Here is a 127,824-nt window from a genome sequence, read left to right on the forward strand (position 1 = left end):
AACTACATTGTCTACCAACATTCTTTCTTGCAAACATGTCAGTCATCGCTGCACTATAGTTGCTAACCTGAATCGCAAGAAAATATCATACCCAAAGTTTTGTCACTGGTCCTATGCAATGTTCCGGGACTCGCGAATCCGTTTTTTTTTTTTTTTTTTGCCGCATCGACACGCACCGGACTTGTCTCTGGCAAATCCAAGTAGCTAACTAGGGAGGGGAGATGGAGGAGTGAGCCTAGGGAGGTGGCCAGCGGCGGAGAAGGGCACTGGAGAGATGAGGCGGGCATGGGCTACCAGTTTTGCTAGTCGGAGGTGCGAGATGGTGGCCGGCGGCAGCGATCTATGGTGGTGAGGAAGCTGCGTTAGGGAAGAAGAAAGAACAGCGAGGGGTTAGGGTAACACTGCTCCTATGTACTATCTCCAACCTTTTCCTGGATTCTTCTAGCCCAAATGATCATCTTGAAGTTTCTGATTTCATCACACCAAGTGTTTAATGACGTTCAAAAACAAAATTTGTGTAACTATACTATATATTCCTCATCCTACGGGATGTAAAGTAGGAGCAAAATCATTTATGGTCAGCAAACTTATTCTCAAACTAAGTGCACATGATGGTTAAATAAATTAAGGACAGATGTTAAGGGTCAAAATAATTGAATGATCACTTCTGTCCTAACCTAACACATCTGAGTACAAATGTGTCCTGTACAAATATGCGTTCAAAGTTGCTGTCAGATCCCCTTTTTCCATGGAAAATCTGATAGACACTAGATACCATGAACTCAACTCAGATCAGAGTGGCAAGATGAAACGTAACACATCTAAAATCATGTATCAGTATTACATGTCTCAGGAAGCAAATCAAGAACACAACTATAGAAATTATATCCATCAAATAAGTATAACCTGATACAGTAGTGAGAATGCATTCAATTTTGTCAGAAAAATGAAAACAATAGCAATGCTCACTGGAACTTCCAGGATAAGAAAACCATACGCTGAAAAGTCAGCTGAAGCAGATGCAGCACGCAGAGCATTTCTGTCAAGACAACAGCTCCAAACAGCACCTTTATGACCTTGAAAAGTCCCAATCCAGTCGCCAGTCTCACCATTACGAAGCATTGGATTTGTGTCTGCAGACCAAAATAAATAACAATGAGCTCTTCAATAGCCATAAATGTAACAAAAGTAAGCCGTCAAAATAACAAAAGTAAGTATGTTTCTCCAATTTGAAGGTTACTATAAAGCAAACAAGGTAGAACCCTTTAAACTTGGCTTACCATAGGGATCGGCGCATATGTGTCTAACTTAACAGAGGACTTCAATATTTAACACCCTTTAGTGGGGAATCAAAATTGAAAGGTAAAACCGGCCCAACATCGACGAGGTCCCTCCCTAATGACTGGTGGGTCTAGCTCCTTTTTGTCACTTGTTCCTAGGGCTCTAAGCTAGTTCCCATGCTGTAATCTTCTCTCTTCATGTTACCCCTTTAGCACAACATTGGTATTGATCTAACGATAAACCATATGCCAGGATGCTCACCCTTCTGTGTATTTGTACTATGAACTCAATTGAAAATAAAAGTCTGTGTTACGGACTAATACATTGTCCATATCATGTTGAGACTCAGTGTTAAAATGCTTAGTTGCTTACAACAAAGAAGATGTATCATAAGCTGATTATTATTTGCTTCATCTAAGATGTGTTTTAATATCATTCATCAAACAATTCCAGCACTTCATATATATAGCATTATCCCAAGATCACCATTGTAACGACTAGTGGTGGAAAGGAAAAATACCCACGACATTCCAATCTGAGAACATTTGAATGTCCAAAAGACCATTCTTTTCTGAAGGGGTCATAGATGCTGATATTGTTAGGCAAAAGGATGGCTACAATCTGTTTTCCTACTTGTATAAGGTTTGGATATAGAAATCCAGGATCATCTCTCTATCATGATAACATCAGCGTACAAAGTAAGTTATTCTCTAATAATCCGTGTATCATTATCCACAACCAAGATGCTTGTGTTTCCATGTTCCTATACCTGTTTACACATCAAGCTTTTAATATGGTGTCTATAATATCCAACCGTATCCAATTTGTTTCATCCCTTGTAACAGTAGCTCAGTGGCGTTTAAAACATAAAACTAAAATAGGCTAACCTATATTAGTATTGATTTAACAACCTCCATTTGAACAGACATAAATTAACACTTGCTGCAAATATCCAGTAATCCAGATGACCCAGGAACATTTCATCTCCTCAGGAACATTTCATCTCCTTCCAACACAAGCGACATCAGTGAAGTAGGCAATCCAGGTTAATTTATAAAACTTGACAGCTAGCCCTCTAAACTGGGAAAGGTGTGTTAAAAAAAGGAGCCCACACAATACAAATCGAGATAAAGTGGATAGCAATAAGACATTAGGATAACAAAGGCAATACATTGTATGAACTGCAATTTCACAATCTCTTCTTCATTCTCCAACTGACGCTGATATAGTAAAATTCGGCTAAATTACAACACACCAACCCTAGGTGCATTAAATGATAACATCGAATAGCACTGCCTAGTTATCAACTGTAGGCAAACCAACTTAACAATAGCACCCTACACATCTCAAACAACACATGAACACAAGTTCCCTCATCGCATATTGCAGTCACCACCCCACTTCTCAACAGAAATACCAATGACAATATCAGCACGTTTCATAGCCATAACCCATTGGAGGGCTACTTCAGCGGTGAATGGAAAGAATAAACATAAGTTTAATCTACTAACAGAGTAGAGCATAGGGACAGATAAGCAGGATAATCAGAACAAAATAAATACAGAGAGAAGTTTGGATTTTTCGTCCACTAGCCACATTTTGCTCAAAGGATTGAAGCAGATTGGAAATACTTATTTTTCAAAAGTCAGCTGAGTAGCCTGCCTACGTGCTAAGAACCCCCATCCCACCAAGTGCCAAATCACCGCCTTTGCCAAGCCCACCTAAGCGGCTGCCAGGCCCATTTAATCAGCAATTAGGCGCTAGGCACCAATCCGCTACCTACCTAGCGGTTTAAAACACTGTAAAAAAGACAAATGTTCGATCCTTTCAAGGTTGGTGACCGTTTTGACCATTCAGTCATGGATGCTTTAGCATGTGAACTAGATTTTCATTTGAGACCACACTAAGTTTCTGGTAGTATTCCTTATCGAGATTCTATTTCTTTCATGAAGGAAGGTAGATTTGTGAAAAGATTGAATAGGAAAAATATTAGTAAAAAAGATAATAGGAGGGGAGTCAATAAAAAACAATTGTAACGAATGTCACTACCAAGGGCTCGACAACTATCATAAATGATTTTTTTTATAGAATGATTGTTCATGTTCACAACGGGGTGCCATTTAAGTCAGAGAGTGGGTGTGGGCACACTTAATAATACGAAGGGGTCTGCATAAGATAAAGACAACTAGAAAACTTTTTGGCGCATTCTGTGCTGTGTGTAGTACACGTGTTACCTGGACACGGACACAAGTGTCAAAACCGACTCGGATTATGGTGCTGATTCGCCAAAGAAAATTCAGACACGCGAAATACAACTCGGAATCCGACTTGGATTCGGGGTGTCCAATTCGGCAAAAAAGTTTGGACACATGTGTCCAGTGTACAGCCCCGCAATAATATTGTTTCCTCCAAAAGGAAGTTATGTTACTCGGCGCCTTGGACTAGCCACCCCTTACAGGGTATAAAAGATGCTTGACTCATAACAAGATATATGTAACGGTCAGTCCTATAATTTTCTAGAACAAATAGAATGTAGAAACGTTTATTGGAGCAGTTGGAAGGAACAACTGCCAACTTTTGCAAGCGGCAGCTCATGAGGTAAATTTAGCCCACTAGTTAATCACACTTCAGCGTTAAATCATCATCACAGCACAAACTGCGCCTCCCACCAATAACGGTTCACCTGAAACTAAATCCATAATATAACGCTCCAACAAGCAGCCTAACCAACGCCTAGAACTAAAATCACACAGATACGAGCCATCCGTCGCATCACAACAACCCACATCCCGATCCCAACCACGATTCTAGAAGAAAAACGGAATGAGCGGAGCGGAGGGAGGATCACTTACCCTTGCTGGCGCTGATGAGGAAGTAGCCGTCGGGCGTGACGGGGCTGTAGAAGAGGTCCACCACGGGCCGCGAGTGGCCGTGGCACACCAGCGGGACCGCCACCTTCTTCTTCTCCATCGTTTCGATTCGCTCCCCTTCCCCCGGCGAAACACCTAGCCCGACGAATCAACTCCGGCGATGGATGGCCCTTAATTGCGGCGCCCTCGCGCGCCCTAACCCTAGCTCCGATCAAAGAGAAAAAAAATGGGGGGAAATCGGAGGAAAATCTAATCACGAGGATCGGCGCGGGGCAGGGTGATCCGGATCCGCAGGGTTAGATCTGGACAGGAGCTTTATTGGGCGGATGGATCCGCTGGGGCGGGAGGGAGGGAGTCGGGGGATGAGGCCGGCCTCCTACGGGGGGTGGGAAGTGGGGGAAGAAGGCGGAGGCCGCTTTATATAGAGGCAGGCGAGGCGAGACGAAGCTGCACGCGCTCGAACCTTGTGGCCTTGTCGGTCTGGGATCGTTTGGAACCGTTGGATCGTGGTCTAACGGTTCAGATTCATCGTGTGGGCGTTTTGTAGATCCGTGGGCCGAACGGTGTTACAGTTCCATGGGCTTTCATTTGCAGATGGAGAAAGGGTCGAGGGGACAGGCCATTTTCTCTTTAATACTACTGGCGGATCTCGTCCTCCCCGGCCGCGGACGGTCCACTGCGCTCGGCAGAAAAACAGAGTTGAGTACTCTGGTGTTTCATGAAGAGTTCAGGGTTCATTTTGGAGGCAAAGCTGCAATCATCATTATTCATTATTCATTAATGACGTTACAACTGGAAGAAATTGCTGGACGATATAGCATGCTGTATGCAGGATGCAGCTGGAGAACGACACGAACAGAGTCCACATGTGCTCTGCCTCCTTGGACGCTGTGGACTGCCATGGAGGCTCAAAGACCGCCAAGCAAGTAGCTGCGGAGCGCCCTCGCGAGATTGGCGCCGGCTGCCGCGAGCCTGGGGAACTGCCGGGCGACGAGCGACAGCATCGCAAGCGCCGCGCCGAGCAGCCAGAGGACGAAGGCGAGGAGCACGTGCTCCGTGTTGCCGGACGCGGCCGCGCCTGTGCCCAGCTGGTGCGTGAGGACGATGGCGCCGAGCAGCATGATGACGCGGCCGGAGTCGATGAGCAGCTGCTGGCGGTGGGCACCGATCGCGGGGTCGCGCCCGTCCACTGCGGGCTGCCCGGTGAGACGTCGGAGGTAGCGGACTAGTGGGGCAGCCATGATTGCTTGCCGCTCTGCCACTGTATGCTTGTATCTGCGTGATCTAGGAGGACTCCCAGATGCGCTGGCTATATATATATAGGTGGCCTGCCAACACTATTCAATCCAATTCAAGCGTAACACGTGTACTAAGTTGTTTTCTCCAATTTAGTCTTTTTCAGCTGCAACAGTATAGGGCACAAAAGTTGCTTTCTCCAATTTAGTCTTTTTCAGCTGCAACAGTATAGGGCACAAAAGTTGCTTTCTCCAATTTAGTCTTTGGACGCACAAAGTTGCTTTCTCCGACAGAGTTTTTTGAGCTGCAACAGTAATACAGACACCACAAATATACGGGATAGGTTATCACTATTTACAGAGTATGTTCGTAGATTCGAGAGAAGTAGGAGAGTAATAGAAGGTAAAAAATTAGGTAACTATTGAAGATTTAAAAATTAAAGAATGTTGTAATAGTATTAGATAATACTGTAATAATGTTATAATAGTAGATAATACTATAATAATGTTATAATGGACGAATTTTTAAAATGTTTGCTGAAGATGACTTTAGTAGACAAAAGACCACGGACTACTTGAAGATGACTTTAGTAGACAAAAGACCACGGACTACTGGGAGAAAGGACCGTTTTGCCCTTGCAGGACAGAAGCACGCGAACAGCTAAGAATATGATTTAGCAGAAAAGCCCTCATATTTTTATAAAATTACGTACCTACATTAAAAAACTAAATAACAGTCATCTCATAACATAAATTATGTTATGCTATATTTACCGCATAACATAAATTATGAGCGTGGAGGACTCCCAGATGCGCCGGCCATATATAGGTGGCCTGCCCCACTATTCCACAGCTAGTAGAAAAGGCTACGGCACATTGCTAAAATGCCACTCCCAAGTCCCGACATATCCCCAGGGTGTGGAACTACTAGTATCTCAGGGTGTGGAGAGGGACTTAACCCATTCTTTCTAGTATCTCAGGGTGTGGAGAGCGATTTAACCCATTCTTTCTGGTATCTCAGGGTGTGGAGAGCGACTTAACCCATTCTTTCCTACTTTTATAAGTGGTATAAAGTAGTGTTGTTCTGCCTCCCGCGTTCGTCCGCACTCTGCAACTCCTTCGCATCCGCCACTCTGTAACTTTCGCGTCCGCTTTCTGCTCCTGCGTGGCTCTCCTCATTAGGATTCGCGTCCGCTCCTGCTCTTGGGTGGTTCAACACGCTCGTCCGCTCCTGTTCCTGGTGAGTCCACACACTCTTGGCTCTCCTCATCAGGATTCGCGTTCGCTTCTTGCTCCTGGTGGGTACACACTCTTTTTTTGATTCTACACACTCTTGGCTCTCCTCAAACCGGTCAAAATTTATTACCGAGCTTACCGTTTTGTTCCGATTTCAAAAATCAAACGATAATTAAATTTAAATTTATTTTTTTTAAAAAAATAATATAAAAAATTCTAAGAAAAACTATAGACAATTTTAAGACCTTTTGTAAAAAAAATCAAAAATAATATCATTGGCATCATATTCTATAGGGAGGAAGTTTTTTTAAAAAAGAAAAAAGTTGAAGCGTGCGGCTCAGTTATTAACTCATGTTAAGAAAAAACTTAACATGCAAACACATATTTTCTTGTGTAAAACGTATTTAAGAGGATTTTTAAAATTGATTTTACTTCACTTAGAGTTTTATTAATTTCTCTATAATTTTTACAAAGTTCTTGAGCATTAAGTGAATATATTAAGAAACAGCACTATAATTAACTTTTGCATGTCCACTATTATTTTTCCTACATAAAATTTTATGTAGGAAAAATAATAGTGGACATGCAAAAGTTAATTATAGTGCTGTTTCTTAATATATTCACTATATGCTCAAGAACTTTGTAAAAATTATAGAGAAATTAATAAAACTAACTTATAAACATAATTAACAAAAGTGGTTTCACTAATTTTAGAGGTGTGATGGGTCAGTTATGAATTAATCTAGTCGCAACACATTTACACAATCCTGCTTGATACAATAACTAACTTATAAGTTCATATATTTTTAAAAGATATAGGATCATGTAAGAAGACTAACAAAATTAATTTCATGATTTTTGGATTAGCAAAGAGTAAACTATGTATTTAACTTGGTTTAATAAATACATTTCTCATAGAAAATTTTCAACTTTTTTATGATTATAAATATTTTTATCATGTAGATCATGTTACAAAGAAAACTAACAAAATTTGTTTTACTTGATTTAAAGCTCAGATTAATTAGTTATTGTTTTTACAAGATTAAACTATTTTTTGGATTTTTTTTAATTTCACTGAAAATCGAGAAAACCGAACGGTTACTGACAATACGAAAAATTCGAGAAAACCGCTCGATAAATCGAGAAAATTGCTCGGTAACCGATCCGTTACGAAACGGAGAATCTGATATTTTTTATCTAAATTTTAATTTTTAACAAATAAATTTTATACGAATTTTAGTCAAATTTTTAACAAATAATCGCACATTTTCAGTTACCGCTCGAATTTAACCTGCTCCCCACCCAAACGGCCTCCCGCATCTCCCTCAACCAGTCCCCCGCAACCGGGCCAGCGCGCCGCACCTCTATCGTCCCAACCCCAGCCCCTGCCCCCGGGGCCAGGCAGCCCGTCCCCCTCTCAGATCGGCCCAGCCACGACGCCGCCTCCCCCCTTCCCCTCCCTCCGCCGCCACCCGGCCCCGTTCCCCTCTCAGATTGGCCTAGCCACGACGTCGCCGCGCCAAGCCAACCTGCAACGCCTCGAGTCCATGGCCTTCAGCGCCATCTCCTTCAAGGAGCTCCTCAGCCACTGCGGCGAGGCACTCAACGTCTACGCACGCCACGCCGACGCCATCCAGACCCGCCTCTCCTCCTTCGGCTACGAGCCCCCCTGTAACAACGCGAAAAAAATCCTACCACATCATTTCGTCGCCCAAGCTACGCGGCGTTTGTTTCGTTCGGTTGAGAACCGCTGTTGGTGCGCTACCAGAGGTGGAGCCTGCGACAGATGTGGAGGTGGAAGATGGAGACGTCGGGGAGCTTATGGGGCCTGGGAATAGCTGCTTCGGTGGGTCAAGTTCAGTGCTGACATCCAGTAGGGGGCGGTTCCAAGACGACGACACACTATATCCTTCTCGTTGGGTTTGATTTTGTTCCGACTAATAGATTTTTGGTTGCTTCTGGTGTGAACATATAATACAACATTCTAACTGATGGAATGAGTAGACTCTGCATCTCGAGATGCGTCGGCTCCAAATAGAGGCACTAGGTAACGATGCTTCGAATTGTAAGAGCTTGTTTCTTTAGAAGTTTGAGGAGCTATTTATACCTGAGACCTGAGATAACTTATTATCTATTTCTCTCAAAACTCTGTCACTAGCTGCTACTCTTCATTACTAGGAAGTAGGACCTGTATTGTGTTCTTTCTTGACTACTAATAAGATTTGAGGAGTCCAGACACAAAGGGAGATTCTGTGAGCTTCTCATCAAACAGTTTCACCTTCTATTTTCTTTCTTTACATATTTTACTGAGTAGTGAGATTTTTTTCTTGGTCTTATCCTAGAGGCAGTTGACATGCAGAAGCTCAAAGGCTTGACTACTATTGGGTAAGAATGCTGATCTTACATTATCTCATGAGTTGTTGTCTTTTCTTTAAAATCGTAATATAAAGTGTTGTTGTTCTATTGAATCTCAATGGTGAAATGATTTCTTGGGTTAACGAGCATGTTGGCTTTACTGTGCTTTCTCTCATGCTAAATTATGTAATGTGGATGAGTACCATCTTTATTGCACTGAGTACACCCAGCACTAATCAAATTTTGATGCCACTTAGCCCCTGTAGTCTGATGAGAAATGTTACAGGATTTTATCTGACATGCACATTAAATCAATGAAGAATATCTTGCTATTTGCATTGAGAGATGACTTATTTTCATGGACATGATGTTTGTATGACATTCTGGCCTCAACATGTTTTTTTATCACTTTATAAGATCTATATATTGATATATGCTGATTGCTGAAATGTCTATTTGGTTATCTGTGCCTATTTTTGTTAAGATCCTTTTAGTTGTAGGATGATAGGTCCAACATTTATCCAGATGTATACATATATCTTAGCAAAGTTAGCAAAGTATGCATGTGCACATCCTTTTGCTTGTACTCAACCCATACCCAACATATTTCTACCATGATTCACTGTAATGAAATGCTGCTTGTACTTGAATTTATCAGATGGAAATATTTTAGCAACAGACAACTGGCCAGTTGACAACCTTTGATAACAAAAAGATTAAAAAATTCTCTAGACATCCGGTGAGTGTCTTTTCTTCTCTCGTTTACTGGTGTTACTCTTCTGAGACTAGCGTATATTGTTCTGTCTTTATTCTTCTGTTTATGCCTAGCTTCTCGTAATTCATACACGCATATATACATTTTAGGTGGCTGCGAGGAGCATGGTTTTTAGCAATGATGGCCAGTATGTTATGTCATCTGGCATTGGAGAACGCTATATTGCTATTTGGAAATTGGGTGGTGGTAAAACTCAGAGCTAGTCTCAGAAGAGTAACCAATGTTGCATTCAATTGCTCTAAAAATTGCGGGTGACAATAGTCTAATTCTGCAATTTTTTTCAAATAAACATCTATTTTTACTTTTTATTTTATTTTTCAAATATATAAAAATAAAAATGACTGAGAAGGCTACCTCTGTATGACCCAGAATCGATTAAAGCCCACCAAGCCCACGAAAGCAGCTCCTCATCGAAACCAAACTCGAACATACGACCAAACCGCGGCGGTGGCGACGGTGGCGATGGACGTCTCGCAGCCCTCGGCGCTGCCAGCGGTCGGCGACGAGCCGGCGGCAGCGAAGGAGAGGGGCAGAGGCGAGGGGCTGCGGCGGTACTACCAGCAGCACCTCCACGACTTGGAGCTCGCGCTCCCGCAGAGGATCGACGACCTCAGCCGCCTCGAGGCCGGGCGGAACGACCTCAACTCCCGAGGAGCGTACCGCGCCAATCCCTTGAAACCCTAATCTCTCTCCTCCTAGCGCGTTGTCGGTTGATCTCCTGGATTGGTTTGATTCGGGGCGTGTGGAGTAGTACCCAAAAGACGATCCACTGTATCGTGTTCTCAGTTCATGTTTAATCCAAGTAATCACGTGTTGGGGTTTTAATCGGTGGCGTTTAACTACGCTTCTCCATGTTTCAAGTGTCCTTGCCGTGGGGAATTGCTGTTCTTGTTTTATTCCTTGTTTTCATGCTGGAGATTGGTGAATCTTGTTAGTCTGCGTAGTCCAGACTCTGGGGATGGTTACATCTCGTTTCAGAATTGAAACTTACCTACTGTTACGACACTGAACTTTGTTCAATTAGCTGCTGAAAATCTCCTTATGTTGTCAATTTCACGCAGCTCCCATGGTTAAATTCCACTACTTTACTGTGCCAAGTCATTAGCTTTTATCAACTAAAAAAAGGCATCAGCTTTTATCATGTTATTTGCACTGAGAATCCATGGAATACTTTATCTCTGAGATAAGGTGGTGATTCTATGCATTATTGTGTATATAATATGTCAATAAGGATTTTTGGTATGACCGTATGAACCATGTTATAATTGCTGACCACCCTCAATCTTTGTCTTGCAATTTTGGCATTGCAGTTAAAATGCATCGGGAGGAGTTGCAGCTGCTTCAAGAACCAGGTTCACATGTTGGTGAGGTTGTGAAGGTTATGAGGAAATCAAAGGTTCTAGTGAAGGTACATCTCCTTTCTTTCTTTACTTTTTTTTATGCGGTGTAGGAACATGTCAGTCTTGCCTTGGCATAATGGAAGAAGCACAGTATTTCATTCATGGCTATATACTCTTTACTTGATTGAGCATTACTTTTATATGATAGGAACAATTACCTCCTTTCTACAACATCCAAAACTGTGCTATTAAAAAATAATACATGCAAACTAGGATAGAGATGCGTTATCTGATTTTCTAATGTGCAGAGAAGATGCAATTGTGCAAACATTTAGTACTTGGTCATGTGACTAAATAGGGAATGGAATAGAAACCGGATTGATGCTTTATCTATGGCATTCATCTTCAGTTTCAGAAACCAGACATTCATCATTTGATATGACATACTACTTTTGATTTCTGTGAAAATATCCATAATTTAAAGCTGATATATAGTCGCTGAAAACCAAGGGAGTTCGGAAAAAAATTATTTGCCTATTCACTTCCCCTGTTTTCCTTTTGTTTTTGCATACGGTGGTTAAAAGTATGGCCCTTATTATATTAGATGTATTGGCATGGGAGCTCTGAGTTTCCACTCATCCTACTCTAGTTAACTAGTTAGTTGCAATCTCTTAGGTGCATCCAGAAGGCAAATATATCGTAGATGTTGATAAAAGTATCGATATTACAAAAATCACGCCTTCCACAAGAGTTGCTCTTCAAAGTGGCAGCTATATACTTCATCTTATCCTGCCCAGCAGAGTCGATCCGTTGGTTAATCTTATGAAGGTTGAGAAGGTTCCTGATTCTACATATGTTATGGTTGGTGGTCTTGACCAGCAAATTAAAGAGATCAAAGAGGTTCGTAAAGAATTTCATTGCACACATCTGTTGTATTGTACGTTTGTACTACTGTTAGCAGTCTGGCTTAATAACTCAATTTTCAGGTCATCGAGCTTCCAATTAAGCATCCTGGGCTGCTTGAGAGTCTTGGAATTGCCCAACCAAAGGTTAGGGTATTTTTTACCATTTTATATTTTGTTTGACATCAGTTGAGTCATTATTCCGTGGATAATATATTAATATTTATCCTTCATGCTTCAGGGTGTCCTTCTCTATGGCCCTCCAGGTACTGGAAAAACGTTACTTGCTCGTGCAGTTGCTCATCACACAGACTGCACCTTCATTAGGGTGTCAGGTTCTGAGCTAGTTCAGAAGTACATTGGAGAGGGTTCCCGGATGGTTCGTGAACTTTTTGTGATGGCTAGGTAACCGTTCTCAGTTCATTTTTGCATTCAATCGTCACTGTTACTCCAATAGGGTTCTAAGAAAATTCCTTGTATTAAATGTATACATAGTTTACATAGTCCAAGAGGCATAATTACCTCGTTTTAATTTTGATAGGGAACATGCACCATCCATTATATTTATGGATGAAATAGACTCCATTGGATCTGCTTGGATGGAGTCGGGATCTGGCAATGGTGATAGTGAGGTTCAGTGAACCATGCTTGAGCTTCTAAACCAACTTGATGGTTTGAAGCATCAAACAAGATTAAGGTTCTTATGGGGACAAACAGGGTAGACATTTTGGATCAAGCTCTCCTGAGGCCTGGGCGCATTGATAGGAAGATAGAATTTCCAAATCCTAATGAATTTGTAAGTGATTCAATACTCAGCGCAGTATTAGTTCCCGATCAATTAAGTTGATACTGCCTAATCACATCAGTTCTAATGTTTTACTAACCTATAATCTACCGCACTTTCAGTCCCGCATTGATATATTGAAGATTCATTCAAGAAAAATGAACTTGATCCGCGGCATTGATCTGAATAAGATCGCTGAGAAGATGAACGGAGCATTAGGTGCAGAGCTAAAGGTGAGTATAGGTATCATTTGTACTTTGTAGTCCAACATCTGGATTTCTAAAGCATACCCTCACAAGCTGAGAAAACATTTCTGAATGGATCATTGCATGATAAAACATACTATTATGTATTGAACAATACATAATAATCATTCTGTTGATGTAGTTAAATACCATCCTGCACAGGAACTCACCTTGATTTTGACTTTTGGTTTTCCAGGCTGTTTGCACAGAAGCCGGAATGTTTGCCCTTAGCGAGAGAAGGGTGCACGTCACTCGGGAGGATTTCGAGATGGCAGTGGCGAAGGTGATGAAGAAGGATTCGGAGAAGAACATGTCCCTGCGGAAGCTCTGGAAGTGAAGCTCACGTCTCGGCGGCACCCTGGCTTCAGCTGCCATGTCGAAACAGCTGAAGCGAATAGCGCCGCGCGTTGCCGGGATCAGCTGTGAGATTCTGAAAAATGTTTCTCGTGCTCGAAAGCTGAAACCTATGGATGTCGTGTGGCATAGCAGCTTGAAAGTTAAATTTGTTTTACTGAATCGTCCGTCAAAGAGGGTGTGAGATGGAAATCAGTTGCTCGCGTGGCTTCGCCCTTTCGTCGCTTCTGCGTTTTCAGCAGTGTTCGCCTGTTAGGTTGTGGCCGTTTTTGAGACGCAAATGTGTCCTCCCTCGGCCAGCCGCGAGTTGCTCGGTTTTCCAATTGCTCATGCAATTTCGTTGTGTGACTAGGCTTGAGAAATACTAGAAGCTGGATCTGAATTTTTCCTTGGTAGCTTGATGAGTCAGCTGCTTTGAACGAGATTTTTTTTTTTTTTTTTTTTTTTTTGGAACAAGCCGCGCTAAGCTGAACCTTGTTGCGAGCCCTACATAAAAGCTTCAAGCTTGTAATCTAGGGCTCAGTTTGATATTGTTTCCGTTCTCAAACAGAAGTCGCTTACGAATATGTGCAGAATTTTTTACCACTAATATAAACATCTTAAAGTTTGTCATTGAAAGTTGTAATTATTAGATTTATCGTGAGAATTACCTTAAGATGATTATATTTCCACTCGCTTATAGGACATCAAATACTTAGAAAAAGTAATCGTTCAAATGTGTATAGGAGACTGTATAAATGCCCAACTACTACATACAATATATGCTTAGCTCAGAACGAATGAGCTGAACTTTCTGCTGTTAGCGTAGCGAACTGAGCCAAGTCGCTATTTGTGACGCGCTGAGCCTGCGGTTCGACGGTGTGAGCAAGCACTTCGTGTTTAGTCGTCTCCCGGTTGGTCCGCTGAGTTGCTACAGTCAACCTTTCAAAAAAATCAACTAGATAATACTTTGAACTTCGACAGAACGGAATGTAACTTTTCTTATTTTTAAACATATCGTACGTTGAAAAGATAATAGATTTATTTTTTAAAAATATACCGTCTGTTATAGTTTTGCAATTTTTTAACGGATGTTTATTTTTGAAATAAAAATTTCCGCATATTTCTTTTGAGAAATCGGGTTGTATTTCATACATATATATGAAGTATTATATTGTAGTTCTTACAAAGACATCTCTGGGAAAAAAAACTCACATCTTTCGGTCGTCTTCGCCATCGGCGATCAGAGCAGCCACCTAATGAATCCGTGCCGCACCAAAGATTGGCAAGAGGACATGTCAAGTTTGCAGCTTGAAGCCGATACCCTTCGTGATGAAGAAATTTGGAAGTTTTTCACTACCGCAACGAGTAGCACATCAACTCGGTATGCTCTTGAAACGTTGAACATCCATGCACTTCACAACGGCCACCGGCTGTATCTTCATCGAGAGACAAGGGACATCCCAAGCATCGTGGTGATTCTGAACCAACGAAGGACTATATAACCCAAAAGGGAGAAAACCGCCGAAGCGGGTATAAATGAAACACAAATCTGATTCTTCCGAGAGAGTGGAATACAAATTTTCCTAGAATCTCGCTGAAGGATGTCGGCCCTGGAGAAGACGAGGAAGAGACAAAAGACTCTTCGTGATAGTATCACCATGGAGGAAACTAAATCCAAAACTAGATAACTATAGCTATAACACTAGTAACGTGGCACAGGCGGCTGCGTCGAACCGAAGCAGACCCAGGGAAAAAATTATCGCCGATTGAGACACCGATAAACCCGATTTTCCTGTTTACCGGTGGGTCCCGATTAAATTTGTTACCGGCCAAAATTTTCGGTGTTTTTTGAATTGGCGCCCGCGCCTGTCCGCTGCACAACACCCACGGACCCACCCAATTCAGCGGCCTGGCCCACACAGCAAACCACCTCCAACCCTACCTCTCCCGGTTGTCCTAATCCCCATCCCCATCTCACGTTCCCAGCCGCCGCCATCGCTGCTGCGCCCGTGCGGCTCGAGTGAAGCTCGGGCGTCCAGCGGCCGCGCGGGCCTGCAGGAGTGCGGGCTATGGCTGCGGCGCGCACCGTGCGTGGCCGAGCGGAGCTGCTATTGCGGCGCGACTCGGCGAGCAAGAGTCGGCGCGGCGCGGCGCGGCGCGGCGCGGCGAGCAAGAGCGGGGCAGGGCGGCGAGCAAGAGGCGGCGCAACTCGGCGAGCAAGAGCGGGGTGGGGCGGCGAGCAAGAGGTGGCGCGGGATCGACGGCTGGACCGTGCTCTGCTGTGCCCGTGCTGTGCCCGCACTGTGCACCGTGCTCTGCTCCGCCGTGCATAATGCTCTTCTATGCTCTGCGCTTCTGCCCTCTGTTGTGCTCTGTCTGCTCCACTCCCCAGTCGGCGTGGTCTACTGTGAGGGTGATAGAAGGCAAGGGAGGGGTGGATCGTCGTGACAAAGGCACGGGCGTCGCCGGCGCATAGTCCACCAGTGGCGCCGCTGGTAGGAGCACGTCAACAGATGGTGCTGTTGAGGTGGTCACTCAAGGAGGTAGTAACCTGTTATTTGCATGATTAACTGTCAATTTACCTGAGAGCTATTCGATGGTGGTAACTTTAAAGCCTGTATATAAGCATGGTATGTATATGAATGTTCTTCATGTGGTAGGATTTGCAGCTGCCATCTCAATAGGGTGAGAAATTTTGAAGAATGTTGCTATAATATAATTCTCAATTGCTCATGCATTCTTAGCTGGTATTTTTGGGGGTTCAAGTATTATTTTCTCCAACAAAATCTGGGCGAGATATGACATGCTTGAATTAACTGTTTGGTTAGATAATGTCATGTATGCAGTTCAGTTTTAAATATGGCCACCATACAAACTATGCTTTCAGGTCTTGTACATGACCAATCAAACAATTTGTTTTATACAGCTTGTCCAATATTTATATTAAGACAATTATATGTGGACTCACTTCTTGTGAAGTGAAAATGAAGATAAAAATGTTGCTGGTCCTATTCAACTGACTATATGACTGGAAACTTCTCTTTGTTTGACTGAATATTCATCTTTTTCATAATATATATTGAATCATGTGTCTATAATAGGCGTACTGTGAAAAACATCCCAAAGTACGCTTCTGCATAGTTTTATATCGATAACGTACTTCCAAGGATCAAAGAGAAAAAGATCATGTCTATCAAGCCATTTTTCTGAACAAATTCACTTGCAGATGATCAAAATGTTGTGTATGTAATTTGACAGATGCTAAGCTAACAGTACTTTATTTTCATGTAAGGTGATGCTTGTCTGAGCAAAAAAATGATGTGTCCAAATAATCATCATCCCCTAGTTTCACATTTGTTTGGTAACTATGTATCCATTTTTTTGTTTCACGCCGGTTCTGTTTCATGTGCTCATCATCATATTTGGTAGCGACCATGTTATCTCTTGCACAATTGTTCATATTTTTGTATGGTACTGCAGGGAGATGGGTGAAATTAACAGGAACCATTGAGAACCCTTGGAGCCATGGTGAGCCTCTTGGGAATAGCTTTAGCTGCAATTATTGCCCTGCTTGCATTAAGAGTGGAGGTGTGAGCCGTCTAAGGGAGCATTTGGGTGGATTGCCTGGGAATGTGGCGGCCTGCAAAATGTGCCACTTAATGTTAAGACATTAATGACGGATGAAGTGACAATCCGGAGAGTAAGGAGGAAGCGAAACAAGAACCTTCGTCTCTATGTTGAAAAGGAGGTTATGGAAGCAAACAGAGATTTTGGGACTATTGGCAGGGCAAGAATTCCTTATGATGAAGCAGGACAGATTGAGATGGCGATGAGAGAGTCATTGAGGGAACATGCCATGGAACGTGCCAACACTTAGCCTTTTGGTAGGACCGGTGGTAGTGGGTCTGCAAGTTGTTCAGCTAATCAACAAAGTACACTTGACAGGTAAGAATTGTATAATTGAGAAACAATTGTTGAATGCAATTGTACTTGTGCACTTACTTTTGTTTTTTGGTGCATGATTGTACAGGTTCTACCAAAGCAGAAGTGTTTCACAAGATCCCTTTGACATAGATTTGGCACGCAGCAGGGCACAAGCGCAGCCTTAGGTGGACATTATGCTCATGGGGGATGGCAAAGAGAAGCTTGGGAAAGCTTTGGCCAAGTGGTTTCATGCCAATGATATTCCAGGAAGAAAAGCAGACTGTCCGTACTTTCGATCAACCATTAAATTAGCCCAACAGCTTTGAGAAGGAGTGCACATTCCTATTGGAAGAGAAATAGATGGCCCATTGCTTGATATGAACTATGAAGATATGGAGGCTCACATGGCTGAATTCAAGGATGAATGGGGTGACTATGGAGTTACCATCATGTGTGATTCATGGACAGGTATATACTTGTATAATTGAGGAAATAAGATTGAATGCAATTGTCCTTTTGCACTTACTTTTGTTTTTTTTGCATGATTGTACATGTCCTATCATGATGTGCATTATTAATTTTATGATCTTTTGCAATGGACACATGTTCTTCCACAAGTCTATAAATGCAACTGATTCTATCCAAAATGCAGATTTTATTTATGATTGCCTTAGAGAGGTGGTTGTTGAGGAGATTGGGGCTAAGGTTATCGTTCAGATTGTCACGGATAATGGCTCTAACTACAAGAAAGCATGCCAGCAACTCATTGCTCAGTATCCACACATTACTTGACAGCCATGTGCAGCTCATACTATCAATTTGATGTTTAAGGACATAGGACGTTTTTCAGAGGTCACGGAAGTCGTGAACAGCGCAAAGCGAATTTGTAAATTCTTTTATAACCATAACAGGTAAATACTTGTATACTTGAGAAACTGATGTTGAATACAATTGATAAATATATTGACAATAAGCCTGAATCCCCAAGCCAAGTAGATTTCTCATAGATGGGTTAGGAATGGATGAAGAAGAAGTGGCCATATTTAAGAGGAAGCTTGAGTTTGGTAGAAAAGGCGGTAAGAAGAAAGGGAAGGTAGGATTGGAGGAAGATGAAGAAGGCATTGTAGACGATTTTTAGTCGGATTCTTCACAAGGTAGCCCAACTTATGCTGAATCAGGGGATAACAGTTCAGATGATGATACAGCTTGTGGTACAGATGATGATGCAGATTGCGAATCCATTTCACTGGATCCTCGATATCGTTCTTGGTGTGCAAATCGTTCGTCAGCATTTGACACTTCTTCATATCATAAAGCAAAAAATAGCAGTACTGTCAATAGCAGCATTGTCAAGAGGACAACATTGGGTAGGAGTATGCAGTCACATATACAAGGCATGTATAGGCCCAAATTCTTTCTTAAGTACCTCTAGCAAGTTTAATGGTGACCGTGAATATTTATAGCATGTAAACTAACACCATGCCTAAACTCTTAAATCCCATATTCCCATGGCATGGCTACTTCCAACATCATAATCTCAATTGAACAGTAAAAGAGTGTATTAATGTTTATTAAGTTTGTCGGGTCAAACAATCACCACATCTGAAATCTCATAATCAGTGTATCAAAGAACTTCCCATGAAATGTAATAGCAACAGAAGCAGAAGGCACTTTGTTTTATACAGTAGAATCAAGTTAAACTGTTTCTTTTCATTCCCCCCTTACTATTCCATGACACAACGGTGCATTACACGAAAACTCGAAAAGTAATTAAGAGCTCGAGTGAGCATATCAGAAACAGACCTCAAAAGCTTGCTTGAGGTACTCAAGCTCCTTGTCAACATCATTGATTGCCTGGGTGTAGGCCTGTGTCGGGGAGGACTGGCTTGTAGTATGGATCTATCTACACATCAAAATATGAGACACTATCTGAGTAAACCTTGACAGAAGAAAATAATTAGCAAAATAGAACTTGCATCATACCCTAACAATAATCTTGTACTGAAGAGGGTGAGGGAGCTTATAGCCAGCAAAGAGCACATTTGGGTCCCTGTGTAGCTGCCTGCCAGAATCTCACACCCAAATGGGCATTGCAAGAAACATAAAAGAAGAGGACAAGAAATGCCAAATTTTTTTTGTTGTGCTTACATGCGAAGGATGTTGCCAATGGTGTGGTCCTCACGCTCGATGGTGAACGATGCAGCATTCACAATCTTTGTATCCCGCTCATACGACACCCTGCATGGATAATTACCAGTATCACAGTCATTGCGTAAGTAATTGTGCAATGAGAAAAGGCTACTATAAGTCTCAATTGAATCTTAGCTGTAGAAAAGACTGAAACGGCAGATATAGCTGCTAACATAAGCAACTGTAGCATTGCCTGAACTATGTGTCTCACTGCTTTCTATCAAAAACAAGCTATACCCGCGAAGATCAAACGAAACAATGGTCTGCATAAATCTTGGGCCAAATGAGGGGACTGGGGAAAGACTCACTTCCGACAAAGCGCTCATAGCGATCCGGGGCATTCATCTCAGGTTAACTTCTTGCTCCTCCCTCTTCAATCACAGCGAGCGTGGTTCATTGGACCACAGAGAAAGAAAGATCAATTCAGAAGTCAGATTTCGGTTCCTAAATTTTATTTTCGTTCAGTGCACTGTACACCCATACTTAGGAGATCATCAGACTGTATAAATTTGAAAAATTATTAATGGAATGCATAGATGAATTCAGGGGCAGACCTATCGCGGGGCACCAGGATTAAGTAAAACCCCCCAATTTTTTGGAAAAAATAAACAACTATTCCAACTCCACCCACGCAGCAAACAAATCCTCAATAAACCGGATTGGATCGGAGAACACGCAAGATTCCGATTGGAGGGATGGAGGCAGATAAAGAGATTCCGCGGAACTGAAAGAACAACACTCAACCAAGCTAGGGTTTCTTACCAACAAGAAAGAAAAAACGATCCGGGTCCAGGGATGGATCTACGCTACACACCAGTCAGCCGCCGGGGTACGAGGACGCCAACGAGAGAAGGGAATAGCCTTGGAGCTAGGGGATCGATGCGAGCGGGGTTCTGGATTCACTCATCTACACTCTAACGGTCTGCAAGGCTGGGTGAAGTCAGAGGATCCAATTCGTAATTGTCATAATTAATTCTCAATTCACTAGATTTATGGTTTTGATCTTCTAATACGCATTCAACATTTTGAATAACCTAGCTCAACATTTTGCATAATCTACTTCAATATTTTGGGAAAAGTGGTTCAATATTTTATAGGAAATGTTGGAACAGTACACTCAAAATGTTAAAATAGTACATTGAAAATATTGAATTTAAAAAATAAAAAAATATATCAATATTGGATCTCATTTCTTATATATTAACTCTAAATAACATGGTGGTTCAAATGGATTCAAAAATGAACTTATGATTTAACAGATAATGGTGTTTTAAGTTTGCATCTAAAATTCATTTCCACCACCCATCCCACCTGAGCCAACCACATATCAACACGTGTCCATTCACCTTGGACTTGTCCACTCCTCTCTCTTCCACTTGCTTCAATCATGTTCTTTGGGAGCGAACGGGTCTCAGCCTATGTGGCATGAGCTCCTAAGTGTTATCAGTAAGACTCGGGTTTGAGGTCGTGGTGGGACGTGGGTGACAACACTTCACCTGCCTCGGGTTTGAGTATTAGAGGAACTCGGGGTGCACATGGGTTTAGGTGGTTAAAGCACATTATCTAAAGGTAAAATCTGGCACACTGTGTATAGCGGTTCTGACAATTTAGGGGTCAGAGATGAAGTAGCTGTCGGATCCTAATGTCTACTATAGACCTTATGTCATTTGTGTACTAGTCCCTAGATCAATATGTGAGTGCTCAAAGTTTTTACAACAATCCCATCACACATTATACGGAAGCTTAATTAGTCAATAAAAACCAATAGTTCACAGCAAGACTTTGTTAAGTATGAGTAGCATGCCACGCAGGCTTAATTTATAGAGTTCAACGCAGCAGGAAAGCCTTCATAACCCTTCAGTTATGTTCACAGGCCACATGCAACCGACTAGGGTGACACTAACCTAGCGATACTCTCCTTCGATATCTTCCGTGTAGAAACCATCATACACCATGTCTTCTCCAACCTTTGGATGGTGTGGATAGCCAGGGTGTAACAATCTAACTTTTTATTTTCCAGAAACTAATTGCGAGAAGAATTAAATAATCAAATTAAATATAATAGCTTGGAAATAATTTCTTTTAGGTCCTTCTTGCTCGGCATGCATGTTGTTTCTTTTTGGTTAGCTAGGTGTTTTTACCTTTTTTGGTTTTTATTGTTTTTCCTAATTGATTATTTAAATATAATTGAAGAAATGAAAATGAGAAAAATCATAAGCAAGTAATTACATAATGGACACATGAAGGAGAAAGTAATAAGTAAAATAAAAATGGATTAAATGAAAATAAATAAAGGATAATAGAAAATAGGAAAGCAGAGAGTATAAAATGAATTAATTATCCAGCAGGGAGATAATCAAGAATGAATAACAGAAAAGCTAAATAATGATTAATAATCAGAAAAAAAATTAAAGAAATAATAAATAATGGAAGAATGAAAGTAAAAAAAGGTCAGGTGAGAAAATGGGAGAAACATAAATTATATAGTTAATTATTCAGCAGGAAGCTTAAATGAAATATTAAACAACAGAAAAGATATTGGGAAAATAAAATTTGGAGAAAAAAGAGGAAACAATAAATAAAAGAAAACCATACCGTACAGATATTTTGTATGGCAAAAATAAAATTTAGGGAAAAAAGAAGAAAGATTTTTTTAATATAACTTTTTTACGGATATTACAGAAATAATACTGAAAATGAAGAAATTCCAAAAATAATACCTATTCGTCCAACGGTTTGGCGAATATATGGCAAAAATACTATTTTCGCCAAACCGTATAGCGAAAATAGGTGACATGTCCCCGGCGATAGGTCCCCGGCGGTAGTTTCGAGGTTAATTTTCCGTGTACTGTTTGGTATCAATTAGTTTTCGTCCAACGATTTGGCGAAAATAGCCTCGAAGCTGCCACCGGGGACACGTCACCTATTTTCACCGTACGGTTTGACGAAAATAGTATTTTTGCCTTACAATAGGGCGAAAATAGTGTTTCCTTACTGACAAGTTCATGGGATAGATCCTAACTACGATTGAGGTTGATGGGAACAATCAATTTCTACTGTTGGCATTTGCATTTGTGGAGGGTGAGAACAACAGCCATTGGTATTGGTTCTTGTACCGTATGAGGATGATAATTATTTGTGATCGACCAAACATGTGCATTATACATGACCGACATGCTAGGATGTTGAACGCAATTTTGGATTTGCAAAATGAAACGAACGATGGCTTGATTGAACATGTGTGGCCAGATCTACAGAGTAAGTGGCGCATGAGGTATTTGGATGCAAACTTCTTTCACCAATTCAAAAACCTCATGAACATATTCAAGCGGTTGTGCAGTTAGATTCAGCAACAGAAGTTTGATGCTCTTTAGAAGACACTGGATGAGCGAACAAAAAAGAAAACACAAGAGCGTGCAGGGAGGCCCATGAGGGGGCCAGAGGACGAACCAGTACCTCTTGAGTCCCTGTCAAAGGAAAATAAAGCTAGCATCACGCAGAAGAGTCATCTACTAGGTCATTTAGCGAGTGGATTAAGAATGAGCTGAAAGAGACGTGAGCTCTTATCTACGACACAAATAGGGCTAGGTACGGTATTATGACTACAAATTTAGTAGAGATTTACAACTGGATGATGAAATATGTGAGGGAGTTATCGCTGGTGGGAATTGTAGAGTTCATACTTCAAAGGTTATACAAGTATTTCATAGACCATTATGCAGTAGCGCACATGGCGCTGAATAATGCTAGTATGATTTATGAGACCGCCATGATATCCGAACCTAGGGCTTTTAAGGATAACATGTTCACGTCGTGACATTAGAATTCGATTCTACTTTTAACTCATTTTTGCAAAGAATGTTGTGACCGGTATGACCTTGTTATGTATGTGATGCATGTGTGTAATTTTCATAGCCTGCGTGTCATGGTTAATTGCAGCCCAAGGATGTCATGTTATTGTATAACGGTCTGCGTGCCGACTTGTGATGCTTCTTTATCTCATGTAATTTATCTAGTGCTATTAGGTGTAGTAGTCTAGCACATATTCATAGAGACTTGAAGCATGATGACCCGAAAGATAGGAACCGTGGTGATAGAGATCACCATGTGAAGGGGCTATACCATGTCATAGTTAATATGATTGCTTGTGATGTTTTTATGTTCTTGTCATACTATTATTTCATGTTTTATATGCGATGGATATGATTACTATGATAGAGTAGCTTCTCTCAGAAAAATTAAGAGTAATTGATGCCCTTCTAATAGCTACACCTACATAGGTTTTGATCACTGTGTGGTAGGTCTACCAAAGCAGGGTGCTATCATTTATCTTAACTAGTTAGGGTGAATGTCAGACATATACACGTATTACTTAACAAGCTATCAAAACGGTTTTGGGTATGGGGCATGGTGTTGGGCGCCGGAGCATTTGATATCACCCAACAAACAAGAGTCACATAAAGATATGATTAGCAATGTGTTGCTTACCTATGTCACCTAGGTTTCTAGCAGTGATGCTAAAGCTCACAAAAACTTAGTTGAATATGGATCTTGTCCCATTGTATTGCGTTTGAGGGAAATATTTCAAAAAATACAGTGAGAGTATCTTCTGATAAATTGTTTATTGGAGGATACACACAAACATAGTGTTGAAGCATTACATATATTTTATTGTAGATTTTGGAAGTAGTTCCCCTTACAATTTCAGATTAAATTATGATGACCGAGAAAGGCCGAAGGCTAGTGCGCTGCTGCAGGGTCCTCGAGAGGGCTCCCCGGCAGAAGACGTTAGCGAAGAGGTTCCCACGGGTGCCTTGAAGAAACGAAAGCAGCCCGAGCGCTCGCCGTAGGGAGGCCCGAAAAAGAAGGCGCTAGCCCTTCGGAAAAGGCCGTGCGAGGTTGCCACCAATGATGTTCGCGAAGAGGCGTCTCCGGAGGGTTCAACTGCACCGCACGACATGCCTCTAAAGCAAGAGATTCCGGAAGGCACACAGGATCCCTGTCCTTCTCCAAAATCAGGGTTCTGCTCCCGCGTGGACCTTCCCACGCTAATTTTAAGCGATGACAAGGACGACTTGGCAAAGACGAGAACTATCATTGAGGCTACCGCCAGGGAAACCGAGGTCTAAGGGGCCGAAAATATCGAAGCGGTAGCCTACTCTTCGACCTCATTGCCTTCAAGCTCGTCCTCCGGGAACGAGGCATCAACTCCAAGCGCACCCCACCGTGGCGGGAAAGGGTTGATGGGCCACGACGGGCTACTTGACGCGAAGGCCATCGAGCCCGAGACGTTCAAGGTTTCCTCCTTTGAACCAAGCACCGGGGAGGTCAGTGACGCGAAGAAGATTTTTAGTACCTTCGTCCTCCCCGAACTTGAGATTTCGCTCACCCGGAAGCTCGTCGCTGAACTTATCGACGCCTCTGACGTGGCGATTGCGAAGGTATACTAGTATGTTCTATTATTATTTTTTTGTCCTTTTAATAATCGCTCATATCCGTGCAATGTCCCAGGTTGTGCTTATTTTGCGGGTTCAATGCAAACAGGTGGAGAATTATGAAGTCCGCGCCCAGAGTGCAGAGGCGCAGATAGATATGCTGCAAAAGCGGGTTGAAAGAGCCGAAGGCTAGAAACGCGACGCATTTATCTGGATGGCCTCTCCGTGTCTGTCATCATTGTTTCCTAGTGGCGCTACTTCAACACCGTAGCATTGTTCGCGCCCGCCCGAAGCTCCTCCCGGCCGAAGCATTGCTCGACCCTGGCAGCGTCGAAGGGGGTCTTTCAACCAAAGCCCCGGCCGCAGCCGAAAGTTCCGGTAATACCTCCGATGTACCAGTTGGCTTCGTCTTCTTCTTAGGTGGCATGGCTTCGATCTGTTCGTGTCCCCACGGACAGCGCCAACTGTTTGAACCGAAGTTCCAGACAAGGTGGACCTTCGCTTATAGAGAATGTCGAAGGGTTCTTGCGGTGACACGTGATCGGGGTAAACCTGTTTCGATTAATCTCTCGAATACAGTATGGTCCTATTTATAGACCGTACTCAACCACTCCACGTGAGGTTTACAGTTTCTACCCCCTTACCTGCTACATTATTGGAATATTTGGGGGCATTATGGTACAATCAAGCATATTTACATAATTACAACTCTGCCCCGAGCAATTAAAGAGGGCCCCGCTATCCAAACATGGTCTTCGGTCCCTGGAAATCCGCCGAAGGCTTCTCCACTTCGGCGCCACGAGCTGGTCTTTGGCTCCAGGTCGAAGACACACTGCTACCTTCGCCTATTCCAGTCAACAAAACTACCGATGTAGCCTTCAGCTTCCGGCCGAAGGCTCGCCACCGCCTTCACCGACACGGGAAGCTAGGACTGCGAACACGCTTACAGCCTTCGACCGAGAGTACTTCGCGATCTTCGTCTGCACTCCCTGAAACAAACCTGCAGTGACAAGAGTGCGAAGCCTCCGGCAGACTTCGAGCTATCTACAAAGGGGAGGGCGGGAGATCATCCCCAACACTGCAATTTCACAATCTCTTCTTCATTCTCCAACTGACGCTAATATAGCAAAATTCGGCTAAATTACAACACACCAACCCTAGGTGCATTAAATGATAACATCAATTAGCACTGTAAAAAGACAAATGTTCGATCCTTTCAAGGTTGGTGACCATTTTGACCATTCAGTCATGGATGCTTTAGCATGTGAACTAAATTTTCATTTGAGAGCAAACTAAGTTTCTGGTAGTACTCCTTACGAGCTTCTATTTCTTTCATGAAGGAAGGTAGATTTGCGAAAAGATTGAATAGGAAAAATATTAGTAAAAAAGATAATAGGAGGGGGGTCAATAAAAAACAAAAGTAACGAATGTCACTACCAAGGGCTCGACAACTATCATAAATGATTTTTTTTAGAATGATTGTTCATGTTCACAACGGGGTGCCCCTTAAGTTAGAGAGTGGGCGTGGGTGCACTTAATAATACGGAGGGGGCTGCGTAAGATAAAGACAACTAGAAAACCTTTTGGCGCATTTTGTGCCGCGTGTAGTACACGTGTTACCTGGATATGGACACAAGTGTCAAAATCCGACTCGGATTTGGGTGCCGATTCGCCAAAGAAAATTTGGACACGTGAAATACAACTCGGAATCCGACTTAGATTGGGGGTGTCTAATTCGGCAAAAAAGTTTGGACACGTGTCCAGTGTACAGCCCCGTAATAATATTGTTTCCTCCAAAAGAAAGTTATGTTACTCGGAGCCTTGGACTAGCCACCCCTTATAGGGTATAAAAGATGCTTGACTCGTAACAAGATATATGTAACAGTCAGTCCTATAATTTTCTAGAACAAATAGAATGTAGAAACGTTTATTGGAGCAGTTGGAATGAACAACTACCAACTTTTGCAAGCGGCAGCTCATGAGGTAAATTTAGCCCACTAGTCAATCACACTTCAGCGTTAAATCATCATCACAGCACAAACTGCGCCTCCCACCAATATCGGTTCACCTGAAACTAAATTCATAATATAACGCTCCAACACGCAGCCTAACCAACGCCTAGAACTAAAATCACACAGATACGAGCCGTCCGTCGCATCACAACAACCCACATCCCGATCCCAACCACGATTCTAGAAGAAAAACGGAATGAGTGGAGCGGAGGGAGGATCGCTTACCCTTGCTGGCGCTGATGAGGAAGTAGTCGTCGGGCGTGACGGGGCTGTAGAAGAGGTCCACCACGGGCCGAGAGTGGCCGTGGCACACCAGCGGGACCGCCACCTTCTTCTTCTCCATCGTTTCGACTCGCTCCCCTTCCCCCGGCGAAACACCTAGCCCGACGAATCGACTCCGGCGATGGATGGCCCTTAATTGCGGCGCCCTCGCGCGCCCTAACCCTAGCTCCGATCAAAGAGAGAAAAAAATGGGGGGAAATCGGAGGAAAATCTAATCGCGAGGATCGGCGCGAGGCAGGGTGATCCGGATCCGCAGGGTTAGATCTGGACAGGAGCTTTATTGGGCGGATGAATCCACTGGGGCGGGAGGGAGGGAGTCGGGGGATGAGGCCGGCCTCCTACGTGGGGTGGGAAGTGGGGGAAGAAGGCGGAGGCCGCTTTATATAGAGGCAGGCGAGGCGAGACGAAGCTGCACGCGCTCGAACCTTGTGGCCTTGTTGGTCTGGGATTGTCAGGAACCATTGGATCGTGGTCTAACGGTTCAGATTCATCGTGTGGGCGTTTTGTAGATCCGTGGGCCGAACGGTGTTACAGTTCATGGGCTTTCATTTTCAGATGGAGAAAGGGTCGAGGGGACAGGCCATTTTCTCTTTAATACTACTGGCGGATCTCGTCCTCCCCGGCCGCGGACGGTCCACTGCGCGCGCCCAAAAAACAGAGTTGACTACTCTGGTACAGGGTTCAAAAAACCGTCGGTAACCGCTCAAAAATCGCGGTTACCGACCTTCCCGGTCCGGTCCGATTTCAAAAACCGCTCGGTAACCGAAATTTGAATTCAAAAAATTCGAAAAAATAAAAAAAATTCAAAAAAATTCAAAAAAATCTTAAAAAAAACTAGACACAATTCTAAGAACTTCTGTGAATTTTTTTTTCAAAAATAATGTCGTTTGCATCATATTCTATAGGGAGAAAGTTTGAAAAAAATGAAAAAAATTGAAGCGTGCGGCTCAATTATTAACTCACGTTAAGAAAAAGTGTAACATGCAAACACATATTTTTCTTGTATAAAACGTATTTTAAGAGAACCTTTAAAATTGATTTCACTTTATTTAGAGTTTTATTAAATTCTCTATGATTTTTACAAAGTTCACAAGCATAAAGTGAATATGTTAAGAAAAAACACTGTAATTAATTTTTTCATGTCTACTATTATTTTTTCTACGTAAATCATAATATAAATAAGCTAATGAAAGTGGTTTCACTAATTTTTAAGGTGTGATGGGTCAGTTATGAATTAATCTAGTCGCAACACATTTACACAATCATGCATGTTACAATAACTAATTCATGAGTTCATATATTTTTAAAAGATATAGGATCATGTAAGAAGACTAACAAAATTAGTTTCATGATTTTTGGATTAGCAAAGAGTAAACTATGCATTTACCTTGGTTTAACAAATAAAATTTCTCACAGAAAATTTTGAACTTTTTTATGAGTATAAATACTTTTATCATGTAGATCATGTTATAAGGAAGCCAACAAAATTTGTTTCACTTGATTTGAAGCTCGGATGAATTAGTTATTGATTTTACAAGATTGAACCCTTTTTTAGATTTTTTGTTGAACTGCGCTGAAATTCGATAAAACCGCTCGATAAATCGAGAAAACCGAGCGGTTACCAAGCCAAACCGCTCGGTAACCGACCGAATCAAAAATGCGAGAAAATCGCTCGGTAACCGACCCAAACCGCTCGGTAACCGACCCAAACCGCTCGGTTACCGAGAGGGCAAAAACATGATTTTTTCGCAAAAATTTAAAATTTGCCGAATGAATTTTCTCCGAATTTTTTTGAATTTTTGACCGGTAATCGCGGTTACCGCGGTTTTTCGGTTACCGCCGGAGGTCGGTAACGCGAACCTTGCTCTGGTGTTTCATGAAGAGTTCAGGATTCATTTTGGAGGCAAAGCTGCAATCATCATTACTATTCATTAATGAAGTTATTTGATGGGAGAGGTTCAAACGTTACAGCTGGAAGAAATTGCTGGACGATATAGCATGCGGTATGCAGGATGCAGCTGGAGAACGACACGAACAGAGTCCACATGTGCTCTGCTTCCTTCGACGCTGTGGACTGCCATGGAGGCTCAAAGACCGCCAAGCAAGTAGCTGCGGAGCGCCCTCGCGAGATTGGCGCCGGCTGCCGCGAGCCTGGGGAACTGCCGGGCGACGAGCGACAGCATCGCAAGCGCCGCGCCGAGCAGCCAGAGGACGAAGGCGAGGAGTACGTGCTCCGCGTTGCCGGACGCGGCCGCGTCTGTGCCCAGCTGGTGCGTGAGGACGATGGCGCCGAGCAGCATGATGACACGGCCGGAGTCGATGAGCAGCTGCTGGCGGTGGCGACCGATCGCGGGGTCGCGCCCGTCCACTTCGGGCTGCCCGGTGAGGCGTCTGAGGTAGCGAACTAGTGGGGCAGCCATGATTGCTTGCCGCTCAGCCGTTGTATGCCTGTATCTGCGTGGACTAGTACTGTCTTGGTTAAATGAGGTGCGACAGCTATATATATAGGCCCGGTGATGTCCATCTGTCCAATTTTAAATGGAAAAGTTTTGTCCACATGCCCCGACGGGTGGGCCCGGACGTAAAGGACGGATCAGGGTATTTCCAGGATGACATCATGATACCAGAACGTTTTTGCCGGCGGGCAAGCAAGCCTCGTCAGCTGCACTGCTGCAGAAAAAGATAAGAGGTGCTGCAGAAAAAGACAGGAGAGTACTTTAAATTTGAGGTGTCGCCTCTTCAGCTGCACTGCTGCAGAAAAAGACAGGTTAAATTTGAGGTGTCTTTCCTCTTTTTTATTACTGCTCACAGCTATGAATGCGGCATTAAAAAAATGACGGGAGTAATAAGAAGATAGTAAATAGAGTAATAGTTGAAGATAGAAAAATTAAGTATATTGGAATAGTATGAAGCTATAATATTGTTATAGGAGATTAATTTTTAGATTGTTTTCTGGAGATGGCTTGATATTAAAGATGTGGAATTTTTATTTTTTAACTCTTCAAAAAAATATATTTTATAAATAGATCATTTAGAAAACTTTGTTGAGACCCTTCGCATAGCATGGTATCAAAGGTAGTGATGTTGTGTCACAACTTTTGGGACCATGCTATGACAAGTCATTCATACCTTTCAGCACACATCCTATATGGTATATATCGATGTATTGAATAAAGGGTTTTCTGTCAAGGGGAGTCCACACAAGAGAGTACCAGCTAGCGATAGATATTTTTTCATAAGACTGTGGCCCTATCGCGCGATCAGGCAAGGCTCTCGCGACCAGCCCCTGGTCGCGGAGGTAAGCCATGCGACCAGCATGGTAGATATTTCATCTTACATATCAAGTCGCATTAAATGTTATCTACTCAAGTGTTTTCCTTCCTCAGACACCCCCTCCCGCGAACAAAGTATTGGCCGACGCAGATGGGTAGTGTCCCGTCCCGTAGCATTAAATGCTATGGGATGGCGTTACAAACAGGCATGGCACCGTACGGCTGATGGGACGGCATCGTAGGCGAGCATGCGATGTAGGGTGACGGGACAGAGCAGGCCGGTCGACCAATGTAGGGTCTGCATACCTACCCTAGCTAGGGGTTATTGGTTCCGTCAGGGTTAGACCGATCACGTTATGGGCACAGTCTACCACTCCTGCTATATAAATAGAGGAGGATCGAACTTGTAGGAAGAAGATGAATACATATGTAAAGAGTTTCGTACTATCCATAAAAGAATACACATGATGCAGGATTGTTATCCTGTGAAAGGCTTGAACCTAGATAACCATGGTGTTCTTGAGTTCATACATACACATCGAGCATATCGATCATGCACCCATCACCCAATATATCCCAGAAGTATTGCCAGAGATAACTCTCGACGGTTGGCGCGCTAAGTAGGGTGGCACATTTTCGCATTTCGGTAAGTGCTGATAACTTGATTGGGCTACCCATGGTCGGATCTACGATAACCGCTGAGTCCCGCTCCGAGGACTCTGATCACCATGAGGTGTTTGTCATGGGGTACGACCCAAATGAGCCCAACGTGCTCCAAGCATGGGACACCGAATCAGAGTCTGAAGGCTCCAAGACTCAACATGAAGTTTGTATGGCTGACCATGCAGCAGGGGGCAGTGGAAGCCCTCGTGCTCTGGGTACTGTTAATGATCCCCAGGCCTTACACCCAAAGGGAAATCGGCCCGGCACCGAACAGGGAGGTGTTCCGATACAGCCCCGCAACTACAACATCGTCCAGAGGAACTCCCACATAGGGCGCAGTCTACGGCAGTGTCATCACCTAGGCCATCACACCATGTGGGCGCTAGGGGCTCCCCTCCTCGCGATATGTCGCCGCTCCGCGTTCGGCAGCTTGACTACGAGGCCATGACACCCGCACAGAATCTGCAGGCCATACGAATGCTTCTTAGCTACTTGCCGGTAGCAGTACTAGAGGGTTTACTAGTAGCCCTCTGGCTGCGCGACCTCGCCCTCCTGATTGAGATCGCTCGATGCCAAACCGTGGCGGGAAACGCCACGTCCGTCGCAAGGCTAGTGGAGGTCGCGATCACCAAGACTCGTAGGAGGCTCCACGGTAGGAAAGATCTTATGCTCCCTCCACGGCAGGAAATGCTCAGAGACCCCCGTCATGTTGGGACAACCAACCAACCGACTTGCGTGACTTTCTTTGCCAATGCGACCTCCGCTGCGTGATCCAGGTTCAGAGGGCCGACCGAGAGCACGGAGATCACGCTCGGTGTGAGCTGGAAAAGGGCAAGAAGCCTTACCACTCACCTTCCCCTCGTAGGGAGGCGTCGGATTCCTCCAACCTATCGTCCAAGCCGCGAGACCGTCGTCTCTCTCCCCGAGCACGTGCCACCTCCCATCAGCGAGCGACCCCCGTTACGGGACGGGGTGCAATGCCTATCCTCCCAGCTCTGAGAGCTGTGCTGGTCAAACAAGTTTCGATCGATCTTAGCCAAAAAAAAATATGACGGCTTGACCAATCCCGGGGAGTTTCTGCAGCTCTATACCACCATGGTGTAGGCTGCAGGAGGCCACGGGAAAGTCATAGCTAACTATTTCTTGACCACCTTGAACGATTCAGCCCGGTCCTGGCTTATGAACCACCCCTGCAGGTCGGTTCACTTCTGGGAGGACCTATGTGACCAGTTTATCACCAACTTTCAAGGGACCTACGCCCGGCCAGGTGTCAAGGATGACATGTATCAGGTCAGGCAGCAACAGGGCGAGTTGCTGCGAGACTTCATCTGGCGTTTCACCAAACGTCAAAATACTATTCCAAGGATCATGAGTGAGTTCGTGGTCATAGCCTTCCAGAGGGGGGTCAGGGACCAGAAGTTGGTCGAGAACCTGGCCACCAAGGAAGTCTGAAGCACTACCGACCTCTTCGAGCTTGCCGACAAGTGCGCTTAAGACGCCGAGGCCCGAGAGCGTCAGATTGAAGCAAAGCCACGCCCGCCATCCGACCAGCCCACCTCTTTCAAGGGGGTTGGCCGGAAGGAGAAAAAGAAGAACAAACGCAAGGCACGACCGCCTGACATCATGGTGGTCGAGCAGACCAGCCAATCATGCCGGGGCTTCGAGGAAAAGGATGGAAGGAAGGGCCGAGGTTACTGTCCAATACACCGTACCGATGCCCATGATCTGACTGAATGCAAGGTCGTGCATGGCATCATCGACAAGGAGCTTGGGGAGCGCAGGCCCAAGTGCGGCAACGATAGTGAGGATGAGGTCAACCCCGACGAATCAGTGCTGAGTTTCCAGTAGGCCGATCATATGGTCCACCATATCTTCCAGGGCACCGCAACGTATTCCTCGAACAGAAAGTACAAGTCGGTGGCCCGTGAGGTGTGGGCGACCACTCCAAGCCTAAGCTCGTGCCTAAAGTGGTCAGAGGTACCCCTCACTTTAAGCTAGGCTAATCACCTCGCACAGGTCAAATGCCCTAGTCGCTACCCCATTGTGGTCGAACAAACAGTGCAGAACATCCATCTGGGTCGCGTACTGGTCGATGGAGGGAGCTCCATCAACCTCCTCTTTGTCGATGTGCTGGACGCCCTACAGATTCCAAGGAGCGCGTTGGAACCCTCTCCTCCCTTCTTCGGAATCACCCTCAGCTCCTCAGCAAAACCATTGGGGCGAATCGAGCTGCTCGTCACCTTTGGCTCGTCAAGCAACTTCAGGACTGAAAATGTCCTGTTCGATGTGGCGGACTTCGGGACCGCTTACAATACTATCTTGGGCTGACCAGTGATGACCCAGTTCATAGCTGTCACCCACTATGCTTACCAGGTCATCAAGATTGCTAGTTCAACGGGAGCCATCACTGCCATTAGCAAAGTAAAGACGTCTCTGTACTGCGATAGGAGGAGTCTCGACATGGTCGAGCTGACTCCTGAGTCGCAGCCTGAGAACTTTGGGCCCAGTGGTCGCCCAATGAAGGTCCACGTCGTCGTCAGTCCAAACGATCGACTCAAGGCTGTTTAGCTCGACGACTTTGACCCATCCAGGACGGTTCAGATTGGGGCCGGCCTGGATCCCAAATAGGAATTCACGCTCATCAATTTCCTCTGGGCAAACATGAATGTCTTTTGTAGGAATCCGTCTGATATGTTCGGAGTTCCTAGGGACATGATCGAGCACAAGTTGTCAGTACGACCTGACGCGCGACTAGTAAAGCAAAAGGCGCATTAGTTTGCACCCGACCGAAAAGAAGCACTTCAGGAGGAGATGAACAAGCTCCTGAAAGCAGGCTTCATCCGAGAGGTGCAGTACCTGGAGTACCTGGCTAACCTAGTCATGGTCCGAAAATACAATGGTAAGTGGTGGATGTGTGTCGACTTCACCGACCTCAACAAGGCGTGCCTGAAGGATATCTTTCCTCTACCCCGGATCGACCAGCTTATTGACTAAACCACCGGTAGTGATCTTCTAAGCTTCTTAGATGTCTATTCGGGTTACCACTAGATTAGCATGTATAGAGAAGATGAGGAGAAGACTGCTTTTGTAACACTCTTCGAGGTCTTTTACTATGTAAAAATGCCTTTTGGTATAAAAAGTGTTGGTGCCACTTACTAGCGTTGTATTCAGCTCATTCTCCGACCACAGCTCGGTAGAAACGTCGAGGCATATGTTGATGATGTGGTTATTAAGAGTAGGACCACGGACGACATGGTCGCAGACCTCCAAGAAATGTTCAACAACCTTCAGAAGTACCGCATGAAGCTAAACCTGGAGAAGTGCACGTTTGGAGTCTCATCAGGGAAATTGCTCGGGTTCCTCGTATCTAGTCAAGGAATAGAAGCAAATCCCGACAAGATCAGAGCCATCGACTAGATGAGATCCCCGACCAGGTTCAAGGAAATTCAGAAACTAACAGGGTGTATGGCGGCTTTGAGCAGGTTCATCTTGAGGCTAGAGGAGAAGGGGATGCTGCTCTTCAAGCTCCTAAAGAAAAGAGACCACTTCTTGTGGACGCCAGAAGTAGAAACAACCTTTTGGGATCTCAAAAGGTACCTCTTGTCCCCCTCCTGTACTGACCGCTCCTCGACCAGACGTGGAGCTTTTGCTCTATGCTGCAGCCACCCCATAGGTCACGAACGCAGCCCTAGTCATCGAATGAGAAGGTCTTTAACGACTAGTGTACTTTATCAGTGAGGTTTATCAGTGAGGTACTACGCGATGCAGAGGCTCGATATCCACAGGCTCAGAAGCTACTATACGCCGTATTGATGGCATCTCGTAAGCTCAGACACTACTTCTAGGCTCACAAATTAAGGTAATCTCCTCACTCCTGATTAGAGAAATTATCCATAATAGGGATGCAGCGGGAAGAACAACAAAGTGAACAGTAGAGTTCGGGGAGTTCGGTATTCAGTTTGTCCCCCGAACGGCTATCAAGTCCCAAGCATTGGTCGATTTTATGGCTGAGCGGTCGTCCTTTGAGCCATAGCAGAAACAACGACCAGACATGGATGAGCACTGGACCATGCACTTTGATGGGTCATTTATGCTGAAGAGAGTGGGGACTGGAGTGGTCTGGACCTCACCGACTGATGACATCCTCAGGTATGTAGTTCAATTACGTTTTCCAGCCACTAACAATATTGCGGAATACGAGAGCCTATTGTCCGGAATGCGAGCTGCTTCTGCTCTTGGGATAAAATGCCTGTTAGCGATAGGGGACTCGCTATTGGTTGTGAACCAATTGCAAAAGGAATTTCAGTGCTCTGATCCGACAATGACGGCATACCTCTCTGAAGTGAGAAATTTGGAGTGACGCTTTATCCGCTTTGATGTCAAACATGTCCCTCGTAAGGACAACTTCCTATCCGATGAACCGACACATCTAGCTTCTTCTCACAAAACTGTCTCGGTCGGAGTCTGTGAAGAAAAACTCACATGACCATCCACCGCAGTCTTGGCCCAAGGTGAAGGGGATGCTCCGGTTAGAAACGGAGCAACAGAGGCAACACCATTTGAGACAATACCTCCTTTGGTGCCGTCAACCTCAGGTGGCTATCATGTTGTCGCTCTGCTTGATTCGGGTATGACCTGGATGGATCAGATTTTGGACTACCTTCAGAATCGAGCAGCCCCTAACGATGATGTGTCAGCAAAAAAGGTCTCGCAGTGAGCCCGCAGATACTCCATGATAGAGGGATACCTTTATCGTAGAGGGAGCAATAGTCTTTTACTAAAATAAATCACTCAGGAAGAGGGGAGCACAATGTTCTCTAATATCCACGGAGGCATATGTAGTAGCCACGTTTCATACCACACTCTGGTAAAAAAATCGTTCTGGCAAGGATTTTATTGGCCCACGGCCCTCCCGGATACTTCTGAGTTGGTGAAACGGTGCGAGTCATGTTAGTACCATGGTTAACATACCAACCTACCAGCTCAAGCACTGCAAACCATATCAATCTCTCGGCCTTTCGCTATTTGGGGGCTCGATATTGTGGGACCGTTCCCTAAAGCTCTTGGCGGTTTTGAATTCCTGTTCGTGGCAGTCGACAAATTCACTAAGTGAATCGATGCCGAGCATGTCCGGAAGATCATCGCCGCAGCAGTGATCAAGTTCATACGTGGGTTGGTAGTGCGGTTCGGCAGTTCGAACCGCATAGTTACAAACAACGGGACCCAGTTCGCCAGTAGTGCTTTTCGAGACTACTGCGAAGAGATTGGGACCAAAATACGCTTCGTGTCAATGGTACATCCCTAGAGCAATGGACAGGTCAAAAGGGCAAATGTGATGATACTACAAGGGGTCAAAACCCAAGTCTTTGATCGGCTTCAGAGCTACTCAAGATGTTGGGTGGACGAACTCCCCACAGTACTCTGGTCACTATGAATGACCCCCAGTAGGGCCACTACCGAGACTCTGTTCTTTCTGGTCTATGGCGCTGAAGCAATGCTCCCCTCCGAGATCGCCCTCTAGTCTCCTCAAGTGGCCAAATACTCAGATGACAATGAGGTGGCTCGACAGGAGGATGATATAAACCTGATCGAAGAGTTCTACGATCGTGCTCAAATTCAAGCAGCCCGATACCAATAGAGCCTCAGATGCTACCACAACCGCCGAGTGCGGGAGCAGACCCTGGTCATAGACGACCTAGTCATAAGAAAAGTTCAGAGTAAGGCGGGTCGGAATAAGCTCTCCCCTAAGTGGGAGAGACCCTACACATTGGTCAAGGTTACCTGACCTGGTGTAGTCAAGCTAGCTATGGAGGATGATTGTGAAATACACAATTCTTGGAACATCAACCAGTTGCACAAGTTCTATGTATAAGATTGCTCGAGTACGAGTACGTGTTTTTTTATTTTGCAGGATCTTCCAGGACGAGTGTGGAATAAAGTCTTTTAAGTTTTTCCAATTCAATAACCAAACTCTTTGTTTTACAAGATTTCCCAGATAAGAGCAATCTCCCAATAGATTATAAGTGTTTCTGATTCAAGAGCTCGATTGCCTGATCACTAGCTTTCTTGCCGATCAGGCGGTCGGGGAGCTAGAGCAGTTTAGATATAGTCATTATTCCATGCTTTTCCGTACTACTACCTATTTTGCCTGTTCATGTTTTCTTCCGCAGGGACATTTATACTTTGTAGTCCAACATCTGTATTTCTAAAGCATACCCTCACAAGCTGATAAAACATTTCTGAATGGATCATTACATGATGAAGCACACTATTATGTATTGAACAATACATAATAATCATTCTGTTGATGTAGTTAAATACCATCCTGCACAGGAACTCACCTTGATTTTGACTTTTGGTTTTCCAGGCTGTTTGCACAGAAGCCGAAATGTTTGCCCTTCGCGAGAGAAGGGTGCACGTCACTCAGGAGGATTTCGAGATGGCAGTGGCGAAGATGATGAAGAAGGATTCGGAGAAGAACATGTCCCTGCGGAAGCTCTGGAAGTGAAGCTCACGTCTCGGCGGCACCCTGGCTTCAGCTGCCATGTCGAAACAGCTGAAGCGACTAGCACCGCGCGTTGCCGGGATCAGCTGTGAGATTCTGAAAAATGTTTCTCGTGCTCGAAAGCTGAAACCTATGGATGTCGTGTGGCATAGCAGCTTGAAAGTTAAATTTGTTTTACTGAATCGTCCGTCAAAGAGGTGTGCGATGGAAATCAGTTGCTCGCGTGGCTTCGCCCTTTCGTCGCTTCTGCGTTTTCAGCAGTGTTCGCCTGTTAGGCTGTGGCCGTTTTTGAGACGCAAATGTGTCCTCCCTCGGCCAGCCGCGAGTTGCTCGGTTTTCCAATTGCTCATGCAATCTCGTTGTGTGACTAGGCTTGGGAAATACTAGAAGCTGGATCTGGATTTTTCCTTGGTAGCTTGATGAGTCAGCTGCTTCGAACGAGATTTTTTTTTTTTGAACAAGCTGCGCTAAGCTGAACCTTGTTGCGAGCCCTACATAAAAGCTTCGAGCTTGTAATCTAGGGCTCGGTTTGATATTGTTTCCGTTCTCAAACAGAAGTCGCTTACGAATATGTGCAGAATCTTTTACCACTAATATAAACATCTTAAAGTTTGTCATTGAAAGTTGTAATTATTAGATTTATCATGAGAATTACCTTAAGATGATTATATTTCCACTCGCTTATAGGACATCAAATACTTAGAAAAAGTAATCGTTCAAATGTGTATAGGAGACTGTATAAATGCCCAACTACTGCATACAATATATGCTTAGCTCAGAACGAATGAGCTGAACTTTCGGCTGTTAGCGTAGCGAACTGAGCCGAACCGCTATTTGTGACGCGCTGAGTCTGCGGTGCGACGGTGTGAGCAAGCACTTCGTGTTTAGTCGTCTCCCGGCTGGTCCGCCGAGTCGCTACAGTCAACCTTTCAAAAAAATTCACTAGATAATATTTTGAACTTAGACAGAACGGAACGTAACTTTTTTTATTTTTAAACATATCTCCGTTGAAAAGATGATAGATTTGTTTTTAAAAATCTACCACCCGTTATAGTTTTGCAATTTTTAAATGGATGTTTATTTTTGAAATAAAAATTTCTGTATTTTTCTTTTGAGAAATTGGGTTGTATTTCATACATATATACAAAGTATTATATTGTAGTTCTTACAAAGACATCTCTGGAAAAAAAAAACTCATATCTTGGTCCTTACAATGATCTTCCGGCTGTCTTTGCCATCGGCGATCAGAGCAGCCACCTGATGAATCCGTGCCACACCAAAGATTAAGAGGACATGTCAAGTTTGCAGCTTGAAGCCGATACCCTTCGTGACGAAGAAATTTTGAAGTTTTTCACTACCGCAACGAGTAGCACATCAACTCGCTATGCTCTTGAAACGTTGAACATCCATGCACTTCACAACGGCCACCGCCGTATCTCCGTTGAGAGACAAGGGACACCCTAAACATCGTGGTGATTCTGAACCAACGAAGGATTAAATAACCCAAAAGGGGAGAAAATCGCCGAAGCAGGGTATAAACGAAACTCAAATCTGATTCTTCTGAGAAAGTGGAATACAAATTTTAAGGATGCCGGCCCTGGAGAAGATGAGGAAGGGACAAAAGACTCTTCGTGACAGTAAAACCGTGAAGAAAACTAGATCAGGAACTTAGATAACTATAGCTATAACACCAGTAACTATCGTGAGACGGGACACCCTCCTACTCTAAGACCAACTCCAGCGGACTCCTTATCTGAGCCGCAAAACCCTGTAGCGCGTGATTTTTCCCCCGAAGGCGCCCGCATCCGTCTCCAGCGGCTACCGTATCGGGTTGAACAGGGAAGCGGGGAGGCCATTCGCGTCGGCAAATTTGCGGGGAGATGCGGGCGCCGCAACACTGTGCGCGAGGGGAATCGAGTACCGGCCGTTGCTCCCGCAGAGACGAGGAAGTGGAGCTAGCGAGTGGTTGCGGCGGCGAGGCGGGAACGTTCAGGGGCCATCCCAAGCGACCTGCACCCGGCGAGCCGGCAGACGACGCGGATCCGGCGGCTTCCCCACCTTCTGTTTGCTCGGCCGCCGGCGCCCTAGCAACACCGTGGTCGACCCCAAGGCTCTAGTAAGTCCTCCGCGCCGAGATCCATGAATATGCGTCGAGGTTGGGCGGTGCTGCGGTGGGTTGCCGTCGGCAGTGAAGGGGATAGAACGATGTAGCTGTTGTAGGGAAGCTTCGTCCTAAAGATGTTGCGATTTGCAGTGTTTTGTCTGTGAATGTGTCATTTTTTTGGTTTTGTGCACGGATCTGCGGGTGTGGCACTCATAACATTCGGATCTGGCAGGCAATGATGGAAACCGAACTTCATTTGTGCAGCAAAATGGTAGGATGCTAGGTTAATTTGCCAACTCAGTTTGTAGCATTAATCTGACATGAAATGTGGTCAATTCGATTACTGCTTGAGATTCAATCGAGTTCCCTTGCAGATTTGAGCCTTTAGATTGAAATAGTCTGCTCTGTTATGGTTTGGGCATGCTGAATCCCATTTCTTCGTGCTGTGTTTGTGGCAAGGATTTTTGTACCTGCTATCTTGCTTCATAGTGGTCTTTGATAGGATGTCTGTTGCTCTGAACCTTGAACAATACAAAATGCAGCTTGAGCTCAAATTTGGTACTGCAATGTAGGACCCTTGACTGCATATGAACTATAAGCTTCTCAGGTAGTGTGCTGACCATTTGATACCTATGTGTTTGTGGGTTTGATACAATTTATTAGTTCTGAAGACAGTGTTGAGAGCTACCATTGAACGAACTGACCTCAGTTTAAATGGAGTGGTGGCAACTTCATAAACTAACCTGCACTTGTTAAATGTAGTTTCATTGCAAGTGCAACTCACTGATATAATTGGTATGTGTTTGTTTTGAGGTAAAGCTTTTGAAATCTGTATGGTACTCATGATTGAACTGAAGGTTGAGTTCATATAAGCATAATGTGAAATAAGGGGTCATATTAGAGGGGAGGCATGGAACGGTGTGCAATTATTTGTTTTGAATCAACAATCATGCTGATCATGTTGTGTTCATAAATGTTTTTGTGTCCAATGTTGAAGCACCTGATGCTGGATACTTGTAGGTTCAGTGCAAGTGCAAATCACTGAGATAATTGCATTGTGTTTGATTTGAAAATGAAGTATTCGGTCTGATGACTTAACTAAATGTTTCGAAATCTTGATGCTAGTGAGGACTAAACTTAAGGTATGTGGTAGAATCTTCATGTGAAATAAGGGGGGACAGTAGTGAGAATGGGCCATATACTAGAGGGCAATACTGTGTATGTATGCATGCTGCATGAAATTTGTATGCAGTGCTCACTTTGAGGTGCAATTTAGTTTGTCGCTTTAGTCTTCCCTCTCCCTTGGTTGTAGATGGACTCCGCCGAGCTAGCCGATCTTGTGTCGAAGATGCAAGCCCGTGTGCAGGTGGCGGTTGACGCTTTGCAGAATGTGGTCAGTGATAACCTGAGTCCGGACAGCACCCCTGGTGCCGTGGACCTGAACATGGCACTTCTTCAGGTCGACACCATTGCGGCGGACCTTCAACAACTTGGGTTCGAAGTAGAAGATGCAATGAACCGTGTTGGTCACGGTGACAATGGGAGCGTCGAAGAGGTAGAGGAAGGTTCGGGATCATTGCACGTTGACGATGATGACTTGGTTCCCGTTGACTGGAGCCCGAATGAGTTACTTTGTTTGGAGGATAGCATGCCCTATGAATCCGATCATTCTGGGAGCATGTAGTTGGGGAGGGTGCAAACTTAGATGTTGGGAATGTGCCGTAATGTATGTGTTCCAGTAGTAACGTGTGATGCATGTGTCATTGCCTAAGACGTAACAATTTGTGTGTGAACTGCTTATGGCAGGTTGAACTATGATGCTCACTGAGCTAAGTTATGTGTCAATGTACCTTTCAGAATCAGTAGAACCATACTGATTTCCGTACAATGCCTGTCCATTTGCTGATGTTGTTGTGTTCAGGGAATCTATGGAGTACGCTGGGTTTCTTTGTGGCGACAGCGAAGACATGAATTGGGCCGATGTTACGCCGCTAGCCCAAGACAGCATATTCGGGAGCCAGATCCCTTCGGCAAAGGTCCAGAGTGTGGAGGCTAATGGAGATGTCGCACCTGGGGGTGGCCGTGGATCCAGTTACAGGGTTGAGGAGGACCTACTACTGGTGGGGGCATGGCTGCAAGTGAGCTTGGATCCCGTGGTGGGGAGCAACCAGAGTTTGGGTGCTTTCTGGCAGCGGGTGGAGACTTTCTACCATGAGAACAAAAAATTCACGTCGACCCGCAATAAGAAGTCGCTGCAGGGGAGATGGACTTTCATCAACGGTATGGTGCAGAAGTTCTGCGGCCATTATGCTAGGGCTCAACGCAATAGGAGGAGTGGAACAACCGAGGCCGAGATGGTATGTCAATAGTTCATTATTTTTTTCAACTCAGCAATGTCTTCCCAGCATAGTTATGATTGTTCCACCATGTACTGCTTCGGTTTCAAAAATACCTCAGTGTGGAAACCTAAACCATTGTATCTCTTTGCCATAAGAGGCATGTCCATAAGTTTTACATATAGGCCGAACATATCATTTGGATATTGGTTCACACTTGACTAAACTTGCATCATTTTGCACATGCCTTATATGCAATATATGTGCAACTCTATTAATCTGATGTCTGATGTTTTTTACACATTCGAGGTCGTGGAGGCATGCACGATATTTCAAGACGCTGAGCACAAGGAGTTCACCTTGCTGCCATGTTGGAGGGAGTTGAGGGATCATCCCAAGTGGCAAGTAGAATCCTCGCGCAAAAGGCAGAAGATCACCGCCGCGGGAAGCCCCTCATCGACCCCTAATGTAGCCTCCTCTGCCGGCTTGAACGGAGCAGAGGATGTGGATGCAACTACATCCAATGCCGGTGAACGTGGCAAACGGCCCCCTAGTCGCACTTGGTCCAAGGAAGCCCGCGGTACTTCGTCGTCGAGTTCAGCCTCTGGGCCCATGACAGACTTATTCGATCGGCAGTTGGCAATGAAAGACAAGATTGAAAAGGAAAGAGCTGAGAGGTTTGCAGAGTTGATGGATGTGGAGCGGCAAAGGCTAAGGCTCGAGGAGGAAAGAATGAAAATGGAACTAGAAAAGGAGCAGCAGAGGCTAAGGCTCGAGGCGGAGCGTATGCAAATGGAAAAGGAAAAGGAGGAGAGGCACATAATGAGCATGGACCTTTCTCAAATGGACGAGGACCAGCAGGCCTACTACAAGAGCCTCAGGCAGAGCATCATTGCCGCTAGGCACGTCACCGGAGGCCCATCTTTGTAATTGTGATCTTGTTTGCGGAGTTTTATTTTATGGTTACATTGTTGTCCAGTTTGAGGTCTGTACTGAACCAGTTCTAGTTCAGTCTTGTTGTTTGGCGTGGAGCTTGTGTAGAGCACCTGTATGGCATATTGCAGTGTGGTTGTGGAGATGTTTGGCCGACATGTTGAGTGCAGGTCCTGTATGAATTATCTTCGGTCTTGTTCCTGGTGTTGCAATCAGGGCTCAGTCTTGCATGATTTTCGGACTGCTTAATGGCTGTGCTTGTGAAGAGTATGATTGAGCAGTACTGATGTACACCTGTATGAATCAGGTCTCAGTTTGTATGTTGCATGCAGTTCTTATGATGTCATACAAAATACTTGATTCATTCTGGTGTCTGATGGCTATGCAGCGTGAGTACTGATCCTTGCTGTTGTAGTGCAGTTGTCGGCATGTCTAGTTGATGGATGGTAGTGCTCCATTGCAAATTCGAAATGTATAACATATGGAATGAAGTGCTCGGTTCTCAGAACCATTCCGAATGTGCAACTCTTCACTAACGTAATTGTACACAAACAGACCATAAGTTCATGTGAAATGCCAAAGGACACGGGACTATTTATTGAACATAATACTCACTCCCAAAGGACACGTGACAAATTACTAAACATAATACGCAGTACCAAAGGACACAGGACAAATTATTTAACATAATACTCACTGACAAAGGACACGTGACAAATTACTAAACATATTACGCACTACTCCACTCCGTGGAACTGCCACAGATGCTCGACAAGATTGTCACGGAGCTGGTGATGCCCCTGCCTGCTAGTTATCATCCCATACCATTGGGCAAATGCTTCTAGTGTGGGGGTTGGGGTGCGTGATGGCTCCACAGGATCACCAGCAGGCCCGTTCGACATCCTTCCGTAACGCCGCTTGATGAACGACGAAGTGCTGCCGCTTCCTCCCAACTGGACAAGGAATAGGCTTCACGAAGGTGGCCCATTCCGAATAGATACCATCTGCAAGGTAGTACCCCATGGTGTAACCATGTCCGTTAATGGAGTATTGTACTTGGGGGGCCACGCCAGCGGCAAGATTGTCGAGGAGATGCGAGCGGTGCAGAACGTTGATGTCGTTTAGCGAACCTGGCATGCCGAAGAAAGCATGCCAAATCCACAGGTCCTGTGACGCCACTGCCTCTAGAATGATCATCGGAGAGTTCACATGGCCCGTGTAGGAACCAGACCACGCTGTGGGACAGTTCTTCCACCTTCAATGCATACAGTCGATGCTTCCGAGCATCCCGGGGAACCCTCTTCGCTCGTTTATAGCAATCAAGCGCGCGGTGTCCTCCTCGTTCGGAGCACAGAGGTACTCGTCGCCAAATACCCCGACGACGGCTCGCACAAACCGCCTCATACTCTCAATGATAGTGGCCTCCCCTAGCCGGAGGCACTCATCAAGAGAATCGGCAGGAGCATCGTACGCGAGCATTCGAAACGCCGCAGTGACTTTTTGCAACGCCGACAGGCCTAGCTCTCCTGCAGCATTCCTTCTCTATTGGAACCACGGGTCATGGTCCGCAACTGCCTGAACAATCTTGAGGTACAGGTCACATTTCATCCTAAACCTGCAGGACCAACGAGCATAAGACGTTTCATCATAATACTGCGACAAGACACTTCCTTTTCGTAACATTACCTGCGACGGAAGATGTAATCTGGGTACACCGGGTGATCGGCGAAGTAGTCATTAAACAACCTATGATGGCCCTAGAGGCGATTCCGCTCGATACGCCGACGGCCCGGCACTGAATCACCCCAAGGTCCCTGCTGTGATGCCTCCGACTCATGCAAGGCGCTCACAGTGGCAAGGAACAAATTATCTTCCTCATCGGAAGAGTCATTTCCGAAATACAACTCCCTCACGGTCTGCTTCCAAGCTTCGCGACGATCCATTTTTTGGTGGCTTGCAAATTGTGAGTACCTCACCCTCGTATATATAGGGATATCATGAGCCTTGTGACGGAAGCCAACGTCGTTCCTTCCCCTGGAAGCCAGTTCTCGTGAGGCTTCGGCAGCAAGACTCGCGGCCTTGTTCCGCATCAACGCACCACAGTTCCTTCCACTCCAAGCCACAACTCGTCATTCCCCGGCAGCAAAACTCCTTGCCTTCTTTCTGTACACGCTATATTGAATGGACCGCCTTTGGTCCTAGATACGTTACAAACGTTCATTTTGGAGTGCGTACTTGCAGGTGCAGAGATCAAAATAATCGCTCAAATATTTAATACAACAATATCGTCCGAAAAAAAATATCTAACAAAATATAATTCGACACACTAATTTGTAACGTGCGTTTCAATAGCCGCTGCAACGGGATCATGCAAAAAAATATTGCTCCTGCGACGGTTATGGCGATTGGGAAATAATCAATTTAATATAGGGGAGAGAAGATAGTGGATGAGATATAGAGTACCTGCTGGAGATGAAAAAATTGAAAGATGCTGTAATAGTGATGAGAGATGTTGTAATAGTATTTTTGAGAATAAAAATTTGAGGTAACTGCTGAAGATAGCCTAACGTCAAGAGGCATAGAAGACGAGGGGCTGGCCAAATCGGCGGGAAGCCTCCGCCTGTGGACGCTCGCGAAACTAAAAAAATGCATATAGGAGATACCGGCCGGCCAGAGTATCCTTGGGCCGTATAGACCAGTCTTGTGGGTTGTATCACCCCTCTAGCTGCGTCCGTGACGATCTCCAACATAAAAGCAATCGAAATTCCTTTACTTGCGCCTCGTAGCTGGCCTAATCAGTGGCCATCGGCCTTTTTTCACTCTCAAGAAAAAATAACAAAAAGGATAGTACGTACCGGTACTGCGTTGGACGAAAGCTAGTTTCCAGATGGGCACGTGTAGGGTCAGGATAAGAATACGTGGCCCCATCCGACGGTGTAGAAAAACGCTTAGGCCTCAAGCTAAGCACTGGCAACGGCGGCGCAGGCGGCTGCGTCGAACCGGAGCAGACCAAACGACGACCGCATATAACCACGGCCGCACCCTCCCAACCCGAACCCTCGCGTCGCCGGCGATCCGATACGTCGTCCGTCGTCTCCGATATAATCGACTCGCCCCTGACCCCAGGCCAAGGCTTCGGCCCCAATGGTGCGCTTCTTTATTCAACATTTGCTGGTTTGTTTGTCCCCTTCGCGGGTTTCGGTCCATTTGGTGTCCAAGTCTCCAGGAGGACCAGGATCGATGTCGTTCTTGGATCCTTGATCCGTTTCACCGCTCCGGATTGTTCTAGTTTGCGCTAAATGTTCTTATATTGCGCTGATTGGTTGGTTGATGTTTGTGTACGGATGGCGCAGGCTCTGCCGAACGCCCAGCCCGTGGACTACCCCAGCTTCAAGCTCGTCCTCGTCGGCGACGGCGGCACCGGTGAGTTGTTCTTCTTACCCTTCGTTTATCGAGCATCGACTCGCATCGTGGCACTGCCTGAATATTTGCTAACCGCCGCGGTCGCGTTCGTTCTTGCAGGGAAGACGACATTCGTGAAGAGGCACGTCACCGGGGAGTTCGAGAAGCGGTACGAACGTAAGGCTCAAACTTTTCCTCAAATCTTGTTCGCAATCGCATAGTTGTATCTCTGTTTCTTGTTGGGGGAAGTTGAAGAATATTGCCTCTCCTGCTGCACGTATTTGCGTGGTAGTCGTCTGATCGATCTGGTTGTTCTTGATCTGCTCGGTGTTTTGCAGCGACGATCGGGGTGGAGGTGCGGCCGCTGGACTTCCACACTAGCCGCGGCAAGATAAGGTTCTCCTGCTGCGACACGGCCGGCCAGGAGAAGTTTGGTGGCCTCCGCGATGGATACTAGTAAGATCCTTCTAATCGATTATTTCTTGATTCAGATGTGCCGACGATATCTTGTTGCAACTAGAAATTTAGTAGTTGCCATCCCGATTTTGCCCGCCAGTAAGTTTAGAGGAAATGCTTAAATAAGTAAGCCACGTGCATTGGTATTAAAGCATTAGCCGAACGCTAATTACATTAGAATCATTTGCCTCACAGTGTCTGGTCTTGTCCAAGAACAAAGATCTGATGATTATCCAAAAACATCGGTAGTACTCATGAGTCCTGAACCATGCTATTTGCTCACCTACCTCTTGTTCCTGTGTCCTGAATCGATCTGATGCATCTCATAATTGGCCAATTGGTATGCATCAGGGTGTGCGAGAACATCCCGATCGTTTTATGCGGCAACAAGGTGGACGTGAAGAACCGTCAGGTGAAGGCCAAAATGGTGACTTTCCACAGGAAGAAGAGCCTCCAGTACTACGAGATCTCCGCCAAGAGCAACTACAACTTCGAGAAGCCCTTCCTCTACCTTGCAAGGAAGCTCACAGGGTGGGTGATTGCTGCGACTCTTGCATTGCTGCATTGCATCACCAGTGTACACCTGCCTCAAGTCGTGAATACTATGCCGGCTCTAATGAAACAATTAACAATGTGACGAATGATTTGAAATGCAGGGACATGAACCTCCGATTTGTCGAAGAGACAGCCCTCCCCGCTGAAGTCTCCGTGGACCTCACCGCGCAGAGGCAGTAAGTGACCAAATATAGCCAACATTTTTATCAGAAAACGACTGTGATTTCACTACAGTTTATAATGTTGACTGCTTTCTTTTTTGCTGCCGGGATATCTTTTTGTGTGCAGGATTGAGGCAGAGATGGCAGCCGCAGCAGCGATGCCCCTGCCGGATGAGGACGACGATAACATGGACTGAGCTTAGCCAGAGGCGACCAGGCTGCCGTAGTTTGGTTCTAGCTTAGTATAGATGGTTTTAAGAGAGGCTTATATCTCCGTTTCAGAATTTCTTTCAGTAGCGTTAGGTGAAGCTGGTTTAATTCTGTAGTAGCTCTCGTCTACTCTCTCGGTGATTGCTAATGTCAGTTCGTCTCTTGGAGATATCTTGGAAGAGTTGTTGTTGGCTTGTGGCTTGAGTAAACAGAAGGCATTCTAATGGAAGGTTAAGTTTCTTCGTTATATTCAGCAGACTGGATCAATATATATGGTGTCATTCCGCTGGGCGCGCACGGGACCAAGCCCGTGCCACAGCCATCGGAGCTCAGGCTGCGCGCCGAGGACGACCGCAAGTGTGCGGCTGCAATGCACGCACAGCCATGCTGCCGCATCGTCTCGGCTTACCGGCATTTACAGCAGTGCCCGTAGAACCTCTCCCTCTCAACTTTGTAACATAGGTCCTGTTTGTGATAGTTTTTTTTTCTAAGGAGTTTTTCTGATAAGCTAATTTTTCTAAGAAGCAGCTGTATAAAGAATCTGCTAGTTGAAGAAACTGGCCGTTTGGGAACTTAAATTTCTTTAGAGAGATTGTCTGTCCTGAGTATGTAATAACTAATATACTCCTGGATAGTATAATGACTCGTCTGTTTACTGATTAATGTAGATATCGTTGTTTTTATTTGTTTTTTGTATTTAAAGATGAAAACAGTCTAGTACTAGTAATTTCATATAAAGGTAAAATTCATTTCACCCACAATATAAAGGACGAGCTCATGGATTGGAGATGGAAAGTGATTCTAAATCAGTCTCAAATCTTGGGCGAAGATCAAATTGTGGGTGAAAAGAACAGAGGACTGGAATATTTCAGTATCTAGAAGTTGCCACCTTGGTGCAAGTACATCTTGATCTTTCTTTTCTGCCCTGTACTCCAAATCATTACAAGATGATCAAGAGAGTAAAAACTTGTATTCATATGCATACGACTACTTGTATTGATGACACAAGGTACAACAAAAGAAATCAGGGCCAAAGCCTATTTCTGAAATGTGGTCAGTGGTCACTCGTGCAGTTGGCCAGCAGCATATCAGAAATAGCGCACTGAAAAGCCAGAGCCTCTCAACTTGCTTACTGCTGATTTTTATTTTTATTTCAGAAAAGAAAGATGATGCAAACAAGAGGACATGTCAAGTTTCCAGCTTGAAGCCGATATCCTTAGTGACGAAGAAATTTTGAAGTTTTTCACTGCCGCAACGAGTAGCACATCAACTCGGTATGCTCTTGAAACATTGAACATCCATGCACTTCACAACGGCCACCTCAGTATGCTCTTGAAACGTTGAACATCCATGCACTTCACAACGGTCACCGGCCGTATCTTCGTTGAGAGACAAGGGACACCCCAAGCATCGTGGTGATTCTAAACCAACGAAGGACTAAATAACCCAAAAGGGGATAAAACCGCCGAAACGGGCATAAACGAAACACAAATCTGATTCTTCTGAGAAAGTGGAATACAAATTTTCCTAGAATCCCCCTGAAGGATGTCGACCCTGTAGAAGACGAGGAAGGGACAAAAGACTCTTCATGACAGTATCACCGTGGAGGAAACTAGATAACTATAGCTATAACACTAGTAACTATCGGGGGGGGGGGGGCGAGACACCCTCCTACTCTAACGTTAGGAGGCATAAAAGGTGAGGGGCTGGCCAAATCGACGGTGAGAAAGCTCTAACATCAGGAGGCATAGAAGGTGAGGGGCTGGACCCTCACGAAACTTTAAAAAAATGCATATGGGAGGTACCAGCCGGCTAGAGTGTCCTTGGGCCGTATAGACCAGTCTTGTGGGTTGTATCACCCCTCTAGCTGCGTCCATGACGATCTTCAACATAAAAGCAATCGAAATTCCTTTCCTTGCGCCTCGTAGCTAGCCTAATCAGTGGCCATTGACGTTTTTTCACTCTCAAGAAAAAAAAACAAAAAAGATAGTACGTACCGATATTGTGTTGGACAAAAGCTAGTTTTCCAGATGCGCACGTGTAGGGCCAGGATAAGAATACGTGGCCACATCCGACGGTGTAGAAAACTGCTTAGGCCTCAAGCTAAGCACCGGCAACCGCGACGCAAGCGGTTGCGTCGAACCAAAGCAGACCAAACGACGACCGTATATAACCACGGCCGCACCCTCCCAACCAGAACCCTCGTGTCACCGGCAATCCGATACGTCGTCCGCCGTCTCCGATATCGTCGACTCGTCCCTGACCCCAGGCCAAGGCTTCGGCCCCAATGGTGCGCTTGTTTATTCAACATTTGCTGGTTTGTTTGTCCCCTTCGCGGGTTTTGGTCCATTTGGTGTCCAAGTCTCCAGGAGGATCAGGATCGATGTCGTTCTTGGATCCTTGATCCGTTTCACCGCTCCAGATTGTTCTAGTTCTTGGATCCTCGATATCGTTCTTGGTGTGCAAATCGTTCGTCAGCATTTGGCACTTCTTCATATCATAAAGCAAAAAATAGCAGTACTGTCAATAGCAGGATTGTCAAGAGGACAACATTGGGTAGGAGTATGCAGTCACATATACAAGGCATGTATAGGCCCAAATTTTTTCTTAAGTATCTCTAGCAAGTTTCACATGAATATTTATAGCATGTAAACTAACACCATGCCTAAACTCTTAAATCCCATATTCCCATGGCATGGCTGCTTCCAACATCATAATCTCAATTGAACAGTAAAAGAGTGTATTAATGTTTATTAAGTTTGTCGGGTCAAACAATCACCACATCTGAAATCTCATAATCAGTGTATCAAAGAACTTCCCATGAAATGTAATAGCAACAGAAGCAGAAGGCACTTTGTTTTATACAGTAGAATCAAGTTAAACTGTTCCTTTTCATTTCCCCCCTTACTATTCCATGACATAACGGTGCATTACACGAAAACTCGAAAAGTAATTAAGAGCTCGGGTGAGTATATCAGAAACAGACCTCAAAAGCTTGCTTGAGGTACTCAAGCTCCTTGTCAAGATCATTGATTGCCTGGGTGTAGGCTTGTGTCGGGGAGGACTGGCTTGTAGTATGGATCTGTCCACACATCAAAATATGAGACACTATCTGAGTAAACCTTGACAAAAGAAAATAATTAGCAAAATAGAACTTGCATCATACCCTAACAATAATCTTGTACTGAAGAGGGTGAGGGAGCTTATAGCCAGCAAAGAGCACATTTGGGTCCCTGTGTAGCTGCCTGCCAGAATCTCACACCCATATGGGCATTGCAAGAAACATAAAAGAAGAGGACAAGAAATGCCAAAAAAATTTGTTGTGCTTACATGCGAAGGATGTTGCCAATGGTGTGGTCCTCACGCTCGATGGTGAACGATGCAGCATTCACAATCTTTGTATCCCTCTCATACGACATCCTGCATGGATAATTACCAGTATCACAGTCATTGCGTAAGTAATTGTGCAATGAGAAAAGGCTACTATAAGTCTCAATTGAATCTTAGCTGTAGAAAAGATTGAAACGGCAGATATAACTGCTAACATAAGCAACTGTAGCATTGCATGAACTATGTGTCTCACTGCTTTCTATCAAAAACAAGCTATACCCACATAGATCAAACGAAACAATGGTCTGCATAAATCTTGGGCCAAATGAGGGGACTGGGGGAAGACTCACTTCTTGGTGCCTTCGGACACGACAAAGCCTCTGGCAGACTTCGAGCTATCCTACGAAGGGGGAGGGTGGGAGATCATCCCCAACACTGCAATTTCGCAACCTCTTCTTCATTCTCCAACTGACGCTAATATAGCAAAATTCGGCTAAATTACAACACACCAACCCTAGGTGCATTAAATGATAACATCAATTAGCATTGCCTAGTTATCAACTGTAGGCAAACCAACTTAACAATAGCACCCTACACATCTCAAACAACACATGAACACAAGTTCCCTCATCGCATATTGCAGTCACCACCCCACTTCTCAACAGAAATATCAATGACACAATATCAGCACGTTTCATAGCCATAACCCATTGGAGGGCTACTTCAGCGGTGAATGGAAAGAATAAACATAAGTTTAATCTACTAACAGAGTAGAGCATAGGGACAGATAAGCAGGATAATCAGAACAAAATAAATACAGAGAGAAGTTTGGATTTTTCTTCCACTCGCCATATTTTGCTCAAAGGATTGAAGCAGATTGGAAATACTTATTTTTCAAAAGTCAGCTGAGTAGCCTGCCTACATGCTAGGCACCTCCATCCCACCAAGTGCCAAATCACCACCTTTGCCAAGCCCACCTAAGCGGCCGCCAGGCCCATTTAATCAGCAATTAGGCACTAGGCGCCAACCCGCTACCTACCTAGCGCTTTAAAACACTGTAAAAAAGACAAATGTTCAATCCTTTCAAGGTTGGTGACCGTTTTGACCATTCAGTCATGGATGCTTTAGCATGTGAACTAGATTTTCATTTGAGACCAAACTAAGTTTCTGGTAATATTGTTTCCTCCAAAAGGAAGTTATGTTACTCGGCGCCTTGGACTAGCCACCCCTTACAGGGTATAAAAGATGCTTGACTCGTAACAAGATATATGTAATGGTCAGTCCTATAATTTTCTAGAACAAATAGAATGTATAAACGTTTATTGGAGCAGTTGGAATGAACAACTGCCAACTTTTGCAAGAGGTAGCTCATGAGGTAAATTTAGCCCACTAGTCAATCCCACTTCAGCGTTAAATCATCATCACAACACAAATTGCGCCTCCCACAAATATCGGTTCACTTGAAACTAAATTCATAATATAACGCTCCCACACGCAGCCTAACCAACGCCTAGAACTAAAATCACACAGATACGAGCCGTCCGTTGCATCACAACAACCCACATCCCGATCCCAACCACGATGCTAGAAGAAAAACGGAATGAGTAGAGCGGAGGGAGGATCGCTTACCCTTGCTGACGCTGATGAGGAAGTAGCCGTCGGGCGTGACGGGGCTGTAGAAGAGGTCCACCACGAGCCGCGAGTGGCCGTGGCACACCAGCGGGACCGCCATCTTCTTCTTCTCCATCGCTTCGATTCGCTCCCCTTCCCCCGGCGAAACACCTAGCCCGACGAATCGACTCCGGCGATGGATGGCCCTTAATTGCGGCGCCCTCGCGCGCCCTAACCCTAGCTCTGATCAAAGAGAGAGAAAATTGGGGGAAAATCGGAGGAAAATCTAATCGCGAGGATCGGCGCGGGGTAGGGTGATCCGGATCCGCAGGGTTAGATCTGCACAGGAGCTTTATTGGGCAGATGGATCCGCTGGGGCGGGAGGGAGGGAGGGAGTCGGGGGATGAGGCCGGCCTCCTAGGGGAGTGGGAAGTTGGGGAAGAAGGCGGAGGTCGCTTTATACAGAGGCAGGCGAGTCGAGACGAAGCTGCACGCGCTCGAACCTTGTGGCCTTGTCGGTCTGGGATCGTGGTCTAACGGTTCAGATTCATCGTGTGGGCGTTTTGTAGATCCGTGGGCCGAACGGTGTTACAGTTCCATGGGCTTTCAGATGGAGGAAGGGTCGAGGGGCCAGGCCATTTTCTCTTTATTACTGGTGGATCTCGTCTTCCCCGGCCGCGGACGGCCCACTGCGCTCGGCACAAAAACAGAGTACTCTCCTCTGGTGTTTCATGAAAAGAGTTCAGGATTCATTTTGGAGGCAAAGCTACAATCATCATTATTCATTAAAGAAGCCTTTTGATGGGAGAAGTTCAAACGTGACAGCTGAAAGAAATTGCTGGACGGTATAGCATGCGGTATGTAGGATGCAGATGGGGAACGACACGAACAGAGTCCAAATGTGCTCTGCCTCCTTGGTCATGGATTCTCAAAGACCGCCAAGCAAGTGCCTGCGGAGCGCCCTCGCGAGATTGGCGCCGGCTGCCGCGAGCCTGGGGAACTGCCGGGCGACGAGCGACAGCATCGCAAGCGCCGCGCCGAGCAGCCAGAGGACGAAGGCGAGGAGTACGTGCTCCGCGTTGCCGGACGCGGCCGCGTCTGTGCCCAGCTGGTGCGTGAGGACGATGGCGCCGAGCAGCATGATGACACGGCCGGAGTCGATGAGCAGCTGCTGGCGGTGGCGACCGATCGCGGGGTCGCGCCCGTCCACTGCGGGCTGCCCGGTGAGACGTCGGAGGTAGCGGACTAGTGGGGCCGCCATGATTGCTTGCCGGCTTGCCGCTGTATGCCTGTATCTGCGTGATCTAGGACTGTCTTGGTGGTGAGCGTGGTTCGTGGAGGACTCCCAGATGCATTATATAGGCTTTGTCGACGGGAAAATTGCTAAAAGTGATAGACAGGTGTGGGTCCGCATCGAGTTTGTGTTGGTCCGCATCGAGTTCTCTTCCGCTCGTGACTTTTCTTCCGCTCTTTTTTCCCTTGCGCCGACAGGTGGACGCATGCCCGGCGCAACGCCCCCACTCCCTTCCCCGTCACCGTGTTCCCGTGCAATTTCCATTCCGCCCGGGCCGACTGGTGGACCATCCATCCGCGCCTCTCTCCTCTCCAGTCTCCCAACCCGAGCCGACGACGGCACCTCCGCTCCCACTTTCCCTGACCCCCTCGTGCTCCTCGCCTCCTCCCCACCACCTCACGACTCTGCTGCCTCCCCGCCGCCCCCTCCAGGCCCGCTGTCGGATCTCTCTTTTGGGGTCACCTCGTGTAGCTCATACCAGTCCCTGGATCAGTAGCTGGTACGCACGAACTACAACAGAAATAGACATCACAGTCATACATCGAATAAATACGATAATAGAGTACAACACAGAGTTCATTACAACAGAAACCCGTAGGCATAAATTAATCAAACCCTCGAAGCACAGCGGAAATACACAAAAGCAACCCAAGCCCTACAGGCAGCTTGAGTGCAGACGAAACCGGCTTCTCTAATCTTTATCTTCTCTTTCGACGAAATCAACCTCTGGATCATCTGGATCCACAATTAGCAAGTGTGAGTACATAAGGTACTCAGCAAGTCCTACCTCAAAGGGGAAAATTAGATGCTTAAAGGTAGATCAAGGATAAGGCTATAGAGTCTTTTAGGTTTTGCAGAAAGCTAGTTTTATTGATGCAAGGTTCATTTTGCAAAGACTAACTTTTAATAAAAACACTTCCGAATAGAAATACATGAGTTGAGCTTAGGGGGGTTGACGGCCCTGGGGGAGATACATCCGTCCCGCCAGTCCAAATGTGCTCTGCCTCCTTGGTCATGGATTCTCAAAGACCGCCAAGCAAGTGCCTGCGGAGCGCCCTCGCGAGATTGGCGCCGGCTGCCGCGAGCCTGGGGAACTGCCGGGCGACGAGCGACAGCATCGCAAGCGCCGCGCCGAGCAGCCAGAGGACGAAGGCGAGGAGCACGTGCTCCGCGTTGCCGGACGCGGCCGCGCCTGTGCCCAGCTGGTGCGTGAGGACGATGGCGCCGAGCAGCATGATGACGCGGCCGGAGTCGATGAGCAGCTGCTGGCGGTGGCGACCGATAGCGGGGTCGCGCCCGTCCACTGCGGGCTGCCCGGTGAGACGTCGGAGGTAGCGGACTAGTGGGGCAGCCATGATTGCTTGCCGCTCTGCCGCTGTATGCCTGTATCTGCGTGATCAGTACTGTCTTGGTGGTGAGCGTGGTTCGTGGAGGGCTCCCAGATGCGCCGGCGGCTATATATACAGGTGGCCTGCCCCACTATTCCACAGCTAGTAGAAAAGGCTTTGTCGACGGCACATTGCTAAAAGTTTGAATGTGTTATTGGTTGATGCCACTCCAAACTGGACATATCCTCCTGGTGTGGAGAGCGACTTATGCCCATTCTTTTTAGTATCTCCTACTTTTATTAGTATAAAGTACTTTTGATCTGCCTCCCGCATTCGCCGCACCCTGCAACTCCTTCGAGTCCGCACTCTGTAACTTTCGCATCCGCTTCGTGCTCCTGCGTGGCTCTGCTCATCAGGATTCGCGTCCGCTCCTGCTCCTGGGTGGGTTAACACACTCGTCCGCTCCTGTTCCTGGGTGGGTCACACACTCTTGTCTCTCCTCATCAGGATTCGCGTCCGCTTCTTGCTCCTGGGTGGGTACACCCTCTTGGCTCTCCTCAAACCAGCTTATCGTTCCGATTCGATTTCAGAAACCAAACGGTAACTAAATTTAAATTAAAAAATTTAAAAAAAATCATATTTTTTTTAAGAAAAACTAGAGTCAATTCTAAGATCTTCTGTAAAAAAAAATTCAAAAATAATATCGTTTGCATCATATTCTATACGGAGGAAGTTTAAAAAATGAAAAAATTGAAACGTGCGACTCAGTTATTAACTCATGGTAAGAAAAAGGTTAACATACAAACATATATTTTTCTTGTGTAAAATGTATCTTAAGAGGATTTTTAAAATTGATTTCACTTCATTTAGAGTTTTATTAATTACTCCATGATTTTTACAAAGTTCACAAGCATAAGGTGAATATATTAAGAAACGGCATTGTAATTAAATTTTGCATACCACCATTATTTTTCCTATATAAAGCATAAGTATAAATAAACTAACAAAAGTGGCTTCATTAATTTTGAAGGTGTGATGGGTCAGTTATAAATTAATCTAGTCGCAACACATTTACACATTCCTGCATGTTACAATAACTAATTTATTAATTCATGTATTTTTAAAAGACATAGGATCATATAAAAAGACTAACAAAATTAATTTCATAATTTTTGGATTAGCAAAGAGTAAACTATGTATTTAACTTGGTTTAATAAATACATTTTCTCACAGAAAATTTTAATTTTTTTATGATTATAAATATTTTTATCATGTAGATCATGTTACAAGGAAAATAAAAAATTGTTTAATTTGATTTGAAGCTCAAATAAATTAGTTATTGATTTTACAAGATTAAACTAATTTTTATATTTTTTAAACTTCACTAAAAATCGAAAAAACCGAACGGTTACCGACAATACGAAAAATTCAAAAAAATCGCTTGATAAATCAAGAAAATCGTTCGGTAACCGGTCGTTACCAAACAAAAAATCTGACATTTTTTTTTCAAATTTCAAATTTTAGTAAATAAATTTTGTGCAAATTTCAACCAAATTTTAAACTGTTATCGCGATAACAGTACATTTTCGGTTACTGTACCGTTTAAAAAACTGTAAATTGAACCTGCTCCCCACCCAAACGGCCTCCGGCATCTCCCTCAACCAGTCCCCCGCAACCGGGCCAGCGCGCCGCACCTCCATCGTCCCAACCCCAGCCACGCCGCCATTGCCTATCCTCATGCCCCGGCCCCCGCCCCCGGGGCCAGGCAGCCCGTCCCCCTCTCAGATCGGCCCAGCCACGATGTCGCCTCCCCCCTTCCCCTCCCTCCGCCGCCACCCGGCCCTGTTCCCCTCTCAGATCGGCCTAGCCACGACGCCGCCGTGCCAAGCCAACCTGCAACGCCTCGAGTCCATGGCCTTCAGCGCCATCTCCTTCAAGGAGCTCCTCAGCCACTGCGGCAAGGCGCTCAGCGTCTACGCGTGCCACGCCGACGCCATCCAGACCCGCCTCGCCTCCTTCGGCTACGAGCCCCCCCGGTAACAACGCGAAAAAATCCTACCACTTCATTTCGTCGCCCAAGCTACGCGGCGTTTGTTTCGTTCGGTTGAGAACCGCTGTTGGTGCGCTACCGGAGGTGGAGCCTGCGACAGATGTGGAGGTGGAAGATGGAGACGTCGGGGAGCTTATGGGGCCTGGGAATAGCTGCTTCGGTGGGTCAAGTTCAGTGCTGACATCCAGTAGGGGGCGGTTCCAAGACGACGACACATTATATCCTTCTCGTTGGGTTTGATTTTGTTCCGACTAATAGATTTTTGGTTGCTTCTGGTGTGAACATATAATACAACATTCTAACTGATGGAATGAGTAGATTCTGCATCTCGAGATGCGTCGGCTCCAAATAGAGGCACTAGGTAACAATGCTTCGAATTGTAAGAGCTTGTTTCTTTAGAAGTTTGAGGAGCTATTTATACCTGAGACCTGAGATAACTTATTATCTATTTCTCTCAAAACTCTGTCACTAGCTGCTACTCTTCATCACTAGGAAGTAGGAACTGTATTGTGTTCTTTCTTGACTACTAATGAGATTTGAGGAGTCCATGTCACTGAAGAATCTTGGGCATTCGGATGCTTGTCTAGCAACTCTTTCCTCTAAAGGTACACAACACGATAATTTTGCTACTTCAACTGGTTAAATCGCATTATGTATTTAGTATTAGTATTTCTTGCTGGCTGCTCATTGTTGTGTTGAATTATGATAATTTGTTGGGATTTTCCAGCCACTGATTTCGCTGGAAGCTCAAAGAAGCTCTGCAAGAAACCTGAAAGGTAAATGAAGGAATTGCATACATATATCTATTGCTATCTGCTCTCCCGGTTTCCCCTTTGTTCTTTTTTTAACTTCTGATGTCTCTTATTTTATATCTTTAAACTGACCAATTTGTTTAATGCTCTATACTGTTCGGTGCTGATGACGGCCAAAAAATTGTCAAGGAAACTGACTTCATACCTCCCCAAACTGAAACAAATGGTCAAGGTGATTAGCAAGAATGTCTTGAGGTTTTAATGACTTGTTAATTCTTGCTTATTCTGATTTTTTCTGCTGTTGACTCCATGAAGGTAATGCTTTCCGAGTAATGATAAGGGCATTGAAAGAGGAGTATGAGCGACTTCCTCCTTACATCGAGACTCTAGCATCATGGGAGGTCTGGATTTCTTTAGCTACTTGGGAGTAGGGAGTTCTTCCCATAGTATTTTTTGCATATTGGCTATTTATAGTCGCAAATTACAGCATGCAGTCCTTGAGATTTAGTAGATTACTATAAGAAAACCACTTGAAGGAAAATATTCTGCAACGCCTTTGCATCCTTTTTCAACAAGTAGTTGTTTGTTTTCGTCATTGCATTCTTGATCATCAATCGACCTGCGGCTTCGTGATTCATGACCCATGACACTAGCTGTGTTGTGTTAGTCATGCTACCTCAAAGCAATTTATTGTATCCCTTACTTTTGTGCCTTTTCTTTGCATCAGGAATTGCAGGAGGCAGTGTCCAAACTAAATTCATACTTCGGTGGTGACAAAGCTCAGGGAAGCATTGCATTGAATCAAGATGATGTCGGAGCAATTGGGTTGGGTATGTGCACTTACTGCTCTTAGCCCGTAGATTAGAAAATATCAATTGTTATAGCATGCTAAACAAAATCTTTTTGTCCATGAAAATTTGATTACTGTTCCATTGATGCATGCTCTTGACAAATTTCAGCTGTTAAATGTAGCTAATGTTTTGTGGTGTTTCCTTCCACTTCTGTTCCTTGTAGGGCGCAAAGGAAGATCCTACCTGCTTATCCTGCTGCAGCTGAATCAATTGACTATGGAGACAATTGATGGATATAACTTTTACACCCTACACAAGAACATCGCCTAGGCAGATTTTCAGAGAACTTGGGGAACACAGAAGGGTACAATTTTTCAGAAAATCTGGGGTAAACAGAAGGAGAAGACTTCCAGAAAATGGAGGAAGATCTGCAGACACAAAGGGAGATTCTGTGAGCTTCTCATCAAACAGTTTCACTTTCTATTTTCTTTCTTTACATATTTTAGTGAGTAGTGAGATTTTTTTCTTGGTCTTATCCTAGAGGCAGTTGACATGCAGAAACTCAAAGGCTTGACTACTATTGGGTAAGAATGTTGATCTTACATTATCTCATGAGTTGTTGTCTTTTCTTTAAAATCGTAATATAAAGTGCTGTAGTTCTATTGAATCTCAATGGTGAAATGATTTCTTGGGTTAACGAGCATGTTGGCTTTACTGTGCTTTCTCTCATGCTAAATTATGTAATGTGGATGAGTACCATCTTTATTGCACTCAGTACACCCAGCACTAATCAAATTTTGATGCCACTTAGCCCCTGTAGTCTGACGAGAAATGTTACAGGATTTTATCTGACATGCACATTAAATCAATGAAGAATATCTTGCTATTTGCATTGAGAGATGACTTATTTTCATGGACATGATGTTTGTATGACATTCTGGCCTCAACATGTTTTTTTATCACTTTATAAGATCTATATATTGATATATGCTGATTGCTGAACTGTCTATTTGGTTATCTGTGCCTATTTTTGTTAAGATCCTTTTAGTTGTAGGATGATAGGTTCCAACATTTATCCATATGTATACATATATCTTAGCAAAGTTAGCAAAGCATGCATATGCACATCCACATCCTTTTGCTTGTACTCAACCCATACCCAACATATTTCTACGATGATTCACTGTAATGAAATGCTGCTTGTACTTGAATTTATCAGATGGAAATATTTTAGCAACAGCAACTGGCCAGTTGACAACCTTTGATACTTCTGACAACAAAAAGATTCAAAAATTCTTTGGACATCCGGTGAGTGTCTTTTCTTCTCTCGTTTACTGGTGTTACTCTTCTGAGACTAGCTGTTTATGCCTAGCTTCTCATAATTCATACACGCATAGATACATTTTAGGTGGCTGCGAGGAGCATGGTTTTTAGCAATGATGGCCAGTATGTTATGTCATCTGGCATTGGAGAACGCTATATTGCTATTTGGAAATTGTGTGGTCGTAAAACTCAGAGCTAGCCTCAGAAGAGTAACCAATGTTGCATTCAATTGCTCTAAAAATTGCGGGCGACAATCGTCTAATTCTGCAATTTTTTCAAATAGACATCTATTTTTACTTTTTTTTATTTTCCAAATATATAAAAATAAAAAAGACCGAGAAGGCTACCTCTATATGACCCAGAATCGATCGAAGCCCACCAAGCCCACGAAAGCAGCTCCTCATCGAAACCAAACTCGAACATACGACCAAACCGTGGCGACACGATTACCGAATCGCGGCGATGGCGACGGTGGCGATGGACGTCTCGCAGCCCTCGGCGCTGGTGACGAGCCGGCGGCAGCGAAGGAGAGGGGCAGAGGCGAGGGGCTGCGGCGGTACTACCAGTAGCACCTCCATGACCTGGAGCTCGCGCTCCCGCAGAAGATCGACGATCTCAGCCGCCTCGAGGCTGGGCGGAACGACCTCAACTCCTGAGGAGCGTACCGCACCGATCCCCTGAAACCCTAATCTCTCTCCTCCTAGCACGTTGTCGGTCGATCTCCTGGATTGATTTGATTCGGAGCGTGTGGAGTAGTACCCAAAAGACGATCCACTGAATCGTGTTCTCAATTCATGTTTAATCCAAGTAATCACGTGTTGGGGTTTTAATCGGTGGCGTTTAACTACGCTTCTCCATGTTTCAAGTGTCCTTGCTGTGGGGAATTGCTGTTCTTGTTTTATTCCTTGTTTTTCATGCTGGAGATTGATGAATTTTGTTAGTCTACGTAGTCCAGACTCTGGGGATGGTTACATCTCGTTTCAGAATTGAAACTTACCTACTGTTACGACACTGAACTTTGTTCAATTAGCTGCTGAAAATCTCCTTATGTTGTCAATTTCACGCGGCTCCCATGGTTAAATTCCACTACTTTACTGTGCCAAGTCATTAGCTTTTATCAACTAAAAAAAGGCATTAGCTTTTATCATGTTATTTGCACTGAGAATCCATGGAATACTTTATCTCTGAGATAAGGTGGTGATTCTACGCATTATTGTGTATATAATATGTCAATAAGGATTTTTGGTATGACCGTATGAACCATGTTATAATTGCTGACCACCCTCAATCTTTGTCTTGCAATTTTGGCATTGCAGTTAAAATGCATCGGGAAGAGTTGCAATTGCTTCAAGAACCAGGTTCACATGTTGGTGAGGTTGTGAAGGTTATGAGGAAGTCAAAGGTTCTTGTGAAGGTACATCTCCTTTCTTTCTTTACTTTTTTTTATGCAGTGTAGGAATATGTCAGTCTTGCCTTGGCATAATGGAAGAAGCACAGTATTTCATTCATGGCTATATACTCTTTTCTTGATTGAGCATTACTTTTATATGACAAGAACAATTACCTCCTTTCTACAACATCCAAAACTGTGCTATTAAAAAATAATACATGCAAACTAGGATAGAGATGCATTATCTGATTTTCTAATGTGCAGAGAAGATGCAATTGTGCAAACATTTAGTACTTGGTCATGTGACTAAATAGGGAATGGAATAGAAACCGGAGTGATGCTTTATCTATGGCATTCATCTTCGGTTTCAGAAACCAGACATTCATCATTTGACATGAAATACTACTTTTGATTTCTGTGAAAATATCCATAATTGAAAGCTGATATATAGTCGCTGAAAACCAAGGGAGTTCGTAAAAAAATTATTTGCCTATTCACTTCCCCTGTTTTCCTTTTGTTTTTGCATACGGTGGTTAAAAGTATGATCCTTATTATATTAGATGTATTGGCATGGGAGCTCTGAGTTTCCACTCATCCTACTCTAGTTAACTAGTTAGTTGCAATCTCTCAGGTGCATCCAGAAGGCAAATATATCGTAGATGTTGATAAAAGTATCGATATTACAAAAATCACACCTTCCACAAGAGTTGCTCTTCGAAGTGGCAGCTATATACTTCATCTTATCCTGCCCAGTAGAGTCGATCCGTTGGTTAATCTTATGAAGGTTGAGAAGGTTCCTGATTCTACATATGTTATGATTGGTGGTCTTTGAAAGAGATTGTATTTGTGTGGAAAAAGGTAATTGATTAGATGAGATGCCGGGTTACACATATATAGGGCTGAGGAGATCTTGAGGTTTATAGAAACACCACCAATCAAGGATCTCCTCATATCTCTCTAACCAACTATGACTGGGTCGGCCGGCTGAACACGTCCAGGCACTGGACCCACACACACATGTACACGGCAATGTCTAACACGCCCCCGCAGTCGAATTGTCGGTAGAACAGACGTTTAGACTGGACCGGAACTCCGTAAAGACTGACGAAGGCAGTCCCTTGGTGAAGATGTCGGCGAACTGAGACGTCGTAGGGACGTGAAGAACACGGACATCACCAAGTGCAACGCGCTCCCGAACAAAGTGTAGGTCGATCTCCACATGTTTGGTGCGCTGGTGCTGAACGGGGTTTGAAGACATGTAGACTGTGCTGATGTTATCGTAGTACACCAGAGTTGTCTTGCGCAGAGGGGTGTGCAGCTCAGACAACAGTTGGCGTAACCAGGTAGCTTCAGCAACGGCATTGGCGACCGCTCGATACTCAGCCTCAGCACTGGAGCGGGAAACTGTATTCTGACGCTTGGACAACCACGAGACCAGATTGTCACCCAGAAATACCGCATAGCCAGAGGTGGACTTGCGAGTGTCAGGACAACCAGCCCAATCAGCATCAGAATAGACAACCAAGTCGGACTGAGAAGAGGGGCGCACAAACAGGCCCATATGCAGGGTGCCGCGGACGTAACGCAGAATGCGCTTGAGAGTGGCAAGATGAGGCTCCCGTGGATCATGCATATGAAGGCAGACTTGCTGAACTGCATAGGAAATATCCGGCCTGGTGAAGGTCAGATACTGAAGGGCGCCCGCAAGACTGCGAAAGTCCGTCGGATCAGACACTGGAGCGCCATCCGCAGAGAGCTTCGGATTCACATCAACCGGCGTTGAGCAAGGCTTGCAGTCAACCATTCCAGCACGCTCTAGAATCTCAATCATATACTGCCGCTGAGAGAGAAAGAGACCGGAGCCTGTGTGCTGTACATGCATACCCAGGAAATGATGAAGACCGCCTAAGTCCTTCATGGAGAACTCCTGCTGAAGGGCATCAATAATGCGCCGCAGTAAACCCGTAGAGGAGGCTGTCAGCACAATGTCGTCGACATAAAGCAGGAGATAGGCAGTATCCGCTCCACGGTGATAGACGAAAAGAGACGTGTCTGACTTGGCTTCAATGAAACCGAGCCGCAGGAGGTGAGAGGCAAATCTGCTGTACCATGCGCGGGGCGCCTGCTTCAGTCCATAGATAGAGCGATTGAGCCGACAAACGTAATCAGGATGAGCAGTCCTCAAATCCGGAAGGCTGAGCGCAATAAACTGTCTCGGACAAAGTGCCGTGGAGGAAGGCATTGTTGACATCGAGCTGATGGATGGGCCAGGAGCGTGAGACAGCCAAAGAGAGGACAGTCCGTACAGTGGCTGGCTTGACGACGGGACTGAACGTCTCTGCAAAATCAACACCGGGTCGCTAGGTGAAGCCACGAAGAACCCAGCGTGCCTTGTAACGCTCAAGAGAACCATCTGCTTTGAATTTGTGCTTGAATACCCATTTGCCCGTCACCACATTGGACCGAGGTGGTCGAGGAAGGAGAGCCCATGTGTGGTTGGACAGAAGCGCTGAGTATTCGGCCTCCATGGCGGCTCGCCAGTTCGGATCGGCGAGTGCAGCGCGGTAGCTCCGGGGAATGGGTGACAGTTGTGCAGCCTCAAACAGTGCGGGCTGGCGAAAGCCGCGCTTGCCACACGTGACCATGTCATGTTGGTTGGTCACAGGGGGGACTGGCACTGCACCGGTAGGAAGGGGCGCCGGAGCTGGAGAACCGACCGCCGGGACGGGCGACGGGGCGGGAGCCGGCGCTGGGGAAGCTATCGGGGCCGGGGCCGGTGTCGGAGAAGCCGCCGGAGCCGGGGCCGGGCGCTGGGAGTAGATGAGGCCGCGGTACCGGCCAGTGACCGGTGGGCAACCCCCACTGGCGGGCGACGAAGCGGAGACCGCGTGGGGCGGTGAAGCGGAGGCCCGTGGCAGGGGCCCAATAGGCGGCCCAGCATGGGACCGAGCGAACGGCGGCCCAGCAGGGGGCCGAACAGGTGGCCATGACGGGAGCGGGGCCAAGGCTAGCGCTTCAGCTGCCGGGCCTTGGGCCATGACGCCGGGGGCGCGGTGGGCCGCACCAGAGGGGGAGCCCTGAGCTCCAGTAGTGCCAGCCGCATGTGGCGATGCGGGGATGGCACCAGAATGTCCTGCAGAGGAAAAAGGTGGTGACAGCGCAAGGGGAGCCGGCATCGGGTTAGAAGAATCCTCCAAAAAATCAAATGCCGCACGTGGGGGGGGGGAGAGGGGTCCTCAGAAAAGGGAAAAGAGGACTCCTCGAAAACCACATGGCGCGAGATGATGACCCGGTTTGTGTGACGATCAAGGCAAAGATATCCCTTGTGGTGCGGGGAATAGCCAAGGAAAACACATAAGGAGGAGCGGGGGGCTAATTTGTGAGGGGCTGTGGCGGAAAGGTTAGGGTAACACTTGCAACCAAAAACCCGAAGATGCTCGTACGAGGGATGAGACCCGAGAAGGGCGAAGTGAGGTGTAGAGAAGTTGAGAGTTTTGGTTGGAAGAATGTTAAGGAGATACGTGGCAGTGCTGAGAGCCGCAGCCCAAAAGGTGGGGGGGATGCTGGCCTGAAACAGCAGAGAGCGAACGATATTATTAGTGGTGCAAATGATGCGTTCAGCTTTACCGTTCTGGGCCGAAGTGTAGGGACACGACATGCGAAGGTGAATGCCGTGGGATAGGAAGAATGTGCGGGCGCTGAAGTTGTCGAATTCGCGGCCGTTGTCGCACTGAACTCCCTGAATGGGGACCCCAAACTGTGTGCGAACATAAGCAAAAAAGTTAGAGAGGGTGGTGAAAGTGTCAGACTTTAGGCGCAAAGGAAATGTCCAAAGGTAATGAGAGCAGTCGTCAAGAATAACCAGATAATACTTGTGACCAGAGATGCTAGTGACAGGAGATGTCCAAAGATCACAATGAATTAACTGAAAATTGCGTGTAGCCCGCGAAGACGACGCATGAAAGGGTAGACGGGTATGGCGACCTAGCTGACAAGCATGACAAAGAGTATCGCTAGCACTTTTATTACAAGAAATAGCGGATGAATGGGCTAGTTTTGACAAAACTTCATGTCCGGGGTGCCCAAGACGCTGATGCCAAAAGCGAGGAGGAGGTGGACGCATGAAGAGCAGAAGCCGGGAGCCACAAGGGGTAGAGGGGTCTGAAGCTATCACATCTGACGATTTCCCTCCGAGTAGGAAGATCCTTCACAGAACAGCCAAAGGGGTCAAACTCCACAGAACAGTTGTTATCAGAGGTAAACTGGCGAACAGAAATGAGGTCTTTAATAAGGTTCGGAGAAACAAGCACATTATTGAGACGAAGTTTATGAGAAAGGTGTGATGCCAGTGGAAGTAACTGGAATAAGGTTCCCGTTACCGACAACGATGTTAGAAGGAGAATGACAAGATGAAGTAATAGTGTGCGAGAGGATACCAGCATCGGAGGTCATATGATTAGTGGCACCGGAATCGAAATACCACTCATGTTGCGGTGGCTGCTGTAGGGTCATGGTCTGGAAATTGGCCGCTAGGGCCTGTTGATCCCACCCTGCCGCGGGTGGGCCGTACGGCGCGACGGGAGGCGGGACGCCCCACTGACCGGCCCACTGCCCGTGTGGTCCAGCAGCAAGCAGGGCGTGGGGCGGTTGGGCCGGCCCAGCGGGAGGATGAGGCGCGGTGGGAGCCTGCGGCCCGGGCCACATGTGGATCGACCCGGACCACGGGTTATAGAGGTTGGGCCAGACGCCGGTGGGAGCCTGTCCCGCAGCGCCCCTGGAGGCAGCAGAGCCGGCGCCGCCGCTGTTGCCACCGGAGCCCTGGGTGGTGCGGCCGCCGCGCTTGCCGCGTTGGCCACGCTGCTGGGGGGCGCCGCCGCCAAATCCGCCACCGGAGCTGCCCCCGGAGGCCGCCTGTTGGGGGAAACGCCGGGGCGGCTGTGACGGCGGGGGCCGAGAAGCGGCTGACGGCGGGTTGGGGACGGGCGGCTTGGGGCTGCCGGTCCCCGAGGCAGCAAGAGCCGCGGCGGGGGCGGCCTTGTCCATGGTGAGCTCCTCCAACCGCAGGTCGTCGCGAACCTGCAGGAAGGAGGGGAATGGATTGCTGCGGCGGAGATGGAGGCCGATGGCGGTGAAGCGCTCGTTGAGGCCTCGGATGATGTTGAGGACGAGGGTGTGGTCAGTGATGTGTTCGCCGAGGTCGCGGAGGTCCTCGGCCATCCGCTTGTAGCGGCGGCAATACTCGGCGACGGGGAGATCTCCCTGCTGGAAGGCTCGAAACTCCTGGTCGGCGTAGAGGGCGCGGGTGGTACGATTCCCGAGAAACTGGGACTCGATGGCGAGCCAGGTGACACGGGCAGTGGCACCGCGCTGGGAGACGGTGTCGGCGAGATCGTCGGAGATGGTGCCGAGGAGCCAGGTGTGGACGACTCAATCCATGCGCACCTAGTCCAGGGAGGTGGGCGCGACGTCGTCGGAGAGGACGTGGCGCTCCAAGGAGAACTTCCCGACGGTGAGGAGGAACGACTCGCGCCACCGGGCGTAGAAGGTGGAGGTGACGTCGAGGAGCAGCGGCACGAGGGCGCGGATGTTCTGCACGGCGACGGCCTGAGCGTGCAGGTTCAGGAGAGCCGCGGCCTCATGTTGAAGAAGGGCTGCGTCGAAGGCGGGAAGATCGCCGGCGTCGGCGGCGGCGTCCTCGTCGCGGGGGGGCTCCGCGGCCGCGCGCTCACGGGCAGCGCGGTCGAGGGCGTCGCGAAGGCGAGCATCGGCCGCGTCGCGCTCGGTTTGAGCAAGGGCGGCCTCGCGCTCTGCTTCCGCCGCGCGGGCGAGAGTGGCGTCGCGGTTGGCCTTGGCCGCGCGCTCGCGGTCCTCCTGTGCAGCTCGAGCCTCCTCATCGCACTGGAGGGCAGCAGCGTCGGCGGCGGGATCCTGAGGGGCGGCGGGATCGCCTGGCAGCGGCGAGTTGGCCATGGAGCAGCGCCGGAGGAGATGGCGCGCTGGGTGCGGAAGAGAAGCAGGTATAAAACCTAGACTACTGATACCATGAAAGAGATTGTATTTGTGTGGAAACAGGTAATTGATTAGATGAGATGCCGGGTTACACATATATAGGGCTGAGGAGATCTTGAGGTTTATAGAAACACCACCAATCAAGGATCTCCTCGTATCTCTCTAACCAACTATGACTGGGTCGGCCGGCTGAACACGTCCAGGCACTGGACCCACACACACATGTACACGGCAATGTCTAACAGTCTTGACCAGCAAATTAAAGAGATCAAAGAGGTTTGTAAAGAATTTCATTGCACACATCAGTTGTATTGTACATTTGTACTATTGTTAGCAGTCTGGCTTAATAACTCAATTTTCAGGTCATCGAGCTTCCAATTAAGCATCCTGAGCTGCTTGAGAGTCTTGGAGTTGCCCAACCAAAGGTTAGGTTTTTTTTTACCATTTTATATTTTGTTTGACATCAGTTGAGTCATTATTCCATGGATAATATATTAATATTTATCCTTCATGCTTCAGGGTGTCCTTCTCTATGGCCCTCCAGGTACTGGAAAAACTTTACTTGCTCGTGCAGTTGCTCATCACACAGACTGCACCTTCATTAGGGTGTCAGGTTCTGAGCTTGTTCAGAAGTACATTGGAGAGGGTTCCCGGATGGTTCGTGAACTTTTTGTGATGGCTAGGTAACCGTTCTCAGTTCATTTTTGCATTCAATTTTCACTGTTACTCCAATAGGGTTGTAAGAAAATTCCTTGTATTAAACGTATACATAGTTTACATTGTCCAACAGGCATAATTATCTCAGTTTTTATTTTTGATAGGGAACATGCACCATCCATTATATTTATGGATGAAGTAGACTCCATTGGATCTGCTAGGATGGAGTCGGGATCTGGCAATGGTTATAGTGAGGTTCAGCAAACCATGCTTGAGCTTCTAAACCAACTTGATGGTTTTGAAGCATCAAACAAGATTAAGGTTCTTATGGCGAGAAACAGGATAGACATTTTGGATCAAACTCTCCTGAGGCCTGGGCTCATTGATAGGAAGATTGTATTTCCAAATCCTAATGAATTTGTAAGTGATTCAATACTCAGTGCAGTATTTGTTCCCGATCAATTAAGTTCATACTGTCTAATTTCATCAGTGCTAATGTTTTACTAACCTATAATCTTCTGCTCTTTCAGTCCCACTTTGATATATTGAAGATAATGAACTTGATGCGCGGCATTGATCTGAAGAAGATCGCTGAGAAGATGAACGGAGCATCAGGTGCAGAGCTAAAGGTGAGTATATGTGTCATTTATACTTTGTAGTCCAACATCTGGATTTCTAAAGCATACCCTCACAAGCTGAGAAAACATTTCTGAATGGATCATTACATGATAAAACACACTACTATGTATTGAACAATACATAATAATCATTCTTTTGATGCAGTTAAATACCATCCTGCACAGGAACTCACCATGATTTTGGCTTTTGGTATTCCAGGCTGTTTGCACAGAAGCCGGAATGTTTGCCCTTCTGGAGAGAAGGGTGCACGTCACTCAGGAGGATTTCGAGATGGCAGTGGCGAAGATGATGAAGAAGGATTCGGAGAAGAACATGTCACTGCGGAAGCTCTGGAAGTGAAGCTCACGTCTCGGCGGCACCCTGGCTTCAGCTGCCCATGTCGAAACAGCTGAAGCGAATAGCGCCGCGCGTTGCCGGGATCAGCTGTGAGATTCTGAAAAATGTTTCTCGTGCGCGAAAGCTGAAACCTATGGATGTCGTGTGGCATAGCAGCTTGAAAGTTAAATTTGTTTTACTGAATCGTCCGTCAAAGAGGGTGTGAGATGGAAATCAGTTGCTCGCGTGGCTTCGCCCTTTCGTCGCTTCTGCTTTTTCAGCAGTGTTCGCCTGTTAGGTTGTGGCCGAAGCAAGGACTAGCCAGAGCTCTTAGTATGGCCAGCTTTTTTTCTCCCATCCCATCTTGGACGGGCCCAGAAGCTTTTCTCGTGACTCGTGGGAGAAGACATCGGCAAGCTTCTATTTCTAAACGGAAACGCCCAAAATTCTGTGGAAAGCCGTATTCGATGAAAGTCGTATGTACTAGATAATCTGGAATGCGACGTGGCATCAGAATTCTAAACATCTTGAATCGGATTCTCTCTTCTCAGAGAGCTTGAGAGTGAAATGAGTGTGATTTGTTGGTCTTAATATGCTAAATTACCAGCTAGTAAAGCATAAGTGGCGGAAAAACTAGACGGAATTCCTTTGGTCTAATTTAGACTCTTTCTATGAAAGAGTGAGGAGACCTTATCCACAACTCCGAAATTGATTTTTGGAGGTTGATAGTTTATTTGTTGAAGAGACCGGCCGAGCGTTAGCGATGGGCTACTGTTTCTGACCGAACAGTGTGGCGGGCGAAGGCCACAAATGTGGAGCCAGTAGCATGCTATGACGCAGCAGGATGCTCAGGCATCGAAGACCGTGAAGAACGCCATTTTTTCTTTTTTCCCCCTCTTTTGAACCTCGCCATTAACATTAAGGCTATACCATCCTATCCCGCCAGAAAAGAAGAAAGGCCAGTCTTTGCTTTGGCAAAAAGAGAAGGAGCTCTTGTTTTTGAGACGCAAATGTGTCCTCACTCGGCCAGCCGCGAGCGCGAGTTGCTCGGTTTTCCAATTGCTCATGCAATCTCGTTGTGTGACGCGCTGAGTCTGCGGTGCGACGGTGTGAGCAAGCACTTCGTGTTTAGTCGTCTCCCGGCTGGTCCGCCGAGTCGCTACAGTCAACCTTTTAAAAAAATTTACTAGATAATATTTTGAACTTAGACAGAACGGAACGTAACTTTTCTTATTTTTAAACATATCGTCCGTTGAAAAGATGATAGATTTGTTTTTAAAAATCTACCAGCCGTTATAGTTTTGCAATTTTTAAATGGATGTTTATTTTTGAAATAAAAAATTCTGCATTTTTCTTTTGAGAAATTGGGTTGTATTTCATACATATATACGAAGTATTATATTGTAGTTCTTACAAAGACATCTCTGGAAAAAAAAACTCATATCTTGGTCCTTACAATGATCTTCCGGCCGTCTTTGCCATCGGCGATCAGCAGCCACATGATGAATCCATGCCACACCAAAGATTGGCAAGAGGACATGTCAAGTTTGCAGCTTGAAGCCGATACCCTTTGTGACGAAGAAATTTTGAAGTTTTTCACTACCGCAACGAGTAGCACATCAACTCGGTACGCTCTTGAAACGTTGAACATCCATGCACTTCACAACGGCCACCGCCGTATCTCCGTTGAGAGACAAGGGACACCCTAAACATCGTGGTGATTCTGAACCAACGAAGGATTAAATAACCCAAAAGGGGAGAAAATCGCCGAAGCGGGGAGAAAATCGCCGAAGCAGGGTATAAACGAAACTCAAATCTGATTCTTCTGGGAAAGTGGAATACAAATTTTAAGGATACCGGCCCTAGAGAAGACGAGGAAGGGACAAAAGACTCTTCGTAACCATATCACCGTGAAGAAAACTAGATTAGAAACTAGATAACTATAGCTATAATACCAGTAACTATCGTGGGGCGGGACACCCTCCTACTCTAACGTCAGGAGGCATAGAAGGCGAGGGGCTTGCCAAATCGGCGGTGAGAAAGCTCTCGCCTTGAGTCGCCACTTTCGCCTCCGCCTGTGGACGCTCGCGAAACTAAAAAAAAAATACATATGGGAGATACTGGCCGGGCAGAATGTCCTTGCGCCGTATAGACCAGTCTCGTGGGTTGTATCGCCCCTCTAGCTGCGTCCATGATGATCTCCAACATAAAAGCAATCGAAATTCCTTTACTTGCGCCTCGTAGCTGGCCTAATCAGTGGCCATCGGCCTTTTTTCACTCTCAAGAAAAAATAACAAAAAGGATAGTACGTACCGGTACTGCGTTGGACGAAAGCTAGTTTCCAGATGGGCACGTGTAGGGTCAGGATAAGAATACGTGGCCCCATCCGACGGTGTAGAAAAACGCTTAGGCCCAAGCTAAGCACTGGCAACGGCGGCGCAGGCGGCTGCGTCGAACCGAAGCAGACCAAACGACGACCCTATATAACCACGGCCGCACCCTCCCAACCCGAACCCTCGCGTCGCCGGTGATCCGATACGTCGTCCGCCGTCTCCGATATCGTCGACTCGCCCCTGACCCCAGGCCAAGGCTTCGGCCCCAATGGTGCGCTTCTTTATTCAACATTTGCTGGTTTGTTTGTCCCCTTCGGGTTTCGGTCCATTTGGTGTCCAAGTCTCCAGGAGGACCAGGATCGATGTTGTTCTTGGATCCTTGATCCGTTTCACCGCTCCGGATTGTTCTAGTTTGTGCTAAATGTTCTTATATTGCGCTGATTGGTTGGTTGATGTTTGTGTACGGATGGCGCAGGTTCTGCCGAACGCCCAGCCCGTGGACTACCCCAGCTTCAAGCTCGTCCTCGTCGGCGACGGCGGCACCGGTGAGTTGTTCTTCTTACCCTTCGTTTATCGAGCATCGACTCGCATCGTGGCACTGCCTGAATATTTGCTAACCGCCGCGGTCGCGTTCGTTCTTGCAGGGAAGACGACGTTCGTGAAGAGGCACGTCACCGGGGAGTTCGAGAAGCGATACGAACGTAAGGCTCAAACTTTTCCTCCAAATCTTGTTCGCAATCGCATAGTTGTATCTCTGTTTCTTGTTGGGGGAAGTTGAAGAATATTGCCTCTCCTGCTGCACGTATATGCGTGGTAGTCGTCTATCGATCTGGTTGTTCTTGATCTGCTCGGTGTTTTGCAGCGACGATCGGGGTGGAGGTGCGGCCGCTGGACTTCCACACTAGCCGCGGCAAGATAAGGTTCTCCTGCTGGGACACGGCCGGCCAGGAGAAGTTTGGTGGCCTCCGCGATGGATACTAGTAAGATCCTTCTAATCGATTATTTCTTGATTCAGATGTGCCAACGATATCTTGTTGCAACTAGAAATTTAGTAGTTGCCATCCCGATTTTGCCCGCCAGTAAGTTTAGAGGAAATGCTTAAATAAGTAAGCCACGTGCATTGGTATTAAAGCATTAGCCGAACGCTAATTACATTAGAATCATTTGCCTCACAGTGTCTGGTCTTGTCCAAGAACAAAGATCTGATGATTATCCAAAAACATCGGTAGTACTCATGAGTCATGATATAGATCAACATGTTGAGCAGCCTGGATAGCTTGAATAAATCCAATGCAGCAACTATAGACAATCAAAGTTGTAGGAGCGGTAGAAATCCATGCTAAACTTGTCACTAGATAATTTAGTTGTGGATTTGTCGATGCGTGATTGTGACATAGCACAAAGGTGAGATGATGTTATCAGATCCTCAAGGATTGATACTTTTCTCATGTGAACTAACAGTGTGCCAACGATCTTCAGTTGCAACTTGAAACTTAATAGTTGAATGCCTATTTTGCTTGCTAATCAGCTCAGAAAAAAATGTTTAAACAAGTAAGCCATGCGCATTGGTATGTATAAGCATTAGCCAGATGTTAAGTATTATAAGCATTAAGCCAAATGTTAGGTATGTTACAAACATTTGATCACATTTTATGTTGTTGTCCAAGAACAAAGATTTGATGACTATCCAAAAACCTTGGTACTACGCGCGATATAGGTCAACATGCAGAGCAGCCTGAAAAGATCCAATGTGGTAACCATTGAGAAGCATCCCTGATAGAGCCATCACTAGATGATTTACTCGAGGATTTCTTGGTATAAGTACGAGCTTGTGACTAAAAAAGGCCATCATCAAGGGTTAATATTTTGCTCATATACATTAACGGCGTGAGTTCTTTCTTCTGTTGACCTTGCAGCATCAATGGTCAGTGTGCGATCATCATGTTTGATGTCACCTCAAGGCTCACCTACAAGAACGTTCCCACCTGGCACAGGGACATCTGCAGGTAAAATTTCTTCTCCTGAACCATGCTATTTGCTCACCTACCTCTTGTTCCCGTGTCCTGAATCGATCTGATGCATCTCATAATTGGCCAATTGGTGTGCATCAGGGTGTGCGAGAACATCCCGATCGTCTTATGCGGCAACAAGGTGGACGTGAAGAACCGTCAGGTGAAGGCCAAAATGGTGACCTTCCACAGGAAGAAGAGTCTCCAGTACTACGAGATCTCCGCCAAGAGCAACTACAACTTCGAGAAGCCCTTCCTCTACCTTGCAAGGAAGCTCACAGGGTGGGTGATTGCTGCGACTCTTGCATTGCTGCATTGCATCACCAGTGTAGACCTGCCTCAAGTCGTGAATACTATGCCGGCTCTAATGAAACAATTAACAATGTGACGAATGATTTGAAATGCAGGGACATGAACCTCCGGTTTGTCGAAGAGATAGCCCTCCTCCCCGCTGAAGTCTCCGTGGACCTCACCGCGCAGAGGCAGTAAGTGACCAAATATAGCCAACATTTTTATCAGAAAACGACTGTGATTTCACTACAGTTTATAATGTTGACTGCTTTCTTATGTGCTGCCGGGATATCTTTTTGTGTGCAGGATTGAGGCAGAGATGGCAGCCGCAGCAGCGATGCCCCTGCCGGATGAGGACGACGATAACATGGACTGAGCTTAGCCAGAGGCGACCAGGCTGCCGTAGTTTAGTTCTAGCTTAGTATAGATGGTTTTAAGAGAGGCTTATATCTCCGTTTCAGAATTTCTTTCAGTAGCGTTAGGTGAAGCTGGTTTAATTCTGTAGTAGCTCTCGTCTACTCTCTCGGTGATTGCTAATGTCAGTTCGTCTCTTGGAGATATCTTGGAAGAGTTGTTGTTGGCTTGTGGCTTGAGTAAACAGAAGGCATTCTAATGGAAGGTTAAGTTTCTTCGTTATATTCAGCAGACTGGATCAATATATATGGTGTCCTTCCGCTGGGCGCGCACGGGACCAAGTCCGTGCCACAGCCATCGGAGCGCAGGCTGCGCGCCGAGGACGACCGCAAGTGTGCGGCTGCAAGGCACGCACGGCCATGCTGCCACATCGTCTCGGCGTACCGGCATTTACAGCAGTGCCCGTAGAACCTCTCCCTCTCAACTTTGTAACATAGGTCCTGTTTGTGATAGTTTTTTTTTCTTCTGAGGAGCTTTTTTGATAAGCTGAATCTTCTAAGAAGCAGCTGTTTGAAGAATATGCTATCTGCTAGTTGAAGAATCTGGCCGTTTGGGAACCCTAAATTTCTTTAGAGAGATTATCTGTTTTGATTATGTAATAACTAATATACCCCTGGATAGTATTTACTGATTAATGTAGATATCGATGTTTTTATTTATTTATTGCATTTAAAGATGAAAACAGTCTAGTATTAATAATTTCATATAAAGGTAAAGTTCATTTCACCCACAATATAAAGGACGAGCTCATGGATTGGAGATGGAAAGTGATTCTAAATCAGTCTCAAATCTTGGGCGAAGATCAAATTGTGGGTGAAAAGAACAGAGGACTGGAATATTTCAGTATCTAGAAGTTGCCACCTTGGTGCAAGTACATCTTGCTCTTTCTTTTCTGCCCTGTACTCCAAATCATTACAAGATGATCAAGAGAGGTGTACAAACTTGTATTTATACGCATCCGACTACTTGTATTGATGACACAAGGTACAACAAAAGAAATCAGGGCCAAAGCCTATTTCTGAAATGTGGTCAGTGGTCACTCATGCAGTTGGTCAGCAGCATATCAGAAATAGCGCACTGAAAAGCCAGAGCCTCTCAACTTGCTTACTGCTTTTTTTTTTTTTTTTTTTTTTTTTTTGCTTGTCCTTACAATGATACAGCAGAAAAGAAAGATGATGCAAACAAGAGATGCTTGGATGTGGCTATCATGACCTTTTCTGAATAAACAGCACGACTGAATTTGGACCGGTACTACCTCTGAATTTAGCATGACAGAAGAATAGACAGCATCACAGCATAGGATTCAGACAGAGCAAAATAACCAATCTGAAATGCTCTTGATCACTCCTACCTCTACTTCTGAATATACACACTTCAACAATCATTACATAGTTTTACTCCTAATTTCCTCGTTCCTTATGGAAACCAACAGAAAAAATGTTGCATGAATCTGAAATGCTCTTGATCACTCCTACCTCTACTTCTGAATATACACACTTCAACAATCATTACATAGTTTTACTCCTAATTTCCTCGTTCCTTATGGAAACCAACAGAAAAAATGTTGCATGCTCTACTACTCACACTTAAATATTGTACCACACAATAAGTATATATATAGTTCATATGCAATCACTAATGCTGCCTGAATTAATTTCCCTAGTAATGATTCATCCAAGTAGAGGTCGCAGTAACAGCAGCCATCTCAGGGGGCAGGCTTGGCAGCACCTCACCCCCAAATTGGCTCAGCACTGCATTGACCAACATCTTGTCAGAGTTCAGAGGATCAAAGCAGCTGCCCAGTTCAGGCAGGCCATAGTCCAGGTAGCTCATGCATTGCTGCCTGTGACCATGGTCCAGGTAGCTCATGCCATTGGTGGTGAGGCTTCTTGCTGGCTTGGATGTGGCACCTCCCCCTGCTGATTTTTTCTTGCAGATGACTCTGCACAGCACCCAATCTTCCTCCTTTTGGTGACACATGCAGGATCAACAAAAGCATCGGTTAGTTCACTGATTGATAGCTGTAGTGGCTCTGATTGGAGTCTTTTAGGCTGAATCAATCTAAGAAATTCCCACCAGATTGTCGAATCACTATGCGCGAGTCTGGCCGAGCGGATGGACGAGGGTCATTTACGGTTAATTTCCTTCAAACTACATAGTACTTTCATTTTTTTTCCTTCGCAAAAGCCACGTTTTGCGAGAGGAGCGGGTTGCTGGTCGTTTTTGGATTATAGTTTAATGGGCTGCAATTACGAGAATCGCTTTCATGGGAAGCGGCCCAAAAACAGGTTGTTTGGAAGCTCGGATAGCTTTTTTTTTATGGGAAGCGACATCAGACAAGACCATAGCCTAGAACCTAAAGTAGAACGAGAACAAAATAGTAGAGTATGACTCATTTTTCTATTCCAATAAGATTTCAACACTCTCCTTGCCGTGATACATATGTTTGTTAAAAAAACTCCAATTTAAAACTTGATACATATATTTATGTAAAAACTCTGATTTAAAACTTAGTAAAAAAAATCATAAGAAAAATACTTATCTTTTGAGTACTATATCTAAAAATCTCCACCGATTCCTTATTGGTACCCTTTCTAGATATTTTTATAAGGGTACAATGATAACACACAATATACACGCACTCCACACTTATACTATATACACACTTGCACATCCATACACACATTAAAGAATAAGTTAGAAGTCACAAAACCTCCGATGCATGAAAACACGTAGTACCACTAAATATATGTATATCCTAATCTAATCTAGACTAATCCTTAGTGCTACTAGAAAAATACCCAGTGTGACATCCGAGTGTGATCCTAGAGACCGAACTCGGGTGGATAGGCTGGCCGGTGCCGAAGGCTCGTTCGCAAGGATAGGACTTTTGCCTGTCTAGAGTTCTACTTCTAAAACGAGAAGTCGCATTAATTTGCTTGTACCGTTTTATCACCCAACCAGTGACGGTGCGATGCAATGGAGAAAAAGAAAAATCTGCAGTCTACGCCATGCCATGACACTCAACCTACCCCACATGACAACTTCACTGTTAACCCTAGCCAAGCTCTGCTCCAGGCTGCATAGCGCCGCCATCGGCTGCCACCGTTATTATCTGAATTATAGCCGGCGCCCAGCGAGCTGATGTACCAGCTTGATCGAGCAAACACAAGTGACAACATCATAACACAGCAACAAAGCGACGCCGGCGTGAGCGTGACAGAGCAAACAGAGGAAAAGGGGGACGACGGAATTAACCACATTGTCTCGTACTCTAAGCACAGGTTTAAGGATAGACAAGGTACTGGTAGTTTAGGGATCAGTCTGACATCATGAACACAATCTTTGAGCGTTCTTTTTCAGGCAGCTCAGGCTTCAGATGAACTAACAAAGTCAGATCAACAACACTATGGACTTAGTACCCCTGCTTCACCCTTTCCTCCTACCTGTTCTTCTCATCCTGAAAACACAAAGCTCAGAATGTCAGTAGCACATATGTAATACACAACATTACAAATATCAACATGTCATCTCAAAAAATAAGACATGGATGTTCAGAGTTCAAAAGAAACATTCAGCATATGCATTGGCAAAAACTGAATAAAAACTTCCTAGACAAGAATTGGAGAACGGAGCTGATAATGTCTCAAGGAGAAGATTAGAAGGCTGAGCTTCAGCATGCAATGTATGAACTCACTATTTTGTACAAGGAATAAAGCCTAGCTGAGGAGCATAATCCTAGCATCAGCACCTCACTATTTTGTACAAAAGCAAACAATTAAAAACATATGGAGATCTAGTTGATTCCTAGTAGCAACAGATGAAATGGCTAGATACATATTAAAGCTTGACCAACATTTGGATATACTATATGATTTATTAGTTCTGTAGTTACCATACTTCCCTAACCAAAAGAGTAACAATATAGAAGAGCAACTAATGTGGAAATGGGCTCTGTACAGATGCATCAAATACTATATTTCTATTTGTAATATTAAAGTTACTTACGAGTGTGCCTAACAGGAACATCACAACTTTGTTAATGTTCTGAAGAGTAACACAATATCAAAAGTTTCAACTACCCATTCAGATTTTCATAAGTGGTGCTTAAATGCTTTGTTTTAGAAGGTATAAGGTTGTTATTTAGCAGAAGATGCGACAAGATAGAACAAATAATCGACATGCCACTCTATAGTCTACTCTTCCTAATGTTTTTAATGTAAACATGTGATTGTCAAATGCTTCGACACCAATTAGCTAGAGATGGCCAAGTAGGTCGTGTCTATTGGACCGGCGCAAGGCCTGGCACTGTAAACATGACCCACGCATGGTTCATGGCCTCGTGCCGTGCTGGCACAGGTATGGCCCAACGCGGGTTGGTCCGGACGGGCACGATCTGACTCGGCACGTTTGAATTCAATTATTTTATATTTTCTATATATATTTTTTAATTTTGCAGCTATTTTTTTTTATCTATTTTTTATATTTTTTATCTCATTTTATCTATTTTCTATATATTTTTTAAATTTTGTAATTATTTTAATTTTTTCGGGCCGTCGGGCCACCCGTGGCACCTATCGTGCCCACCGGGCCAACCGTACCACCGAACCGCAATCGTGCTCGGACCGATTCGACACGGCACGATACATAACGGGTCGTACCGTAGGCCGAGGGCACGGCACGGCATGACCCGTTACACTAGTCGGGCCTATTGGGCCGTGCCTAGCCAGGCTCGTGCCGGGCCGACCCGACTGATCCATTTGGACATCTCTGGAAAAAGCCTTAGAGCTGGGGGATGGATGTGGACGGGGATCCGGATCTACTCACTAGTCACGGTTAAACAGTAAAACACAAGACGATGAACATTACTATAACTTTAAATTCTATAGCAATAAATCTAGTCCATTCATCTGCCATCTAACGATCTGCAGGGCTAGGTAAAGTCAGAGGATCTGGTTCGTAATTGTCATAATTAATTCTCAATTTACTAGATTTATGATTTTGTGCTTCTAATAATACGCATTCAACATTTTGAATAACTTAGCTCAACATTTTGCATAATCTATTTCAATACTTTGGGAAAAGTGGTTCAATATTTTATAGGAAATGTTGAAACAATACACTCAAAATGTTAAAATAGTACATTGAAAATATTGAATTCAAAAAATTAAATATATATATCAATATTGGATCTCATTTCTTATATATTAACTCTAAATAATGTGGTGGTTCAAATAGATTAAAAAATAAACTTATGATTTAAGAGATAATGGTGTTTTAAGTTTGCATCTAAAACTCATTTCCACCACCCATACCACCTAAGCCAACCACATATCAACACATGTCCATTCACCTTGGACTTGTCCACTCCTCTCTCTTCCACTTGCTTCAATCATGTTTTTTGGAGCGAACGGGTCTCAACCCAGGTGGCATGAGCTCCTAAGCGTTACCGGTAAGACTAGGGCTCGAGGTCGTGGTGGGACATGGGTGATAACGCTTCACCCATCTCGAGTTTGAGTTTTAGAGGAACTCGGAGTGCGCATGGGCTTAGGTGGTAGGAAATGTGTGTGTGTTTATACTAAAAAAATCATGTTCATTAGGATACTCCTACACCGATATTAAATCACATTACCTAAAGGTAAAATTTGGCACGCTATGTATAGCGGTTCTGACAATTTGGGGGCCAGAGGTGAAATAGTTGTCAGATCCCAATGTCTACTATAGACCTTATGTCATTTGTGTACTAGTCTCTAGATCAATATGCCAGTATGAGTAGCATGCCACGTAGGCTTAATTTAAAGAGTTCAATGCAGCAGAAAATAAAGATAACTCCATAACCCTTCAGTTATGCTCACAAGCCACAGGCAACCGACTAGGATGACGCTAACCTAGCGATACTCTCCTTCGATATCTTCCCTGTAGAAACAATCATACACCATGTCTTCTCCAACCTTTGGATGGTGTGGATAGTCAGGTTGTAACAACCTAATTTTTTATTTTCTAGAAACTAATTGCAAGAAGAATTAAATAATCAAATTAAATATAATAGCTTGTAAATAATTTCTTTTTGATCCTTCTTGCTCGACATGCATGTTGTTTCTTTTTGGTTAGCTAGGTTTTTTTTTTGCCTTTTCTAGTTTTTATTGTTTTTCCTAATTAATTATCTAAATATAATTGAAGAAATGAAAATGAGAAAAATCAAGTAATTACATAATAGAAACATGAAGGAGAAAGTAATAAGTAAAATAAAAAAGTTTAAATGAAAATAAATAAAGGATAATAGAAAATAGGAAAGCAGAAAGTATAAAATGAGTTAATTATCCAGCAGGGAGATAATCAAGAATGAATAACAAAAAATCTAAATAATGACTAATAATCAGAAAGAAAAAGATTAAGGAAATAATAAATAATTGAAGAATGAAAGTAAAAAAAATTCTGGTGAGAAAATGGGATAAACAAATTATATAGTTAATTATTCAACATGAAGCTTAAATGAAATATTAAACAACAGAGAAGATATTGGGAAAATAAAATTTGGGGAAAAAGAGGAAAGAATAAATAAAACAAAACCATACCATACGGATACTTTTTTATTGGGAAAATAAAATTTAGGGAAAAAAGAGAAAAGAAATTTTTAATATTACTTTTTGTATGGATATTACATAAATAATACCGAAAATGAAGAAATTCTAAAAATAATACCTACTCGTCCAACGGTTTGGTGAAAACAAGTTTTCGCCCTACTATACGGCGAAAATACTATTTTCGTCAAACTGTTGACGAAAATAGGTGACATGTCTCTACCGACAAGGGTCCCAGCAGTAGTTTCAAGGCTAATTTTACGTGTACTGTTTGGTAACAATTAGTTTTCGTCGAATGGTTTGGCGAAAATAGCCTCGAAGCTGCCGCCAAGGACCCCTAAACTGCCGCCGGAGACATGTAACCTATTTTCACCATACGGTTTGGCGAAAATAGTGTTTTTGCATTACAGTAGGGCGAAAACTTGTTTTCGCCAAAACGTTGGACGAATAGGTATTAATTTTGGAATTTTTTCATTTTTGGTATTATTTCTGTAATATCCGTAAAAAAATAGTATTAAAAATTTTGGTGAAGTTTCGCGATCGCTTTCATTGCTACATTGAGCGCGGCAATCGTTTAACGCTCGCTCATGTTTCTAGGGTACTTTAGATACTCCTTGACGATATTATCTAATAACTCCCTCTTAGCTTTGTCACTTAGGTCTTCGAACTTAGTTGTTATCGGCACCCTCTCCCAAGCAATGAGCCATGCGTCCCTCTGGAATCTATTTAGAGCCTTTTCATCCATAGGCAGCCCGTCAGCATCGATTCCTGTGATGGTAAACTTGTCTATCGGTCACTGTGTTTGTGACCTTGCCTTTCGGGTTCGTGCACCGCTACTTTCGCCATCTAGAGAGAAAACAAGGGGAGCTGACATAAACAAAAAATATTCCTCCATTCAACAAGTATAAAAAGCATTGAATCATATTAATATCTCTTCGGTGGGATTGTATTCTTCGTCACTTGCCCGACGTCGGCTCTCCCGTATCGGTGACGGGTCAGGGCTCGGGCTGTGATACTGGCTTTCGCTGCTGCCGAAGGAGGACGTCAAGTGCGGGCTTGGACTCTTATTCGCTCATCTTGTGCTGGGGCGACCTCTAGTGCTAGCATTCTCTGTGCTTTTGGTTTCTCAAGGGTGACAGTCCTCTTCTTCCCTATAGTTTCTTAGAGGAAAGAAAAGGAATCAAGGTTAAGGATTATCTAAATGCATGAAATAAGAATACTTGATATCAGAAGAGATAGAGATTGTTCTTTTGTTCGGGAGACAACTATTGTAGATTCCAGCCGAGAAGACCAGGAAAAGAGAAGGATAAAGAATGTCTTATATCTCATGAGCTAAATCACTTCCCGATGAACAAGTCAGAATTGCCTCAACAAAAATGGATGGAATCGGACCAAAAAAAGCCATTCAGATTCGTTATCAATTAGATATTAGTGGGAACATCAAGATGAATGAGTTAACTAAGTATCAGCTTCGTTATCGATAATAGGTTCAAACCGTTTGAACCCAAAATTTTGGAGCTGATACCAAACCGAACCAAACCATTATCACTGTGAAACCAAACTGAACCAAACCATTAACAGCTGCAAACCCATTCTCACCTACCCCAAGACACCCCAAACTAAAAGACTTTTGTATGAAGAACTGCAATCAAAATACTTTTGTAAACTTCACCCAATCTAATAACCTCTAATCATAATCGAGCATATGTATTGTGTTCTTTGGGCGAAGAGAGTTGAGCAAATAGCTATCAACAAGCAACAAATGGATTGTTGTATATAATTCAATAATAAGAGCATTGATATTATTCCACGTATCAAAACATAAGAGAAAAATAATAGGTATTCAATGACCTTGGAACAAAGATAGCAAGTCATTAGTAACAGTACCAATTATCATGTGATCATCTTGAAATGGACAGCAGGTAGACAATAGTTATGAAATTGCTCTCAGAAATAATATAGCAGTTGGACCTAAGACTTCAAAATCTTGCTCCCTAACTATTCTATTTGAAATATCACTGACTAAACATATTTCAAAGACAACAACTAGTGATAAAGCCTAAACTTAATCTCTAGATTTAAACCATCATCAAGAACAGTGCCGCTGTCCCAAATAGATAGTACTCAATCTAACCAGAGGAAGCACAATATAGCATAAACAGAGAAAGATAAATAGCTAAATCAGCTACCAGGTCAGAAACATGAGCAAGCATGCTCTGTATTAATAGTTGCATTGTCCCAGGAGACATCAAACATGAAGCCCTCTGGAGAACCAAATCAAAACATGATTTTTAGAGTACAAGAACAGATTAAGAAAATATACACCGACTGAAACATCCAAGGGCTACCTTATATCGCTGAGAGACTAGAGAATGTACTTGTCTAACTAGCTGAACTCAAAATCATGCCAAGTCTCAACACCATTATTCATCACAGAGCATTAACATGAATCTACCAGAGCTGTCAAGAACAGAGGAAGGGGAAAACTTGAATACTCACAATGATAAATAATCAAAGGAGGGTCACATACTTGGAGCGATGGCAACGGGTGATGGGCGATGGGCTCGGGGTTCTCGGCACGGTGGTCGGGGGAGACGGCGGTGACGACGATGACGGTGATGGGCCACGGGCTTAGGGGCGACAGCTCGGACGATGGCAACAGTGACGAGCTCAGGGGCTACGGCGACGACCATGGTCTCGGGGACGACAGCGGCGACGACGACGAGCTAGAACGGCGGCGACAACGACGGGCTCGGGGGCTACGGCGACGGCGACGGGCTCAGAGGCAGTGACGGCGATGGGCTCAGGGGCTACGGTGACGGTGACGGGCTCGCGGGCTATGGAGTTAGGGCTCAAGACTTAGAAAAATTGAAACCACGAGACAACCATATATAGTGAGACAGTCATAGGTGACAGGTCAACACTATCACCCGTCACCTATTCTATTAATTGTCACTTGTTACAAGTCATAAGTGATGGGTGATACTCTTCACCCACCACTTATAACTTGTGCTCAGTGACCAGTGAAGAAAGTCATAGGTGACGGGTGAATAGTACCATCCGTCACCTACGACTTCTAATAAGTGACGGGTGATCACTCGTCACCTATCACTTTAACAAAAATTCCATATTCAAATTCATTGATATTACAAATTTGACATTAATATTGCAAATTTAATATATACAAATTTAAATATGATCTTAATATTACAAATATGACATTAATATTACAAATTCAAATAACTTGAAACCTAAAATTCAAATTGGACATTAATATTACAAAGTTGACACTAAAATTTAAATTCGTCATTTTCGTGCTTTCTTAACATGGATCCCTTTATTATGGTCGGAGCGCAGGTACGGAGTTTTCTCGGTCGGCGAAAGACGTGGCACGATTGCAGTAGCAAAAGAGGGATTTTATCGAATTGATTGAACTCCTCCTCATCAATAACGTTTGCAACTCTGATGATGCGTCCTTTCCCTGCGAGAACCACATGTCGTTTCTTATTTGTTGTGTTGGTCACATAAAAGACTTGGTGAACATCTTTAGTGAGTACGAAGGGTTCAGACTTGTATCCAACATATTTGAGATCAACGCTAGTGAATCTATACTTGTCATAAGTGACGCCCTTTGCCCCATGTATCTAACGGCACTGAAATAGGGCTACATTGAATTCCAAGTAGTTCAGCTCTCAAATCTCCTCTATTTGACCGTAGTATGTGCCCCTCTACATGTTGTTGTCATAAGTATCTATATGGACACCACTGTTCTGGTATATGCTCTTCTCATCTTGGGCAACCGTGTAAAATATGTATCCGTTTTGTATCGTACCCTTGATAGTCATAATTGTGTATATAGGGTCCGATGCCATTTTTTATCAGAGCACTTGTAGGAGTACTCGATTGTCTGATTCTATTTCGGAACCAAGTCGTGAACCTTCGCATATGTTGCCTCGCAACCCAAGCTTCGGTTTGCCCCAGATTCTCTTCAAGTAGCATCTGCTTGTGCTCATCGACATATGGGCACACTTCGCTTATTTGTTGCAGCATTAGAACATTAGCTTGGTCGTATGCCTTCGGATCAGGAGTAGTTGCCATGTTCCTCATAACCCCCATACATGTGAGCCTTCCCTCATGGCGAGATATAGGCATGCCAATTGGGTTATTTGGGTCAATGTAATTAACAGATCACTCCAATGCCTCCTCCATCGCGTAACCCTGCACGATGCATCTCTCAGGAAAGGCTCGATTCCTTACATACGACTTGAGAACGCCCATATCTCTCTCATATGGAAACATGTGATGCAGGAACACGGGGCTAAGGTAGTGTATCTCCTTCACAAGGTGAGCAGTGAGATGTACCATGATATCAAAAAAGGATGGTGGGAAATACACCTCAAGAAGACATAGAGTCTTAAAGTGTCTTCTTTCTAACTCCTCCAGCGAGTCTGGATCAAGCACCTTTTGTTCAATTGCATTGAAGAAAAAGCACAGGCTCAGGATAGCCTCGCAAACCTTTATTGGGAGGATGTTTCTAATAGCTATCGCAAGCAGTGACATCATCATCATATGGCAATCATGGGTCTTCATCATGGCAAAATTTATTTTCAGCTCTTTCACCGAAACAAGTCTTGCGATGTTGGACGAGTAACCGGAGGGAACTTTCACACTGTGCAAGAACTCGCAGAATTCTTTTTTTCTCCTTCTTAAAGAGAGTGATAGCTGCTGGGGGTAGGTATTTTCCTTTGTCAAGTACATGGAGCTCCGGCCTTAAACCTATTTCTTCAAGATCAGCTCGTGCATTCTCATGATCCTTCCTTTTTCCCTTCATTTGGAGCAATGTACCGATCAGACTCTCGCAGATATTCTTCTTTACATGCATATTGTGGATAGAGTGGCGAATATCTAATTTTTTTCCAATACTTTAGCTCGAATAGTATTGATTTTTTGTTTCACATTCCTAACTGTTCATAATCCTTGGAGGATTGTTTTCGCTTATCAAGGACAACATTGATATTCTTAACCTGATTATGGATATCTTCCCCGCTGAAATGTCTCAGAGGTAACACTTTTTTCCCTTGTGCCACTGAATTGTTTGTCTATGTTTCGGTACGGGTGCTTCCTGGGAAGGAAACGTCGATGCCTCATGTACACTATTTTCTTTAAGTTGTTCAACCTCAAACTGCATGTGTCATCTAAGAAAATGTGGGCAAGCTTCACCTTTTCTTTTGCTCTGACCTAACAAGTTACGAAGTGCCGATAGATCATTGATGGTGAAAAATAATATGGCGTGCAAGGTAAAGCACTCTTGCATGTACTGATCCCAAACCTCGACACCTTCCGAGCAGAGTTTCTTAAGATCATCGACTAAAGGCCTGAGGTACACATCGATATCATTGCCAGGTTGTTTCGGTCCTGATATTAAGATCAACAACATAATGTATTTCCGTTTGTTACAAAGCCAGGGTGGAAGGCTGTAGATCGACAATACAACAGGCCAGGTGCTATGTGAGGTACTCATGTTACCGCATGGATTCATGTCGTGCTCATAGAAAACATAATATTTCTCAATTCTTCAGCGAACCAACTAAATATGGAATCAACGATTCGCCACTAAGCGGAATCTGCCAGGTGTCATATCATTACGTCGTTCTTATGACCCTCCTTATGCCAATGTACCAATTGTGCCTCATTTCTGTTGGTAAGTAAACGCTTTAGACGGGGAATTACAGAAAAATACTACACCACCTTCCTAGGACCACATTTACTTTTCTTTCCTCCATCCCCGTCACCATCGTCATTTCTACGCTTATTCGATGGGTTTCACAAACGGAGCATTAATCCAGCTCTGCATACTCTCCACGAAATAAGATACAATCCTGCTTACATGCATGTATTTTTTTCTATTTTTAGTTCTAAAGGACAAATTATCTTCTTCACATCGTAGACGTCGTTGGGCACCAATTTCCCCTTCGATAGCATGTCCCTTAGCAGATCCAGCAATACTTCAAAACTCTTGTCAGTCCAACCATGGGTTACCTTCAGCTGTAGAAACTTTAGGTTCCCAAATATTCGTGGGTACTTCACCTTATAGTTGGAATAAAGGGACGCCTTGGAATCCCGCACAAAGTCCTATAATTTAGCAAACTCACTATTGTTATACTCGTTGTGCCGCTCGACATCCCGCACCATCTATTCCATATTCTTCACAAAATCCTCGAGATCATTATCATTGAAACCTCCTATGTCCTCATCTCTGAAATCATGATCTATTTCACCGGGTGTAAGTCCTTGATCCATACTGTCGGCATGGAGGGTCCGATTCAACTCTCCCTCGTTAAGGCCTTCCTCGCTATGTTTGTTTCAACATATATAATTCTCTTTAAATCCACGCATGATCAAGTGTGCATGGATATTATCTGGTTTCGGGAACTTCTTATCATTCTTGCAGTCGCGACATGGACAATACATTGCTATTTTACCATGATCTTTCATATCTGTCAAGGCAACACTCATAAAATGCTTCACTCCGCTCAGTTACTCTGAACAAGTCCGGGTCTAAAGGTACATCCAACTTCTATCTGTCATCTACAATTAATGTAAAAACACTCATTCTTCATTAACAATTACCTTATTTTCGTGGTTAAACATGCGATTAAAAATTTCATACAAATACATTAAATCTGTGATATCTCGCAGTAGATCTGGCAAACCTAGTATCAAATCTAACATAAATACAACTCACTTGTACTAAGATTTTGGATAAAGATGTAAAATGTCCAATTATAACTTAAAGCACAACAAATCTACCCAATAGGGATTAGAGGAGAAAAAAAGGAGGAGAAAAGGGGAGATGCAAACATTGAAAGACCTAGAACCAATTCAAACTTCAAATCAACAAGATATTAGAAAATCTCTACCAAAGCCTATAAAAATCTCCAACACTGTGGCTAGCCAGGTGTTAAAACAGATCTAAGTAATAAGTGACGGGTGGTAATATTATCCGTCACTTATTGTTTGTTATAAGTGACGGGTAATATTATAACTTGTCACTTATAACTGGTCCAGAGAGATCCGTCACTTTTGCCAAGTCATAAGTGACTGGTGCAGGAAGATCCGTCACCTATGACCAAGTCATAAGTGACAAGTTTAGTTATTCTCATGTTATAGGTGACGGGTAATATTACGATCTATCACCTATTATCTGTTATCTGTGACGGGTAAATATCTGGTCCCGACCTGAGGAGACATAAGTGACGGATCGTGTAATGACCCATCGCTTATGTGTGTCTGCTTTGTCCGTTTTTTATATAGTGAACTACAGTTTAAAAAAATAGATTTTGTATCCTCCCAACACAACTTCACTAAAAAAATTACTCATACAATTTACATCAAAGAACTAAACAAATATCGACAAATTTACATCAAACCAAAATTTTCAAAACAATAACCACTGTCAACAACTATTTGCATAACTAACATTTCTCGCCGAACGAATGTACACTATTTCTCAAATTGCCGTATAAAAAAAAAGTTAAATTAGAAAAAATATATGCACATATCGTCCGTTCAACAAGCGAGATCAATTTCTCGCCCACTGACCGAGCGGCATGAAGGTCTTGCCCGCTAAACGGGCGAGATCTTCTTCTCTCTGATTACTTAATTCGCTGATCGCTAGAGCCCGTAAGATCTCGTCCATTGAACAGCGAGTCTTTGTTCTCGCTCGTTGAATGAGCAACGATCGATTAAATCTGCGATTTTTTGAAACGATAATATATTCTTGATAATATTAAAAAAATAGATCTCCTCTTCTTCTCTGCATCACTGCTCATGACTCCCTCCTGTTCGCAAACCAGAAAAGTAATCCTAAATATCTCAGCCCAAACATAAAGAAACTAAGAACAAACATAACTCGACATCGGTCTGATGCGGACCGGATCCAAAGCCGGCACCAGATATTTTTATTGACACTAAACACTATAACTATTCTTAGATCTATCGAAGAGGGCTCCCCACTCCTGGCCGCCAGTGAGAATGCCCGAGGGGAGAAGGAAGAAACTCTAGGGGACCAGCGAGTCCCAGGAGAATTTGACGCTGACCCCCCAAAAAAAGTCCGCAACAAATTATTGCACTGCATGCCAATCTCAAGCAAAAAAAAAAAATGTATTGTTTCGTCTAGCTGGCCGCTACCGAGTTGCACTGTACGCGTATTGGATTCTTCAGCGTGTTGCCTTCTGACGATCTCTTTCAGTCTTTTTTTGGCATGCCGATGCATGCAGCTAGACACGGTGGCTACGCGCACTTTTTACGGGTTTTTTTAGTCGATATAGGCGTCGCATTTTGACTAATTGCAGGTTCGTCGACAGCTCGCGTTATGCAGGGGAGAGAAAAACCAAGCAAGCAACCGATTCCTTCTTTCGCTTTACACGAACACTGCTCTGCCGGCCGGCCCTGAAAGCAAACGCGAAATCGCGTGATGAAAACACGCTCGCAGCTTGACCGGCTGAATGCCTTCCGAAGCTAGCAGATTACTTTATCACGTGTACTAGCTCGGTACCTAGTTTTGTTTAGCACGGCTGAAATTAATAGTTTTTGTTGAAAAACGATTTTTATTGAAAGTTTTTATGACTTTTGGTTTTTGTCTTTTACAAGAATTTTTTATATTCTTAGCACACTAAAAACTAGAAAAACTACTCTCAACTAACTTATCAACTTTTAGTTTATTTCATCGTAAGTTAGTGTTTCAGTTTTTCAAAAATCAGTTTTTCAGAATTCTGATTGTTTCAGTTTATAACTTCTGAGAAACAGAAGATAATAATAAATTATGGTAAATAGGATCTATATTTGATCAGGTGTACTAGCTAGGATCTTGCTCGGCTAATCGTCCAAGATGCAGAGTTACTTTTACCACGCACACTTTGTCACTATTGGTCCTCTCAGAATCACAAGACCGATTGATACCATTACGATATAGTAGGAGCCGAAAGTGTGTGGCCTTTCCTTTCTGAAAGTGATTCAGAATTGGTTGCAGAATCGCACTCTGATTAGAGCCTTTCTTTGCCTTGGATTTGTTCCATCTTCCAGCATGCAAGCTAGTGTGGAATAAGTGAAAAACACTCCACTTTGCACTGGTGAATTGTGACCAAGACTTTTTTTGGATGGGTTTTTATTCAGAGTGATATTTTTTTTCTTTACACTGCTCCGGTTCTAATCTTGACACCGCCTCACAGCTTATTTCCATTGATTTTTCAACTAAAAATGTTAACTTTAGCTAAAATATATATAAATTTTTTTGAACCCCCCTCTCCTTAGTGGAACTACTCGCTGGCGTCTGTGTATTGTCAGAACCGGTGCCAAAGTTATTGCGTTGGCCCTTGCCATCGGAAGTGGCTGGGGTGTGGTGGGCGCTACTGGCTGGCCAGCGGCAACGGCTGGCGGCGTACGTCGCCGGTGTGCGGGAGGCTAGGAGGCGACGGCGAGTTGGTGGCTGGAGGGCCGGAGGATGAGAGGAGGCACCGAAGAGAAGGCCCTCGCTGACGACGAGAACCATTGGATGCGGGAAACTGAACGTCTGTGGGCGCGAGAGAGACCAAGCCGACCGAAGCAAGGACATGCTTATGTGAGGACGGTGGATTAAGCGCCCGTTACTAAAGATTCGAAATTTCAGTTCTTTTGTCACGGATGTCAGAGCAACAACCCATCAGCTCTTTTTTTTTTTAAAAAAAAAGGGGCATTTCCCAGTAGAACGCAACGATCGCAATATATTACTAGTGCGTTGGTCCCCGAGCCCCCCGGCATGTAGCCCTCACCCTCAGCTTCTGTAGTCCAAGTCCTAGTACGACAAAACAAGGAACCGTTCCCATGCTAACGAACGAACGTCCCCCACGTACGAGACGGCCACGCGCGCACAGGAATGTTCCTCGCAGCATGCAGGCGGCAGCGGCAAGCAACCGTCGCCGGGTTCGCGCGCCGAGGCCTCCTCTCCAGACCCGAGCATCGTGCTCCGCCCGCGCCCGGCACCGTCCCCGCGCCGCCGTGGCCGATCGCGACGAGACGAGCCGACGACACGGGCGCGCCTGTCCCGGCCTGTCTTTCCGTGCGCCCACCTCCTTTCCCGCCGGGTTCGGGTCAAGCCACAGTGGCGGCGGCTGTGGTCGGATACATGCATGCATGGGCGCGCCCGTCACGGCGGCATGCAGGCAGCACGACGTGCCACGGGCCCGCCTGCAGCTAGCACTCGTTGACTCTCGCGAAGCCAGAGCTCAAACAGAAACGACGCACCAGTTTAGTGTACTTTTTTTTAAGAAACACAGTAAAACTCATTCACATTACTACGTACACTCACACAGCGTCTACTGAAGATCGGAGATACAAAACTTAAATAATGATGAAATCACCACAGACTTATCGCTATCGACGCTTTAATGAAGCATATAAGAGCAAAACTATAGTTTAATCATCTATAATAAGTAAAAGGTATAACCATCTTCACTAATATTATAAAAAAGATCATTCGTATCAGCTCAAAAACATCATCAGTGACGATTATTGAACCGATATTGATTACTCGATTCTAATAATCTATAAATATCAGTTTGTAAACCAACACTGATAATGAGTACAAAACCAACACTGATAATGAGTACCAGAATCAGTCCATAATAAAGAATCAACACTGATAGTCAGACTATCAGTGTCGACATTTTTATCATGAGCCAACATTATTGTCATTTTTCAGAAAAATAAATAAATATCTACCGAAAACTAGCGAGCTCGATACATCGAGATGGAGCTACCCTCATTGCAATCATGTCATAGTAGTGAATATTACAATCATCTCACAGAGCACAAATATTTGCATAAATTAAACATTCAACAAATTAAACATTCTCACGTAGCACAAATATTCAACCCTTTTCTTCACAATTTATTGGCTCAACAAAAATATTTGTAGAAGGCATCATACATGGCGAGCACCGATGCGAGCGAATCCGAGGCCCTACTCTGCTCATCTATTTTCATCAATAATCCTAAACAAGGAGAGAGAAAGAGGATTAATTTCATAACACAATCAAATGGGAAACAAAAATAAATCCAAACATAAACTTGAGTATACCATTGAAAGGGGATTACTACCAAGCTTTTCCTGCATAAGGATACCATCGAACAAAAGGAGTGCATAACCATACTCAACAAATAGCAGCGGTCACCTTGCTCTCACTGTCAAAACAGCCTGTGGACCCTGATGTCGACATTCTGCGCGCCGACGAACCATGTGAGAAGTGCCAGCTCATCATCGTTATCCACCTCCCTGAGCCTACCTTCCTCGGCCACCTCCCGTGCCACATCGCGGAGCTCAGCCTTAGGTGCCGTTCTTGACGTAGGCCAGTAGGCGTAGCAGTGGAACTTGAGTTTCAACACTAGGAGGAGCATCCTGAGGTGGCACTAGGAGGAGCAATCGGCGACAGCAAAGAAGTTGGCGGCGCTAGGAGGAGCAGCCAGTGGTGACACTAGGAGGAGCAGGCGCCCATATCTGATAGGGAGAGGAAGGAGTAGATAAGGCTGGGGAAGACTTGTACGCGAGGAGGGAGGAGTAGATAAACCCAGATCTGATAGGGGAAGAGGAAGGAGCAGAAAAGCTCAGCGCTACGAGCTCAATACTTAATATGATACGCGGACTCAAGACTTGTTCATTTACCTTAGTAAACTTTCAGATCTGACTTAAAGAGTGCCGGTCCGAGTAACCAACCGACACTGATAAAAAGTTACCAGTGTCGATCCATATTTACGAATCGGCACTGAAATATCAATACCGGTTGGTAATTAGAACTAGCACTAATAATGATAATGAGTATTAGTGCCGATTCAACCTAAATTAATTACTCTTAATCAAGCTCGGAATATTACAAACCGGTATTGATATTTTATAACTGATGTTTTGTATCTAACCTGTACTTATGAAGCGACTCGGATGACATGTTTTATTATAGGGTAACCATCTAAGCTAAGGTTTAATTCTTCATTTTAGTGTACTTGCTTGCTCTGATTTGCATGGTAATAGCATCGGAGTAGCAAGTACACAGCATTATGCATGGAACATGCATGCCTTCGGTTGTGGCGGTTGGGCGCTATGCCAACGCGAACTCCATGTGGCGCGGCATCTGCCGCAACCACCCTTCACCTGTCCGAACCTAGCAGTTTGTCTTTTGACTTTGTACCTGACATGCCACCTCCGATTGCATTTAGGTGTCGCTTAAGAGAGATCTTGCATGCAATTCAAAAATCAACTTCCAACGATGTGCAGTTCATTTAAGTATTCAAGAAAAAAAATCAAATTCAACTTGTTAACCTATGGAAATAGTACGTGACGGTCAATTTAGCGCAAAACAAATTCGTGATAACACATTCTTTAGCTTTTTTTACTACCTTGTTGTCATCGAAATCCGTACCTATATTTGTAGCTATCGGCAACACCCGTACTGTCATAGCGCATCCACGCCAGCGCTGCCTCCCATGCAGCTGCCACCCTCACCACCACCTCCAAATCCAAAGCCACCGCCTGCCTGGCCACGGGCAGCACATGCACTGCTGCAGTGAAAGCCACTATTATAAAACTCCTTTAACTGTCTATTTTAAAATTCATTCAGTAGGCAATAAATAGTGATAATCAAAAACTATTACTATTAGTTCGATGAACCGACAGTGAAGAGAGTTATCATTATCGACTGAAAGATTGAGCCAACTGTGATACACAAGGTATCATTGTCGGCTGAAGCCTTCGGTCGGTAGTGATTCGCTAGAACCATTACCGACTGAAGGTTTCAGTCGATAGTATTTTCCTTCTCCTCCCTCCTCGATCCTTCCTCTCTTTGTCCTTTTTGTACTCACTCTCTCTCCTCTATCTCTTTGTCTCTCTCTCAATACATACATACAATGATACATATATTTATTGTAAATTAATAATAAAAGCATCTTCATTAATACATAGTAATGAACACTTATTACAAGTTAGGCATCGACAAACACACATATATACATAATAATTCTCATAGATCACCCCCTGAAAAGTCGGTCAAGTTGAGCTAGTCTAGTATCCCTCTACCTCTCCCGCGATGAGGATCACGTCTTCGCACTGACGACTGATGGCGAGTGTACCTCCGGGGATATAGGGGGGCAATGGTGGTGGAGTGGAGGATCTAGCCACGCCTAATCGACCGTAGCGTCGCCTATGCTCCAGGCTCACCAGCATATCAAAGATATCGAAGTTTGACGTCTGAACGTCTCTACGGTTTGAGCCTTCGGCCTCCTCCGTAGCACACAGACGGGCCACCATGTCGTCCTCCTCCTCCTGACACACTTACGGGACGCTGCTTCTTGCTTCTCTGCAGTGCACAGCTGACAGGCCAGCCTATCATCCTCTTCCTCCTGGGCACACTTATAGGACGCTGCTTCTTGGTCCTCCTTCGCATCGTTATTGGAAGGCCATTCTATCGAAGAGCCATCCGACGATACCAACTTCGCACCATACATAGTAATTCATATCATTCATTGATAAGTATAAATTAATGTCATTCATTAATATTGTGTCAATTGGCGAAATATAATACGTTATCAAACCTCTTGGTAGCCTTCTTCCTTGTTGCATACTCTCTACTAGAAGTTACAATATCATCTAAAGGTCTCTCACGCGTGGACAGCACGATCGGTTCATGAAACTGGCCGTTTGGGTTGATAACATGTTCCGAGAAGAACCGGACATCTGCTCTTGAAGGGCATGTGTTTTGCATATTGTAACACACTTGTACGTCGACGAAAGAATTAGTCCTTGAACATATGTAGAAATTGAAAAGAATGCATTAATATGTTATTTCACACCTCAAGATCATTGAACCTAACAACGTCTCCGTCTGAGCTGAATGCATGCATGAAAGTAAGAGTATAAAACATGAAGAGATTGTTGTTGGGTGGTTATCTCATACACTTCAAGAGGAAAGGATTCGTCAGTGGAATGAATTGAACCTTTTTATTCAGTAGAAAATGCAAGACATGGATATGGATTGTGTATCGAAAAGTCGGTTTTTACATCGTACTGCTTCTTGAATGGAAAGTGGATAACACTCTTTTTGCAGTATCTTGTGTACGCCATGTATGTGAATGTGAATACCAATTAAACTTAGATGTGATCGTCGAGAAGATTAAATGATTGAGTCAACCTGTTTAGCATGTCGATGAGGTGTTTGTAAGTCGTCTTATCTCCCTTTTGTGAGTCCAAAATAATGATCTTGCTCAAGTCTGGATGGATGACAAAGAGGATCCAATGAAAACTGCATAATATGTCACCATAGCAGATTAGTACTAAAATCGAGTTGCCCATAAAATGAGGACGCTCTATCATGCAAACACATACTCATAGTTGTAGGGTAAGAGTATAAATTTTTTGTATTAGTGGTTAAGCAGACACTTCAATAAGTAGTCCTCGGTGAAATCTGGATTACTCGTTATAAGTTTCTAGTTTACAAGCCTAGAATTGGTGAATCCTATTTTCTTATCTAAGTCTTGTTCGTATGCTTGGATCTTCATTCTATGAAAGAGAGAAGTTAGCTATGCAATTTCAAGATACAAAATCATATAACATGAATTATATGTATAAGTCACTTACAAAGTCCACGCTTTGACTATAGCCACATCGAGAGCATCTTCCTTATATAGTCATACAAGTGCAACAATTCCAACTAGAAGAAATCATCCCCATTGAGGAATCTATGTTGGTTGACGCTCTTATTATCTTGATCTCTCGTATAAAATGTATAGCCATTTATGTCATATCCTTGAATTGTGAGGATTGTAGTTGACGGTCCATGAGCCAACAAAGTCAATTGAGCACACTCTATCTGCTTATACATCATATGTCTACGTAACTAGGTGTCAAAATGATCTTGGTGCTCTCGTGCGATCCAAACATCAGACTTCCCAGGGTTTCTAGTGCGTAGCATCTTCTGGTGTTCCTCGACAAATGGGTTCACTATAATTGATTGTAGCAGAACTGCGAAATATGCTTGTGTGAATCAAACGGAGTCGTTAGTGCGGAATGAGTTTGCAGCTATCGTCCTTTTCCCATGTAGCCTCACCTCATGCCAAGATACAGGCACACCAATCGATTTGAGATTCATGTAGTCGACGCAGAAATCAATGGCCTTCTTGGTTCCCCAGCCCTCGGCCATGCAGCCTTCTGGCTGATTTCGGTTACGTACATATTTCTTTATAACTCCCATGAACCTCTCGAAAGGGTACATTTGATGCAGAAACACGGGTCAAGAGTCTGTATCTCTTTCTCAATGTAAACAATGAGATGCACCATGATATCAAAAAATGATGGAAGGAACAACGCCTCAAGCTGGGATAGAGTCTCGACCATATCTTCCTACAGCTTATCTAGTTTGGTCGGATTAATTGTGATATCGCATTGAAGAACAAACACAACTTTATGATTGGGTTTCGGACATTCGGTGGCAGAATGCCTTTAATTGCAATCGGAAGCATCTATGTCATCATCACATGACAATTATGAGACTTTATGCCAGTTAATTTTAAATCTTTCATATTTACTAGTCTCTTTATGTTGGCAGAGTAACCGAATAGAACTTTGATTCCATGCAAGCACTTACACATTGCAATTTTCTTCGTCTTACTCAGACTATAGCTAGCGGGACCAAGATATTTGTCCCCTTGTTCCATATCTTTGGGATATAGATCATGTCTGAGTTTAAAATATTACAGGTCCTTCCGTGCTTGGAGTATATCCTTTATTTTACCAGATATGTCTAGTAATGTACCAATTAAGCTATCACACACGTTCTTCTCAATATGCATGACATCAATTGCGTGTCGAACCATCAAATCCGACCAATAAGCTAAGTCAAAAAAAAAATAGATTTATTTTTCAGCATAGGAGCTCTAAGATTAAATTTCGGAACCGATTTACTCCCGCGGCACATTCCAAGGATAACCCTAAATCTCTTTACCATCTCATATACATGTCTCCCAGTGCGATGCTTAGGAGGTGATCGAGTCTCAATTTTCCCATCAAAAGCTCTCCTATTGCTGTGGTACGGGTGATCCTTACGAAGAAATTTACGATGGACTAGGTACATCATTTTTTCGGCTATTCTTCAGCCACAAACTCTCTATTTCATCCAAACAATGCACGTATGAATAATAGCATTTGACAGTCTGGCATGATAGGTTGTCAAAGGCTGGTCAATCCAGGATTGTTATGAACATCAGTGCGCGTAGGGTGAAGTTCTCTCGTCTGTATATATCTCATACATGCATACCATCGTTTCATAGTATTACAGAATCTTCCATTAATGATTTTAGCATCGGTCTTGGTATCAGCATCAGCATCATAATGTACTTCCGCTTCATACACAACCAAGGAGGAAGGTTGTAGATACATAGAGTCACAAGCCAAGTGCTATGTGAAGGGATCGGTGACATCCTAAGAGGGGGTGAATTATGATACTTAGAATCTATTCGGCTCCAAAAAACTACGCAAAGATAAACCTATATCAATTTATATCTAAATGTGCTTTAGATTTATCTAGTGTGTCTACTCTACCGATCAAAGTACTTGCAACCTATCTAAGAAGGAAAAATTGCAAGAATATAAATAAGGAAATGTAAATAAGGTAGAGAGAGCAAACTCGGCATAAGAGATTTTTATCCCATGGTATCGATGGCATGAATGCCACCCCTAGTCCATGTTGGAGCTCCACAAAGGATATGCTCCCGGTCGGCACCCGGTCATGGCTCTAGAGCCACCAAGTCACAAAGACAAGGCCTCCACCTGAATGAGCTACTAAGCCACCAAGGCAAGATCTTACCACTAGCCTCTCTTCTGGTTCCTTGTTGTTGTGATCACTTCAGAGCTTGAGCCACCAAGGCAAGGGTCACTGCGTCCCCGTACACGGTTCTCGTTGCCGCTCCACACCAAGTTGAAGGGTCAACAAGCTTGCCGACGAGTCACCAATACTCTAAGGTGTCAGCGTACCATTTGGTATAAGGTTGGATCACTCCTTGATCCACTCTCTAGGTAGCAACACTCTCTCTAGGGGTATAAGCACTAATCACTCACTGATCTTGTGCTTAATCACCTTAGATAATCACATTCAGCACTTTGGTGGCTTGGATGTCTTCTTAAGTGTGTATGAGCTTCCTCTAGACTCCAGCAGCAGGCCACGTCTTCAAATGACTGAGTAGAGGGGTATTTATAGCCCCAAAATCATGCACTAGCTGTTAACCCAACAACTTAGAAAAGTTATTAACACCGGATGATCCAGTGAGAATAATAGTACCAACACCGGATCATCCGGTGAGTGAACCCCACTCAAGCCTCTGTGAACACCAAACACTCCGGTGTATACTTCATCTCCATCATCGGACTATCCGGTGAGTTATCTTGAGCCGTTTGAGCTTTTCCTTCTTCTCTTTGTAAATTGCTCCGATGAAAGCATCCGATGCACATCACTTCATCACCGGACTATCTGATGCCTTGAACTTTATCTGGCTCTTTGCACTGTTCATTGTCCTGTGTATTGTCCGGTGTAGCCTTGCTTCATCACCAGACCTTCTGGCATGTTGATCTTCGATCTTCCATGGTTGTAACCTTTTCTGGTGGAAATGCTTCGATGTGTATCTTCCTCTAATCACCGGACTATCCAGTGAGTTGTTCCGTTCAGCCTTCTAGACAGAAACACTCCGGTGTTGCTATGCTTTGATCACCGGACTATACGGTGAGGCTTAGCCTTTATTCTTCAGCATGACACGATGCTAATCACCGGACCTTCTGGTGAGGTCTTCAAGCCTCTCTCTCCCTTTGCCAAATATACTCCGGTGAGTTCAACACCCAGAGCACTAGACCATCCTGTGAGACAAATCTTCATGGGACTTCTCCAATGCAGTCCAACTTTGTCCCGGGTGTGGTTGCTTCTTCATGTATTGCAGCTATGAGACCTACTAATATATATTCTTGACAAACATGTTAGTCTCATTGATTATGTTATCATTAATCATCAGAATCATAATCATAGCCTAATAGGGTCATTTTCGCTACACTATGAGTACTGCTCATGTTGTCGAATGGATTCTTCTCATCCGTACTCAACCTAAATCTTATATTCCTCACATCTTTTGTAAACAGCTCCTTGTATTTCCTATCGATGTTTCTCCACTGCGTAGAATTAGCAAGGTGTCTCAGCATTCTATCATCCTTATGCTCCTTGGTGTGCCACCGCATTAGTTCGATATGCCTTTTGTTCGCAAATAAACGCTCCAAACGGGAGACTATAGGAAAATACCACATCACCTTGACGGGTGTCCTTTTATTCTTTCACTCACCATCGATATCATCACGGTCACGCTTGTACCGTGATGCACCACAGATGAGACACGCTTCCAAGTCTGCATGCTCTCCGTAATACAATGCAATCGTTTGGACATGCATGTATTTTTTGCACTTTCAACCCCAGTGGGCACACAACCTGCTTGGTCTGGTACGTGTTTTGTAGCAGCACATTTCGCTTTAGAAGCAATTTCTGCAAGAAAAGCAACAACTCTATGAAGCTTGTATCAGATCACTCGTTGCTTGCCTTCAATTGTAGCAGTGAAAGCACGGTACACAACTTAATGTGCTCATTCTTGTAGCCTGGGAACAACGATGTTTTAGATTCCTCTACCATACGCTGGAACTTTTGAAACTCTCTTTCATTGGTGAAGTTCTCCTCTCTATTGCGCAACATTTGCTCCAGATCATTGGCGTCGGCGCTGGCGCCAGCCAACATCTCCTCTAGATCATCATCGACCAACGTATCTCTGGCAGACAGCATATCAGTGTATTCAGTAGCCGGCATATCGGTGCATAAGTTTTCATCTTCTTTGCCAATGTATTGCCCTTTCTATACGATCTCAGTTTCACAGTACTCGGTACAACGAGTATAGCCAGGCATAAAGCCCCTTGGCATGAAGTGAGAATGTATCTGCTGAGTGGTGGAAAATTGCTTCTTGTTCTCGCAATCGATGCATGGACAGCATATGTATTGAGACTGTGTATTTGACTTGTGCACCGCGGCTTGTACCAAGAAACAATCTACGTTGTTCTTGTACTCTATGCTCACAAGGCTCGCATCGTACACCCATCTTCTGTCCATCTACAATTATTTTATTATTGTAAATCCAAATTTATAACATCTAGAAGATTTTGTGATCACAAACAAATAAATTACCTCGTCATCTCCTACGGTAATTGGCCCGGGTTGGAGGAGCCGTCTTTTGCATGCTTTCGCGTCCGTTTCCTATGAGTATTTGTTGGTGCCATCTCTAATTTTTTTTTTTATTATTCAACCCCTTATCTATGACTCATTAAGGAAACATGAAAAATAAATATGCTCATACATAAAGTTTCTATATTAGAGCTTGCTAATTAAATAAAATATGAAAAATACAATTGGATCTTGCTACATACCTAAATATCATGGTAAAAAATTTTAATTCATTAAAAATCAAAATAAGGGATAATATCAACTTTAGTTTTTAAGGTAATATTTTGAGTTAAAATGCTAAATATAGGATTTAACTTGAAGATTTCAGCTTACTTGAGTTCAAGAGGCTCCTAGAAGCTTGCCTGCTGTTTGGAAAAAATCCAGAGTTCACTTGCCCAAAAAATGAAGAAAAGGCAAAAGAGAAAATGGAGAGAAAAGAAGAGATTTTATTTGGATAGCTAGAGAGAGCTCATCTAGATCTTCTTCTTGACAAAAAATGGGCTTAAGTGGTAGGAGAATCAGGGGAGGAATGAAGTGGGTGCTACCATGTGAGAGTTTGTGAGGGGGCGAGAATGTTCTGATTGATTTGTCTATTAGCTCAAGCTTAGAAGGTGAAGAAGGGGGGCATCACTAATAGCTCATTTAACCAGCCGGTAGTGATGTTATGCTATCACTGCCGGTTGGTGGATTATGCTAGTAGTGATGAGGGAGTAGGGCATCACTACCAGCTCAATCCATCGATTGGTAATAATGACACTTATCACTGCCGGTTCATAAACCACAATAACTGATTCTTTTCGTGCAGCTTACGAGCCGGCAGTGATGTGGCATTAGGAACCGGTAGTGATGTGCCGTCATATAAGCCTAATTTTATAGTAGTGAGTTGATCCCTCTTAATACCATTCAAGATAAGTTACATTACTTTATTCCTTCATTGTTCACTACCAAAGAAACGATTTATATAGACGATTCAGAAACCCAGTATGGATACTTTTCTAAACCTTCTATACTAAATGTTATGTACTAATTGGAACCATATATACTAAGTTTTTTGGAGCTAAAAAATCCAGAAAATATTTTTCCTACCCACACCGGTCGTCTGCGGTCGCAAGTCATGCGATTTTTCACACGTATGTTTTCAAGGAGTTGAACACACAATCTCTAACCTTGCACAACGCTTCTTTATACCATCTCACATATTGTTGATTGGTGCAGCATTGTATGCAAATAATCTATATAAAAGATACGCTCTAAATGAGTGGGACACTATTAGTACAAATGATTCCAAACTAGAATAATCTGTACTATTACTGTCTATAGTACAAATAGTTCTAGTTTACAACCATATGTACAAAAGGAATAGTACATATGGTTTTAGTTTGAAACTGTCTGTACTATTAGTATAGACGGTTTCAGTTGTAACTGTTTATATTATAGCGTCCCAATTTGTTAGAACTACTCGTTGTTATTTTCTCATACAGTTCTAGTTTGGAGCTATATGTAGAACCCTTTGCACAAAAAGCCCTGTAAACCTATTTATACAGAGGTGTTCCACTAAATGGATTTTGTATTAATGGTTGTAACATAACCTTGCTTCACAAGATGCAAATGATAAGGAAAATGGAGCTAATGTTGAAGTTGCACTCACATCTCAGTTTGTTTGTTTGTTGTGTTCTGTGATCTAGCTAATCTGACCAAGCAACGCATTTTCTTTGATGTTGCTCTAATTTTTGGTATATATTGGAGGACCAAGGAGGGTCTGTCTGCTTTTGCATCAACTGTGGCACTGAATTTTTTCTGTTGTAGTTAGCGTATGTTAGATGAATGTGTAGCTAGCACAAAATGTTTCTGCTTGTTGCTATTGAACTCTAACGAAACATTGGATTTACTCTGAACCCTTGTTATAGCTTGGCTGTGAAGACTGCTAGAGTAGTTGTTGTTGATTACAAGTGGTGCATCTGTATGCTGAGTATTTTCAGTATAGGTGGTAGAGTGTTGTATATTGTTGTTGGTTTGTCGTGGTCTTCAACTATATATTTTATTATCACTCATTCCCAATATTGTTATTGCAAATAAAAAAAAACAGCAAACCAGAACAAGGGCAAAGTGATCCAAAGCACTATCATCCTCTCTTCCAATAAACCGAATTCAAACAACTAGGCAAACTATTTTCAGAAATAATTCTAATTCACTAGATAAATGTTTTTACTAAAATCCGAAATCGAAACATTTTTATATAATCTATATCTGAACCAAACAGGTCATAGACTTAATGCTAAGCTGTAGCGTACAATTTTTAAAACGAAGTTGTAGTGTACAGTTGCACCGGCTGGGATTTCTTTGGGTTTTTCTCCGCAAGAAACCAAAGCCCAATATTCGAGCTTAGCGTGACTTGGACGACATAATGAAGTGGAAATGTGGGCTCTTTGTAAGGATTGCTTGCTGGTACTTCTGACTTTTGACAAAGATCTGTTCGTCTTTTACAGGAAAACCTGGTTCTTGACATATTTATATATTTCTCTCTTGCTAAAAAGACGGATATGATTATTTTTCTTGTCCTTTTCTTTCCATCATTAATTTTCTAGTTTGGTACCTTTCTGCGAAGTGAAATTCTTGTAGCGGGGCAAACGGAAATGATAAAGCTACAAATGGATCTTGATACTGGGGCTTCCAGTTGCCTGCGCATCTCTAATTTTCTCGTAAAATATAGTAATTCTTTGTTAATAGTACAACAAAAAACTTCTTACATTTAAATTTCTGTAAATTTGACATGCCTTAATTAAAAAAACAAATCTGCGGAATTTTGTGAAATCACATGACAACTCATAGGTTAATTAAGCCCGTGGTTCGTTACAAACATATATGACAGTTCTATATATGTCAGATACATGTCGACCAAGCTGGGGACATCGTTCAGACGCAAACATCTGGAGATGCTTGATCAGTGTTCCAGTTCAACCGTTCTCTTAATGCAACGAAATAAACTGTCAGGTCCGGGCGTACGTTCCCAACCAACATATAATTCGAACTTCTTTATCATTAGCAGGTGCAGACAATCATTAGGCGCCTTGACAAATCACACCAAGATAGGTTGGAAGAGGAAAAAGACATCCCTAGTTGATTTTTAAAACGAAACCGACAGGAGAGTTACCTGCTATATAAAAAAGAAAAGAGACGCAAAGTACGAAGACCAAATGAAACAAATTAGAAACATGCATGCATTATGTTTTTTAAAAAAAAAACAAAACCAAGAAAAGGGAAGCTTGGCCTATTCTCGCACTATCAAGCACCTGAGGTGGTGTGCTCATGAAAAAAAAAACAGATAGCGGCCTTGTCTTTGATTTGTTGAGCAATGGCAGAAAGGCTCTGCTTCTTTTGCTCAAAGACTCCCCTATTACTCTCCTTTCAGAAAACCCAACAAATCAAAATGGTGAATAACTTGAGACCTTTTCATGAAGAGATGAAGCAGTTAGCCATGGAGAACCACCATTCATTAATCGAAGAGGTGTGAGGCCAATTAATAAGACTGATGGACATATAGCCCATCCACTGGGCCAGGAGGCGTCAAATCCGTGTGGTGAAGGCGTATTCCGAAAGAAGGTAAAAACAGTGCTCGGGCGCTTGCTTGCATAGAGAGAAAAAAATGTTACAGGGCTAGACTCTTTGAGTATGTTACAAGGTAAAAACGTTACTCATGATCTGCCGTCTAGAGCATGTTCTGTACTGCCAACCATAGGAAGAATTTACGCTTGGGTGGCACCATTCCTTCCAAAATAGTTGAACATAGTTTGTTTCTGTGGAGCCCCGGAAATGTAAGTTGTAGGGCGAGCTTGCGAAGTATTCCCCGTGGGTGGAGAATTTCCAAGTGACTGTGTCCGGCGTGTTGGGCTGGAGATTTACGCTATGCATCATGTTCCAAAGCCAGAAGAATTGCGAGAGATGCGCTTGCGTAACGTGCTGCAGGGAAGAGGTAGCCTTCTTGAGGGAGCATCTTTTTGACCTGGAGGAAGCAAAAATGAGCGGCGCCTGGTCTTTCGTCCTGAGTCCTTGTGCCCAAGCAGAATGCTAGAAGGAGACAACCTCCCCGCAGCCAATCGTGGTTGAAGTAGCAGCCGCGAAAATCAATCTATCAGTGTTATCGCACGGCTGATCAGTACCAATCCATAGTTTGTGAGGAGCTGTCTAAGAAGTAAATTTTATAGTATCTTGTTTTATAAAACAAAAATCTACGATGATACATGTCCACTTATTCTCTCATCTTTTAATTCAACTATTAAATTACAAAATAAATAATATAAATAATTCTTACGAACTTTATAAATATTATCCTATACAATTTACTTTTGATTCCTATCGCCCTCACGACAGGCCAAAAGGGCTTAGCGGAGGACACCTAAGCCATCCTTGTACTTTTGGACTGCAGACTTTTTGCCGGTTTACCTAGCATTTGTCTCTGTTAACGAGTTGCATCCGACCCATAGGAACTGCCGTTTGGCTTTGTCGATTCGCTACAAGACTGACTTGAGGGTTTTAATGGCCAACCAAAAGTAAATTGGCTACGAGAACATGACGGCTTTAGCAAAGGTTATAGGCGGCCACTAGGGGCTAGGTTTCCCCTTTCAAAAAGACATTTTACCAACCACCTTGTTAGCGAGTGGCGCTGGTGGATAAGCAACTCGTTGATGGCATGTTATTACGACCTGCTTACACAGGCGTCGACGAGAGTTAGGTCGTACTAAAGTTTCGTGGTCTGGTCTGAGCAAGAATTAAATGCCACGTCGGCAGGCTGACATGGTCAGCGCAGGAGGAAGGTGCTCGACAAGCGCTCTCTCTCTCTCTCTGTCTCTGAGTCGGTGGGGCCCAGCGCCGCCGGCCGCCCTGCTATATAACGGCCTCCGCTTCCCGCGCCCTCCACGCCGGCTCACTTCCAAAAAGACCGCATCGATTGCTGTAGTAACCGAACGCCCACCGCGAAACAGGCGCCGTGTTTTCTTTCTTTCCTTCGTCACCTCTCTGTTTCGAGAAACAGGGGAGAAGCGATCGATGGAGGAGGAGGCGTCGTCAGGGTGGTGGTGGACGTGGAGGGCGGCGGCCGTCGCCGCGGCGGGGGCGTGCCTGCTCCTCCTTCACGTGGCGGCGCGGGTGGCCGACGCGCTGTGGTGGCGGCCGCGGCGGCTGGAGGCGCACTTTGCGCGGCAGGGGGTGCGCGGCCCGCCGTATCGGCTCCTCGTCGGCTGCGTCAGGGAGATGGTCGCGCTCATGGCGGAGGCGGCCGCCAAGCCCATGTCGCCGCCCGACTCGCACAACGCGCTCCCCAGGGTGCTAGCCTTCTACCACTACTGGAGGAAGATCTACGGTACGCGTGCATCTCGAGGCGTTTGCTACTTTCTTGTCGTTCGTTTGCTTGTGCAACTCGGGACTGATTAATGGCGGTCGTGGCGGCGCAGGGCCGACGTTCTTGATATGGTTCGGGCCGACGCCGCGGCTGACGGTGGCGGACCCGGAGCTCGTCCGCGAGATCCTCCTGACGCGCGCGGACGCCTTCGACCGCTACGAGGCGCACCCCGTCGTCCGGCAGCTCGAGGGCGACGGCCTCGTCAGCCTCCACGGCGACAAGTGGGCGCTCCACCGCCGCGTCCTCACCCCGGCTTTCTACCCCGACAACCTCAACGTACGCGCACACTTCTCTGTCTCTCTCTCTCTACGGTTGCTTCGATCACTGTCGGCAATCAATGGGCGCGCGACACTGACATGTGCCGTGCGTGCTTGCAGCGGCTGGCCCCGCAAGTCGGCAGGTCGGTGGCGGCGCTGGCGGAGCGGTGGCGGGTTATGGCCTCCGCCGGCGGCGGCGAGGTGGAGGTGGACGTGGCGGAGTGGTACCAGGCGGTCGCCGAGGAGGCCATCACACGCGCCACGTTCGGCCGCAGCTACGACTCCGGCCGCGTCGTGTTCCGCATGCAGGCGCGCCTCATGGCCTTCGCCTCCGAGGCTTTCCGCAAGGTCCTCGTCCCCGGGTACCGGTGCGTCAAGAGCAATCCGAATCGAATCCACTTCTTATTGATTCGCTGAGATTTGTCTCAAGTCTGTGCCGCGATTTGATCCGCAGGTTCTTGCCTACCAAGAAGAACCGGCTGTCGTGGAGGCTGGACAGGGAGATCAGGCGGGGGCTCGTCACGCTCATCGGGCGGCGCAGCGACGAGGCCGATGTGGACGAAGACGCAGAGCTCAACGACAAGGTGGGCAACGGGTTTCGGGACCTGCTGGGGCTCATGATCAATGCAGCCGGCAAGAAGGCGGAGGCACCGGCGATACCCGTAGAGGACATGTTGGAGGAGTGCAAGACGTTCTTCTTCGCCGGCAAGCAGACGACCACCAACCTGCTCACCTGGGCCACCGTGCTCCTCGCCATGCACCCGGACTGGCAGGACCGCGCCCGCCGGGAGGTCCTCGCTGTCTGCGGCGCCGACGAGCTCCCGTCCAAGGAGCACCTCCCCAAGCTCAAAACGGTACACCCGCTACCAGTCCACCTCTTCCGCTTCTTTTCTTTCCGAACCATCAAACCATGTTTCAAGCATCTCAGTCCTTTTCTCAAGGGCATTCCGGTCACTTCGCAGCGACAAAAAGTCTCACTTTGTTTGTTCTCCCCGTCCATTTTCAGCTGGGCATGATCCTGTACGAGACACTGAGGCTGTACCCGCCGGCGGTGGCGACCATTCGCCGTGCAAAGCGCGACGTCACCCTCGGCGAGCTCGCGATCCCTTGCGACACCGAGCTGCTCATCCCGATCATGGCGATCCACCACGACCCCAAGTTCTGGGGCCCCGACGCCACCCAGTTCAACCCCGCGAGGTTCGCCGGCGGCGCGGCCCGGGCAGCGAAGCACCCGCTGGCGTTCATTCCCTTCGGGCTCGGGCCCCGGATGTGCATCGGCCAGAACCTGGCGCTCCTGGAGTCCAAGCTCACGCTGGCGATCGTGCTCCAGCGGTTCGAGCTCACGCGCTCGCCCAGCTACGTGCACGCGCCGACGGTCCTGATGCTGCTCTACCCGCAGTACGGCGCGCCCGTGATCTTCCGGCCCGTCTCATCTCAGCCCTCCGTTTCCAACTGACCCGGTGGACAACGACAGATAAAAGATGGAATGACCCTTTTGCTGTGCATATGACTCGTAGGGATAGGGAACAGAACAACCAAGAAAACCACTAACAAAAGCCTGTCCTGGTCTCCAAGCTTTCTGGCCGGCCAGTTGCCGAAAATGCCCTCGTTGGAAGACTAGACCAGAGCAGAGCAGAGCAGAGCAGCAGCACCTTCTGGACTTGACGATGGCGTCGTCGAACACCAACAAACCAACCCCACATCCTCTGTTGGGCCGCGTCCATTTGTTGGCTTCTCCTTCCATGGATTCTTTCTCCTTCTCTTGTGTATGCAGCAGCTATGCATATGTGATATTTGTACAGGTTTATTTGTTTGTTTATTTATTCAAGTTTTTGTAGCATACAATCGAAAGAGAGTCCAAAAACAGCGCAAAAGGAAATGGGGACGGGATCGATCTTTTTTTTTTGTTCGCGTTGCGGTGCAAACGGTATTCCATTCCAGCTGCAGGTGCTCCTCTCCTTTTCGTGTGTGGTCGGTGCTCCGGTGCGTGTCTGGTCGGTCGGGTCCCCGTGACGGACCAATTCATTGGAGAATCTGAACCCTGAAGTGTACAGCCACCTTTTGTACAGTCTCAGTTGATGTGTGTACAGCAGTACAGATACGTTAGATTTCTAACTGAAGCATATTGCATGTCCGCACGTCACCCTGCCGTGGTGTCTTCTCCTTTCCATGTGTGAAATCAGACGCGGAGAGTAGGATGGAGAGACTTGTTGAAGTCACAACTCACAACCTCTGCAACCACACCAGAATGCTCGTCAGGTTTATGTCTTCCTCGCGCAGGATTTTCAACTTGTATATACATACTAAATTATACATAGTTATTTTTTCAATAGTCATAAATATTAAATAATAATATAATCGAAAGTACAAATTATTCATAACAATGACAACATTAAGATAATATTAAGAAACTACAAAACAAAAAATTATAATTATAATACAACTTTACTGTAAAGTAAATTTGCAAAGCATTTAGTAAACAAATTTATTCAGTAAGACATTACTCAATTTGCATAGCATTTAGTAATCAAATTTGTTCAGTAAAATAGTACACTAACGACTGCTCACTGCACCAATTAATCAGGCCTTGCAAATTTAGGATGTTACTTTTCATTGTCTGGTCTTGAAAAATTATGTGGTTTCAGACAAAGGTCCCGTTTGGGGGAGCTTTTGGCAGAGAGAAGCAGAAGCTGCCAGACCCCCAAACAGACTGATTGCTGATGAGCTTTTCTGAGAAACAAAAGTTAGTTTCTGGTGAAATGAACTAAAAGCTGAAAAGCTGGTTGAGGGTGACTTTTCTGAAAAGCTGGTATGCTGAGAAGCTAAAAATTAAGTCCATAAGCCAAACCGCTTATCTCAGAAGACATAAGCAGCTTTTCAGAAAAGCAGATTTTCAGAAAAAAAAACCCATAAGCTTCAGCTCCCCCAAACAGAGCCAAAAATAAAATCACAGCGCAAGTCTCGCTGGCTACCAGCGTCCAGGTCGGGAGCTTGACTCCCGACTCTCGCACTCGTGCCTGCGTTTAGCCTGGACTAGATCAAGATACACACGTGTGCATATTTAGCAGGATGTGTGTGCTTGTACACTAAGGATTTAGGGCCTTCTAATCTGTAGTTAGCGTGTGGTGAGGATGTGCATGCTTGTAATGTGTGTGAGTTATCTGAGTCTTAGTTGCAGCCTATAAAAAAATCACAGCGCAAGTGATGTTCGTGCACTTCAGGCTGTTCCTCACAACAACTCATCAGAGAAGAGAACAACAACTCTGCTAATCCCCCAGCTGTCAGGTAAGGAGAAAGAGCAACTTCTTTATCAAAGAAATGTGTGCTAATTGCTAAGTGCAATGAGCAATCGGTCAGGTTTTTACTATTTTACTAGCCAATTAGTAGCATGATGTTAAGTGTTAACCAATTCCATTTTGAATACCATCATCTTTCCTTCCAGCATCATGTAACAAACATGACAGGTATCAGGCATTGCAATTGTAAGTTTGTAACAATTACCAAAGAAACTCACTGGTGCCATCTGGGTCAAGCCAGCGCTGCTGCGCCGTGCCGTCGAGCCCCGGCCCAGCACCTGTTCTCTGACTAAACCATATTTAGCAAGGTAACTACCATAAGCTGTAGTTATAACAAGACCAAAAAAAATATTTCTCCTTTTTTAGTACATCGAGGACGCACATGACACACTCTCTACACTCAAATCATATAGACACGCACACGGTTTGTGAGGCACGAGACAAAAAAAAAAATCCTCTTTCCTAGTCATAGATCCTTGGTAAAGAACCAATAAATACACAATGTACAGAACCACAGAAGAAAAAATACAGAGGATTTTACATCCTACTTAGGTCATTCCCAGCAGCTACTTTAAATTTTTATCCTCAAAACACTATTACAACATCTCTTATCACTATTACAGCATCTCTTATTTTTTTCATCTCCAGCAGCTACCCTATTTCCTCCTCTACTACTTTTTTCCTCTCTCCGATCCCGCTGTCAACCTCTGTAAACAGGACTGCTATAGTATTACTATTTTACTGGCGAACAAATGCAGCTCCCTACTCTCTCCGCAACACTGTAGTATTACTGTGCGGCACTGTAGCACATGATTCTACTTCGCGCGGGGTGCTGTAGCACTGGATAACTCCTCTGCTGGAGTTGGCCTTAGACCTCAAGTCTTCAATCCAGAAGCATCACTATCTCACTGTCTGGTCATAATTTTCAGAAATGGGTGTATAAATCGCGTGGATCGAATCATAAATATAGATCGAACTTATTCATGTGTATTTCTCCTCAAAATTTTCATTTTACTTAGTTTATACAGATATAATCAAAGCACAAGACCCAAAGAGAATAACAGAGAGGGGTCAAGAAGGGAGGCACTCACCGGAGACAGATAGGGCAATGGAGGGAGCAGCCATTGCCGCGTGGGAGCCTAGAGTTAGCGCCTGCGCTACCGCGGCCACGCTCTGAAGTCCCCACTTCACTCGTGGCCGCGGCGTCCGCCTCGGCAGTGCTCTCGCCCGTGCCAACACCACTTCCCGCCTCCACCTAGCTCGTGCTCACACTGTCGCCATGCCTCGCCTCCGCTCAGCTGACACTGTTGATGTTGACTCGTAACGTGCATGTGCGCCTCGTGGGTATGGGGAGTCAACATAGGCCGTTAGACATCAGATGAGAACGTGAGACGGTGGGCCGGTGAAGTGAGACGCGGCCATAGGCAGTTGGGCCGCATCTGACTACGTGGGTTTAGCTGAATAACGGATAAATAACTAATGATTGAATACTTGATACATAATTATATATATAGAAAAAATTACACAAAAATTTAGATATACATATGTACACCTATGATCCTTCTTAGACCTGCCCCTGCGTATAGTAACAATCTACTGCATGATTATGGTAAGCTGCCTGTTACATTTGCTGATATGCTAACATTTGCTGATATGCTTTCGCGTGACTCTGGCCCGAGCTGGTGTAATTCGATTTCACACGGTTCATGTCGTTGCGGAGCGACGAACCATACCCGGTGAATGGTAATGCGCTAGCCACTGATATGAGGAAACAATTGCACATCCGGATTCTTACGCTTCATTTGGAACACGGAAAATTTCTCATGTTCCTGAGACACAGCTTCTTGCAAAAGTTTTGCTGAAATTATTGGGTTCCAAACATGACCTACGGATGCGAAAGGTCCCGGTTTCATCTGGACACAAGCAAACAAACTCCGTTTGTCAATCGTCACTTCGTTTCCACCAGAAAAGGAGAGCATGTTACGTACGTCGGGGAGATTGGGTCCGGAATCTGGATCAGCCTGGCGCTGTCGTGACAGGTAAAATCCGCGGTCACGGGACCGGCAGCCGTCCATGATCCATCCATCCAGCTGCCTGCGCACGGCAGCCTTTGTTCGATGGCGTAACGAGACGGCTCGGACGGGACGGGACGGCGCGCGAGCGCGTCGGGGCATGCGACATGTGGTGAGCCGATGCGCGGTTCGGCCGCAAGCCACAAGCAACGCAACCACCAAATCGGGCGGGGGCGCGCGGGCCGCTAGCTGCCGCCTGACCTGACCGCTCGGCTGTGGCGCGCGCGGACTCGGACGCGGGCGGGGCCGGGAACCGGGGAGTCGCTAGCTGCCGAGCTGCCTGCCGCGCGCGGTGGGCTCGGCTCGGGAAAAACGGCTGCGAGACACGCGCCGGGTTCCCCTCCCTCCCTCGCGTAGTCCCGGGGGAGGGGGTCCCTGCGGGCCGCGGCATGTGTTCCGCGTGACCGCGTGCCTCACCCGCTAGCTAGGGGGTGGCCTGCAACCGCGGGTGCCGGCGTGCCTGCCTCCCATCGTTGCTCGTCCTCGTCAAGAGTCGCGGCCGGCGGCGGCGACGGCGTGGGTCGATCCCCTCTCGACCACGTGGGGTCGGGTTGAGATCGGACGGTCATATATTGTCGTTCGCAGGTGACGGATGGCGCTGGCACGTTTCGGTTGGTTACGCCCGGCTACGAACGTACTCCTTCCTGTCTCACTTGGCCGGGTCGTCATCGTCGAGGCAGATGATGGTTCACTGGACTCCTGACCAGAAGTGCGTATGTGCACCGTTCTCCCTCCGATCCGGTGGAGTCGGAAGAGCACGAAACGGAAGACGTACGGCTCAAAGAGAACGACGAGAACAGAGCAGGGCTGAAAGTTTACGAAAAGTAAATGAGAGAACATTCGGTGGTTTTGACTTAGCCGGTGCAGCAAACGATACGATAACGATCCGACCGCGACTCTCGACGGATGTAAGAATGATAGTAGTCGTAGGTTAAGTCTGTGTTTGGTTCGACAGCCGTTGATTTTTGTACCTGATGTAGAGTTGTTCCAAACAAACGATGATGCCCATGGAGTTAGTTCGTCAGAAAACACCTCCTGCCTCTCGATTGCACAAGTCGATGAGGAAAGAAAATTGGCTTACGTACGTCGTGAGCGGAGTACGTCACACTTCCGGATGGACTTATCCACCGTTCCAACAACCTAGCTGGCATCACATTCTGCGACTGACATGGAGATGGAAAGCTAGCGATCCGATCTAGTTTCAGAATTAACCGGCTAACTGTCTTTACTGAAAGTCAAAATAACTATGTACGAGAACAATAACAAGCAACATGGGCACGAAACGTCAGCTTGGCTTTGCTATATATGCTTGTGCCGCGCTGCCCGCCGTGGAATCTCCAGATGCATGGGTCTTTTTTTAAAATAACAATATAACTCGCAGACGTATACACACTCACACTACTACACGTATATATTCACACAATATTTGCTGAAACTGGAGATGTAAAGCTTGAAGATTGACAAAATCATCACGCACAAAATACCACCTACTATTTAAAGAAAATTTTATCTTAGCGAAATATATCTGAAGCAAACTTGAGTTTTGATTCTGATAAAAAGAAAATAAATCACCTCCACTGCCCATCCAAACTGGAGAGATACCTGTTACTTCAACGCGTCTTTACCGGATCTTGTAATTAAAACTATGTCGCTAGGACTAGCTCTTGGAACTGCTAAAATATACTCCTATCAACGTACTTGGACTAGGAGACGGCGTTTCTAAGCTACACGGATCTCTCCGGCTCGACTACACTATAGGACGCTACCACATAGAAGGCAGAATTTATCCTCGAGTAGGTTGCTAAAAGACGGACGGTCCCAAAACAGCAGTAGCCATTACCTGCATGCCGCCACCCAGCCATGAAGTAGAAACTAGCTAGTGCACTGAAAAAAGTACACGTCCTTACTGCATTGCCGAATCACTGGTCCATCAACGCATCAATGATTAGTGGGCACAGTACCCACTCCGAAGAAGTGTACTACTGCAGTATTGCGCCAAGACCACTCAACAATGCAGCTTAATTCGCAACATGCATGGCCTTGTTTCATCGTCAGACTTCACCATGATCATGCCCATGCCTGCAGCATCCTATGCAGTGCAATGTGATAGTATGAAGCACACCAAGACAGATTATCAGATTAACTGCAACTAATGTATATTCAGCTCTAGTACAATTGTCCATAAATGCATTCAGTTGTAACATGTCTTTTCTTGAGGTTATCCAACAATTCTATGACTGATTTTAGGGAGGTCTCAAAAGAATTGATATATACATGTATGTATTTTCCTAAAACATAAATGTATGAGATGCTCAGTGTTTTCTTGGCATGTACTTTAATTCTGGTCCCCTGGAGGGGCATGTGGTACAGTAGATATAGGATATGTTCTTTGTTGCTTCCGGAATGTAGTAATTGCTGTAAGACTCGACAACAGTTCTTCCTATATACGCATAAAATAGAGAGGGAACCCATATAACTCAGTTCTGAAAGGCATTACCAAGTCCAATGTAGATCAACAAATTTTAGGTGCACGAGGTTTGATTTGTTTTGGATATGATCTGAAAGAGTTCCAGTTCAGCTCCTAGGATGGCATAGCTTATTCCTTGTTTTCAAGGGACAACCAACTTTACTATGACTAAAACATGGCATGTTTACCTTTCTAGAGATAGAGATAGAAGTAGCAGTGTAGAAGAAGCAGATCAGCTGAAGTTGGTCAGACTTGTCGCAATTAAATCTGAAATCGATGATATTGATTATTCACAAATGACCAAGACACGTCACTTCACCGTCAAGCGATGGGCCGATGCAACGCTGGTCCTCATATGATGGCTCACCCTAGCGTTGCGGCCCCGACCGACTTCGCCGTCGAGTGGTGCGCACTTCTTGTGTCTCGCGACTGAGGGGGACGTTGACAGCGAGCCTCCCCCGCCTGATCTCTCTCCTCACCATGAACTCGAGTCGTAGCTGGTTGACTTGTCGGTTCGCGTGTGCAAGGGCCCGTTCGTCGGTTTGTCCAGCGATGTCAACCCCCCGTGCGCTGGTTCGTCCATCTGCGACAACAACCCGTTCATCGGATCTTCCAGCGGCGACGAGCACCCGAGTGGGTTGTAAGGAGGAACGGGACGTCAAGAGGAGCAATGTGACGTCGGGCCTTACACGCGTCGCCTCTCTCTTGCACCACAGTTGTTCTCTACGTCGCCGACCGGGGGGGGGGGGAGGGGGGACGACGCCGGCGATATTCCTCCTGTTCTCTCTCCTCATCATGAACATCAATCTCATTCCGAATGCTTTCGCTCAGCGCTTCTCGCCGAGTTCGACGTCGATGATGCTACGCCCTACACTGATGAGAAGTTGGCGGCTACTCTTCGTTCGGAGATGACGCCACCTTTTAGCCAGCTGGAGTCAAAGCTAGACCAGGAGCTCATCGACGAGTTCTGGACGGTTGTTGGCTTCCCTACTCCGACGTCTGGATGGTGGGAACGGCATGGTGGATGTTCAGATCGGCGTCTGCAGTCCATTATAGATGATTTGGATAATTCTGCCGAGGTATGCGGCTTGACCGACATTGAGAGAGATCAATTAGATCAATCCAGAGATCGACTAGCCAGACTTCTTCGTGAAGAAGAACTCAAGTGGTACCAGCATGCGAAGGTGATGGACATCTTATTTGGTGATAATAATACCAAATATTTCCATATGATTGCCAATGTTAAACATAGGAAGAAACGAATCTTCTGCCTAGAGCAAGATGGTCTCAAAATTAAAGGCGAGGCAGCTCTAAAGACCTATATTATAAATTTCTACAAGAGATTATTTGGGTCACCTGATGACAACTCCTCTCTTGATGAGTCCAGGAATGAAGATGTCCCTCAGGTCTCAGGAGGAGGAAAATGTGTTCCTTACGGCCCTCTTTTCAGAGAAGGAAGTACGGGATATTGTGTTCGACATGGAACACAATAAAGCTTCAGGCCCGGATGGATTTCTGGCAGAATTTTACCAGAAATTCTGGGACGTCATCAAGTTTGACTTAATGAATTTATTCCAAGAATTACATGTGGGTGAACTACCGTTGTTTAGCCTCAATTTTTGGGTGATAACACTTCTGCCGAAAATAAAAGAGGCAAACCAAATCTAGCAATACAGGCCTATTTGTTTGTTGAATGTCAGTTTCAAGATTTTTACTAAAGAGGCCACCAATCAGATTAATTCTGTGGTGGATCAAGTGGTCAGTCCTACCCAAACTACATTCATGCGAGGATGAAATATCCTTAAGGGAGTCGTCATCTTACATGAAACAATTCATGAACTACATAGAAAGAAATTGAGCGGGGTAATTTTTAAGGTTGACTTTGAGAAAGCTTATGACAAAGTCAAATGATCCTTTCTGGTATAGACTCTTCAGATGAAAGGCTTCTCGGTCAAGTGGATCTCTTGGATTGAGACTTCCATTTCAAGAGGAAGTGTAGCAATTAAGGTGAATGATGATGTCAGACTTTTTTTTTCAAATGAAAAAAGGTTTTAGACAAGGTGATCCTCTTTCCCCGATGTTGTTCAATATTGTTGTTGACATGCTAGTCATTTTTATCAAAAGAGCCAAAGTGGATGGGCAAATATGTGGAGTGGTGTCCTATGTAATTGATGACGATCTCTCTATTCTACAATATGCCGATGACACGATTATCTTTATGGATCATGACCTAGAGAAAGCTCGCAACATGAAACTATTGCTTTGTGCTTTTGAGCAACTATCAGGACTTAAGATCAATTTTCAAAAGAGTGAATTAATTTACTTTGGCGACGCCCAAGCCATGAACGAGCAGTACACTGAACTTTTTCGGATGCGGCACTAGCAACTTCCCCATGCAGTATTTAGGTGTTCCTATTCATTGTAGGAAACTAAGAAATGCGGATTGAAAAGAGGCTGAGGAACGGTTTGAGAAGCGACTCAGTAGTTGGAAAGGAAAACACTTTTCAACTGATGGACGACTGATATTGATAAATTCAGTGCTTAGCAGTTTGTCCATGTACATGCCATTTTTTTTTTTGCTATGCCAAGGGGGTACTTAAAAAACTTGATTAATTCCGTTTAAGGTTCTATTGGCAAAGTGATGATCAAAAGAAAAAAAATATCGCCTTGCTAAATGGAATATATTATACTGCCCCAGAGACCAAGGGGTATTGAAATCCATGATCTAAATACAAAGAATATTGCCTTACTCAGCAAATGGCTTTATAAGTTGCTCACGTCTAATGGAATGTGGCAACAACTGATACACAACAAGTACCTGGGTTCAAAGCACCTATCGCAAGTCCAGTGGAAAGCTGGAGACTCACATTTTTTGGTCAGCCTTATGAAGGTGAAGCGAGATTTTCTCCACTTCGAAACCTTCACAATCAAAGATGGCGTCCAGATCAGGTTTTGAGGACCAATGGTTGGAAAATTCAACTCCGCGAGAACAGTATGCATGCCTTTACAATATAGTCAGGAACAAATAGGATACTGTAGCAGAAATCCGCTGAACCTTCCCTATGAATGTTTCTTTTCGAAGGGACCTTATAGGACCAAAATTAGTGGCGTGGAACGTATTACTTACTCGAATCGCTAATATTATGCTAACTCAGGAGCAAGATGAATTCCGCTGAAACTTAACCCAGAATGGGTAGTTCTTAGTAAAATCTCACTATCTTGCCTTAGTACATTGTGATGTTTCCAACATTAACAAACACCTTTAGAAATTGAATGTACCACTCAAAGTCAAAATCTTCATGTGGTACTTACACCAAGGTGTAGTGTTGATAAAAGATAATCTGGCTAAGCGCAATTAGCAAGGCAGTACGAAATATTGCTTCTGTCACAAAGAGGAGATAATGAAACATCTGTTTTTTTAATGTCGTTTTGCCCGTGCTGTGTGGTCTATTATATAAGTGGTTTTAGGACTTTTTTGACCTCGTAGTGTATCTCATATGTTCAGTACTTGGCTATGGGGTATTAGGAAGGACTTTAAATCACAAGTTCTGCTGGGGGCAGCTGCTACTTACTGGTCACTATGGTTATACTAGAATGATATGGTGTTTGATAAGAGAAATATTTCTTCTCCTTTGCAAGTTATCTACCAATATAATCTCTGGCTCCGTACCTGGGCCATCTTACAGAGGCCAGCTTCTCGAGATATGGTTGCACGGGCGTGTCAGTATTTAGAGCAGGTGGTCAGGGAGTTTTTTTATCAACGAGTATGGGTGGCGATCTAGTAGGAGAATCGGCGCACTTTAGTAACTCATGTCTCCACTGATGTTGAATCTTCATGATGTTTTCTCTTTTAGGAGAATCGGCGCACTTTAGTAACTCATGTCTCCACTGATGTTGAATCTTCATGATGTTTTCTCTTTTCTTTTCTTTTTGGCTATGTCCATTTTAATTATGCAGAGGCTAGGAGTGTTCTTAGTTCGATTGTATCATCTTGATGTAATTGTCTGAGTTCAATAAAAACTTCCTTTATCGAAATAAAATCTGAAATCCGTGTTCTAGATCCAAAGACTAAAATCAGCCCTTGAATAATAAAAGCTTCCTTTATCGAAATGAAATCTGAAATCTGTGTTCTAGATCCAAAGGCCAAAATCAGCCCTTGAATCAAGGAAGAGATGACATATAGTAATGAAGCAAGAGGTCCCTTTTAGTGCCTTTGTTACAAGCAGGTACTGGCAGTTCCATCATGTTTAGTCCATGCTCTTTTTGATTCTGATGTCTCAAGCAATGCCTACTATCACCACTCTAGAACTGTGTACCAAAGGACACATCTTATGGTCCTTTGGGAATTCAACAACTGTAAGTTAGAATGCGATCGATGCTAACGTCGCATGGTTCCGTTCTTGTTCGCTAGTCGCAGTTCCGATCCTGAAATTTAGACTTGCATTGAAACACGACACATATACAAAGCTGAACAACAGGATATGCCTGACTCATGAAAAAATAAGAACGAAATCTTCAGAATGCATGATGATCTATCTTGCATGACAAACCAACAAGTGCATAACTCTGAAAACAAGACTGAATGACGAACCAAATCCCCTCTAGTTATTGCACAATAATTTTGCATCTTCGTGGATTGAATTATGCTATGACTAAAGATGAGACAAACTTGTACCAAACAACTTCTTCTCAACTCTCAAGCTGTGTTCCCCATTCCCCTCTGCCTCTTGATCATCTGGCAGTCGCATGATTATGTCGTGAAATTTGCGAGATGTGGCATATCATCATGTGCAGTTAAGGAGTTGGTCGCCTTGCACATCAGTTCCGACTTCTGAATTCCTATATATGCAATCATCTGTGAAAGAAACACATGGTGCAATAATGAAGATGAATAAGCAGATGTGACTTCAATTATATATGCATTGGGAAGGAACAATGCTGAAATATATGTTGCCGGGGGAGGCATGCTTCATAAAATCTTAATCACTAAAAACACACACCAAAATAAGGACAACTTGGTACTAACTGACGATTCTCTCGGTGAAAATTACTGACAAATTGAAGGTGTTAGCCGGCCCTAGATCCAAAGGACACATATTTGTCGCGAGTGTTCTTGCTTTAAGGCATGATCAGCACATGATACCGCAAAAAAATAGTTGTAGATATGATAAGTCCTGACAAAGTAGGGCTGGGATAGAGCTGGCATAGGTTAACCGACAGAATAGGGGTAGACCTAAGTTTAACTTATTTGCTAATTAAATTGCAATACCAAAATCACCATGTCAGATCTTGCTGTATTATAAATCCAGTAATAGGGCACATGCACAATTAGCTAGTACAATACAACTTAAGTAATTACATGACTCATAGTTTAGTTGATCTGTTTACTAGTACTAATTGCCTAGCTCTATGGTAGGCATGCTTATCAGGTACTTTGGGTTGCCCTAGATTCTTGCTAATCTTTCACCAAAGAGCACATGCTGCGTTGACAAGATATTAATTAGACATACCATATTATACTCTGAGTTAAACACGGCATGCATGCTATGCACGAGTTGAGTGCATGGCAAGGTCTCCTTATGTCCAAAGCCGGAAGACTCGCACTGATTAATTCGGTCCTCTTCTCCGTCCTCATTTATTTCTTATCAGTGTTACCATTCAAAATGGACGATTAAGAAGATTGACAAAATCAATAGGTCCTTTTTATGGAAAGGCACGGATAATGCGAGCGGGGGCCACTGTCTGATTAATTGGAAAAAAGGTGTGCAGACGCGCAAGCTGGGCGGCTTAGGAATCCTAGATCTTAAGAAGTTCAGCCGCACACTATGGCTGAAATGGACGAGACATAATTGGGCAAGCACATCCAAACCACCATTTCCCTTGTGATGATTCAGACGTTAGCCTCTTTCAAGCTTCCACCACCATTTCCCTCGGTGATGGCAACAAGGCCAAATTTTGGCATGATCGATGGCTTAATGGCATAGCCCCTAAACTGATTGCCCCTTCTCTGTTTAATTTGGCTAGGAGGAAAAATAACACAGTTTGTATGGAACTTTCAAATGGAAGGTGGATCAGAACACTTCGGCACAGGCTTACAGCTCCGACGCACATCGCCAAGTTCATTGACCTTCGGTTACAGCTGAGGCGGATTAACCTCTCCCTGGGTACCCCTGACTCAATCACATGGAGATGGTCTTTGGATGACACTTACACTCAAAATTGGGCTAGGTAACTACAAAATTGGCATACCTAGCCCAATTTTGGGGCTCAACAATTCTTTTCAATTCGAGCATAATCTGGAAAGCGTAAATGGAAAATAAGTGTCACTTCTTCGCATGGACTCTTGCCCAAAATTATAACGGCGGATAACTTAGCCATTAGGGGATGGCCACACCACTTACAATGCTTGCTTTGCCACTCGTTAGCGGAGACGGTGCCTCGCCTGGTCTTCATTGCCCTTTCTCCTTCTCGATTAGATCACATGTGCTTTCAGCCCTGCATATGAACCTCCCTTAGCTCACCGCAGGCCCTCACGCTAATGCGGTGGAATGGTGGAACGAGGTGTCGACAACCACGCCGAAAGAGTAGCGACATGCGACAAATAGCATCCTCGTCTGTATTTGGTGGAATGTATGAAAGGAAAGAAACCATCACACCTTAACGAGAACACCGAATCAAATTGCAAACCAAACAGTAGAAGATATCCTCCAAAGGAGACAAGTGGTCTTCTTAACAGGCTGACGACCTTGTCCTTAGAGTCGGACGCTCTGCTATTTTAGCTACTTACAATTTTGTTTAACGACTGTTGTTTCCTTTTTCTTTTTTGAGGCCTAGACCGTGAAACTCATGTCAATACTCTATGTTCCCTCTCTTAATTGATTCTGGCAGCGCTGTTCCGGCAAAAAAAACTCAACGGTAACACAAGAACATGGAGAGGTATTTGACCTTTGATTACCTTGCTTCAGTATACTGCCATATATCTACCAGATGCTAGCTAGCTCATTCCTGACACATGAACTGAACTGATGGCCTGAACTGGAACCAAGTTCCATTATTCCCTAATTAAGAAAACGTTGCTCCATTATTTGTCGGCATCAGATCGCCTTGCCACAGTGATAGGACGACTGCACACAACAACTAGAAATCTGCAGGTGCCAAAGAAATGTCACTGGAAATCAGGGACGTCCCAAGAACAAAAGAGTACCGGCGTTTCGAGAAGAAAACAAAAACAAAAAAACAAAAGAGTACCGGCGCTCTAGTGTATCCATGTGTCATAATCAACACTCCGAAATCAATCAGCAGATCGGATTCGATAATGATCAGTTAGATGCCACGCGCCACGGCTTACACGACTTTTCTCTCCAGTCAAGTGCCTAATCACAACAGCAGCCTCTTGAGATCTATCTCCTTACCCATCATCATCATCACATGCCGGGCACATGGCAAGATAGGGACGGGCTCAAACATCTCAGTTGCTCCAAATGGACCTTTGAGGTGGAACGTATCATGGATGTAGTAGCTAGGGAACGAAAGCTAGCTACAAACACGGCAGGCAGGTCCACAGCACAAGCCACAGAGCGAGAGGTGAGTTTGTTTGTGTTTTCTAGATGAAGGACGTGAGGTGAGTTTGTTTGCTGTCATGTACGCACCTCGCCAACCAACATATCCAGTGGTACATGCATCCTGATGAATGAGATTGGCTGCTTGTGCTCCAGCGCCGTGGCGTCGTCCGAGAATTACAAGTGGCTATAGGGAAGAAAATTTTATGAGATTCTTTATCAAAAGACTCCTACTAGATTTTGATATATATCGTCCTTCTCTGATCCAACGGCTAGCATGTGTAACTGAGAGAAAGAAGAGAAACACGTAACATGCACAAGAAAGAATCTTTATATAAAACTGATCTCATAAAATTTCCTTCACTAGAATGGTGGAACTCGTCCGTATAGCCACGGACCGGTGGCTAGATGTAATCGTTGAGGTACGAGTAGATTGCTATCCCCTCCGTTCTTTGCCGTGATATGTGGTAGTGGCAGCGCTCCTTGCAAAAGGCCCTGCGTGGTGGACTGCGCTGTGCATGCGCAGAGTAGCAGGAGGATAATGCAGTCGCCATGGCTCATATCAATGCCCAAAGCCTTTGCTGTGCCTTTGTTCAGTAATGCCTCAGAGCATCAGCAGCCATACTAGGCCCATAACGCACTGCAAATGCGGCACGCAACGGTCAGCACTGCTGCGAGCTTCGTTAGGGTGATAGCAGCACTGCAGCAGCAGCAGCATAACGATCATTATGGCTGACGACGTTGTCCCGTCGGCAGCGGCGGCGGCGGCAGAGGGCACCACCGGGACAGCGGCTCGACCAGGCTGTGCTGCTCCGGTCCCCGCGCCGGTCCCTTGCCCCCGCGCCGGTCTAGCTGCTGTCGCTTGATCCCGGCGCCTGCTCGGCCCCAGCTTCTCTGAATCTGCGGGACAATGAGATGTGCATGTCAGACAAGGGAAGCACGGCCTATAACTGATCTCACATGCAAGCTGCAGAGTGCAGAGCCTTCCCGGAACAGGTCTTCCACTTGGATCACTTTTTGGCCTTGCAAAAAGTGGAACACCCCGGCTTGCCTGCCATGGAAACTGATATGTCCATATCTGATTCTTGATCCTATCCTACAATACTATACCGTTATGGGTTACCTATCATCCAAAAAGGGAGCATCACTTGAACAAGAAAATGTTCTTCAGGGCAAAAGTAGTTGAATGATTTTATCAGGATAGTGTTGACAAAGGATGGATGATGGTGCGGTGAAACGCTCCTTACGACTTGAGCAGTTTCATGCTTGCATGTGATCTTGTAATGCTTCAATTTAGGGGTGGACAAATAATCCGAAAACTGATCATAGAAACCGAAACCAAAACCAAAACCAAACAGAAATAACTGATTTTTGTGGTTTATTTTGCTTATGGTTTTCTATTCGGTTTCTAAAATGATGCTAACTGATTTTCTATTTGTAATTTGATTTTAAACTTCCAGAAACCGAACTAATCTAATAGGCCGAATTGATGTATAAACCATAAAAAATACCCCTTCAGCCCAATCCAATAAGCCCAACACAATAGCTAACCCTCTACCCTAATCTGTTACTCCCCTTGAAAATCCAAAATAACCAAACCGAAATAAATAGGTAAATTAGGTTTGGTTTTATATATTTCTTAGGGTAAATTGGTTTTCAGTTTTCAACAAACAAAATTTTTAGTATAAACCAAAAAATCCGTATTAACCGATTGCCCACCCTACTTCAATTGTATAGAATAGAACAATTTGAGGTAGGCATTCCTAAAAGGAAAAAGTCTATATTGCCCCCCTCAACTATTGCTCGAATCTGTTTGCCCCTCCCCCCTCCCCATAACCGCAAAATCAGATATCCCACCTCCTCCAACTATTCAAACCGATGAAATTTACCTCCTTAACTAGTTTTAATAGTGGTTTCGTCCTATATGGTGACAACTATATAATGTTGCCTAGGTTCTAAGGCTGAGGTGGCTAACACGTGGCAACCACGTGGGATCAAGGTGGATGCTGACTGGGCAATTGGTTGACCAGGAGGGGCTCAGGCATGGTGGCGGCGTTGCTGGAGTTAGGCGAAGACCTCGTCACTGGCCTCAGAACTCTACAGCGAGTGGCGGAGGAGTATCAGGGCCAGACGGGGATTTCACCTCAAGCAACTGGGAGGTCACAGAGGGGGCGAGGCGGCTGTCGACAAGTGAGAGCGGCGGCGACCTTGGGACTTCAACGACGACGTCGGACATTTCTCGTCGCATTGCTGCTATCAAGTAACCCCAGAGCCTCGTCGTCACCCGCTGAACGCTCTAACACCCTCGCCCTCGCTCACCAGCCGCTCCTCACGCAGCGAGCTCCAGGTCGATGGCTTCGTGCACCAAGGTGGCGGTGGTGCAAGAGGGCCTCTTGGCGACGATTCGCACGACGGCGAAGAGGGCCGTGTCCAGCAGAGGTGTAGGCCCCTCGTGGCATCGTGCATCCCATGGAGGGCGCTGCTCAGCCGATGGTTCCTTGAGGCGATCGGGCGATGTCAAATGACAACGGCAGAAGCAGGGCAACGTCGGTAGCTTCACACCGTTCACCAAAGAGAAAACAATGGCAAGGGTTAGATTCCTGGGATCCTATAGATGGTTTAATATCAAGAAATTGGATAGAAGCTCACCGGAGAAGGAGATCGGGCGGCAATGGCGCCATGGCCGAAAAGGAGGAAGATGACTCTGAGCTGCTCGGCTGTTGCACGATTCACACTGTAACTTGAGGGGTTTTAATCCTAGAAGTAAGGGACATGTGGTGACGCACTTTGGCAAGGTGGGAGATCGCTAAGACGGCATGGACAATGATGAAGGCTTTAGGCGTGCACGCCAGCAACGAGAAAGACAACAGGTGACGGGTTTGACCTGCTCCATATGCACCACCAAGCTTTAAAATGGGATCAGTGGGACATTTGGATCACATTCTAGGGGTCGATGGGCTCTGATATGCAGTTAGATGGCTGAGTTCACCATCGCACAGTTGCCGGAGCCGGAGAAGACGACGGCATTCCGGGCCAATTGGTGGAGAGATGTCGGGACCTGTCCAAATTGTATACGAATTAATCATTGGGGCGATCATTTAATAAGATAAGAGCTAGCATACTCCCGTCTCTCTACACGTCACGTGTTAACACACATCTCATCGCAACCCCTAATAATTAAATTGAATCCAATTTCGGCAGTCCCGGTGTGTGTGCCCTGGTAATTCCAAGAAAGCTATTACCCACACATACCTTTACTAACATGAATATCACAACATCATGATTAAACTAGGGTTCAAAAGATTACAAGTTGATACATTAGACAAAAGACAGGCTATTAACTAGCATAAACATACACAAATTGCAGGAGAAAACATCTAAAGAAACAAAATCGGTAGCATCATTTGCCTATAAGGCAACCGACCAGAGTTAGAGGTAGTATAACGACTGCTCGTCACCACACCGCTCTCGGTGGGGTTCAAGTAGCCGGCATCTATTATCACCTGAAAAACAAACAAGTAGTGTGAGTACGAAGGTACTCGTAAGACTTAATCCATATTGGATACATATAATTACCCGACTCTAAGTATTATGCATTCGGGTAAAGTAGCAAAAAACCGGTCATAAGGTTAAGTGAATTTACATTCAAATAGCGGCATTCGACTCAAGTGTGAGTAACTACAACTTAAAACGTGTACTCTCCTATCATGAGAACATTAACATAAATATAACTGTAACTTGATACATCTTATCTCATCATCTATCATCACAACCACTTTCCAACATACCATAACCCAACCTCGGAACTCTACGACTGATGCGGATGGATAGAAGCGTGCTCATGACCGAGAGCGTGGTATTTTGAATTGATTTTACACCCTACAGGGGTACTCTTTTGACCACACGTCATAAGACCACCCTCCATATAACCCATCGGTTGCAAGCGATGATTAATGGGACAAGCGTCCACATACTTACCCCAAACCTTTGTTCCCATGCCGAGCCATGCGGAGGCCACCTAGATCCCGAGCGTATGACGACTTACCAGCCCAACCTCAGGTGCCTCTACAAACCTTCTCGCGCACATCTCGACGTATGAGTCAAATGAATGTGGCAACTTACGATACTTAGCTTATCTTACTATTAGATCAACATGTGGTAAGTATGAAAAAGTGCCAAACCCAACGACACCAACGATCAGTGCTTAACCGATGCAAGAGGTCTATGGTATCCGGGTTTCTCTCCCGACCTACCCCTAGCACCGCCCATATCTCGTCTCATCCTCACACTCATACAACCCCAATATTATTTTCATTATAAAAGTAATTAATTCCTATACTCATGAAGGATGGAACATTCTACCGCTCAACTTCTACCGGTGACCTATGCATTGCTAAGCATATCGGATAATTTTAAGTTGAACAACGACATGTTATACCCGGGTTACAAGGATAGTAAACATCAGTAGTTTAAGGTAGGAAATGCATCAACAAATGTTCTACCCATAAAACCTAGCACAAGCTCGTTAACATGCATAACATACATAAAAGCAATAACTTATCAAATTAGACTCCACATGATCCAAAATATGAGGTGAAATATGCTTAGATGTTTGCCTTCGTGCTCGATTGCTTCACAAAATCACAATCAGATTACACCTCAAGAATACCTCTGTCGCTCTCCGGTTCGTCGACCGCTAAAAGAAAGAACGGTGCATCATAATTAACGTGATGAAATGCTATGATACATGCATCGAATGCCATAAAAATACAACAGGAGATGAGGTATTGAGTAAATAATATGATGTCACAAAAATCATATGAATTGAAGTGCGAGAGCTCATGGTACAAAAGATTCATTTAAGGTATGTTCAAAAAGGACCATAATTAAGCTAGCTATCAAGATTAAATGAGCTTTACGATTTAAACAACACTTACATACCAAAGTATATTTTTTTTCTAGATATCACTGATCATAACATGAATTGTCTAAGTGGTTTCATAATTTTAGGATATGGTATTAATTAACTATGATTTAATTGAGATTAAATGCATTTATTTATTTATTTAATTATAAAAAAGTTTTTTTCTTGAGTTCCAACATTTTTAAAATATATGTAACGATTAAATGAAGCTAACAAAACTAGTTTCATAATTTTTAGAGTTCATATGAATTAACTACGAAATATATAAGCTATCAGCAAAGTAAAAGAAAAAAGAAAAACGCTTGATGAATAGTAAATCCGGAAGTTCCGGATTAAGGTTGGAACTTCCGGGTTATCGGAACTTCTGGGTGAGGTTCCGAGCGAGGGTTCTCGATTAAATTTGCTCGGATTAACCTGAAACTTCCAGGTAGGGTTCTCGGGTATTTTTAGCTAAGATTACTCGAAACTTCCGGGTTGTAGCAGAACATGAGTTTTTCGATGATTCGTCGGTCGATTTGACTTGCATGTTAAAATTTAACCCACATAAGTATGTATTGGCACTAATGCATGGATTCTAGACCTAAAATACCTACTCGACAAGCACGAATCATTAGCTCTATCTCATCCAAACCTCTCCCACTAGCTCCATTTCTCCAAGAACACAAAAGTAATTCGCACTATAAGAACATACCTGCAAAAACTCGAATTTACCCGAACCAATTCATGCATTCACGCCGTGGGATACATAGGAGACTTACCCAAGGTTCTTGTCAAGGTTTGTGACCGTTGGTTGGAGGAAGAATCAGAGGGAAAAAGCTCGGTGAAGAGAGGGAAAACTATAGCTTCTTGTTGCTTCAACCAAATAAGAGAAAGAGCTCAAAAACAGCGAGGAAATCTTCGTGCATGCAAAAAATACTTGGATGGATGGGAATATTAGAAGCTAGGGATTGCGAGGGTGCCACATGTATACCTTGATTCTTGCTCTTGAGGGAGGGATTTAGGGAGAAAAGAGAGAGCTTGAGGGAGGGGAGGAGTAGTAGCTCCCGCTGTCTTTGGGGCTGCTCGGTTGGGAGTGAGGGAGCACGTGAGAGAGAGAGTGAGGTGGAGGGAGAGGAGTGCTTCTGGTGCTAATGAGAAGGAGAGGTGGTGGGCTGACCAGCTCATGTGGGCCCCACTTACTAGAGATACAACACCAACTCAGCTACAAACTTATTTCTTTTTCTTCTCTCATCATATTCTTCTCTCCTTAAAGAACCCAACACGAGGTTTTCTAGTGCTCCAAATATTCTAGAAATTTTTATACCGTGTGAAAGGATCGAATGGCCCAAGAGGGGGGGTGAATTGGGCAATTAAAAACTTCTACCGAAAACTAGAACAAATAGCAACCTTAGCCTAGATGAAAAGAAATGTGACTACACAAATAAGCTAGGAGAAAGCAACTAAACAAACAAGCAAAGACACTAAAAAAATACGGAATTGAAAGCTTACAAGAATGTAAATGCTCAAATTAAATTATGGAATAGTACAGAAATGGACAAGAGAACACCGAATTTTTTTTCCGAGGTATCAAGGAGTTGGTTCTCCCCCTAGTCTTCGTTGGAGTATCCACCAAGGATATTGCT

General features: G+C 44.7%; 14 protein-coding genes, 1 long non-coding RNA gene and 1 pseudogene across 20 annotated transcripts in view; 8 read left to right on the plus strand and 8 right to left on the minus strand.

The window, feature by feature from the left end:
- The window catches only part of LOC133926958 (uncharacterized), a 12,708-nt gene extending 8,170 nt beyond the window's left edge, over positions 1–4,538 (minus strand). Inside the window, exons 1-2 of the mRNA XM_062373145.1 lie at positions 4,134–4,538; positions 998–1,133 (exon numbers count right to left, since the gene is read on the minus strand). Of these exons, the coding sequence (XP_062229129.1) occupies positions 998–1,133; positions 4,134–4,251 (254 nt within the window). The 5' untranslated portion in view covers positions 4,252–4,538. The remainder of the gene's footprint in view (positions 1–997; positions 1,134–4,133) is intronic.
- Positions 4,539–4,906: 368 nt separating this feature from the next.
- LOC133925941 (uncharacterized) lies at positions 4,907–5,417 on the minus strand. The gene has a single exon (XM_062371681.1). The coding sequence runs from the start codon at positions 5,390–5,392 to the stop codon at positions 5,060–5,062; it is 333 nt and encodes a 110-aa protein (XP_062227665.1). The 5' UTR covers positions 5,393–5,417; the 3' UTR covers positions 4,907–5,059.
- Positions 5,418–7,980: 2,563 nt separating this feature from the next.
- LOC133926970 (26S proteasome regulatory subunit 8 homolog A-like) lies at positions 7,981–13,600 on the plus strand (annotated as a pseudogene).
- A 5,301-nt stretch (positions 13,601–18,901) lies between these two features.
- LOC133926959 (DNA-directed RNA polymerases II, IV and V subunit 11-like) lies at positions 18,902–21,880 on the minus strand. Its single transcript, XM_062373146.1, has 4 exons — positions 19,778–21,880; positions 19,432–19,521; positions 19,267–19,345; positions 18,902–19,182 (listed from the first exon to the last, which is right to left on the minus strand). The coding sequence occupies exons 1-4, from the start codon at positions 19,816–19,818 to the stop codon at positions 19,075–19,077; spliced, it is 318 nt and encodes a 105-aa protein (XP_062229130.1). The 5' UTR covers positions 19,819–21,880; the 3' UTR covers positions 18,902–19,074.
- A 7,277-nt stretch (positions 21,881–29,157) lies between these two features.
- LOC133927720 (uncharacterized) lies at positions 29,158–29,622 on the minus strand. Its single transcript, XM_062374138.1, has one exon. The coding sequence runs from the start codon at positions 29,620–29,622 to the stop codon at positions 29,290–29,292; it is 333 nt and encodes a 110-aa protein (XP_062230122.1). The 3' UTR covers positions 29,158–29,289.
- A 14,272-nt stretch (positions 29,623–43,894) lies between these two features.
- LOC133927721 (uncharacterized) lies at positions 43,895–44,494 on the minus strand. The gene is made up of 2 exons (XM_062374139.1): positions 44,284–44,494; positions 43,895–44,145 (listed from the first exon to the last, which is right to left on the minus strand). Exons 1-2 carry the CDS (start codon positions 44,492–44,494, stop codon positions 43,895–43,897), a joined length of 462 nt encoding a protein of 153 aa, XP_062230123.1.
- Positions 44,495–45,998: 1,504 nt separating this feature from the next.
- On the plus strand, positions 45,999–48,046 carry LOC133926966 (GTP-binding nuclear protein Ran-3-like). 4 transcript variants are annotated; one of them, XM_062373157.1, is made up of 7 exons: positions 46,010–46,162; positions 46,369–46,438; positions 46,538–46,594; positions 46,756–46,873; positions 47,225–47,404; positions 47,530–47,604; positions 47,717–48,046. In XM_062373157.1, exons 5-7 carry the CDS (start codon positions 47,298–47,300, stop codon positions 47,784–47,786), a joined length of 252 nt encoding a protein of 83 aa, XP_062229141.1. In that variant the 5' UTR covers positions 46,010–46,162; positions 46,369–46,438; positions 46,538–46,594; positions 46,756–46,873; positions 47,225–47,297; the 3' UTR covers positions 47,787–48,046. The 4 variants fall into 4 exon arrangements, with proteins under 4 accessions (XP_062229140.1, XP_062229141.1, XP_062229142.1 ...); XM_062373158.1 differs by lacking the exon at positions 46,010–46,162 and adding an exon at positions 46,241–46,257; XM_062373156.1 differs by lacking the exons at positions 47,530–47,604; positions 47,717–48,046 and having other exon boundaries at positions 45,999–46,438; positions 47,225–47,360.
- Positions 48,047–49,360: 1,314 nt separating this feature from the next.
- On the minus strand, positions 49,361–51,516 carry LOC133926964 (DNA-directed RNA polymerases II, IV and V subunit 11-like). The gene is made up of 5 exons (XM_062373153.1): positions 51,480–51,516; positions 51,130–51,219; positions 50,966–51,044; positions 50,786–50,881; positions 49,361–50,289 (listed from the first exon to the last, which is right to left on the minus strand). Exons 2-5 carry the CDS (start codon positions 51,216–51,218, stop codon positions 50,104–50,106), a joined length of 450 nt encoding a protein of 149 aa, XP_062229137.1. The 5' UTR covers position 51,219; positions 51,480–51,516; the 3' UTR covers positions 49,361–50,103.
- A 1,997-nt stretch (positions 51,517–53,513) lies between these two features.
- On the minus strand, positions 53,514–54,007 carry LOC133926969 (uncharacterized). The gene has a single exon (XM_062373160.1). It carries the CDS (start codon positions 53,999–54,001, stop codon positions 53,669–53,671), a length of 333 nt encoding a protein of 110 aa, XP_062229144.1. The 5' UTR covers positions 54,002–54,007; the 3' UTR covers positions 53,514–53,668.
- A 1,049-nt stretch (positions 54,008–55,056) lies between these two features.
- On the minus strand, positions 55,057–55,604 carry LOC133926967 (uncharacterized). Its single transcript, XM_062373159.1, has one exon. The coding sequence runs from the start codon at positions 55,387–55,389 to the stop codon at positions 55,057–55,059; it is 333 nt and encodes a 110-aa protein (XP_062229143.1). The 5' UTR covers positions 55,390–55,604.
- A 1,395-nt stretch (positions 55,605–56,999) lies between these two features.
- Positions 57,000–57,903, plus strand: LOC133926965 (uncharacterized). Its single transcript, XM_062373154.1, has 2 exons — positions 57,000–57,398; positions 57,497–57,903. The coding sequence occupies exons 1-2, from the start codon at positions 57,100–57,102 to the stop codon at positions 57,591–57,593; spliced, it is 396 nt and encodes a 131-aa protein (XP_062229138.1). The 5' UTR covers positions 57,000–57,099; the 3' UTR covers positions 57,594–57,903.
- Positions 57,904–58,194: 291 nt separating this feature from the next.
- Positions 58,195–59,195, plus strand: LOC133926971 (uncharacterized). The gene is made up of 4 exons (XR_009911212.1): positions 58,195–58,396; positions 58,480–58,591; positions 58,892–58,994; positions 59,179–59,195. It is a non-coding gene; the product is annotated as an uncharacterized LOC133926971 (long non-coding RNA).
- Positions 59,196–59,260: 65 nt separating this feature from the next.
- Positions 59,261–69,555, plus strand: LOC133926960 (26S proteasome regulatory subunit 8 homolog A-like). Of its 3 annotated transcripts, none has more exons than XM_062373147.1 (11): positions 59,261–59,406; positions 59,497–59,539; positions 60,175–60,263; positions 61,595–61,692; positions 62,300–62,492; positions 67,922–67,953; positions 68,040–68,102; positions 68,197–68,360; positions 68,499–68,754; positions 68,865–68,963; positions 69,172–69,555. In XM_062373147.1, exons 4-11 carry the CDS (start codon positions 61,600–61,602, stop codon positions 69,310–69,312), a joined length of 1,041 nt encoding a protein of 346 aa, XP_062229131.1. In that variant the 5' UTR covers positions 59,261–59,406; positions 59,497–59,539; positions 60,175–60,263; positions 61,595–61,599; the 3' UTR covers positions 69,313–69,555. The 3 variants fall into 3 exon arrangements, with proteins under 3 accessions (XP_062229131.1, XP_062229133.1, XP_062229132.1); XM_062373149.1 differs by having other exon boundaries at positions 62,453–62,492; XM_062373148.1 differs by having other exon boundaries at positions 59,307–59,406; positions 59,503–59,539.
- LOC133926962 (uncharacterized) lies at positions 62,499–67,914 on the plus strand. The gene is made up of 2 exons (XM_062373150.1): positions 62,499–67,685; positions 67,780–67,914. The coding sequence occupies exons 1-2, from the start codon at positions 66,781–66,783 to the stop codon at positions 67,841–67,843; spliced, it is 969 nt and encodes a 322-aa protein (XP_062229134.1). The 5' UTR covers positions 62,499–66,780; the 3' UTR covers positions 67,844–67,914.
- A 2,182-nt stretch (positions 69,556–71,737) lies between the features above and the next one.
- On the plus strand, positions 71,738–74,557 carry LOC133926963 (GTP-binding nuclear protein Ran-3). Its single transcript, XM_062373152.1, has 8 exons — positions 71,738–71,892; positions 72,097–72,166; positions 72,266–72,322; positions 72,484–72,601; positions 73,538–73,627; positions 73,733–73,912; positions 74,038–74,115; positions 74,228–74,557. Exons 1-8 carry the CDS (start codon positions 71,890–71,892, stop codon positions 74,295–74,297), a joined length of 666 nt encoding a protein of 221 aa, XP_062229136.1. The 5' UTR covers positions 71,738–71,889; the 3' UTR covers positions 74,298–74,557.
- Positions 74,558–105,158: 30,601 nt separating this feature from the next.
- LOC133926972 (cytochrome P450 734A4-like) lies at positions 105,159–107,763 on the plus strand. The gene is made up of 5 exons (XM_062373161.1): positions 105,159–105,588; positions 105,680–105,903; positions 106,005–106,252; positions 106,339–106,738; positions 106,891–107,763. The coding sequence occupies exons 1-5, from the start codon at positions 105,276–105,278 to the stop codon at positions 107,338–107,340; spliced, it is 1,635 nt and encodes a 544-aa protein (XP_062229145.1). The 5' UTR covers positions 105,159–105,275; the 3' UTR covers positions 107,341–107,763.
- The last annotated feature ends 20,061 nt before the right edge of the window (positions 107,764–127,824 follow it).

This window comes from Phragmites australis, chromosome 8 (assembly GCF_958298935.1).
Source record: "Phragmites australis chromosome 8, lpPhrAust1.1, whole genome shotgun sequence".
Taxonomy (NCBI): domain Eukaryota; kingdom Viridiplantae; phylum Streptophyta; class Magnoliopsida; order Poales; family Poaceae; genus Phragmites; species Phragmites australis.

What these genes read in the sequence shown, in the direction of transcription:
- LOC133927721 (XM_062374139.1), bottom strand. Translation starts at nt 44,494, where the DNA reads ATGCTCGCGTACGATGCTCCTGCCGATTCTCTTGATGAGTGCCTCCGG. An exon ending in GATGCTCGGAAGCATCGACT is followed by an intron (nt 44,146 to 44,283) that starts GTATGCATTGAA and finishes TCGGCATGCCAG; the next exon opens with GTTCGCTAAACGACATCAAC.
- LOC133926969 (XM_062373160.1), bottom strand. Translation starts at nt 54,001, where the DNA reads ATGGCGGCCCCACTAGTCCGCTACCTCCGACGTCTCACCGGGCAGCCC.
- LOC133926962 (XM_062373150.1), top strand. Translation starts at nt 66,781, where the DNA reads ATGGAGGCCGATGGCGGTGAAGCGCTCGTTGAGGCCTCGGATGATGTT. An exon ending in TGGGTGCGGAAGAGAAGCAG is followed by an intron (nt 67,686 to 67,779) that starts GTATAAAACCTA and finishes ACACATATATAG; the next exon opens with GGCTGAGGAGATCTTGAGGT.
- LOC133926965 (XM_062373154.1), top strand. Translation starts at nt 57,100, where the DNA reads ATGCCCCGGCCCCCGCCCCCGGGGCCAGGCAGCCCGTCCCCCTCTCAG. An exon ending in TTCGGCTACGAGCCCCCCCG is followed by an intron (nt 57,399 to 57,496) that starts GTAACAACGCGA and finishes GCGCTACCGGAG; the next exon opens with GTGGAGCCTGCGACAGATGT.
- LOC133926967 (XM_062373159.1), bottom strand. Translation starts at nt 55,389, where the DNA reads ATGGCTGCCCCACTAGTCCGCTACCTCCGACGTCTCACCGGGCAGCCC.
- LOC133925941 (XM_062371681.1), bottom strand. Translation starts at nt 5,392, where the DNA reads ATGGCTGCCCCACTAGTCCGCTACCTCCGACGTCTCACCGGGCAGCCC.
- LOC133926964 (XM_062373153.1), bottom strand. Translation starts at nt 51,218, where the DNA reads ATGTCGTATGAGAGGGATACAAAGATTGTGAATGCTGCATCGTTCACC. An exon ending in ATTGGCAACATCCTTCGCAT is followed by an intron (nt 51,045 to 51,129) that starts GTAAGCACAACA and finishes AGATTCTGGCAG; the next exon opens with GCAGCTACACAGGGACCCAA. An exon ending in AGTACAAGATTATTGTTAGG is followed by an intron (nt 50,882 to 50,965) that starts GTATGATGCAAG and finishes ATGTGTGGACAG; the next exon opens with ATCCATACTACAAGCCAGTC.
- LOC133926966 (XM_062373155.1), top strand. Translation starts at nt 47,099, where the DNA reads ATGATTATCCAAAAACATCG. An exon ending in CTTGCAAGGAAGCTCACAGG is followed by an intron (nt 47,405 to 47,529) that starts GTGGGTGATTGC and finishes TTTGAAATGCAG; the next exon opens with GGACATGAACCTCCGATTTG. An exon ending in GACCTCACCGCGCAGAGGCA is followed by an intron (nt 47,605 to 47,716) that starts GTAAGTGACCAA and finishes TTTTGTGTGCAG; the next exon opens with GATTGAGGCAGAGATGGCAG.
- LOC133926963 (XM_062373152.1), top strand. An exon ending in CGTCGGCGACGGCGGCACCG is followed by an intron (nt 72,167 to 72,265) that starts GTGAGTTGTTCT and finishes TCGTTCTTGCAG; the next exon opens with GGAAGACGACGTTCGTGAAG. An exon ending in TGGCACAGGGACATCTGCAG is followed by an intron (nt 73,628 to 73,732) that starts GTAAAATTTCTT and finishes GGTGTGCATCAG; the next exon opens with GGTGTGCGAGAACATCCCGA.
- LOC133926972 (XM_062373161.1), top strand. Translation starts at nt 105,276, where the DNA reads ATGGAGGAGGAGGCGTCGTCAGGGTGGTGGTGGACGTGGAGGGCGGCG. An exon ending in TCTACCCCGACAACCTCAAC is followed by an intron (nt 105,904 to 106,004) that starts GTACGCGCACAC and finishes GCGTGCTTGCAG; the next exon opens with CGGCTGGCCCCGCAAGTCGG. An exon ending in GTCCTCGTCCCCGGGTACCG is followed by an intron (nt 106,253 to 106,338) that starts GTGCGTCAAGAG and finishes TTTGATCCGCAG; the next exon opens with GTTCTTGCCTACCAAGAAGA.
- LOC133927720 (XM_062374138.1), bottom strand. Translation starts at nt 29,622, where the DNA reads ATGGCTGCCCCACTAGTTCGCTACCTCAGACGCCTCACCGGGCAGCCC.
- LOC133926959 (XM_062373146.1), bottom strand. Translation starts at nt 19,818, where the DNA reads ATGAATGCCCCGGATCGCTATGAGCGCTTTGTCGGAAGTGA. An exon ending in ATTGGCAACATCCTTCGCAT is followed by an intron (nt 19,346 to 19,431) that starts GTAAGCACAACA and finishes AGATTCTGGCAG; the next exon opens with GCAGCTACACAGGGACCCAA. An exon ending in AGTACAAGATTATTGTTAGG is followed by an intron (nt 19,183 to 19,266) that starts GTATGATGCAAG and finishes ATGTGTAGATAG; the next exon opens with ATCCATACTACAAGCCAGTC.
- LOC133926960 (XM_062373147.1), top strand. Translation starts at nt 61,600, where the DNA reads ATGCATCGGGAAGAGTTGCAATTGCTTCAAGAACCAGGTTCACATGTT. An exon ending in GAACTTTTTGTGATGGCTAG is followed by an intron (nt 68,361 to 68,498) that starts GTAACCGTTCTC and finishes TATTTTTGATAG; the next exon opens with GGAACATGCACCATCCATTA. An exon ending in TTCCAAATCCTAATGAATTT is followed by an intron (nt 68,755 to 68,864) that starts GTAAGTGATTCA and finishes CTGCTCTTTCAG; the next exon opens with TCCCACTTTGATATATTGAA.